General features: G+C 43.2%; 10 protein-coding genes across 16 annotated transcripts; 2 read left to right on the forward strand and 8 right to left on the reverse strand.

The window, feature by feature from the left end:
- Positions 1 to 5,053: 5,053 nt before the first annotated feature.
- On the reverse strand, positions 5,054 to 22,410 carry LOC128302512 (3 beta-hydroxysteroid dehydrogenase/Delta 5-->4-isomerase). Its single transcript, XM_053039351.1, has 4 exons — positions 22,032 to 22,410; positions 9,307 to 9,414; positions 8,814 to 9,227; positions 5,054 to 6,636 (listed from the first exon to the last, which is right to left on the reverse strand). Exons 1-4 carry the CDS (start codon positions 22,060 to 22,062, stop codon positions 6,029 to 6,031), a joined length of 1,161 nt encoding a protein of 386 aa, XP_052895311.1. The 5' UTR covers positions 22,063 to 22,410; the 3' UTR covers positions 5,054 to 6,028.
- Positions 22,411 to 34,470: 12,060 nt separating this feature from the next.
- Positions 34,471 to 45,657, reverse strand: LOC128303540 (protein rogdi). 2 transcript variants are annotated; one of them, XM_053040524.1, is made up of 5 exons: positions 45,644 to 45,657; positions 38,266 to 38,641; positions 37,371 to 37,574; positions 36,806 to 37,294; positions 34,471 to 35,845 (listed from the first exon to the last, which is right to left on the reverse strand). In XM_053040524.1, exons 1-5 carry the CDS (start codon positions 45,655 to 45,657, stop codon positions 35,777 to 35,779), a joined length of 1,152 nt encoding a protein of 383 aa, XP_052896484.1. In that variant the 3' UTR covers positions 34,471 to 35,776. The 2 variants fall into 2 exon arrangements, with proteins under 2 accessions (XP_052896484.1, XP_052896483.1); XM_053040523.1 differs by lacking the exon at positions 45,644 to 45,657 and adding an exon at positions 39,879 to 39,949 and having other exon boundaries at positions 38,266 to 38,644.
- Positions 45,658 to 46,595: 938 nt separating this feature from the next.
- Positions 46,596 to 69,658, reverse strand: LOC128305067 (trithorax group protein osa). 3 transcript variants are annotated; one of them, XM_053042354.1, is made up of 10 exons: positions 69,424 to 69,658; positions 67,209 to 68,254; positions 58,027 to 60,207; positions 56,050 to 57,939; positions 55,325 to 55,526; positions 55,020 to 55,257; positions 54,830 to 54,925; positions 54,218 to 54,385; positions 53,310 to 53,538; positions 46,596 to 53,240 (listed from the first exon to the last, which is right to left on the reverse strand). In XM_053042354.1, the coding sequence occupies exons 3-10, from the start codon at positions 60,035 to 60,037 to the stop codon at positions 52,705 to 52,707; spliced, it is 5,370 nt and encodes a 1,789-aa protein (XP_052898314.1). In that variant the 5' UTR covers positions 60,038 to 60,207; positions 67,209 to 68,254; positions 69,424 to 69,658; the 3' UTR covers positions 46,596 to 52,704. The 3 variants fall into 3 exon arrangements, with proteins under 3 accessions (XP_052898314.1, XP_052898315.1, XP_052898313.1); XM_053042355.1 differs by lacking the exon at positions 69,424 to 69,658 and adding an exon at positions 69,129 to 69,201; XM_053042353.1 differs by lacking the exons at positions 67,209 to 68,254; positions 69,424 to 69,658 and adding an exon at positions 61,312 to 62,011 and having other exon boundaries at positions 56,050 to 56,701; positions 56,810 to 57,939.
- A 420-nt stretch (positions 69,659 to 70,078) lies between these two features.
- LOC128302112 (enoyl-CoA delta isomerase 2) lies at positions 70,079 to 71,185 on the forward strand. The gene has a single exon (XM_053038849.1). It carries the CDS (start codon positions 70,341 to 70,343, stop codon positions 71,127 to 71,129), a length of 789 nt encoding a protein of 262 aa, XP_052894809.1. The 5' UTR covers positions 70,079 to 70,340; the 3' UTR covers positions 71,130 to 71,185.
- Positions 71,159 to 72,036, reverse strand: LOC128302113 (28S ribosomal protein S28, mitochondrial). The gene is made up of 3 exons (XM_053038850.1): positions 71,664 to 72,036; positions 71,469 to 71,590; positions 71,159 to 71,405 (listed from the first exon to the last, which is right to left on the reverse strand). Exons 1-3 carry the CDS (start codon positions 71,946 to 71,948, stop codon positions 71,240 to 71,242), a joined length of 573 nt encoding a protein of 190 aa, XP_052894810.1. The 5' UTR covers positions 71,949 to 72,036; the 3' UTR covers positions 71,159 to 71,239.
- A 96-nt stretch (positions 72,037 to 72,132) lies between these two features.
- On the forward strand, positions 72,133 to 74,707 carry LOC128301872 (regulator of nonsense transcripts 3B). The gene is made up of 2 exons (XM_053038532.1): positions 72,133 to 72,884; positions 72,965 to 74,707. The coding sequence occupies exons 1-2, from the start codon at positions 72,293 to 72,295 to the stop codon at positions 74,284 to 74,286; spliced, it is 1,914 nt and encodes a 637-aa protein (XP_052894492.1). The 5' UTR covers positions 72,133 to 72,292; the 3' UTR covers positions 74,287 to 74,707.
- Positions 74,708 to 74,787: 80 nt separating this feature from the next.
- On the reverse strand, positions 74,788 to 77,265 carry LOC128303338 (exocyst complex component 6). Its single transcript, XM_053040264.1, has one exon. It carries the CDS (start codon positions 77,245 to 77,247, stop codon positions 74,947 to 74,949), a length of 2,301 nt encoding a protein of 766 aa, XP_052896224.1. The 5' UTR covers positions 77,248 to 77,265; the 3' UTR covers positions 74,788 to 74,946.
- A 258-nt stretch (positions 77,266 to 77,523) lies between these two features.
- On the reverse strand, positions 77,524 to 83,771 carry LOC128301982 (chaoptin-like). 2 transcript variants are annotated; one of them, XM_053038677.1, is made up of 5 exons: positions 83,058 to 83,771; positions 79,682 to 79,945; positions 78,704 to 78,847; positions 78,214 to 78,628; positions 77,524 to 78,130 (listed from the first exon to the last, which is right to left on the reverse strand). In XM_053038677.1, exons 2-5 carry the CDS (start codon positions 79,907 to 79,909, stop codon positions 77,790 to 77,792), a joined length of 1,128 nt encoding a protein of 375 aa, XP_052894637.1. In that variant the 5' UTR covers positions 79,910 to 79,945; positions 83,058 to 83,771; the 3' UTR covers positions 77,524 to 77,789. The 2 variants fall into 2 exon arrangements, with proteins under 2 accessions (XP_052894637.1, XP_052894636.1); XM_053038676.1 differs by lacking the exon at positions 83,058 to 83,771 and adding an exon at positions 81,073 to 81,622.
- A 290-nt stretch (positions 83,772 to 84,061) lies between these two features.
- On the reverse strand, positions 84,062 to 86,409 carry LOC128301980 (probable hydroxyacid-oxoacid transhydrogenase, mitochondrial). Its single transcript, XM_053038675.1, has 4 exons — positions 86,319 to 86,409; positions 86,179 to 86,257; positions 85,067 to 86,101; positions 84,062 to 85,004 (listed from the first exon to the last, which is right to left on the reverse strand). Exons 1-4 carry the CDS (start codon positions 86,369 to 86,371, stop codon positions 84,780 to 84,782), a joined length of 1,392 nt encoding a protein of 463 aa, XP_052894635.1. The 5' UTR covers positions 86,372 to 86,409; the 3' UTR covers positions 84,062 to 84,779.
- Positions 86,410 to 87,310: 901 nt separating this feature from the next.
- Positions 87,311 to 113,157, reverse strand: LOC128301977 (toll-like receptor 6). Of its 3 annotated transcripts, XM_053038669.1 has the most exons (10): positions 113,087 to 113,157; positions 112,447 to 112,788; positions 92,341 to 92,673; positions 92,178 to 92,263; positions 92,031 to 92,093; positions 91,679 to 91,822; positions 91,201 to 91,548; positions 89,817 to 91,118; positions 89,446 to 89,754; positions 87,311 to 89,357 (listed from the first exon to the last, which is right to left on the reverse strand). In XM_053038669.1, the coding sequence occupies exons 3-10, from the start codon at positions 92,657 to 92,659 to the stop codon at positions 88,560 to 88,562; spliced, it is 3,369 nt and encodes a 1,122-aa protein (XP_052894629.1). In that variant the 5' UTR covers positions 92,660 to 92,673; positions 112,447 to 112,788; positions 113,087 to 113,157; the 3' UTR covers positions 87,311 to 88,559. The 3 variants fall into 3 exon arrangements, with proteins under 3 accessions (XP_052894629.1, XP_052894630.1, XP_052894632.1); XM_053038670.1 differs by lacking the exon at positions 92,031 to 92,093; XM_053038672.1 differs by lacking the exons at positions 91,679 to 91,822; positions 92,031 to 92,093.
- Positions 113,158 to 142,777: the final 29,620 nt, after the last annotated feature.

The raw sequence follows: 142,777 nt of genomic DNA on the forward strand, positions 1-142,777 counted from the left end.
CTATTCCCCATTTTCCACCACCTGATTAAATAAGCGTACATTTCCCTATTTATTACGCGGTGCAGTAAATTAGTGCGCATTATTCAATTGGACGAATTAAATCAACTGATTATGCTTGCTTGGTGTAAAAAATTACACCGCTCGATAGTCGCACACACCACGCATCGGTTTACGACCGAGGGAAGTACAAAACAAACGAAAAAACGCGAAATATGTACTATGTGAACAACAATTTGCACCACATTATATGACACTCACTCATGCCCATTCCTAGCAGTAGTACCATCCACTAGACCTCGACTAATTCCATTGCACCAAATCCATTTCCCCCCAGCACAGTTAGATGACCTCTCTTATAACTTGTGATCGCAGTAGCAGCAGCAGCAGTAAAAAAAGGCATTTAACCAGGTGCACTATCACTTCCGCTGACCGATGATTTAATTTTAAATGATTGAATTACTATTTAACCGGCAGCTCTGTGCAGATAATTTTCCTCCCATCATATTATAATTGGGCACGTGGTGTTCGGGGAACGCCGGTAGACCACACAAAACGTGTAAGCTATACGCACACAATTGAGTTGAGTGGTAATTTAATCTGTGCATGGTGTGAAAAATGTAAAAAAAGAGAGATATTATAGTTCAATTTGTTCTATCTTCGCCGTTCTGGTCCCCGTGTGGAATTATTTCTCATCATATGGGTTTCTCCCATGTGATCAACCGATCGTATCATTATGCAAAATATGTTAGCTTTCTTTCGTTCTCTACCGCTTTTTTTTATTAACCCAAATCAAACTAACCTAATTCTAGACCAGCCCATTTCTAGGCGAAAAAAGTGCAGCACGCTGCTGTCTGTCAGCTCCGACGTAGGAAATCGGTGTCACCTACATACACGAAACAAACTGCACCCGAACCCCCGAACCGGCAGATAAATGCAGTTGCGCCAGCACAGCAAACACCTCTGGACTCCACGTCCACAACTCTGGCACTCGGGTTTTGTAATTCGAATGCGCTCGAATTGTGAATGGACCACTGTTGGAAGTTTGAATAGAGCATCGGAATGTCTGCCTGATTTATTTGCGTTTTTTTTTCGCCGTAGTACTACGACCGTTTCCGACAGAACCGAAACGAAAATGGGAACGAATAAGGCAGCCTTCGCATAGTTTAGCATATTTTCCACCACAACCACTAGATTGACTTCCGTCCTGGTGTTTCATTCACGGAATTGTGGCATTCGATTGGTGCGTGCTGAGATGAGATTACTATCACTTGCCAGTAATGTTGTAGAAATTTCATTCATCAGTAAATGTACTGTGGGTCAATTGTGATAACATTACCTTACCGTAAAACTGCTAAACATGCCTCAAAACATCCTAAACATGTACGCAACACAAACATAACTTCTAAGCCAACTTCAAAGCTCCTTAATTGCTGCTTAATGGTTCCGATATGCCCACACAACTGCTAGCGCTTATTAACCCATAATTAAAGTGAATAAACGCCTACTATCAACCGATCATTTCTCACTGCTCATCGCCCAATAGATTACTTTGGCAAAATTTAAAGTGATATAGCCTTGGCCAGCACGGCCCGGGATCGATTCATCAATCATCAGCAACAAACCCCGCCACCGGAGTCGTCATTTACCATTCCAAACCGGTGGGAAGAATTAGAATGCAAATTAATATTATAAACCACCGCCCCAAATGAAGTGACTCAATTATAGTGCTCATTTACCATCATGGGTTCCATGGTTGATAATTGTATTCGCCTTCCCTTCGGTGGATAATTACCACCGTGGGTCAGCACCTGACTCGAATGTATCTTGAAGCAACTGGCAATACATTTCTTTCCATTTTGCCAAACCAAACACACACACACTCTGAAGATTTGCTACCGAAAACCACAAAATCCACCTTTGTCCACGGGACAGTTCCAACTCAACCAAGCAACGCCTAAGCGGTCTTGTGTTGCGTGAAATTTTCCAATATTTTGCTACACCGGGCGTAAAAACGAAGATGGGGTACTAATTCATCTCCCGAACAACTTCGTGACATCATTATCACCCGAAAGATATCCACGGCTGATACATCGGAAGCGGTTAGCAGGGCGTGGAACTGAGGCCTGTGCCCTGTGCCTGTGTTTATGAGTGGATCTCCAAAACCCTCTGCCCACCTTCCTTATCCTTCTCGGGCGGTTTTGCATCCCCCAAAAGGCTCGAGATCCTTCAAGAAACTGTCACTTTTCGCGGTACCGCACGTGATGATAATAAATTCAAATCACAAAAACCACGCAAAGCAAGCCGCAGACCTCTGGCAAACGGGGGGGTTCGGGGCTGGGCAACCGGAGTCGAAAACCAAATGGGAACGATTTTCCACCCAGGAAGCCCACTCCTCTGCTCGAAATCTCATTATCATCATCACCATTTCGGGCGGCTCGCACCGTTCGAATGCAAAAAGGCTATTTTGGGTTTTGGTCACCGATTCCGGGCAGTCCGGGAAAGGAAGGAACAACCTCGACTCTCGCTACGCCTGTACCGGTCTCGTCCAAAAAAGCCACCCGACGAGCGGCAGAAGTTTATCATAATCGGGAAACTTAATTCCAAATTAATTTGATAAATTATTTATCAACCGGCTTCATCTTTCGTTACATCTTAATGCTCCGGCAATTATAGTCAGTCATCCAGGCAAACCGGTTCCAGGCTGGGAAGCCTTCGTCACCTTCGCGAAAGATGGGCGGTTTTTTGCCGCTAGAGGGCTACGAATGGTGGCATGAATCCACTTCCAAGCCCCAGAGCTCCTGAGTTATATTGTGCGATATCTTTCGATTCCCGGGATTGACTCGGTAACGGCGCCACGTCTCGCAACACAAACACCGCCACAATTGTTGTTACGGTCCATTGCAATCCATTTGATTTGTTGATGATTCAGCCGTAGAAGATGATAACCGCTCACCATCCATCCAGCATTGCCTCGCTTTTGTATTGGTTTCATTTCCATTATTGGGTAAGCAGATCGCATCGGTATCGCCCGGTGGAAGCTAATATTAAAGCTAAGCCGCGAGTACCGTGTTTATCGTCAACCACCATCTTAAATACACACCAATCAGTCCTTTCGGAGGTACGCTCGTGTACGCGTGAAAGAGGCACAGTGGCGCCATCTATGAGCCGCCCCCGGGAGGAACAAAATGCTGTTGATTCGCGCATTGGTTTCAAAACCCATCCGTGACGCTAGTCGCACTGGGGCGTTGGGTACGTTGTTGTTTATTTGTTTTTGCCAACACTCAGCCAACCAACTTCGAGCAGCACCGAAGTTGGTTCGCCTCTTGTTGCTCGCGGTCACATTGTTTTCCCATCAACACCAATACCCGCGGCCGGGTATTACTGTTACGCTCCAGAGACCGAAGGCCCCACGTTCAACGACAGGCGAAATGATGCCGTCCCATACCATGCTCAGTTAAATATCCTTGCTTCCGGACTGTTTTTTTTCCCAGTTCAGTTCGCCCAGTGCTCCACCCGCCCGATCACGGGCCGGCGCTTTTACAGCTTTTGAAGAAGCGCACCCTGACACAGAGCCAACACAGCGCGCAGAGGCAAGCAAAGCAAATCGGTGCTTGTTTTTCGAATCCGCAGGCGGTTTTAGGGGTTTGGTTTTGTCACTGGTGGAAAAACTGGTGGAAAAACTGTGGACAAAACTCAACACCTCTCCAACCACCCCTTGCGGGGCAACCCGTTGCAACGGAATCACACTTTCTAGGCGTCTGGAAAATCTTAATTTGTCGATTTCTCGACGCTGCACCAGCACTATCTCGACGAGCCAATCTATTCTTAAATATTTACGAGCGTATATTTATTTCCAATCCTCACTCGGCAGCAGCTGGAACTCTCTACCGCCTGTGGAAAATTCTTCGCCTCGCAGACAGTTTTTCTGTCCCCCTTTCCTGTCCCATCCCTGTTCCTCACCCATCTCTCTCTCCTTCGTATTCTATTCTTGCTTCGTAACCACCCTAAAACCCCCAACACACACACAGAGTGCTGTCACGTCAACGATCCACGACGATAGGATTACTTCGTTCGATTGGCTTCCGATGGCGTTGCCTCAAGGACCACCGAGTACCATTCTGGGTTCCTTGGGTAGTGGAAAGATTTATTGCTTTTCAGCTACGTTGATTATTTTCCCCGTCGATACCATCAGCACTCAGCAGTCCCTCCTTCCCATTCCGTCACGCAGCAGAGTCGCAGCAAAATATAGAAGAAAGCCCCCTTCGAGAAAGCTTCTTTTGCACACACACACACACAGTCCCGGCCCGGTATCGGGTGGGTTCGGATGGCTGAATGGCGGACGGATCTATTATTGCTTCATCTATTTAGAGCAAGATTTGGTGCTGGAAATTTTAATTCCCGCTCGTAATCTTTGCTGTCTCAGCTCCTCGGGGCCTGTTTTGCTGTGTGGAGATAATGTGAAGACGGCGTTACCCGGCCGGGGAAAGCGTACGACGGTAAGGAACTCATCATTTTTTCGCAAATAAATCAGTATGCAATAACAAAATCGGGCTCCACCTTCGGACCGTCTGCCAGAAGCGTTTTTGCTACAATGATACTTAGAAATTTAATTTGTAATAATATTATTAAACAAAATATCTTCATGCTTACCTTCCGGTGTGTTCGACCAGCTCGGGAATGCGCTCGGATTATTTTCCGGATGAATTTTTCCTTCACTAATAAACACCAAAAAAGTCACCAAACTACCAGACCAGTATATTTTATTGGGAGTTACTGCCTTTCGTCCAGCGTTTCACCACTATGAGATGATTTTATGTTGCCATGGTGACTACAGATATAATAAAATTGCTACTAACTTACCAACCAGTCCTATCTCCTATTGCCACAACCTGGATATTGTGTCTTAATTAACAACTTTAACTAAACCCTTACCCTAAGCTACTAATAGGGTACGGAATGTTACAATGAATGATTGTAATAAATTGCACCGGGAACCTCACCCGAGGTAGGAAAAGGATTTTGAATTTTTATTTCCAACAAACATGCTTGCAATAATTTCTTTCCGTCCACCGTAAGGACTCTGCCCACGCAGCAGCAGCAACGCGGATTAATGGAGCTTGGAGCAGAAATAAATAAAATGTACATTAGCATAACAAACGGCACGGTTCGTACGATGGGTCCGTTGCGTTGCGATTGTCAAAGATTATCGTGATTATTGAAGAAGGTAATTAGATTTTGAAGCGTATCGCGTCTGCATGGACGGCTCCCACCATGCCCGAGGATGCCCGTCCCATCGTCCCCTTGACAAATACACACACACACACGCACACGCACACAGTGAAACATTCCATGTGCTGTGCCAAAACAAGTTTAATTAATTTCTGTACGATCGATTTCGTCGTCTAGGCAGGAGCCAGGAGCCTCCCGGGGCCTCCACACACACCGACGGGTGGTTTGAAGTTGCGCTGGAGCCCTACCACAGCACCAAACGGTACACGAACCTAATAATCGTGAAGTTAATTTTAATTAAATGGTTTTGGCAAAAGACACGAGAAAAGCCTTGGCTTCATTAGGTAGCTTCCGAGAAGCGATTTGGGGTATGTGTTTGGCCGGGTCGGGCCGGTTTATGCCGACAAATCAAGCGTGCACCAGGTAGGCTGAAGGGTGGCCGATGACTGTAGTGGGCCCCCCAGTTAGAAATAATGCAGCTACACCGGTGGACCGACGGGTTTTTTGGACGAAGAAATCCTACCATCCGGTATGTTAATAGTGCCGCGTACCCAACGGAATGGCCCCCAATCGAGTGAGAAGAGGAGTAAGAGTAACAACAAAAAAACTCAATCCTTATCGCGGGCAATACTGTGCGGAATCTATTTACGACCGATTTGCGAACAGTTTGGAGAAGAAGGGATAGCAAGGAAGAAAAAACAGCGCACACATTTCGCTACCACTCGCTGGCAGATAAGGGCCGTGAGCAGATTGATGCTATTCGCGGGATGCTATCCCTGTTTGGCGGAAAGCGTTATTTTCACTTGACTTTCAGCTTCTTCAGACTGTGCGCCTGGCAGTAATCCTGATACCAACGCTCGTACCACAGCGCACTGTTTGTGACGGCTTTCTCCTCGCTGTAGATGGGCTCGTAGTCCAGGTAGATCGAGGCGCGGATCCGATTGAACAGCATAATGGACGACATGTACGACAGCATACCGCACGGTGGAAACGGGAGCCTGATTTTCGCAAACGGGTGCAGCGCCTTCACCAGCAGCTCCAGCAGAAACGCCAGAAAGAAGGTCAGAAACAGCGGGATCTGGTAGCTGGATGGGCGCAGCTTTAGCGTATCGTTGGCGCGCGAGATCCGCTGACAGAAGCGCGTCGTATCCTCGATGCCGGACTCGTCCGTCACGAACACCGGATAGCCGGCGATGTTTTTGGCATTCTCGACCAGTGCGTCCTTCGCGCGCACCAAACACCAGGCCGCATTGCCCGCGTAGATAATTTGCTGCTTGCCACCGGGGCCGGCCAGCTTCGGGATGCTGCCGTTAAACTTTAACGCCACCTTCGTGATGGACGGTACGAACCGTTCGTCACATTCGCCGAACATTACCGGTGGTCGGATGGCGATGGTTTTCAGCTTTTCTGAAAGAATCAACACACACGTAGGTAGCGTTTAGTAAAGATGTAGTGGGTTTGACGTGGTAAGAGCTTAGAAAGGAGTTGTTAGCATTAGCAACATTATGTTTAACTGGTTGGAAGTATTATGAGGGGCATCCATGAAAGACGCTATGTGCATATGAGAACACTTTAGTGTATTCATTTCTATTAAATGTTATACGTCACATTAATTTACAAATAATTTCCCTAAAAGTTGAATATGAAAGGAAGTTTTTTTTAAATAAAACCCCAGTGAATATTACAATCTGAAAAAGAAACATTTGTAGTTCTGAATTTTCTTTAAAAAGATTATGTTTTAATTTAGCTCTATTTTTTAAGCATATCAGTTTAACATTACGTTAAAAAAAATTTAACTTATTTAGGAATGTGTTTCCTAGTCAGGTGGGGGCGCCTGGTTGTTTTCTGGTACCAGCAACGACAAGACTGTTACCAAATCTTATCCCAACCCTATGCTAGACTGATTATCCAATCACGGTTAGATATGATTATGGAAAATCAAGAATGGGCATGTCAAGTTCTCCGGAGGTTGCAAGTCGAAAAGAAGAAAACGACCAAAATTCTGTACGATTGAACTAGAACGTAGAATTGTTAAGCGTACTATTTTTCGACCTCAACTGAGTTAGTTTATTTATTCAAAATTTGAGTTCATCTATTTAGTAAATTAAAAACAAAACTAATTGATCAAATTAAAGATTAAAGTCATTATTCGATATACGCGTATAAAGAAATCCATGGAAATCCACGCATCTCAAATTTCCATGCAACTCGAATTTTCTTTTAATTATCGTTTAAATGTCGTATTAAAGGTTAGCATGTTTAATTCCATATTCGAAACATAATCGAAATAGCAATTGCACGTTTATAGTTTAATAGAAATTAATAATTAAATGTTAAATGTGTTGTAAGCGCCTAGATGTCTACAGTAGTGTTACATGAACATACGCATAAGAATAAGTTAGGAATAGTATGTTAGTGTTAGTACTAGAATGTCTGAGGATAATGACGAAGAAAATAATAGAATTGAAAATAAAATAATAAAACATTAGAAAAATACTGTTGACTCGGCAACATCCATCAATTATCGTAACATATTAGCACTCATTATATATGAGCTATCGATCACGTATTGTTCAGATTATTTGTTAATTGCAAAATAAAAACGAAAGGACTATCCCATTACATCCTAACGTACAAAATTTCTTACGCAAAATTACGATTCCAGACGATAATTAACTTAGGTCAATTTTAGTTAATTGTTTCGTGTTGAGTAATGTGCAAAGTTCGGCTAAAAACATTTGATGTAGTTTAAATTTGAGATAAAATTATGAAAAAACACCGTAGGATTACATATTCAACAAAATTCCAAAACAGTAACGTGTAAGTAAAAATTTTATATATACGCATTTAATTTGTTTTCTTTAAATATCTTGACCTGTGAAGATGTCTAAATGAATCTAATATCTACACCCACCATTCTGAGACATCCCTAGATGGGCTCCATAGTTCCATTTCATTTTAATTAAAATTATTAAAATTGAATAAAAGTAATTAATTAAATCAAAATTAAAATTAAAATTTGTTCCTCAGGGATGTAATGAGTTAATTCCTTTAAAAAAACGTAAATGGAACATTTTTATAAACATATTTTCTAATTAGTCACTTACAATGATTCCCAATTAACACAGTTCATTTTAAGCAAGATAGCAGATAACCAATACGATTAGTAACGTGAATTATATGATTATCACATTCCACCAAATTTTAAATTAAACTCAATGCTTAAAGGAACCAAGACTTTCACTGTGCACTAACCACTATCCACTCAAAGGTGCTATGATTCATGGTTACAACCGGTTGCATTATTTGTGTTTTCTTTAATATTAAATGCCTGTCGTCTTAAGTGTATGTGACAGGTTGGTATTTCATCCCCAAGCAGATAACGCAAGCGTTAATTATCTTTGAACCATTTGTAGTTGTCGTTCTCATAAAACAACATACTTTACAACATTCCCATCCCTGAGCGCGAGGAACAACACGAAAGAAAGTGAAAGGTAATCATAACCATCTTCCACAACCGGACCCAAATTAACCTTCTCCCGGCCCCCAGGCAGACCAGCGGTTCAACCGCAACCGCAACTTACCACCATTTGCCAGCAGTGTGTCGTTGGCCTCAATCGCAAGACACTCCGCCCGCCACTTGGAGGCCGCATAGCCCGGTATCTGGAACTCGCCGTCCTTCGCCGGGACCTTCGTCTTCGGTTCCGTCTGATTGCAGATGATCGTAAAGTTGGCCTTCCCCAGGTACGGTGTCATGTGGATGAGGCAGTCGCTGGTGAAGACGAGCCGGGGTACGCTGTACTTGCGGCACAGCTCGATCACCCGGGCCGTTCCGTCCACGTTGACCCGCTGCAGCTCGCCATAGTTTGGCGGAAAGTCGAAGTTCATGTACGCGGCCAGATGAAACACGCAGTCAACGTTTTCGAATGCGTGCTCGATCGCTTTCGCGTCACAGATATCGCCGACGAACGAGACAACTTTCTTGCTCTCGGTGTGACCTTCAGAGAGAAGTGAGATGGGAGAAGAGTGAGTGAATGGGTGCACCGGAAGATAGCAAGGGGTACGCAGCATACATACCGAGCCGGTTCTCGTAGGGGTTAAGGTCGACCACTCGTATTTCGCCCACCTTGTTGTCCCGCTCCTGCAGAACCCGGATCAAGTGTTGTCCGTAGAATCCGGAACCGCCTGGAAGTAAACGTGCGCGTGGACAAAAAAAAACAATTAAGCCATCGATCAACGTTCGCAGATGTAAGGCATGTTAAACAACATCGCTTAAGTCGAGCAGAAATGCAGTATGTTGTCAGCCTTTTTAAACGCATTCCGTATACCAACTACCAACAGACATGCTTGGCGTAATTAAAATTGTCCCAACACGGAATGCTCATTCCTCAAGTTCGTGTTCTCCTTCTTTCTTTCCAAGAAATGTTTGACTCGTAACCTTTGTCTGTAGTACCATTTTTTTATTGCTGATTGGGACGCTTGTTCGTGCTTGGTGGCCTAAATTTTTGGCGCCCAAAAATCATTGACCGGCAATCAACTGTCAACGCGTTCATCGCCTTTGCAACCCTTGGGCGGAACCATGACGAATAATAATCCACCCACTTCCCATGACGGGGCCCCAAACAAACAGACAAACAAAACACAAACCGATATGAAATACGGCTCCACCAACGGGGTCAGCAAACTCTTCCTTTAACGTCAGAGGCCGGAGACACACGAAAGAGAGAAGGATGTACCCGAATGGGGTCGAGGAAACGCCACCCTCAATTCCTTGGACAATTTTCCACCGAAAAAAAAAGAAACAAAATGCTGACTGCAGGGAAATTTATCTAGCAACAAGCACGGCAACCATCATTGGTACCATTCGGGTCGAAAACGGGGAAAGGAGATCGGTTAAGGAAGCGCGGTTTGGTACGGGTTGTTTGTCGTCTGTAAACAATTTTAACGAAACGCACTGCTTCCCCTTCGCATCCCTGTTGCAAGCACTGAAGGCTTCACGTTGGGCACGCAGAAATGTTTCGAAAAAACCACCACGTCCCAAAAATGTTTGTTACTCGCACGCAGGCGACAGCCCATGGATGGCAACAGAGTCGTATAATTTTTGCCTTGCCAATAAACTTGCCCCGGCACCGAAAGCAAAAACGTATAACTTTGACGTACAAAAAAAAATACATATCTAAACATCAAAACAGGTTAACAGTAGTATGGGTTTTCGAAGGGATTGGAGATTAGAAGTTTCTAAGATTATTCTAAGGCAACGAAAAGACCTTAAAATTCTTTGAAACGATTTGTCAATATAGAATATAATACATTTGTTGTACGATTTCATGTTGATGCTATAACTATTTAGGCTTCTATAAACTATGTTGAGAACAATTCCGTGGGCATTGCGCGTGTATAAGAATGGAAGAATGGTTTGGTGGTAGTCCAGTGTTTCTCATAGTAATTCTAAAGAGCTAAACGAATGTCTCCAATGGTTTCTTTATGCAGATATATGCATCTTTTCATGTTTCATGTGTTTCATGTGTTTATTTTACATTTTCTGCACACGGGAAACATAGGTTAGGCCATAGGTTGTTAAAACAAAGTTATTGTCTGGATATATAGATAATAGTCCAATAAAAGCCCGATAATAGTCAAATACGAATCGATAATAGTTGAATAGTAGTCCGACAATTGCCCAAAACGACCTTGATAATAGCCAGACAATAGTCCAATGATTGCCTGATAATACTCCGATAACAGTCCGATAATAGTCCAATGATAGTTCGATGATAGTCCGAACATAGTCCGATCATAATCCGATCATTGTCCAATCATAGTCTGATCATAGCCCTATCATAGCCCGATCATAGTCCGATAATAGCCCGATCATAGTCCGATGATAGTCCGATGATAGTCTGATCATAGTCCGATCATTGTCCGATCATAGACCGATGAAAGTTCGATATGATAGTCCAATCATAGTACGAAAGTTGTCCAATAGTAGTCCGATCATAGTCCGTTGATAGTTTTATTGTAAAATGGACAAGCAGTTATCCGGCAAGTAAATATTGTAAAGTATTTTAAAAAAATAATTGAAAAGCGAAGGATTCGTTGAAGAAATTCATCATGTTCTACACCATATTGAAGAAATTCATCATATATTCTCACTAAAGTTAATCAAAAACAAATGTTTCCTCAAAAAAATCCAAAATACTGGAGCCAAATAATCTAATTAGAAACTTTCGAAAACACAAATATCCCACGTGATTCCACCGTTACGAAACGATCAGTCAGTGACGGATCTAACGGAAGGCGAATTAGGTGGCCGCGTAGAGCTTCGTCGTGTCGGAACCTCGAAATTTGCCACAAGCGGACCTCGGAAGAACTCAAAGTAGAATTGAAAGAAAAAGGAAACTCTTGCTAAACAAAATCATAAATTTTATATTGCAGTAACAAAACTATCGACACTCCAGTGTATTCTATTTTTAATATCCATTTGGTTTGCCAATTGTGTCAATTATTGAGAAATTTAAAAAATAGCTTCGTATATCATTGCTTTATAACGCAATTGTGTTAGCTGCCGATACCTGTCAAGGTACTGTTCACTGTTCACTCATCAAAAATCAGATATATCCTTAAAACTACAGTGAAGCTTTTCCCACACAAACAATGCATGATTTTACCATTCAACACAAATAAATCGTTTTCATAATTCATTACTCTTGTAAACTGGCGTAAAACATTAAATAAATACAAAAAAATGCACGAAAACTCGAAAAAAAGCTTAACCACGAGCAGTACCCAAATTTAATCAATCCGTAAATCATTGCCCAATTTACAGCTCACACTTCAAATGGTTTAATTAAGCCATGCAAGCGCTCGATTCGTCCACCACGTCCACAAAATGCACTGCGTGGTGTTTGCCAACGAAAGACATTACCGTAACTAATAAATGTGTTTCACTATTGGCAAATAAAATGATTTCAGATAACTGATTTTGGGCACAAACGAAAGCGCATCCCGTTGCTACGACTGGTGCAGCGGCCTGAATGGCCACCCAACACAGGAAAGGCAGGATGAGGCGAGAGTGTGATGAATCCGATTTTATTCAACTAACTTTTCATTCCACGATGCCGTGTCCGCTATCTGCCGCACCATCCGTTTCCCTGGCCACCGGTGCTGGCAGGCAAACAGCGGCACCAGTTTATCTGTGAAAGTAAACAGCAAAGCACCATGTGAATAGGAAGGGTGGAAAGTGCTCCAGCCCAAGCCGTCGATTGGCTGCGGGAGAATTTACAGAGACGCATCAAACCGGCAAAGTACACAAACACAAGCGCCAAAGCGAAGTGAAAATGCGTTCACTTTTCCTTCGCACTTTTCCAGCGTACGATCTAGCGGAACAAGGATGGGTTTCATAGAACTGGGTGCCTGTGTGAGAGAGAGAGGAAAAAGGATAGCGAAAAGGTTTTCCTTTCGCACCTCGTCCTTCCTGCCAAAACCGCGCGTGTCCCAAAAACCTCGTGCAGGGTTCGTTCTCGCCCACGGTGCGTCGCCAATATTACAGATTCATTATGTTGATAGAATCATCATCATCGTTTTGATTTTGTATTTACACATAATTTGAATTTTAAATAAACCGCTCATGGTGGAGGGCACTGCTTTTCGGCAGCTTCCAGTCCGATCCGGCGGTTGTCGCTTCGGGAAGTCTATAAGCCCTTTTGCACCTAGTGCCTCTATTGGGACTGCTCCTGCAGGCGCGTACCAGCGTAGTACGCGCTTTCACCGTGCCATGCCGTCGTACCGGAAATCTATCAACTCAAATCGACCCACCGGTTCGGGCAGAATGCCCGACGCCAGTTACAGGTTGAAGTGTTCCTCAACCGAACGTTTCTCAACTGATCTTTAATCCTTTGCCTGCGATACCGAACTCCGATGCCAGTGACAGTGGTAAATGAGAAACCGGTGAACTGAACTGTATTTCTAAGAACACAACCGGGTTTCGGGAATTGGTATGCTAATTCACAGCATCGTTCGCACTGTGCCAGTGGAAAGCAATGTCATTGTTTCGGATTTTCGACTGATCACGGCCCTCAACGGGATGGTTCTGATTTATCGCTTTCACTAAACACGCGACTAAACGTAACCGATACGGGGAAAGCTATCGGTCTTCTATTGGAATCCGAAACCATATGATAGAGAGTTAGCGGCAAATAATAGGTTTCTCCTAGAACCTGGCATGAGTTTAGTGTTTTCACCTTTAATGTAGTTTCATCAGACTTGACATGAAATGGTGGCATGAAACATTTATGACGTCCTGTGGAAGAAGTGAACCAGCAGCATTTGTTGAGAACACTTTTGCATCAAAAACTTATAAGCTTTCTATAAAAATGTATTGACACCCTGTCGGATGTTTTAACGCCAACACGTCGGAACGCTAGCATAGCCCGATTAAAATGAAAATATCAATATTTAGTATGTCCAATTTGTGGCCATGGATATCGGCTAAAACTTAAGTTTTGCCTTGGAATTGTTGGAGTAGATTCTCTGCTTAAGGTTTGCACAATATCAACTATTCAAAGGTCACATCGCACGGGAGTACTCTTGGTGGCTAGTGCCTTCCAGATGGTTTCGTAAGATGCGACATGTCTTGTCGCTGGTATCATCCCGCTCGTACTCCTGAAAGACTAGGACTATCTCTGCCACGACGAATTCAAATCAGTGGATGGAACATCTTCGGACATCAGGTAATGGCAACACGAGGAAACTCTAAGGCGTTGGCAGCAGCAATGGACAGGCACAAGGACGAAGCCTACTGCTCCAAGAATGAAGACGAGGAGGTTGATACCGGACACTTCCGAACCCAGCTCCTTACGGGACATAGATTTCTCCGTAGCTACTTCAGAGAGAAAGCCAACCTGGACAAGTCACCGAACTGCCCAGTCTGTTCCAACCCCCTGGACGAGGTGAACCATGTACTACTCGCATCATACTCAAGATTCGCCCGAATACAGCTGGAAAGGCAACATCGAAGTCAGATCCTTCTCACCATGGAGAAGCTTGTGGCAGAGGTATGCGCCGACAAGGACTCCTGGGACGCAGTAGGCACGACCGCCAGGGCCATCTTCAAGTCAATGCAACAGTTGTGGAATGAAGTGAGCCCTCCGACGGCACGGTGAATGGTCATAACCTCATATGCTACTGGTTTACATATGCTGAAGTCAACCGTATCTCTCCTTCCTCTTACGTGTTTGTATTTGAAGATTCACTCCCAGTAAAAAAAGGTTTGCGAAATATTCGATAAAAGGATATCTTCAACAAACAGTATGGACATTTTTCACCAGGTCCTTCAGTCTTTAAGAACTATTTCTGAACCTTAGATGGCTCTGGCTTTAGCTGGATGACAGCACTCATACACAAGCAATACACCGGTTGCTTCGACCTACAGGGGATACAAAGAGAACACTTAGCCTTCAATCTTCATCCTCAGATTCTGATGCACTTTACGGTGCATCTCTGAACTAGGATCATGTTCGATGTTCCTACCTTCCCCAGGAAGTGACCGGATATTGTAAATGTTATATCGATTAAATCCCACATATCTCGTGGTATAACTTTGCCTCGAACTACAGTAGGACTTCACAGCCTGCAGTAGAAACAGAACAACAAAAATCTGTGCGCAATAGGATAGCTACAAAAGACCAAACAATGTTGGACATACAAATAGCTGACCGGGAACACAAAAATTACTTGTTATACCAAAAGGACGATAGAGGATTGGTGTTCTTGAACCCGTATTTGTCGCACAATTGGGTAATGTGATACTGACATGTTACAGTTGTTGGTTGCACTTTACCACATTTTGAAAATTTATAATTACTCTTCAAAATTCCTGAAACCGGAAATTTTGAAAGACGGAACTACTTTCTCAAAAATATCATTATCGAGAGTTCTGGTACTCTTCACGTTAATCGATACCGAAAAGAATCGTTGATACTGCGAACTTCAAGAAGAGCATTCGAGTAAGGAATCGCGATATATAAGATCCACTACCGACGCACTTGAACTTGTAAGCAACGTGATTTCCCTACGAAAAATATGTTTATTCCATAGACAGTCGGAAATAATAAATTAATCGACCAAACGAGCATCAAACAATTCTTACTCTCATTGATCTCTTCATCATTGTATGGAAGCGTTTTTGTGCATAAAAAAACCATGGAACAATTTATTTTCTAGATAAATGACTGTTTGACACATCCAACGGCTATTTATCAAGTCAAACGGGTAAAATAATACTTCACGTTGCATATCTGAGAAATGTTCCAATTGAAATATGTATAATAGTGAAAGAAGTATCTATATTTCGAGTAGACTAGGCACATCATTTCGAATAACCCCATTCCGATTGGTACATTTATCAACTAAAGACGATTAAGAACGGTGACAACATGCTTAATCCCTTTTTTCGCCTCTTCCTTCCTTCCTTTCCCTCCCATGATTGGACAACTTCCCAAACCGGACCGGATCGAATTTTGGGGCGTAATGCGCAGTCCTCAGTCCAGTGTTTCCCAAACGCAATACGAAAATACGAAACGAAAAATGCAAATTTTCCCTCACCCCAAAAACTCAACAGAAGCATAAACCGAGGCGTTTCATTGGCGTTCTGCATTCGAGTGGAACAGCAACAACAATAAGCAGCAACAATCACACAAATCCTCAAAACAACGCACGGGGAAGGGGAAAATGGGGAACTGCCGAAAGTACAAGCGCGGTGGCCAGTGTTTATCTTGCAGGATAGGGTTTTTTGCAGAATATTGAATTGAAGCTATAGCGGCGCCTCCGTTTGCGACAGGATGGTACGATTTTTCCACTCCGCAGCGGACACGAAACCACACGGAAAGTCAATCAAAAAAGCACACCTAAAAATGCTACCACGTTGACGAAAGACGCACCCGAGCGATGGGGACATTAAAGTGATCGCGAGTGTTACGCTTTCTGCTGCTGCTGTTCCGCCAGCGAGAACGTGTTGTACCGCACCGTGTGGATGGCGGGCGATGTGGCTTAACGGTTTAGTAAAGCATTGGTGGTGAAAGTAAGGCAGCCGTTTTTTTTTGTTTTGGCAACTTTTTAAACGTGACAAAAAAAAACCCCGAAGCTTTTGCTTGAATCACTCTATTTATCTACCTCAAACAATCTATCTCATCCCACGTGCCGGAAGACGGTAACACATTCTTCGGCGCGTACGTACGAGATGAGTAATGAATGTTACCGACAGCAGTTGGAGGAAAACTCACCTACACACACATACACCCATATGCGCTCCCACTCGTGAAAAGCTGTTAAAAATTGTAACACAAAGCCGACCGTCCTCGCGCTTCCAATGGGTCGGAGTGAAAAATTAGGAATTTCGTTATTAAATTTCCACCCAGTCACGTTTTCGACTTATCAGATTTGTTCGACGACAGCGACGAACGGTTTTTTTTGCTTTTTGCTTTTTGCGTTCCCCAACCAGAAAGGTGTTAAATGTTCTACCGCTCATGGCATTCTTCGACCGCATGCCAAACGGTGTAATGTGTGCGCTTACATCGAACGGGTGGCGAAATGGAAAAGGACACATCACAAGATTTAGCAGGTATTGACAATCACACCACAACTCGGCACATTTTCTAGCAATTTAATTTGAACTGTGCGTCAGCGATACCTCCTACCCACCTGCGGGCCTGATTTGGGATCATATTTTTGCACGTTTTTGCCCTGCCCCGCCTTCTACGTGACTGTTAAAATCTGATCTGGCACATAATCAATCAATAACCTGCGAATAGGGTGCGCTTGAGTTGCGTGGATGTGTATCAATAACAATGAAAAATGATTAGAAATCTTACCGATGACATATGGTGCACACTTTTCTGCGCACATTAAAGATCGGTGTACGGGCAGGTTCACAAATTGCTTTGAATCTGCGGCATGCTGATGGGGTAAAGCAGTAAATAATATTTTCAAGCATTTTTATCTTTGTTTATTATTTTCGACATCATTTTTTTTTTTCATTTTGTCATCCATTTCAGGGATTAAAGTTTAATATTTTAAACTGTAATTATATGGGTGTGTATGGCTGTTACTAAGTGCAATAGTACTTTGGACTAATAATGACCTTCGCATGTTTGATTTTTCAAATTTCATTGTATATACCTAATCGTTGCAAGATTAACTTTCGAAATAAACTTAACTCTGTAATAACAAAATGGAAATTCTAGTATAAAAGATACGATAATTTAGTGAAACAACATGAACTAACGGTAGTAGCTTGTAAAATTTTCCATGTAGCAAAGACGTTTATAAAATGTTGCAACAGAATTACAAGCAAAAAAAAATATTTGAAATGAATATGAGAACAAGCAAAAAGATAAAGGCTTAATTCACTTCACTTTTTAGTTAAAATAATTCTAACATTCTGTATATTCGTCACAATACAATCAATGTTGGAGGAAATCTTTCTACCAACTATACTACTCCTTTGCTTTACAATCACATCAGAGATTTGTTCAGGAGCTAGTATAATGGTAGTGAACCTATTAATGATTGCAACATGTGTTGTGCAATTATAGAATGTTGCAAGATTTGCAATTCTATCAGTCGCCGATGACAATATTAACGTAACGAAGAATTTCATTTGTAGAATAACGTAGGGAACGAACTCCAGAATTCCGGTTGCAAATAGGTCTAGAACATCTAGAGCATTGGTTCTCCAGCCTGCGGGCCAAATGCGGCCCGCGAAAGGATTTGTCTCATTTTGAAGATTGGGAACTATGTCTTTTCATACCGTCGTACTCTTCCAACATTCTTGGGACTGATTTACATGAATATAATATCTTCAACATGTGGTTACTTATCAAATGTTACCGCAACTTTTTAGCATAGCGATGCGACATTTCAAGTGTAATAGAAAAAGTAACGCCAGTAGTAAATTTTATCCGTTCCGTAAAATACCGTCAATTCCGTTTTTTGCACCGTACTTGCAGGAAATTAAAGCGAAATATACAGATATACTTTATCATACAGCAGTGAGATGGTTGAGTAATGAAAAAGTTCTACACAGATCTTTTAAACAAAAAAGTGAAAGTACTTCGTTTTGGGAAAAAAAGAATTACTCGCAACCCTTGTTATATAATCTAGAATGGCTTTGGAAACATTTGCATTTGTGACAGATATTGTAGGATATCTCAACAAATTTAATTTAAAATTACAGAGCGATACGTTACTGATTTGTAAACTTTATTCGAGTTCTAAATCTTACAGACAATAATGTTCCCTATTTAAAACACAAGTAGCAAACAAAAATTTTAATTATTACCTGTTGTCAAAAATTACAGTTGTCTGTATCCATAACTTCATTGCCAAAAATTTTCGCATCAGCTTTATTGACAGAACTTAACAGACAGTTGCAGCAACGTTTTTCTGATCTAAATTCAGATTTAAAACATCTTTGTTTCCTTCGAAATCCTTCCATTACAAATATGAGGATGATGATGTTCCATCTAAATTCCAGATAGAAGTAATTGATTTATAAACCAATTGCAGTCTGAAAACAACCCCAAGCTACCAAAAGAACAGTATAATAACTTAAAATCAATTGCTAAAAGCTATATTTCAATGACAGGCAGCACAAATAAATTTAAAAAATCATTTTCAAAAATGAAGTTTACAAAATCCCATTACAGATCCCATTTGCAATCAATTTTAATTATAGAATGTACAAATATTGAACCTCGCTCGGAGGATATAATTACTAAAAAGAAAAACAATATCATCAACCGCATTGATTGATATTATTTACCGATAATTTTGTATCTAGTAGTTTGTAACGGAATTATTCGAATTCGATCATTTTCAAAATTTGGCCCTTTGCCTCAAAAGTTTGTGGACCGCTGATCTAAAGCATCATGTACAAGCAGTTGCTGGTAAGTAGCTAATCTGATAAGAAGAAAACAGATAGGTTATTTGCGCAATCAGAAAACCTGAGCACGGTGGCAAAAATTGGATGCTTGAAGATCATAAATGGCGACTTAATTCTCCGCGAAGCAGCTGCTCGTCGGTGACTCTTGCTACGTAAGACGTAAAAAAACGGTTTCTGAATAGTATAATGGAATGTGATGAGAATAACATCGTCTTGGGAACAAAATGCGACAAAACTTACCTACAGAATTCATATATCTGTCAGAGATGGCCAATTATTAACGAATCGTAATAACAGGTTTAGCCAATAAATAAAAACAACAAAACAAAACAATATTATTCATAAATAAAGTTTTGGAAGTTTTTCATTTAACTCTTAACATTATCTAACTATTTGCCAAATTTAAAAATAATTCCGATAATAGTCGTATATACATTTCGATAAAAAAAAGTTGTATGAGTGCGAACAGCTCGATCGAGCGATGTATTAAGGAGAAAAACATCTTGTTTTTATTCACGGCTGAAAGTGTGGATTTGTGATGCATACATCGATCGTTGTGATGCTAATTTGTTCAACAAATTATTTACCACATTCTGCAGGTAGACGAGCTCTTAAAGAAGGCCTGGCAATGTCATGAGAATGACACCGAAATAATCGAAAAATGCGATTGATTGACACCCACCCAAAAAACTGTAGCAACTCCAGTAAGTAAGTAGTAAAGTAAGTAAAGCAGTAAAGTTTTATTTATTCAAATGATTTTTTTTGCTATATTTTAAAGGCAGTCAATCATATCTCCATCATTCACATGGGCTTTAGAATACTTTACACGCACCAGAAATATTACAGTATTGTTACCAAGATGCGGAATTAGTTATTCCGCTCACAGCAATTGTTAACTGACATCGTGGGAGGTTCAAGCCACAGATGAGCTAACCTCGCTGACAAAGACACCGGAAATGGATGAGAGAAGCACGGTACGCAAGATAAAACGCACCTTATGCCGCACCTCCGAGTGTGGCCCGCTGGGAACTGCTGTTTAAAACCAGTTTTGGGTAGATTCAGACAAGACTGAGGCCTGTTAATTGCTGTCATTAAATAATACTACGCACCGATGATGCGGTAGTGATGTTAATGTGTCTTAAATGCCCATATTTGCGCATTATCATTGGGATTGGTATTGATCTTTTTCATCATTTATTCCTAGTGAATCTTTTTCGATTAAATATGAACTGACTGTAGGTGGGTTTATATTTTGTAACTTCCCACTACAGGCATGTTTCTATCCGGTATTTTAATTTCACATTCGATCAGACAGTATGACTTTCTCATATACATTAAATTGGCAACCAATTAATAATCTCTCTCTCTTTCTCTTTCTGATCTCTCATATTATACAAGACCTCATCTACGCATCACCTAATAATATTCAACCACGGCATAATATGGATAGATAGTTGGTGCGAATATTTTAGTCCCTATATATCTTTTTGTTTCTTTCCAACTTTCATCTATTCCAGCAACCAAATTTTTACGTAAGCTTGACGGTGACTTTTTCGAATACGGTCATCAAATCACTCACCCGGACCGAACCTCGGCTAACAAAAGGCCAGGCAAGAAGATAGCCAACAAATCACGAAACGGTTCGAAAAGAAAAAGAAACACATATAAAATAAAAACCGAAAATCAGCTATCACGGCGTTAGCTCAGCGTGTTTCGTAAACGGCCTGCCCCGAAAAATTCATCTCGCTCGGGCGCTGATGCCCATGCGATTTAGTAACAGAGTTTTACAAAATACCAAACAGAGACACAACAAAAGTCGCTTGGTCCTAAGGTGGTTTTAGGCTTAAGCTAGCTGCGTACGAATGCTGCTTGGTGGCGAAGAAGTGAAAGAAGCTCTACGATACGATTAAGAAATATACGCCCGATACGAACCGAGGCTTCATCGAATGACCAAATCACACCGTATGCTACTAAGGAAAGAAAAAGAAAACGTAAACACACGAAGCCCAAATAAAAAGATTTCTTTCTGCAAGACGCATTAACTAGCCACGCTCGCGGAAGCGGCCCCATGTTGACGCGAACGGGACGCGCCATTGTAATCGGTGATTGAGAGAGTATGTGTGTGTGAGCCCTTAGCACCCCGGCATATCAGAGCATAGTGTGTCGGGGATGAATAAAGCCCACAAATTTCGGTGAGACAATTTTGTTGAGAAATTAATTCCCAACCCCCTTTTGTTTCTCCGTGGAAAAGTAACAGGTGACGATCGTTGGGTTCTCCACGGTTTTTCGTTTGTTTTTTCGTTTCAAATCACCAATGTGGCGATATTTTCCCCCAAAGAATGAGACTGTCCCATCATCTCTCGCCTTCGTTACGCCAAGAAGCCCTTTGTGCCCTTATGTAGGGGCCGGAAGGCCGTACGAAAAAACAATCACAATTAATGCGCTACGATGCAGCGTAAAAAGCTACCCCAAGGTCAGGCTCGACTGGGGAGCCTATTTTTAAGATTGGCAAACCGTGCTGATGTTGTTATTAAGAAGAGATCGAGAGAGCGAGTAGTGAGAGAGGTTTTTTGAAATTGTTATTTTGACAACCATAAAACAAGCGTTGGAAGGAGTCGGTGTCGAAGTTAATCCACCCGGCCACGTTGCCGATGCCGTGGAAAGCCATTAATCATTTCCCTTTAAGCAGCCGTGATTTGGACAAAGTGAAAGATTTGGCTCGTTGGTTGCATAAGCAACTCGCGCGTCATGTGGTGCTGATATTGATCTCCTACAGCTCAACTACAGGCGAATGACAATTTATTGGGTAAAAGGGTAAAATAAGGAGCTTAATAATACCGATCGTACTGATCTTGCTACATACCCGTAACGAGCACTATTTCTTTCTTATCCATTTTCCCGAGTCACTCAGGTGGTTTGGCGCTCTGTTCACTGCTTGTTATCACACATGCACACTATGTCGCACCCTTTGGTGTTATCAATTTTCACCAGCGCAGCAGGATGGTTTCACACGCACACGTTGGGGGTGTTGTTACGGCCCAATACGATCACCACGCTGATCAGGTCACATAACTCACTTGACACGTCTTCACAACCGTGTAAGGCTTCACAAACGGGCAGTCTGTAGAGGTGGACACACAATTGCACAATCGCACCCAGTTTTTGGGGGTGGAAAGTCGGGGTGAAACAGGGTTTAATGTGGAGCAGGTTGCAACAAGCTATCAGCACGTTGGGGGATCACTGTGCATCAACAAGAGATACTGCTGGTGTGAGTTTTCTTCCACTCGTGGAAATCTGGCGCTTACACAACGCTCGAAACACGCGCAGTAATGTGACGAATTTGCAAACGGGATCGAATTTCTGCAGAATCTCAAATTTAGGGGCCTCAACAACGAAAACAATTCCAATCGGACCCGATGAGCACTGGGCGCCAGCCCCCGTTTTGCTGACTGTTGCCTGTTTGGCTGGAACAAAAGGCTGCTACTACTATCTGCCACCGAAGACGCGTCCAAGCTACGGGCTGTCAACCGGTCAACTGATCGGTGGACGCGAAACCACCCGAACCCGTCGTCCTACGCACCACGATCGCGAAGAAGTTATACATATTATTTCGTATCTGTCTTCTTTGTCTGCTTTGTGCGATATCATCCTGGTTTTTGGGGAGGGTGGAGAAGCTTTTTTTTTCGATGGTGACACGGGCCCGTAGCCGAACCGGACGGATGAAAGAAAAAAGCAAACACACACGCGCGATCGCCAAATGGAACGAAGCACCGAGTTGCCAACCATGTGATCGCCATGCTTCTCGCGCTGTTATCATCGGCTTAAAGGGTGAAGAAATGTAGGGCTTTCAAGGTGAGATGGTGTTCTGTTTTCCCTTTTATTGTCCACCTCTCTCTTTCTATTTCGTGGTACTTTTTCCTCCCGCGGCCGGTGCGTGTGTCTGGGGTCAACCACCATCCCCCAGACACACCGGACTCAATAATTATGCAACGTTCGTCGAATATCGGTTGCCGAACGATCGGTCGCCGGCTGATCGGAAGCGTTGTGGTGAAGTTTTTTTTTGGAGGCTGGTTGGTACCTTTTTTTTTTGTTGGTTTGCTTCTCTTTCACATTGTTTGCGTGATACACTTTTCCTTAATGGATTTACCACTTTACGCTTCTCTTTCGTTTTCTTGCGTTCGCACCGACTGTATTCGAGGCGGTTCATTCTTTTGTAATGATTGTTTTCTTTTCTGTTTTGTTAAGTGAGATGAGTTTGTTTTGTGCATTTGTTTGCCGCTTGTTATTGGTGGTTGTTTGGTTGTGGTGTTGGAAGATTAATCAACTTTTAATCCACACATGCTTGTGGCCTTTACTTTCCTTTTCTGTTTGCATGTTTTTTATGTTGTTTTTTTTACTGTTTTCCGTTACCTATGTTATGTTTTTTTTTGTTTTTTTCTACAGTATGCACATTTTTTTCAACCTTAATCACATTATTAGAGTTAAAATGATCGTTGCAATTTTTTAATTAATTTATTTTTAAGCTTATTGTTTTCTTATATTTTCTTGTTTTTTTATTTATTACTTTTTTTGATTTTATGAAAGTTACTCCTTTTCGTTCATAATTTGTTGTACTTTACCTCCTTGAAAATTCTAACTTGTTTTAATTTTGTCTAAAATGTAGAATTATATCTCACCGTGGATTGAGCCAAGAGGACAAACTTTTCAATTTGATGTTTAACATAGCTTTGGAAGATGTCGAAATCCGAAGATTTTAATCATTTCTCTCCTTGCCCTTTTCGTTGCGGATGACTGAAATTCAAAGTCTTGAGGATTGGATTGGGGATCAATCCAACATAGACAAAGTACTTGCTTGCCGGAGGCTCTGACCGTGATAGAGCCTGCGTGAAGAGCAAAGTATCAGTTGACGATGACGTTCTAGGAGTAGTAAAAAAGCTCTCCTACCTTGGTACGATCATAACTTCAGACATCAACTTAAGCAACGTAATCCGAAAGCCTTATGAGGAATCATTCCTATTGTGGGATACTTGGTACTTCTACAATACAGAAGACTCCAAAAAGAATACGGACAGATCTCTAAAACTCAAAGCGATCAAATCAAATATATCTAACTCTTATGCGAAATTCTCTATGGCCATCAGGAAGCTGGCTAAACAAAAAGTAAACAAGCTTCGGGTATCTCCAAGACTTTATAAAACAAAGTCTACTGTTCTAAGAATTCCCCAATCATGGGCTAGACCATTCATCGGCAGGAGGCGAACACAGCAAATGTGTGCATATCAGATTAGAAAAAAATCAGATTACAGATCAGATCAGATCGTTGTGTGCACATGTGTGCACATCGGAAAAAACGCAACACTAAAGCAGTTTTTGTACCCTGCGCAAAACATTCCTTTAACCTTGTAGGCAATTTTACAGCTAAAAACTGTGCTAGTGCCGTGAAATATTTTATTTTCATGCAAAACTTATAAACAAGACTTTCTTCTTCCACACACCGTTGGAACAAATTACAAAACAAATTTATAAATTGCCAAACTCATGCCAAACCTATAACTATTAAAAGAATTTCTGATACAAGGTGGTCAGCAAGAACAGACGCGGTAAATGTGTTTTTTCGAGGTTTTAATGAGATAAAAGAAACATTAAAGGAACTTTCAAGTGACAATTATGAAAAACAATCAACAATTACTACTACCCATATTTTTTGGGGCCTCCAACACGGTGAGGCCCTAGGCGTCCGCCTGCTCCGCCTACCGTTTGATCCGCCACTGCACTTTGCTAAATATTGAGATATTATTGAAAATTTTCTTAACCATCCCAATGTCAAATGCTTCAGCGGAAAGATCGTTCTCCACTCCATAAAACGTGTTAAATCATATTTGAGGAAAACACTAGGAGCAGAAAAGCTTAACAATTTAGCACTTTTGTATCTAGAGCAAGATTTATTAAACCAACTAGATACAGGGAAAATTATTCCGGAATTCGCCATTGCGCAAAATCAGGCGCAAATATATTTAGCTCATCCATATAGAAAAGTATAATATATGAAACATAATTAAATACAGTTGCAAATGAACTCCAAAAATACTAGAATATAATTTTGAAAGTAAAAAGTAAAGTAAAAAGTAAAAGTAAAGTAAAGTAAAGTACAAAGAATTACTTAAAGAAAAATTTAAACTTAAAAAAATAAAATCAATAAGCTTAAACAAAATAGAATATTTGAATTAAATAAAGGAATAAAATGATGAATGAAAAATGATGGTATTTTCCATCTTTTTCAAATAAAACGTAATATATATTTTATAATAAAAACTTTTTTATTAGGGGCCCAAAAATTATTGTTGCTCAGGGCCTTCGAACTTCTAAATACGCCACTGCTCATAAGGATGCCGAACTCATACTCTGCAAGAAAGTAAGAGCACAGGGTATTCGTTGACAGGCCAAAATAGACCTTTCGGAGTTTTGATGCAGCCGATATTGAAGAAGAATCCTGGACAGTGGCGGACAGAGGTCACTTTCAGGCCCTCGGCGGAATGGTTGTTGAGACCCCTTAAGACTTGGCTGTTTGGGACATGTTCTTTAGGTATTATACTTGCTAGAGGCCTCTAGCTGCTCGAAGTCCCCTATGGATCCTTCTCTGGTTAAAGACCAAGTTTCCCGGGAACGGATAGGTGTCCTGCCCTGAAATCTCCTGAGCAGGTTAAGGAGAAGAAATACAAATTAGAATAATGAAAAATAATTTTTAAACTTTATCGAATAAATTTTAGGAAAACTTATCGGAGAGCAGAGTTGAAAGGAGAAATACACAAATCGAAGAAAAATATATCAATACTAGGTAACCTTCACAGCCAGCATAACTACCTTCATATACCTACAAATGGGTGTCTCCATTGTCTTTTATTTTTCTTTCCGCTGCTGCCCTGGTGTTATGCTGGTACATTAAGCTTACACATTATTGCAAATAATGGTACCGACAGCAACCATCGTGCGTGTACTTTACGTGAAAGCAACCTTTCCATTTTATCTGCTCTGCTCTACTATAACAATGGGTAACACGATACGTTCTCGCAAACTCGCAAGGTTAACCGGTGTGCAAATGCAGTAACCGATGTTAATTACGTAAATATAGATCGATACCGAAACGTTACAGTGATCTTTTCTCATCCCGTCCCAAAACCGACCTCCACGCGCTATTCAATACGCGACCCAGCACGATTAGCAGTTGCACCCACCTGTACCGCGCATAATCCCAATCAATTTCAAACACTAAATGATCGAGTTAATCATGCCACTCTCGGTGCGTCCGCATTTATTGAACAACGTAGTACACAACTCCCGCATTAGCAGGTCCACCCCAGCGTTCCAGCCGGACCGAACCTTGGCGATGCTTTAATTTTATCACCAAATAAATCAGCGCGCACGGCGAGCACGGCTTCCCAATCCATTTCAATTGGACACCATCGCTCCCCGGCGCAAAATGGGTCTAATCCCATCCCATCATTTGTATCATATTTTTGAACATTTGCCTGCAGCTGCAACACGCACCAAACAGACGCGGTGTGCAGTAAAATTGATTCATATACCCAAATTTTGGGCCCCTTCCACCGGCTTCTGTTCTGGCGGGCGGGCAACACGAGCATAAACTGTGCAGTTCCGGCCATAAAATCGATGCAAAAACGGGCGATGAATTGATGAATCTACTATGACCGCGGTGCAATTGCGCTGTGCAGCACAAAAATTGGACACAAATATTGGATGGCCTTTAACATATCTACACCGCGCCGCAAATCGTTTCGTAAGCAGGGAGGACGAAGCGGCCACGCACGGTCGACCGTTTGCCGGGTTCTATTGAACTCAATCAGCGGACTCAATCGAACATGTTAATGCTGACAATAATTTTCCGAATGAAATCAATTAACACTAATTTTAATTAATTTTATCATATTTCATCGTAATTATTTATGCGCAACCCGGTGGCGCCCGGTGTAGGTGTGGGATCGCGTATTTTCCTGCTTGCATGCTCTTTTAATTCACTACAGCAGGGCCTGCTTGTGCGAGGTTTGGTATTCATTTTAGTTGCTCGCTTATACCGCTGCCATCAGATGCGGGGCAGCGTGGCCATTTTGGAGCGCCTCCATATGCTATTGTCCACCTTCACTTTTTTGTTGTTGTCCTATGCAATCTTTCATCTCGTTCTGCTTGCTTTATTTATCCTTTTATTACTATTTTTCAACGGTTTTTTTTTGTCCACGGTTGAAATAAAGAGCAACATCCCCAGCAGTACATTGGAAATTCGTTCAAAAAATGCACTGGACTGTGTTGTTCATTTTGTTTCCTTTGTTTGCTATCTATCAGCATTTTATACGACTGAACGCATCCTGCTCGGTGCTGTGCATCCGGTGTATAGAGCCAGATGCAGATAGCAATGAAAAAAAAAAGCGACATTGGATATCGCGGCATTGATTCCGCGGGCCAATATTGATAAAGCAATCTGTCAGGTGCAAATGCTGACGCTTGCACGGTTTGATAGCCACGGCCACAGCCACAGCAGTTAAAGCTAGCGTTGAGTGAATGTGCGCCACTGCCTAAAGGGCAATTTAACCTCAAGGTGTAACGACTTTATTAAGGGAATGTTACTATTATTTACCATTGTACTTTATGGTGTGATTGTAAAGCGTAAAATTGAGTCGTTAATATGGGAAGTGTAGTATCCAAAGGCAATATCTTTTAATGGTGTTAAAAAATAGTCACTAATTGGTATATTGGATATTGGAACCTTTGTTGTTGTAAATGACGTAATAGATTGTAGAATCAATTATATATATTGTACAGCTGCGTTAGATCATCATTGTAGTGATGTCCCTCACAAAGTGTAGCAATTTATACAGCACACAGCTTAAGTCCCTCATTTGACCATATTTTTTTTGGGGGTACCTCTGGTATTATTCTGATTTAATAATTCGATCGTAAATAAGTTTCGGCCGTTTTGTCACAAGTTTTCATTTTTCACGAACGAACCCGTGAGGATATTGCGTGATGGAATCACTGTTAGCCTTTGCAGTAAGCTCATCTTATGGTTGGGTGCGATTTTCTTCCATCAAAGTCATCAATTCATCGTCTTAGAACGTTTTAAAGATCGTTTTAGACCACTCCCGCATCCTTTGCCCGGCACTATGATCAGTATCTCCGTAAAGGTTTCAATAAAGTAATCAACCATATTAAAGTGAATGTGTTAATCGAGTTTTGTTTTGACGTTTTAAATACATTAAAACATTGCAGGACTACTAGGAAACATAGATGATCCCTCGCTAGTAAGTTGCATTTCGTTTGCTGTTTCGCGATCGGTATCTAGATATCGACAAAAGTTGCACGAAACTCGCGCGAAACACAGTATACGGTACTAACGCGCCACTTAAAGCCATAATTGGGCGATTCAATCAATGTTCGTGTCAGTTCGATTTTACGATGTCCATGTCCCAATTTAAAAGTTCTTTGCGTTTATTGTAATTCTAAACAAGGATCCTCGTTAAACCGTTCTCGGTGGACGAATTAATTAATAAACATTAAACATTAACATCTCAATCCATTTTCTGCCGTTTCATCATTTCTTGCTAGCGGATCTAATATGTAATAATTCAATTTTCTACAGACGGAATTAGTTAGTAAGTGTTGAAGCATATTAAAGGATCTTAAACATGTGACCTTTGTTCCCCACAGATCATTTGCCGGGGTAAGAGATCTTTTTTTTCAGCATCGTTGATAGATCTTTCACACAACCTATCAATCCTTGATGAAAAAAGCTTGCTTGTTATAAAATTAGAGAACCCGGGAAGAGAGGATGAGACAAAATCTCACACACAAACGTCACCGTTACCGTTAACTACACGTGGTTAACTAAGTGTAGTAAACCAAGCTTGACCTAGTAAATCTTTACGCCAACAAGAAGAAAAGAAGAAATATTCAAATACTAAACTATATTCAAGTACTAAAACTGCTAATTCCTTAGCAATACGGCATGGATGTTCCTGAAGAAATAAAATAAAAAACTACTAATTCCTCCAGTCTAAAAGCCTAGCATTGATTTAGGACATTATCGGGCTCAGTATTGAAATATCTTCAACAAATTATGATTCCGGTGTTATGACCAATATTCTATGATTTATGTAGTAAGTTTTGACTAAAAAAAATTAATTAAAGCAACTACGCATAAGTTAACATTTCTTAGTAGTACTGCTGGTGGTACAAACCCTTGCGATCTCCTTGCAGCTCCAGACAACCAATTTCTTCTATCTACCTATAGTGGTGGATGTGGTTTGGATGCTATTGCCCAATGATCTAAGTTTCTAACAGTTAATCTTAATTCCATCTTTATTCTCGCAAATTTCTCAGGTCCTTTTGTTGAAAATGATAAATATTTCTGAAATATTGTCCATGGAATAATTGAAGGCCCTGGAATGGAACGTTTTCAAATTCTGTTACTGCAGTTCCGAAAAAATAGATAATGTCACAATTTTCATCCCTTAGAATATGCATAACTGTGAGGTAATTCTCTATTCGATGAGCAGAAACATTTTCATTCATACCATTGTTGGTATTGTCAGATCACCAAGAAGGGTCTGTTATATGAGGCAAACGGTTCCAAAACTGATGAAAATTTTATTGATATTAATTCCACGTATCAGATATTTCTGCTTAACCATAATTTATCCCGCCTTATCATCATATCATTTGCAAACATTTATCTCTTATCCCGTACCCACAATCTCCAATCGATCGGAAACACCAAGCTGCTGTTCAACAACTTTCTTTCGGCGAATTAACTTCGCACTTTTCGGGGGTTTTGTTCTCGTTGTTTCACTTTGTCTCTCCACTTGCAAATTGCATTTTAATTATCGGCACGCATTAAGCCCTTCGCGTTATGCTTGCGACCAATTTAAGCTTTATTTGGACCACATTCTGTTCCATGTTCTCACCGTGGTCAAGAGCCAACGCGAATGTGTGCGCTTCGCTCGTTCGCATGTAGCGTTGCACCCAAAAAAGGAATTTCTTTGCTGTTTGTTTATATTTTCGTGCCATTTCAGTAATGTTCCATTTTTTCCCAAACCCTACCGGTAGTAAAATCCAATGACCCATAGACAAAATATCCATTCAACCTTCACGGTACTTTACGCGCACCGTGGCTGGATGATGGTGGGCGCATGGGTAGTGTGGTTTTCATTAACACCTGCGCCAGCAGACGTCGGCCAACATCATTATTATTATAATTACAGTGCGATTTTCGGTGTATCTTTAAAATCCCATTCAATCTGTGTTTGCAAAATAAAGCCCCACCCCACCCCGGTAACCTGCACCCCGTCCCGAGCGCCATTACACGCATTATGCTCAGTCGATACTTTACATAATAAAAAGGAGAAACAAAAAGCAACACGGACAAAAATCCGTCCAACTTTCTGCACTGCACATCATTGCGATACGGTTGTTCACCGGTTTGTACAAGGAAAATTGGTTGGCTCACCACGGAAAGCGGAAGTTACACTGTTTAAAACACACTTCTTTTTGTTGAATATTCATTTGTTAGGCAACATTATTGTATTGTATGATTGTCGCATACAGTACAATCATTAAACTTGCTTTATTTAAGTGTTGTGTAGTCTGCTTGTTGGTATTAAATATGCAAATAGTGTTAAATGTGAAACCGACAAAAGAAACATGAAAATAAAGCGAAAAGCAAAAATATCATAAAATAACACAACATGAATAATGAACAACAAAACATGAACCAATCACAAAGAAAAACATTAAACGACATACAAAAACTTAAAACGTCAAATAACACTGCAACCAATTATAAAAACCAACACTAAACCGAAACGAAATTTAAACTCCATCTTTGAAAAGTATGCGTGTTGTGGACGGAATAAGATCATACGATGAGAAAAACACAACACAACGCAATCAACACTCAGGATAGTCGATTAAATCTCTTCCATTTTTGTTTTGACTAATATGGTGAGGTAGAATCCCTTCATACGCCATTTAAACTGAGATATCTTGGGTAGAAGAAGCAATTGGAACACTTATGTCAATCTATTATCCTAATCTTTCTGGTAGACGCATCAACGCCAGTAGGACGACCTTAAAGGATTTTACGGATTGGGTCGTCTGGTGTCATTCTCATGACATGATCAGCCCACTGGGAAGATTCGTCTAATTCTAGTCTTATTCGTCAATGTAGCAGCTTCTGAAGTATCAATCCCACATTCAGGGCATAATAAATCATTCTGAGCATCTTCGTCTCGGACGCGGCTAAGAAGGTTTCGAAAGTTTTGGACAAAGTCCACGTCTAAGTGGAGTGTCTGAGTGTCAAAACTTTATATGACCTAGACACCTGTCGTCAATGTTTAAGTGAAGAAGCTTCCTCTGTCGGTAGAAGGACCATTTGCCAGCCTTCTATCTCTAACGCTTATCTCAATATCAATGCTGTTAGCTAGTGTTGGGTAAATCAGATTCATGAGTCTGAATCTTTGTATTGAATGAACTAATCTGAATCTCCAAAGATTCATGAATCCTCAAAATTCATCCACAAAGATTTACAGATTCATCAATCTTTCCCGAAACATGATTTAAGGTTATTTTTATTTTATTTGTTTCTGAAAAAAGATTTTTATACAGTTGAAACAAGTATGAGCACTTTTAGCATTCATCTGATTTTTTGCGAGCAAGTCTTTATTCATACAATTGATATGTATCAAAAGAAAATAAAATAAAATAATATTAAAATATATAAATATTATTGAGTATCATATAATTAAAGTATGTTAGACTCTATTACCCAAAACTCAAATTCACTAAACAAATTAAAAAATTACATTTATTCAAATTGTTCTGTTCGAAAAAAAAGTTCGATAAACAAAACAAAACAGATTATAAAATCAAATTTCCCGAGAGATTAATGAGTCTCGAGGACTCAAGACTCTTTCAGAATTCGTAAATCTTTGAGTATTTCCAATTTGCGAATTTCGAAGAATTATAAATATTTTGAGAGTCAAATCCTTATTTGAATGACTTCATATGAACGACTCTTCAAAAAAGATTAATTAAGCACAACACTACTGGTATGTGTTCTTAGCTTTGATACAAAGTAGAATAAATTTTAGATTACCTCAGCGTCCGTATAGATTTGTTATATTTCATACTTCATAACCAAAGATCATCTATCAATTATCCAAAGAGCAAATCAGCTGGTGGCCGAAGCTTCATTAAAGAAGGAAAATAACACACCCATTACTATCTTGCACGCAATTACCTCCCATACATACTGCACAGCATATCCCATACTCACCGTAATTCGATCGTAATGATCCGTTGGCTCACTGTCATCCAGCACCAAAGCCCACCACCATGCGTTCACTTTCATCGTCGTGCAAAAGACGATGCTTCGTACTATCACAACAAGGCCTTATCATACAATCCAATTCGGTGATGATGACCAGTAAAGGCCTGCGTAATAACGCACCGTTCGATTAATTGTTCTCCATCTGTTTACGGGAAATGAACTTCCGAAACAGTGTGTCGGCTTCCATTCTCCACTCAAATGAAAATGCTTCATTACGGTGCAACTCCCACAAGCCCCCAAAATGCGGCTATTAAATAAAAACGATGCACACTGCTACAATACATCAATATCGTTCACTTACGATACGTCGGGAGGTTGGATTTGTTGCTTTAGTGTCGCTCGAAATCACGTGCGCAATTACCGTCTGGTTCGATCAACCTTCGCCCACCGCACGACTGAACAGAAAAAAAACACATTCGAGATGGTTCGTTTTTTTCCCTGTTATTATTTCAATTAATTATTAGATTCGTTATCATGATCATGATGCTATTGCTATTGCTAGATCGGCGGCCATAATAACACTACCGCCATTTGTATCTGTTTCAACTGTTGCTGCTGCGATGCGTCTTCTGTTGACTTCGAAGATTTGAACAAACGTTTGATAAGTGGTTTTTTGTTAACATTTCGATAATCTGCTCTCTGTCATACAAACACTTTCTTTTGCCAGTTTGGCAGTACTAAACGTTCCGTTTTGCTCTTTGCTTGGCTTTCTCTCCTATTGACATGCATGCAGCTTAACGTTGTCCAATTTCTACCGTAATTTTTCCCGTCAGCAGTTTATTATATTATTGTCCTTACTGTTCGCACACTCTGCTCTGCGAAGCTCTGTTTACTGGGAGATCGTTTGTTCAGATAAACAGAACAAACTCGCCAAGAAATGAATGGGGTTTTGTTATTGCTATATACGAGAGAAACCTACACGATTATACGGTTGCTTCCTAAAAGGACTAATCCGGAGTTTCACGCGGTTTTGCCTCCTTATCGCAACTGAACTTCATGGTTCCAATTTACGTTTACAGAGTTTGGGGATTGCTCGTTTTATTATTGGACACATATTTAAATCTCTTTCTCTACTGCCGTTTTACCACTAACCGGCATGATTTACTTCCTTGTTTTTTTATACGTTTATCATTAATTTGCTTTTAATTTGAATATTTTAGTTTTTTTCCGTTTAGGTTTTCATTCAATTTTGCCCTTCGAAACAAACAACCAGAACGCTGTTAAGGGGGGTTAAATGCTGGATAATATTCCGAACAATACACTGTTTTTTTTTCTAATGTAACAAACCTGAAGCGAGTGAGGAAAATTTTTCATTTGGGATCAACAGTAAGGGATTAAAATTCTCTAACGCAATTGACATAGAATTCTTTTTCGCAATTTTTTGTTTAAAACATATCCATCACCGCACAATTACCTTCCTTTGTATTCTTACTTACTTACTTACTTATATATGTTTGTGCCTTGATATTTGCATACCGTCGTTTAAACATGACTAGATTTGACCGTTTAATGTAATGTTTCGAACGGGATATTTTCACATTTTGTGTATCTTTGCGTATATGTATAAGGTAATGAGATCTTTCCTTTGCGTGCCGTTTTCAACAGGCACCAAATACTTGCTACAAGCACATACAAACGAAAGTAAAAGCAGAAGCATGCATGGGTGCTTAACTCATCGTTACCGAGTAGTTAAGAGAAATAAAGTTTATTAAAACAAAAATACCAATTATTTGCTGCTTCGTTTTCTGTTTCCCTGCAATCAATTGGATTTTTTTGTAAATGCTATAATATATTAGCTTATTTCTAAACCATCGATAAAACATCCAAGCGTAATCAAACCCATGTGCAAAATTCGGTATATCGGTAGGTGTTTAACTAAATAATTGAAAGAAAAAAACACTGAAAATTGTTACCGTAAGTAAAATTTAATTTAAAAACGCAAAACAAGTGCCCATATGCCCATTACGATCGAGCATCACTTACTGAACTAATGACTGAAAAAATAAGCTACAAACCAAACAAACAATTAAGCTCCAATGTTTGTCCTAGCCTAGCTAAATTTTGTCACACGCAATACCCAAAAATTTTAAACCTCGTAAAAGCCCAACTCGTTTAAGCAATAACTCGTGTTTTTTTCTGTTTTTCTCGCATTTCTTTTTTTTTGAGATTCAGCTAGTCCAATGACGTAAACATCAGTCATATTGTAAACGGTGCATATATGCGGCTGCACCGTGCGGTTCTACCCTTTTTTTCGCCTAATAATATTATTTTAGCATTTGTTCTGGCTTTTTTGGCGTTATCACATGTTCAGTGTTGTATAATTACATCATTAACCAAACGACAAACTGTCGCCTCTGGCGGGTAGATCGATAGCAATGGTTCTCTTATAATTCCTTTTCTGTTTGATGGTTACATTGCAGTATTTCTTTTGCTTTCTTTTGTATTTTGTAATTCGGTTATTTGGCAAACTACTTTTTCTGGTTAGCATTAGAGTTTGTTAGTTTGTTTTGTTTGCTTAGTTTTGCGCCTTTCAATCTTTCCTGCCATATACATAAGTACAGATACGTCTTCTAAAGGTGCAGGGTAATAGGAATGGATTTTGTATGGTTTTGCGTTTCCTACCTTTACTACCGTAACACTTATGGGATGCCAATCATACACTTTTTTCTTAACGGAGCTCCCTTTTTTGCAATACCGGTACAACACACGGTACTATACCGATTTCTCAAACTCCCATCATCGAACACACTCACAACAGGGGCCAATCAGATTTTATTGCTCCATCTACCGGTCCGCCTGTTTGCAAAATCATGGCACAAGGAATCGCATTTCGTGGCGAGCTAGGATGACAGTTAAACAGCGGGTATAATGATGCGCACTGTGCATCGGTGTAGCCCTAAATACGATGCCACTCGACTTTAATCTGCTTAATCTAATTGCAATAACAACGGGTAGCGCTTTGGATATAACAAACATCAAGTATCAACGCATCAACAACATGAGTTTCTGCAGAGTAGTGAGGAGGGCGAATGAGGGAGAGGTGAAAATTGTCTGCAAGTCTTTCAGAAGAACGGTTGTAACCATATCCTGCCATCGATTTTGCCAGTTCACTGCTTAATACACCTCACGAACACGATGACCAAAACGAAGGACGGTTTTGTCTATGTCTACGATGGGCATGGTATGCAACCGTTGCTTGAGTGGACCCGGCATCAGTAGGACAGAGCCGAGGGTGAACGGGAACCAACTGTGAAGTCCTTATACTGTGAGAATACTGATATCTACAAGTAGAGAAAAGAGAACAACGATTAAAATACGATTTAAAATTCACAAATTTTCGTCAAATACATTAATAATTTCCCTTTCACTGTTTGGAGAAGGAAATGTCTTCAAACGAATGTGAATTGTACAATAGATTAAGTTACTCTTAGTTGTAAGCAATACGGCCTGGCCGTTCCAGAAGAAATAAAAAAAAAATACATTAATAACTTCCAAACATTGTTTGGAAAGTCAACAAAAAAACCAAGATATAAATAGTTTTTTGTACAAATCACACTACAAATGAGTTATAACAAATAGGTTCGCTTTCACATTCTATCATTTTTACTTAATATACACCATCACTAGAATCGTAAGGCCCAACCTTGGGCAGATGACGAATCGCACAGAAGCGAGTTAATACCCGAATAAAAATAAACTGTTGTGAGTCATAGTGCTCAACCCCAAATCCGAGGGATTTGCTTGTCTAAATTTCTTAGTAGCAACAAGAAATAAATATCATCGTAACCATAAAGCCACATCACAGAGAAGAATAGATGAACAGCAACCGCTTCCATCGATAAATCAATTAAAGATAAGAAACGATTCACAACCTGATGCCTCATACTCGAATCGGAAGCTTATCTTGGGCCCCATTAGACGGCTCTTATCGTATAGTTAACTAGCGTTTCTACACAAAAAAAAATCACTGCCACACAAACAATATTGTACCATCGAATTCGTCGATCCACCAGACGAAGCGAAATGAAACCTCCAGTTGCGAAAGATTCACCACCAAACGGTGCCAATTGACTTCTCTTTTTCCCCATGTCAATCATTTGCATCTAGTGTAAATTGGTCTAATTGACGTAACTACTTATTAGCGTGACGATGACGACCCCCACACGGTGGAGCATTTTGCGCATCGACGCGTGAAATGAATGAAAGCGAAGGAAATATGATTACACCCCCGTGTAGCCTACCTTATCCTTCAGCTGCTGGCACAACTGCAACGCAACGGTAAACAGCACCAGCACCTCGTTTAACCATGGCACGGAACATTCTGCCTGGCAGGAATCAAACTTCATCGTGCCCTGAAAGTTCGTCAGCTGGTACGCAACGAAGATGAGCTTGTGGCTCTGTATGTAAAAGCTGATCGCCAGATCTTCGGGCAGGTTCGGCGAGAGCGCTTTCATGTTACGGCTCTTCATCAGCTCATCGATTGGCTTCTTGCGTGGAACCACGAGCGAGGTGCGGCCACGCTGCAGCGCTCCCAGAATGTTGCCCAGTATGTGCAACACCTCGTCGGATGTTTTGAAATGGTACGCACTGTCCACGTTGTCGATGTGGTTGATCGCTTGCTGCAGATGGTTGGCCGCATCCTGCACCTGCTGTATCTTCCACGGGTAGTCCTGGGTGATGGAGGTACGCTGGATTTGTTGCTGTTGGCGCTGTACCTTGAAGTTGATGTCCTGAGGACGATAGAAGCACGCATCAAGTTCCGATCTTCCGCTGCAAAACGACGCTCATGTAGCAGCGCGTACTTACCGCGTGTGTTATGCTGTCCCCGGTTAGCGTGACGATACACTTCAGCTGTTCCGGTGCGGCTGTAAGCACAAACTTGTCCTGCTTCTTGCCCTCGTTACCGTACAGCGGAACCGGAAAGCGGTGGGCACACTCCACCAGGATAACGTGCAGTTGCTTCAGCACTGAATGTACCTCCTCGTGCAGTACCCACTCGAATTCCACCTGCTGTGACGATTACGGAACCAGCAGAGCAAAAGGAACGTGACAAACATGGCCCAGCATGCACCACACGCCACACGATGATCGGAGAAAAGAGTTGCAAAGGGTAATGCTTTTGTCAATATTACATCGTTTTTCAATTACATTAACACGCTTCCGTTCTGCGTCGCATGCTATCATTGCGGGAAAGGGTGTTTTTTTTCCTGTACCGGACACTAACCTCCTGTGTATACGGCTCGTACAGCAAGAACTGTACCAAAAGATCCTTTAATTTCAACGCCACGTGGACGAAGCGCGAGTGAACGACCTTGCGAGATAAAATTAGAACACTCGTGTCTAGCCATACGCCCCTTGGAGATTGCAGGCTTTGAGGCCCGGATCGCTTGAGCCGTAAGGGTGGTGTTGGGTCTCTTGTATCGTCTCATTAATCGATAGTGACGGTACGGTTGAACACCTTTTCCAGCATGATAGCGCGCCCGCTTCAATCGCAGCGATTATGCATAATCACCGGCGATAAACGACATATTACTGACATATCATTGACCAACTCGCGCCAAGGTGACGCCCACTTCCATATAATACCACTCCACTCCACGACGGATGCTCGTCGCAAGCGCTCTTTGCATACTGATAGTGAACTCACCCACTACCCACACCCTACATTTCTCCCACCCATTCATTCCGCCTGCTTGCTTACCAGATTTAGGGCTTCCTCCTTCTCGCAGTCGGCCATCTTCTGTCCTATTTTGCGCTGTGGCGGTGCCCGTCTATTATACGGTCCACTGCTACCAACCGATCCGTAGCTCGTATTACTCTGCCGGAAGCTACTAGCACGATCAAACTCTGACGTGGATCGATTCCCGGCCGCTCCGGAATTACTGTTGCTGCTAGCGGATGGAACGAAGAATTGCTCCAGATAGCGCCACCGATGCTGGGCGGACACGGAAGGGCTCGGTGTGGTCGGTACACTACTGCTACCGGAACTGTCCGTATCGAGCTGGTCCGAGAATGTTACCTTCACTTTTTTCCCACTCTTCCGCCGGGAGTGTGGTTTGGTGAACCAGTTCGATCCGCTGCTGTCTCCGAACCGCAGATAAATAAAGAGAAAAGGAAAAGAAACCCCAGTTCCCAACATGAGTGAAATTTCTGTTTTTTTCCCCCGGCAACATCAATTTGAGGCAACGTGTTAATAGTTTTGCTTCCAACAATCTCAATCACACAAACTCCAACCCAAACGCTGATCACTTTTTCTGGGTTTTTGTTTATTTTTTACACAAACAATATTACATCCTTCTAGTTGATAAGGGAAGATGGTGCTCACGAGCAACTTATGACCGGAAACTGATAGGCAGAGATTCCACTTTGGCCAAACGCTCGCTCGTTCCACAAATTTTATCGACGGAACTATGATTGGCCTTGGCCAGTAGCCTGTGGTTCATTATCCGTGAACACACACGAAGAAACTTCCAAACAGGAATGTTTGCACTACAGAACGGATATGCGGTTAAATTGCTTGTGGTGTTTTTTTTTTCAAACAACACAACTTAAACCTACCGTTTTTACTTTCACACACTCTCCGTTGCAATCGGATTCTAATTATCTTTTGCATTAACTAAACTTTTACAACCTTTGCGTTGTGCAAGCACTTTTTCGTAAACAACTTTATTTTGACAGTGCCGTCGTAAACAGTCATCCTCGGTTTATAGTGGCGAGGCGAAAGCTTTCCGTGCGGTGTATGCCTGCGCACTTGCAAGTGGTAGAAGCGCTGAGGCCGTGGTCTTTTGAATTAATTAATGCAACAACTTTTGTGTTTGATTTATCTGTTTGTATTAAAACGTAGGAAAAATAAGAAAACTTTTTTGTTGTTTAAATCGGAGTTGCTATTATGTTCAAAATATAGGTATTTATGGGAATTTATTCCGGTTATAACAGAATAACGGCTATCAAGATTTAACTCTTTAGAAACACGTGTTTGGACACAAACAAAGCCGTTTAATTCTCAATGTGATTTTCATACGGTTTGAACCCAAAGATCTCCTAAATAGACAATGTTTTCTGATAAAACTCGGGGTTTAAAGTAAATAGTAAATAAAACACCCTTCAATTTAACACTTCTTTGATCACTGTGCACAAATCCCCATTCCACACTCTGCTGCTATCTTTTCGATTGGGCACAACGGAACGTTATCAAACCAATAGCTCTCAAATTGAAGGACTCATGCAAACATCATTTCTTTACATCATTGCATCTTCTAGAGTTGGAATAACGCGAGATAAAACCACCCCTTTGGAAGCGTCGCATTTGATTACCACCGTTCCACGTCTCGCTCTTCACTGGCGCTGGTACAAAGGGGAAAGATGTTGCAGCACTTTGAACTCATGTTCGTCACGTTCGTCACAACAATCACAACAACGAACTTTGTATTAGAGAATAATGGTTTCCCACTTGAGCACCACTTGAAGGCGAATGAGAGTGAAAGTTAAGAGGACTCGCGTCGTGCTAACCGTTCCGTTCACTAAGTACTACTACTGAGTGCTTTCTGTCGGAGGTAACTGCGCAAGGGTAGAAATAGTTTAAGCTATCCGATTGGAAATACTTACAATCGCAACATTTGCTCAAGTTGTGTGTTTTGCCTGTTGGTAGTTGTTTAGAGTCGAAGTTCGTCCAATCGGAAGGAATGCTTTCCCCTGAATACCGCGCACTGTGCAAGCCGGTGCCAATTTGCAACCAGCCAGAGTCGTGAAATTCCAATACACTCCGTGGTTAAGAAAACGGCACAACAAAAACCAACCCAACTACTCTCGACGGAGATCGTCCACTGGAATTCGTTTCGAACGCTGCCCGCGTGATCAGCCTTTTTTTCTTTCTTGCGCGTCAAATTCGGTTCGATAATTATCAAAATCAACAGCACGATAAACAACAGAACATTGGAACGTGTGCGAGTGTTCGGGTCCTCTATACGGAGGTAGACGTCGCGATGATAACCGCACGAATGGAAGGCCTGGTACTCACACACGGCACACGTTGTTTGGACAAAAGACACACCGATCGTACGGATGCGACAATTGATTTGAACTACAGTACCATCATAGTGCCGCCATCGCTCTGCTAACAAACCAACAAAACGCGGGTAGTGGTGCTTCTCGGGCCGGTTCCACTGATTGACTAATGTGTGGTTTTCGTTTTGTTCATTTCCAATTCCTCCCAAAGATCGACCTCCAGAATGTTTTCTTCCCACCTCGTCTACATCTAAGATAACGCACCCGGTTTAGGGGCAGTTTCGGCTGTAGTACGACAACTTACAGCGAACCGAGAAGACGTTCCCGGCCGTAGCTTATACCGGCATCTTTATCATCAGCTGTTGAGCTCCGACACGACTATCTTCCCCCGGCTTGCTGATAAGCTCACTGCTCCATCCGCCACCTTTTGAATGTATGTTCGTCTTCCTCTTTGCTGTGTTTTGTTTGTCCGGAACCCAGCGGAACCATGTGATGAACATGAACGCCACTGACCTTCGCCGCCGGTGACTCGCGGAAAGTGCATCAGGTGATGGTGGGGTGGGAGATATGCATGACACATTGCTTCGTTCCGGTAGTCAGAATTTGCAATTAATTTAAACTCTCCATAAAACGATGCGGTTCAGGTGGAGCTTAAAAGGCTTTAATGCTATTCATTGCAGATGATTGAAAACCATGACGTAGGTACCTGGAAAGATACCTCAATGACGGACTGTTAAAGAGTGCTAGCTGTCGATGAAATAATTTTCACGATCACGATCCGATCGCGATCGTATCACAATTCAATCACCGACATGCAACTATAATAATTTCCGCCACAATGACGTCAAACCAGCTGTTAAGATGAAGGTTATACGAATCACATTTCCACAGTTGTTTTCGTTGTCCTACAGCAATTGATTAAGTTTTCAAACCGGATCGAACGTAGAATTTGGTGATACGCAACATAACCATGTTGTGGAGAGACAATTAAATCAATCAACAGTTGGCTGTGATGTATTCTCTACGATTGTGTCACCTAGAATCGATTGGATACGATGACACGACATACCCAATCGAATACCATCAGAATATTATATGCAGTTATAATAGCTTTGCTAACACAGATTATGGTGAACTGAATAATAAATACAGGCAGTCCCCGAGATACGCTATTATAGCGGACCGCTATAACCCGGGAAAAATCCGCGTAACTCGAATTTCCACGTAAGTCGAATCCTGGTGCAATTTCGTTCATACTTCAAAGTCACAGAGTCGTCTTCGTTCTTTGCACTCAATTTATTCAGCAAATCAGGTTAGATTATTATTATTAGAAAGAATACCTCAAAATACGTTTGAAACAAATATCTTATGTGACAAAAAAGGTGTTTTCGACCAATTTTTCACCATTTTGCTTAAATGTTGTGCTATTAACCTGCTCAGGTGTCCAATTTCCAAAAACCGCGTATCTCCGAATCCGCGTATAAGAGGAACCGCGTATTTCGGGAACTGCCTGTATTCAAATTTCATACTTATTTCGAATTAGTTGATTTAGTTTGTAAAGGAAGTTATTTGTTGAAGTTGAAACATTTTAATGGATTTAGACAAATAAACAAACAAACAGGCATATATGTGCTGGAGATAAGTAAACCTTTTCATAATCTTTTTTTTTTCAAACATGTACCACGTACTGGGCGTCTCCAGCGAAAAGGAACTTTTTAATAATATCCTTCCTCAACGAGCCTTATTTCAGTCGATCAATAAAATATGTCGAACTATAATTATGACCCTTATATAGACAACCGTTAGCAGTGTTTGTAGGGATTTAAGTGTTAAACTAAAAACTTGCATTTTGTCGTAAACGTGTTGCTGAATGTAGCGAAATTGTTTAGGAGACCGCACACTAGGTGGCACTAGGAGCAGAAGTAGGCTCGGCAAAAGCGTCATCGATCGACGCTCGGTTAGCGATCGGATTGGCTGGATCGATTTGATGCCCTAATAAGGAGATTCCAACCAAAGACGGTTATGCGTTGCGTAGCGAATCAGTAGCAGAAAAAGCACCGATAGAGTAGGACCAATTTGTGAACGCCAGCAGCATCACATTACAGAATCAACGAGAATAAAGTTTTTGGAAGTTAACGAGAAGCTGCATGTTGGGAAAACCAACTCGAGTGAATAGTTTTTGTCACAATTTTTATTGAATGTTAAACCACGCACCCGCATTTTGACACAGTTGTCTTGAAAGTGACGAATAGCCCAAGGATACTGTAAACGGGGCGCAAGGAAATGATGAGTAATTTATGTTTAACAACTCTACCGTAGTTGATGCATGATTTGTTACGTTTCTATTCTACCATAAGAGCTCCTACAACTTCTTAAAATCCAACCTAAAATGCTTGGTAAAAACAGTATTAACGAACATGTCCTAACGTCAGGAATCCTGTGGATCGGTGATGCTCGTGTGTCTTCGTTTGTCATAGCTGGGAATATTAGTTTATTTGAGTCTCTCTTCTATCTCTACTGCCTACGTGAAAAACCTGGAAAAATAAATCGCTGGATAGCCGTAAACTCTCTCTCCTCTGTCTGTAGTGACATGAACAAGTAGTCACCACCAAAAGCCTTTCACACCTCCGCCTTACCGGCGGCGCACAACCTCATAAGGTGTAAAGGTCTGCCATTACAGGTTTTCTTAGACTTAATAATCTACTCGTCAGACAAGTCCTGCATACGGGAGTTTGTGCCTCTACCAAATACACCACCGGGCCTCACAAGCCACCATGGCGAGGGCTCATTGAATCATTACGTAACGCAAAAATTGTCAACTTACGATTTTACGTTTGTTTTCAGGCTGTCCGCATCTTTCATCAATATAATTAGTATCATTGAAATTTATCAAGTTAACTAAACCAAGGTTGGATAGGTTCTGGATTAAGATATCAATTACCGGAAGCACCACAGATCCCAAACAAAGGATTCATTCGCTAATCGTCCATTTAAAAAGCTTAAGAAGCTCGTTTAACACGTTGACTGCCACGGTACATGTTCACTGAACTGCCCCGTCTGGCCACCGAATCACTCGTAGAAACAATTGCATTTGCATTCGGTTTTTTTCTCCTTCTCTTTTAAATTACATCCACCAATTCTATTTGTTGTCTTAGTCGCTCCAAAATGTTGTCAAAAATCGGTGAAATTCCGACTCCAACTCCTGCTAGCAAGGGAATCGGATTTATCAGACTCTGACAATATCACTTCTATGGATTCCTCCGTTTTACTTATAATCAATTTTTCTACTGAATGCTTGAGCTTTTTGAATACTTTAGTTGTACTTCGAATCTTTTAGCGCAAGGTTCATCCCAAGATTTTTCGCAGTAAAGATGCCATATCGGACCAAATGGCCACAACAATGAGGAAAGGCGTCAAATGGTACCGAAAGCTAGGAATCGAGCTTTTTTTGGGAACCTCTGTAGTAAACGCCATAATAGTTTTTAAAACTGCAACAAAAAAAATATCGGCATAAGAGAATTTAGAGAGATGATTGCTTCTGAATTGTTACAAATACCCGTAAAAAATACAACTAATTTCAGTCCGCACCAAGTACATCATGTTTTAGCCATCCGTCAGGACTCTCATGGGAAAAAATTGCGACGCGCATGCAAACAATGGTACAACAATAAGAGACAAAATATGGACCGTTTAAAGGCACGTGAAACTGTTAAAATATCGTTTACATATTGTTCAAGCAGTCCCGCTCAACTTCAACTTTGTGCTGAGTGTTTTAACATTGTTCATCGAAAATAAACGATGAATAAATGAGAATAGAAACATAATAGAAACATAATAGAAACTCTCATTTTTACTTAGAAAGAATAACCACGAAAAAAAGCACTGTGAAAGCAAAGGAATCAAATATGTGCAAATTTATCGCGTGTAAATCGTCTGTTTCAACGTGAAATGTGTCAGCCACTATGTGGCTGACGTGGCCCGATCGAAAAAAAACTCGTCAGCCACATAGTGGCTGACATGGCGGTCAACGTGTTAAGAGTTTATATTACACAGTTCTATGGCGAATCGATGTAATCTATTAAGAAAACGAATTCGTACGTAAATTATTTATCAGTACTATTCCTTTCTTATTTATCTAGCAACCTTTCCTTTGCGTAGTTATCTTCTGTTAATTCTCATTATTCATTCTCCTTTTTGACTATTTTTTTATAAAACACAGATTTATAGGATCTAAAAAAAATGGCGAATGTATTTGTCGGTAAAGTAAATTTAGTGAATAATTTTCAGTTGAACGAAGCTGGGAGTAAATAGAACTTGTACAGCTCTAATACTTTCATGCGCCTGTGAGACATGGACTTTGTCCAAAACTGACTGAGTCCAAAACTGAGTTGTACGGCGAACCTACCGTCGTACAGCGGATTAGACCAGCCTGGGCCCCGGTGGGCTGGTCACGTCATGAGAATGTTAATTAGTTAATTAAAATAAATTTATTTTTCATACATGTACTATGAATCGGGAATCTAAGTACAGTCTTATAGTATGTTACGGAACAAAAAGTAAACCACCCCTTCCGTAATTCCCTCTGCCTATGTAACGCTGGTACTAACTCCCTCCCCCGCTATCAGCGTTACGTAATAATTGAATGAGCCCCGAGTCTTATTCGTTGCACAATAATGAGATTATCGTACAGAATTAGTCATTACAGTTACTTCTGCAATTATCTTTTATTATCTGCAACATTTTCCTGTCCGACACTTGATCAGTGGAGGATCAAGTACCTTGGAGACCCTAAGGTGAGTTGTGACTATCTTATCTTATGGCCCCTCTCCTAGGTAATAGGAGTCCCTCTGGATTTTGGTAAGAGTGAAAGTTACGTTCACATAACATCCTACATTACAGCTTTCCGCAGAGCCCCTCACACGGCAGGGTCGTTAGTCGTGCGTCAAAACCATTATATCCGCCAGTGTCTAGATTGATGGTTACTCACACATGAGGAATCAAGATCTCCTGCTGTTAACTTGTTTGAAATGTCGTCGATTGACTGAGGATTTATCGTAGGTTTTTGTTGCAAAAACGATTTCTTTGGCATCCTGAAGTACTTCATTCTTCGGAGGATGGATTTTGCGTATTATTCTTAATTCATTCGTAGCAAAAGAGCTAAATATGCGCTTTCATAGGATTGTCATGTTCAGTGAGCCAATTACGGCAAACATGACCAGACAAACGATTACTTCTAACAGCAACGCACTACTTACCTTTCATATTGCGCATTATCAGATCATTTCGTAATGTAACAACAGTAAAACGCGTAGCAAAAACAACAATTTCTTTTATAACATACTATTTTTTGTATTAATAGTTCTTTTTTCTCTCTCTCCCTCTCTCTTTCTCGGTTTCAACTCATTTTCCATTTCCAGCACATGGTGTTCGTTTGCTTGCACATTATTCCTTCGCCCACAATGTACAGCTCTTTCTATTTGTCCTATACCGGTGTTTCTACTTTAACCTTCTACTGACTCTTCCTGGCCCGTTCGTTCTCTCAACCCAGTTCCTTCATTGCCGCTTCTTACATAAACGCCACCATTAGAATGCTTTTTTTTTGTCCCGAAATGAAGGTTGCCTCGAACAAAACAATATTACGCTGCTCTTGTAAAATTTTTCCACTATTTTTGCCATTCTTGCGTGTGTGTGTTAATGTATGTACCTTAAGAAATGGGTATTCATTTCTATTACGCGCGTAAACATAAGGAAACTTAAAAGTTTTGTTGGGGGCGCGTGTTATGATTGGAGTTCGTTTTTATGTAATAGTTTTTATTAGTTATACTAGTTTTGTGTTCTGTGTACTATTTTCGTAATATTTTCTAGTGTTTTGCGGTTCAGTTACTATCGCTTTCCCCTTCGTAGGATCGTTTTGATCTATCCTAATAGTGCTGAAGACTTTTGTTCGTTTCACCTTCATTACTACCACTCTTTGTTTGTTTCCAACCCTTCTTCTCCTTAGTTTTGTTTACCAAAGCCATAACTACATTTTTTTTTGTTTTCTTTTTGTTTTTACTTTGTATAATGGTGTATATATAGAATATACCGCTTTACTTCTTTACTTCCCATTATGCATTCGCTTTGTTTGTTTACTGCATTCCGTTTTTTTTTTCTTCATTTCTATTACTAACGCATTTGAACCGGACATATTTTGCAACATTCTTTTGCAATTATTACGTTTTTGTTTGTTTAGCTTTTGCCTAGCGGGATGATGTTTATAAATTATACACAGTTCTCGTGATTACTGCACCTTTTTTATTAGTGTTTTTTTTTTTGTTGCTTTTATTATTTTTTTTTGTTTGTTTATTTCTCTTTGCACACATTACTACCTTCACGAATACGTCTTTTTCACTTGCACTGTTTGAGTGTTCCTTTCTGGACTTCTTTTGTTCCTATCCTTGATTTTGGAACTAAGCTTTGTTGTAAGTTCTGGATTCCTTTTGCTATTACGCTAGAGCTGTGAGATGTGGAGATTCATAACGTATTTCTCCATTTGTTTTCTCTTCACTTTTATTGGTTTCAGTTCGTGTCATACCAATTGATTGAACCAATCTTATTACCGACACGCAATAATCATCCAGAGGAACCTGACTGTTGAAGGAAAAACAAGGAATCACACGGATTAGTAATATTTTGAAGGTTTCCGCGTGAGTTAGCCGGGATAGAAAAGAAGCTTCACTAACAATAATTCAAAAAGCAAAATATGATTTTGTTTTTCTATCGTTTCCCACATCTCCACGATCGTTATCACACAGTGTGGACCTAACGGATTCCTGTGGAGTTGTTTTTTTTTTGTTTCAGCTTACTCCATTTCATCGTCTGCCTGCACAACAGGATAACGATAAAACTGTTGCGGCAGGAGTTTAACTCGCGTTTCTCTTTTGTTAAACTAACGCTACAGCTTTGCCAGTTATCGGATTAGTTACACAGTGTCCTACTTCCTACTATTCTTTTCAATGGTATCATTCATTCCCCGATTGTGAGCAGTTCAGAGAGCCCCCACTACAGTCGATTTAGTAGATCCTTCAAACGTATCTATAAACCCTTACACTTAGTTACACGATACATGAACAAACAAAAAATGTGGCATAAGAAAAAAAAACAAGGCAAAAATAAACATAATCATAAATAAAGGTTTAAGGATAATGATAGTTAACTAAACACTTCAAAAAACCAATGCACATACATGGGCGAAAACACAAATCAACAGTTGCTGCAATTGTCTCACAAATTGAGGACAAATGGATGTATCGTACAGCGTTTCGCCTAACGGATACAGACAGAGGGGTAAACTGCATCGTGGCAATGCAAACAAACGATGTGCACTAGGAGGAGCAATTCATCGAATGATTGAGCGGTTTGAATATTCCAAGTATTGCCGTCACCGTAATATCCGCGCCTCCAGTGAGAACGTTTGACAACATAATTCACATTCTCGACAATTGTTTTCTTTGTTATCCTACACAACTATTTACAAACGATCCCATTAAACAACAAGAGTAGAGACAAAACTAAAGCAAATAATCCAACAAACGATTAATGAAAGGGATAGGCAATAGTGGGAAGATGAATAGAGTAGAGAAAGCAAAACTGATGCATACGTTAATCCTTACTTCTTAGCGTTACACACTAGTACGAAATGTAGGAAATTGCTTTTGAAGAGCAAACACACACAAATAAACTTATACTTCTCTGAACCGATACCGAATTTACAAGCATTTTGCAGTATACTGCATCGAACAAGAAAAGAAAGGAAACGCAAGAAACATTCCATCCCTAATAAGACACACGTTCACTCTCTTGTTTCCCATCCATGCACTATATCTCTCGCACAAACGCGCGGCTTATGATGCTACGGTCTTACTTTGTTAATAAAAAAGCGGGATGTTGGTTCAGAATATTCAAGTCTATCGCGTGATCTTCGCTCCCACACACTTGCTGCACCCCCACATACTACCTTTTTATATCCCACTTATGTTTTATCACCGAAAAAAGAAAACAACTCAGTCCTTCACACACCTCGGTTTGTTTGTTACGATCATCCTACAACAACGACGCTCACAGAGACGGTATACCTTCTTCTAGCTCCGTTTTTTTTTTACGATTAATAAGTGCACTTATCTAAAATATAGATTTTTGTTTTATATATTACTGCGCGCACAATCTGGTTGCACTTTATTATGCGCATATGGTTTGGTTCGTGCTTCCGAAACAACACACACACATAAGCTACTCACACACTGTTACACCACCATTCAAACAAGAATCTCCGACTAAGGGTGTACTGTGTTGCTAGTACATGAGTTTGCAGCGGTAAAGAGGCCCAATGTCTGTATTTGTGGTCTTGTAGCTATAATTTCAATGTCGATTCCCTGTTTCTTACTGGACGCGCACGACAAAATCATTGACATATACGACGGGAAAACCACTCTTAATTCGAGTGATATTTTCCTTTCCTGTTATGCCTCTTTACATTACACACACCTATGGAAGCAGGTCAATTCTATTACAAACCAGTTCCGTTTCTACCTTAACAGCAGCTGTGATTGTTTACGTCCTTGTTGTGTGTGTTCACTGCGTACTCTGTACCTCGTGTGCACACATCCCATCAACTGTACGGGTGAGGTAGCAGCAGTCTGGCACATGTACTACGCGCGTTGCCTCCGCCGTGCCATATCGGTTTCTGGACGACGATATCGTTCCTTTCATATTTGGCTAGTATACTGGATTTAGTTATACCCTGCATCACATTCTAGTTCATTAATGTTGCTTCGCTACAAGGATCTTTTCCCATGGAGCGCGACAAATTACTCTCTATTCCATGGGTTCCGGCGTTGTGTTCATCATGATCATGCTTAACAGATGACTGGGTCATGATGATTATTTTTTATCGTTTAAAAGTCGTTAACAATCCAGCGTTCCAAACACAAACATCCCTAACACGTTTGAGTATGTTGATTTTGTGTGAGTGGGGTGTACACATTTCATGTTTTTTTTTTGTTTTTAATCAGATGTTTGCAACACACAAAACCATAATGGGGGGATGGGTTTTAAAGCGCTTATTCAAAAAGTGTTTACTATTTTCCACGCAATTTAAACTTTGGAGTGGTTCGTTACGCCTTTTTCCAACCTATTTTTTTTCATGTGCATCATAGGGTCGCGACATGTAAGTGCTGTCCATTCCATACACCATATACTACATATGCTTTAGCAGGTCTATACATCGATTGGTTTTATTGTTTTAGTCCGATCGTTTTCTATCGGTTTCACATTTTCTGGTGCCCTTTCTCTTGGAGGATTATATTGAGCGCTGGAAGTTAATTTGTTACTACGGTAGATGTATATAAAACCCTTATATACACAGCATTGAAACGAAGACAATGGTACAGAACCAAGAAAAACACAAAATACTATAGAAATTGTGTGTAGAAATTAGTTTTGTAAATTGTTTCAACTATATCAAACAGGAAAACCTTAACCGCACAAAACAAAACGAAATCAAACGAAAGTATAACGATGCGAGTGGCTAATGAAGAGCTGTGATGACTAGCCTAAAACATAATCAACCAATCAGTCAACCTAAACTGATGCCAAAGCCAAACCGCAGACACATAATGCCTATATTCCCTACTCTCATGTGGTTGCGATTCTTCGCTGTTTATATTTTACAAAATACATATCGTGTTACCGTAATGATTAACTTTATACACAGCCCTCTTTCTATTTATAAGCGTTTGCTTACTCTTCCTCGCTCCATTTCTCTGGCTCTAGTTTATGCATATTTACACATGCATTTGGTTGATGAGGACACATTTAAGTTTTTTTTTTTGTGTAACTTAGTACCTGCCTTCTATTATTCCCATTATACGTTTCTTCCTGGCGTACTGAAAGATTTAATTGTCCCTACTGAAGTGCTTGTTTCTTGTAATTTATTTCAATACTAGTTACATTGCGATTGGCACAGTCGCAAACGGCGGCGTACAGACACTTTTGAAAAACACTTCGAATCATATTTTCCCCCAGTATGCATTGGGAATAATAACAGGTAAAAATATTTCCCAAAAACCATAAACTGAAAAAAAAACTCAATTTAATCGAATCACCAAAACACAACCGAATATGGCCGATCGGCGATAATTCAAGCGATTGTTAAAGGAAATAACAATGTGGTATGCCTATTGTTGCTTTTCATTAGCTGATGACTGTTTTAATAGAATTGAAACATAATCCATCATCCAACAACAGTCTTACATTTAATTATTATCTCCCATTTTTGTATGATTTGATGTATTGTAAGCTTTGCGTAAGGATGAAAGAACCCTACTCCAAAACAAAATTTAGATAAGTTTCTCTGCAAGCCTATACTACATGCGCAATTTAGCACGAACTACGCTCATCTATCTACACCGGACATGATAATAATATTGTTAAGGTGAATAGATGTGAGTTCTTTTTTACATTATATGTTCATTAATCTTACATATTATACAGTTGCATTACTATGTACAGTTTATTCTTTGTTACGCTGTCGTCCACTTCTAAGCGTACTTTGCCGAGGCAGAGATGATTTCTATGAAAACGTTTAAGATAATTACTACCATAAGCGTTGTTGGGGGGATTGGAGCAGCACACATGTTACGAAAGTATGATTGAAAAGATGGTTGCCATTCCTTTCAAATTGAAACATATTTTCGTTTGTTCGCTCTTTGTGTTTGCTTTTATTTGTTTCTTTGTGATTTGTTTTTTTGTTTTAATAGATAACAACGAGTTTAACATTGTTTGCGACAAGGCGGTCAGATATTGTCCACAACAGTGGGCCGCTTGCTTGTACTTTCTCTCGTTGCATGTACCCCTAATAGTTTTATGATTTTTATAACCCGCTTGTTGCTTTTCTGAGACATCGGGAGGAAGCAGCCTGAGTTGAATGTTGCAGCATCAAAACACAACCCATGCTACTTCCTCCCAATCGAACAGCTGTTACTAATTGAGCGTGTGTTAGTAACATCATAACGCCGCCTGCGAAAACTATACTTAATCATATCTACAGCATCAGTGACTCGGCACGACTCGTTTGCAATTGTATCGTGTACTACCGAACAAGTTTTGCATCTCCTATTGCCGGTAGCTAACGCAATGGATTCTATCACCTTCACCATGTGTTGATCTAGTTTGTTTGCATGTGTACCGGTTTTAATATGTAAGCATGATGCATTTGCAGATGAGTTTATTATGCCTTTCGTTTTCTATTGGTTGTATTATTTCCCTAACATGTTTTACGACACCTTCAACCGTGCCTTCCAAATTCTTTAACGATTTTATGTGTTTAATTAGGGACATTACTTAGTGTGCTTTTTCTTCTTCCGAACATTGTTCCATGAAACTACGCTACGAAAACTGGTATATGCATGAAAACAAAAACAAACTCCTACCTATCTTTGCTACTTTCCTGTACTATCATATTTTGCAGTAATATTGTTTTTTTTTGTTAATTCGATTTTACGCCTTGCCTGGGCGATATTGAACTGTAGCTTAGGTTCACACCCCTACTATTTTATTACGACAGTCACCCTTCTTATTCTTCTTCTATGAAGCCACTTATTCTTCGCATCTGTAAGATAGAGAGCGTGGCAGTATTATTCGATAGCAACTACATGTGTCTTTTCAAACATAACGAATTTCCGTCTCAGACAGATGGTAAAAAACAAGTCCGGAATTATTCTACACAACAAGATACACAGCAGCAGTTTGCTTACTTGATTCTTATAATAGTTTCCTTAGTCGCATGTAACTTGACACTATCATCCACTGCACTTGATTCTTTACACCGACACACGCAACAAACACACCATGCACAGCGTCATTAGCAGCTAACACTGTGTGCAATGAACTGCCCAAGGATCGTCAAATGTTTAAAACGTTCTGACGGTTCTAGCACACGAGTTTACAACGGCTTCCAGCCGTAATCACGCACAGAACTTCTTGTGTGTATTTATTTTAGCGTCCCGAAACTTACTAGAAAAAAAAAACACTCGATCGTTTTAGCACTATCGATCGACAGGATACCTCTACTTCGCTGTGAAGTGTTTTTTGTTTCATTTTACTTAGAACTGTAATGGCCACTGTTACCCTGTCCCCCACTTCCGTAATGGCTTCCACCACTATTTGCATGAACACTTCCGTAGCCACTGTTACCACCGTAGCCGCCACCACTTGTTCCACGGGCGTGATCGTTGCTCTGATGGTAATGAACATTTTGCCGATCATTTCTTTCGGAAGCGTTAGAATGGGATGAGCCGCCGCGGCCACTGCCTCCACCACCTCCACTAGCTCCACTTCCTCCAATACCATCACCACCACCACCACGGTCACTGTTCGGACCATGACTCTGGGTATCCATTCGGCGATAATACAGCAGATACGGTACTCGTGGCGCACGGGGTCGCAAAACATTAAACTCCGGTATCGGTTTGACGGTACTATCATCGTAACGAATCCAGCTACCGTAACCGGAATGATACACATCGGTAATATAATGTCCTTTGGACGCTTCTTTGCCATCATGGTATACAACCGCAAACAGTTTATACTGCTTCTGCTTGGCTGAGTAACTTTTACCCTTCGAGGACATCAGTTCTGCAAACAAAAAAGTTCAATATGTAATAATATAAACAAGAGTACTGCAAGGGACGGGCTCTAGCTTACTTGAATCGATCTTCAATTCTATCGGGAAGTCCAGCGTTTTTAGTATCTTGGTGCATCCGTCCATTTTGTAGTCAAAACACTTTAGATGGAGAATCAAAACCACGGGTAGTTCTTCCAGCGTTACTTGCTGCCAGGCGGCTACTTCCTGCTTTGTTTTCGAACACGTTACACCCTCTAGTTCATCACGACCTACCAGCTGCTCTAGAGCTTCTTTTACAGATGCTGCTTTCTGCGAAAAAGATAAATGATATTTCCATTATTATTGTGCAATTATGTATCTAATGCCTCCAAATTATTGTGAATTGTACCAAGACACAACGTAGGAAAACCCAACAATAAGCAATACGGCTTGGCCGTTTCTCTTCAAAAAAAATCTTAATAAAGTCTAACTCTAAATAATCTTTAACTAAAAAAACAGACTTTTAGCCCACTAGAACACCAATGTAAAAAATAAAAGAAAAAACTATAAAGGTATAGTAAGTGGACACCGCATGACACATGATTTAATTAATTATTTTAAATAAACTATATAATTAATTACTGATATAATGAATACGGAATTAGTGAAAAAATAAGTAAACAATGAGTTACAAATAACAAGCGATAACATAAATAGAGAAACAAATTCACAAAGGTATCAAATATAACAGATTTAAACTAAAAATTGAACTAATGAGCTGAAAGTGAAATTATTAACTCCGCAAATATCATAATTATTTATTTATTTAGTTTTATAAATTGCAAAACACAAAAACAAATCTTGCAATTGCGTCTAAAACACAAAAGATTACAGCTATTCTATTATTAGAAGGCGAATGAATACCAACGATTCTATTTTTAAAATGCGCCCACTCGAATGAACATCCAGAATGAACACAACACATTCCAATTAATTCATCATTACATACCTCTATATCCAAGGGAAGCGTGAAGAACGGTTGTATGTTGTAGGTCGGTGGCACACCATCGCGCTGAACGCGGGATCGTAATTTGCCTCGGAAAATATCGCTAATCGGCGAATGTCCGAAATCGGTGGTACGTGTCACTGTACCCTTGTTGCGATTACCACAAATAAGCTGGAGAAATATTAAAAATGAGAAAACGAATTATTAAGTTCTTGTTTTTTTAAAATAATAAGTAAATGTGAAACAAATAACTAAAATGAACTGTCCAACGCAGAACTTGAAATAAAACCTAACAGCCACTAAAGGACAAAAGCTTCATTTCTACACAAACCGCGTTAGTGAATTTTTATTTCCCCACCATGTACAACAGAGATTCAAAGAACAAATTCACTCTGACTCTGCCAGTAACGGTATAGAGGGGTGAAGAAGGAAGAAAATGCATTCTTACTGAAGAAAATTTTTTCTAAGAAAATTTTAGCCTTATGAGTGTAGTGAGAAACAGGATTAGAACTCCAGCCCTCGCGCGCACAAAAGTTCATGACAAGACACGTTGTCGCACGGCCATCAAGCTAAGTCTCAGAGCTCCACGCTAGAGAGCAATTTTCACAGACTTACCATCCAATCATCAGCGTCCTCGTCGCCATGTATCTCGCCATTGGATGGTTCTTCACCATTCACATTACCTTGCTCTGATTTAACCAACTTCATGAACTGTCGTGAATAATAAGTTATTCATAAAGTTAATATGCATGAAAACAATATCATCTTTAACAAGAAAAATTAATACGAAAGAATCAATAACTACCTCTATCATTTCATCGTTAAGGCGATTTAAAACACAGCCAAGGAATTCTTCCGCATCTTCCTGCCGTCCTTCGATTTGGAACATGTCCGAGCGAATTCCATTCAGCATCTTGTAAATGACGGTCGGTTCGAACGGTGTGTCGACTTGTATTTCCGGGCTTTCGTCCTTCTTGCCCTTATCTCCACGCTGCGGCTTCGACCGTATTGGAAGCTGTGAAAATTCACTCACCAACGAACACCTGTGTAGATGAAAGGAAATATTAGTTTACCAAGGCTGTTGCGCAGCGTTGCAGAATTCATTCTTACATGGCATCGATGAACGGCTTCGGATGCTTGGAATTTTTCGCAGCTGGCAGATGACGAATTGTTCGCATCAAATGATAAAACGGTGGGCAAGCCACTAGCGCCTGCAGTATAGTGTTAATGTAGCAATAGTTAGATCGATTGATCAAACCACGAGGAGTTATGCTTGTGCTACTGTTGTCAATGCTGTACCCAGTGAGAAAATCTGGAAGCAGAACAAAACGTTATGTTCTTTTATTATTTTCTTAATGTAACATAGAGTAACAAAAGACAAAAAAAAAACAAACAAAAAATAAAATAATAAAACCATATATAATAGTGAAATATGTTTGTTTCAACACTAATGCCACTTTCCATCGATATTACAGTTGAAAGGGCAAACTCTCTGAGAAACGGGGTAGGTCGACCGTTAGCAAGTAAATCACAAACCAATCAGAACGAAAGGTCGGCGTGACCACTCAGAAAACGTAACCTGTAATTATTCTCTCCCATTTGTGTAACGCGTATATTACTACTCCACGAATGACAGAGTAGTTCGCTGACTTCCAAATGGAATCTTTTGTTTGAGAACATTGTATGTATTACTTTTATATAATTAAAGAGATATTTTAAAATTTTCTCTGAAGCGAGATTTGAACTCATAACACAAAGCCTTGCACAGCAAACAAATACATACACATGAGGCACGCACTAGCGCGTTCGGCTATCTCGTACGTTCCACTACTTACCCCCAAACTTCAGAGAAAAATCGTCCTTCTGATCTCCGATGGACGTAGCCGCACCAGCAGCTGATGTTGCATCAGTGGATGATGGCTTTTTCGATACAGCTGTTTGCGTAACTTTTCCTTTGCCGGACGTCATCTGAGTAGAGCTTGTTGTACCGCTGGCTGGCGTAGAAGCTGCAGCAGATGAATAGGACATCGGTGCACTTGTTGTTGACGACGTCTGATGGTTTCTTTCATACGGTTGCACCTTAGCCACCGGTTTTTTTGCACTCGATGTAGACACATCGGCACTAGACGGAGGATTACCACCAGCTACTGACGTAGCTGTAGTTCCACCCGCCGGCGCTGTTGTTGGTCGGTTGGAGGAGGGCACAAAATTAACTCCAGACGATCCTGTAACGTAATGCTGAGACGAAGTAGCGCCTGTACCAGTAGATGTGCTACCTTGTGGTGCTGTCTGTCCGACCGATCCCGTGGACAAAGCTGCTGAAGTTCCAGAGACTGCCGATGCTGTTCCTTGCGCTGCTGTTGCCGCAGAAACCGATGACGCCGAAGACGACAATGCAGAAGCCGCGGACGCAGATGATGAAGACGACGTTTGGAACAGGCTGGCCCAGGTTTTGTTGGGTTGCGGCGGTGCAGCACCGGGTGGTATCTGTGGCGGGGGCACAATTATAGGTGGTGGAATGTTTAATGGATGATCGGGTGGCGGTATGTTTAGTGGGTGGTTAATGACAACCGGTGCTTTGGTCGCAGACTTTACCGTGTTAGTATTAGTAGATATGGTAGTTGATGTAGCAGACGGCCTAGGTAAAATTACCACTTCCCCGGATGCGTGTTGTTTCGCCGGGTCGGCAGCTCCGACCGAGCTCGCCATTACAGTCGCAGACGCTGTCGTTGGTACAGACCGCTGCGGGATCGCCTCCACCTTCTTCGACTCCATCTGAGGTGGAACGACTCCGGTCTGTCCGCCACTGGCACTGCTTACTCCGCTTGCCGACGAGGAATTACCGCCGTGTGCGGCACTCGAAGGGCGCTGGTTGTGATCCGGAAACGGTTTCAGCTGCTGTGCTTGCTTACTAGATGCTAGTGAAGTTGACGAGGTAATCGATGATGATGAAGTCGCTACGGTTCCAACCAGTGTTGTGAACGGCACCGGGGATGAGTTTTTATTCTGATGACTGGCCGAACTGGGGAACTCCTTGTTCGGTATCGCTGAAACTGAAACCGAGGCGGTACCCTTCTTTGGTCCCACGCCGCTGTTATTGACCCACCCACTTCCTGTATTAGATTGCCCTGCCGATTGCGAGGCACTGCTACGCTGTGGATTTACTCCACCACCAACCACTGCCGCTGCAGCCGCCGTACGCCTTTGTTCCTGTTCCTTTATCGTGAGTTTCTCCATTCGTTCATGAGTACCCTTCACGAAATCCGGATGATGCTCGGAGCGACTTCTTGATGCAGGGGCCTGCGATGCAACAGCGGCAGCATATCCAAGAATTGGTAGCGGCTGTTGATGTGGTTGCTGCTGATGTTGATATCCCTGATTTGGCACATTGGATAATACATTCGCTTGTTTCGTGGTAGAGGTGTTTTCTACTCCCCGCTGAACCGCCATCGCCGGCGACGTTCGCTCGTTTTGCTGGGGAGTTGATGTAGCGGTGCTAACATTTACAGTGGACGGCAGTGGCGATGTGTTCGTCATTACAACGGCGTCAACGAGCTTCGGTGAGGTATTGATGTCGGATTTGTGGTTGAGGCTGCTGTTGTTGTTTGAATCATTTTCGTTACCATCAACCATATTACTAGCAACACCAGCTACTGTCGATGTTGCCATGCTTGAACCCGTGTGTTGGAAAGTTTGATTGGTGGTTGATGGTGGAGAGTCCGTCACTGCACAAACAAAACAAGAAAGTGTTTTTGTGTGGATTAGTTTCCAGCTCCCAACGTTTGGTTATCGAACATATCGCTTATACTTACTACTCAGAACAGCTCCTTGTGGCGGTTGAACCTGTTGATATTGTTGGGGCTGATGAGATGTCTGTTGATGAGGCGTTGGTTGTATTGGAGCATGATGCGATGGTGGAGGATGCGCTTGTATGTACTGCGGATCAACGATGAAGTTGTTGTTCATTGGTTGGGTACCACCGTCCATGGCCATGGCTGGCGACGGTAAAACTCCAGATGCTGGACCGTGCTGTTGCTGTTGTTGATGCTGATCCGGTGCCACCATCAACACCTCCGTCGATCCATCCATCGCCATCGGCTGTGGTGGAACCATGTACCCACCGCTAACCATCATCTCCTCTGGTTGCGGAACTCCTCCCCCCACCAGGTTGTGCTGTGCGACCGAGGTAACCCCTAGCGGAGAGTGCATGGTAGATGTTGCATTGGAGCTCGCCGGAATGTTACCGTTTCCGTTGTAATCCTCAACCGGTGGTAGAGAAGTTGCCCCTACATGCTGCTGCTGTTGTTGTTGTTGTTGTTGTTGCATACCATATTCCTCAGGTGCAGCCATCGAAACGACCGGAGCAGGTGTCATAGTGTGCATCGTGAAACCGGGAACGTTCGGATCCAGCACGTGACCCATCGTGGGCTGTATCGCCTGAGGGGGCGGTGGACCCTGCGCTAACATTCCACCCGTTGCGCCGCTTCCATCATCTTCGTGTACGGGCAGATATTCACCCGTTTCCGGATGATAATCAAGCGCCATGTGTGGGGGTTGGGGCCACATTGCTGCCCCCGGATGTACACCTGGATCGTCGTGGCCTTGACCTTGGCTACCATGCGGACCACTTCCGTCATCACCTTTACCGTCGTCGTACAATTGATATTCCGATGGGATGTAGGACGGATACACTAGATTAGGATAACCATGCAGGGGTGCATTGTAGTACATCTGCATGTGAGGGGCGGCCATGAACAGCGGTGTACCAGTGGCATGTTGAGCCATCGGTGGCAGAAAATAGAAACCACCATGCAGATTACCGTACTGTGCTCCAGCAGCACCCATCATCGGTGGTGCTTCGATGTGCATCAGCTCGGGCGTGTGTTGTTGCGGAGGATGCGATGGTTGTTGCTGCGACATTTGCTGCGATTGCTGACCTCCTCCACTGACAGAAGTAGGAGGAGTTTGTTGCTGACCTCCACCTTGACCCTGCTGGGACTGTTGCTGCTGAACCTGATGCTGCATCGGGGGCTGTCCGCCCTGGTGGTGTGACAGCGGTTGCAATACACCCTGCTGTTGCTGCTGCTGCTGCTGCTGCTGGAGACCCTGATGGTAGCTCTGGGCATGTTGGTGATGGTATGATTGTTGCTGCTGATGCTGTATATAATGCGGCACGTAGCCTCCTCGCGAGCGAGAATTATTTCCGCCCCGGTTGTTTCGCCCTCCGCGCCGCATCGTGCCCCGTCCTGGCATCGTTACCGGTGTCGGTGGCATCAGCTGCATCTCGGGACCGGCCCCAACATCCGCTTGCATGTAAGCACCTTGCGGTGCGGTTGTCGTTGCTAGGTACGGTGATATCGCCGGATATCCATGAACGCTCACGTTCGCAGTTAAATTTCCAACGAATACATTGTTCGGCACCTGTGCTCCCGATGGTTGCAACATCTGTACCGGATACATTCCGTGCGGTCCCGGTGGGATGTAAGCCGAGGCCGGTATCGGGGTGTACATGTGCGGTACCATTTGCTGCTGGTGCGGATTAGACACGGGAACGGTCTGTTGCTGCATTTGCTGATTGCCGTTCTCCCGGTCAGCATTTCGTCCGCCGGTATCGCCTGTACTGTTGACGCCACCCGCACCGTTCCCACCACCGTTTCTACCACCAACATTATGGGGCTGTGGTTGAGGTGGACCTCCTTGGCCGGGCTGCTGCTGCTGTCCTCCTGTCGCTGGTTGATTGTTTGTGCCCGAACCTAGCTGCTGGTGTTGCGGCTGTGGTTGTTGCTGCTGCAGGTGATGCGGATTGTTGGTGTGTGGAGGCATAGTCGCAGCCGTTACTACGGAAGTCCGTGCTATGACTTCTCCTCCTCCTCCTCCTCCTCCTGCGACGCTCGTGGCCGTCGACTGGATCGAAAAACCGATCCACTGTTCTCCACTAGCGGGGACCTTCTCGGTATCGACGACGCACGCACTACTGCTGTTGCCTTCGTTTACTGCAATAAAGAACATAAAAGATTTATTTTTAATAGCGGTATATAGCAAAAAAAACGGGACGAAACGTGTATGCGGCCATAGGGGTACCGAAAGGAAACACACAAAAACAAAAAAGAGAAAAGAGATGTACGCGAACGAATGAAATGAAACAAAACAATCAAGAAAACCTCGCGTACAAAGCTAATCGAAGGTAGAACATTAAATGCGCTCACACGCATAAACAATAGTTGTGCCATTAACAAACACGACGGAAAATATCCGGAAAATAGAGTGGAGGAAAAAAAAAACAGAAATTAACAGAAACTGATGAATTCACAAATCCTTAAGAAAATGAATAAACATACGGTATTTTTAGTGCCATTGTTTTTAGTTGCATCTTTTTCTATTATCACCCCCAAAAGATGTTTTTGTTTTGAGCGATGGTTTTTTGCGTTACTTTATTATTTTTTAATTTTGTTTCTCATCACATACTGGTCGGTAGAGCACAAGAGAGGGTAAATGTATCAAATTATCCTTTTGTTTTTCATTCGTTTTCGCCTGTCGAGCCATACCGCAGATGCCAATTGCCAATAGCATAGATTTTAGTTGGTCAGAATAATAAAAACAAATAAGAAAATAGTTCAAAAGAATATATTTCAGTCAAAAGTAACACAAATATCTAATTTGACAGGATTTACTAATTAGTAAATTACAAGCATTTAAATAAAAGAAAGAAAAAAACAAATCGTGCAAAGATTTAATACGAGCAATAAACTGTGTAGTATAAAATGACATCAATCAAGCAGGTGCAGTTGCATCTTTGCTACATTTAAGAGATGCATCTTCGAGATGTAGTGCTGGGTGTGTGCGTGTTTGGCCGTATTAGTGTGCGAGTAAACCTTTTTCATAATTAAGGTTTGTTTAACAGGGTAAAGAAATAGGAAAAAAGCTTAAATCATAAATAAAAAACAAAGCCAGGCGTAAACATTCGATCATACGAACACAAGGGTTATGCAAAAATAAAATACAGCAACCGCGCGCAAATAAACAATATGTATATATATCAACAAAATAGTAAGTAATTCGATTCGAATATGTCTGTTGGTTTAAGCAACAACGCTTACCGAAATTCGGCAGCGGTGGTGCTGATGTTGGTGGCGTTGCGACGATCGATGTCGTGCGAAGCAGACCTGCGCCTTGCGACAGATGCGAAGATCTGCCAACAAGTCCAACATTACCACCCACAGTCGAAGGAGTGGACAATAGCGGGGATGATGGTTGATGCTGCGGTGGTGGTTCCAGCAACACAAACGGACGACTCGAACCAGATACTAGAGAATGTTTCCGCACGGGTACGATCATCATTCCGCCCGAAGGCGCTGGTGGTGTTGCTGTTGCTACTACTACTGGCGCATTCTCCTGTTCCGCGTATTCCTTTCCGAACGTTCGAGCTTTGGTACCGGTTCCGCCACCAACAATGGACGATCGGGGCAAAAATACTACCGGAACCGGATCGAAGACTCGCGCATTGGGGTTTAACCCGTTCAGCTGTGTTAACTCGTGGGGAAGTCCTACAGACACCACATCTTTCCCATCTCGCTGCTCTCTCTCCTTGGGTCGATGCATCGGTGGAAGGAATGCTACGCGATGTTCGCGCACCGTACTTGGCTGACAGGATGATGATGAACCCCCTCGGGCGGTAGCATCGGGCGCGGGATACAATATACCCATTAATGCGGACGCCTCATTCTGGCCGGCATCGGTAAGGTCTAGAAACTGATAGCTGCTACCTTCTCGCGTTTCGTCCTCGGTACACTTCATCATCCGTCCCGAGGATGATGGGTCGGCGGCTGTGTGACGGCTGCTTTTGTTTCGCACCCCGCACGACCACACAGCAGCGAACGGCGATCGACGCGACGATTTCGACGATGGCGATGGCGGCTGTTGACGGTGTGTTCCGGTGGCGGATTCCGGCGAATGTTCATTTTCCCGCTACCCTCTGCCGCGGATGGCACCGGTCTCTAAAGCCGGGACCAATCTCGTGTATAGTTTGGTTCGGTGGCGTCGTGCCTGTAGTACCGCTACGATCGTTATGGACACCGGCGCTGCGTCAGCACTAGATGCGACAAACATCATCAGCTATTCGTGCGCTCTGTACCGGATGCTCCTCTTTGAACATCCGTTTCAATCCAACTCATTCGTAAACGGTGCCTGTTGCCTACATTACACGTTTTAAAAAAATACACACACACACACACTCACTAAAGCATTTTACTGAAATCCATCGCTTTCCAAACAAGGGGTTTAACTAATCGTTTACAAAACCGATCTAGCTGTACACGTGTTGGGGACCGTAATGATCAAAACCATCGCATTGTTCCCATCGTGACAAAATTCGCACGGATGCAGATAACTTTGATAAGCATGCAAAAGGTGCGTAAACTGTCCGCGTTGCGCTAGTTTTATCAAACGACAAGCTGGTACACTCACTAGGAAGAAACAAACATGGGGGGAGAGACTTGCTAATTTGCTTGCATCAACTATTGGCAACCGTACATCACACGACGAGTGAAAAAGAGAGAGAAAGAGAGAAAGATAGAGAGAAAAAGAGATAAACAGTTTTGTTGGAAGGAAAGAAAAGAAAAGAATACAAAATTACATTACATACACACACAGCATTGTACATGAAGATGAAAATAAAAAAAACAGTTAAGCTTCTACTACGGGACACAGAGGTTTGGTTTGGGAGTATCAGCAATTGTGATCTACCCCCTTAAGATATCTTATCATTGCGCTGTCAACGAATCGTTTGGACTTGATAAACAAAACACAAAACATAAAACGAACTGGTACAAAGTGGAAAGGTATCGCTGCTCTGGATGCATCAGAATCTATTCAAAGTTACAAGATAACAAGATATAACCGTTTTAAACCATTCAATCAGCAAAACATGGAGTAAACAAGAATTGACAATTATATAAACAACGACACTTTTACCTAAATAATATACAACTTCGGAAACTCGACGTCGTTTGTGCCAACACGAAACAAAATTGGCCAAAGCTGAGATAACTGTGTGCAGTTTGAAATTAGCAAACATTTACGGGTTCGTTTCACAAATTTTATAGAATTCATTTTTTTTTTTAAATTATTCAAAGAAAACTGCAGCCTTGGAGCCTTGCTACCTTGTCGGGTTAATTGTTCCAAGTATTTTCTTAACCGCGGTAATAATATTCTCAGTTAACCAACAAAGACAGCAATCGGGTTATTTCACGTAAGATAGATGTGTTCATCCAAACCAAATCGGATTCGGGTGGTGTCAAATCTCGACTATCAGACCGACTTCCTTAGCGAATGATGGAAAACCCTGTATCTCAACACTCCACAAGCGTTCAATATTGCATTTCTTAGCGACAATAGTTGAAATTTCCATTCAATCCACACACCGTAAGCAGGAAATGAAAGTGTTACCGGCAAGGCAATCGTCTTCCGGTCACAATCCTCAAGAAGCTTCAGTTGTGCGCGGAAAATGTCCCACCCTCATCATTGCCGTTTCGCTTTACGCTAACGATTGGCGGACTCAGTTTTTCATCCCACAACAAACCAGCGGCAAAAAAAAATCAACTACAAAGAGCGACTTGATCCACCACCGCCGGTGCAGTTGGAAGGTAAGGCGATATAGTCATTAAAGCTTCACACTTGCAGCACACACACACACCAAGACGTTGGAAGGGAATAAAAAGGACAGGCGGATTGAGGCACTTGATGCACTTATCTATATTTGGCATACGGGTATATTGAGGTCATCCCCTCATGTGGTGCATGTCGATAAAAGAGAGAGAGAGAGAAAGAGAAAATAGGTGTAATGCAATGCGGCGCACACCGATGATGATGATGATGTGTGTCCATGGTGTTAGCATATTTTGGCTTCTTGAAAACTGTAAACCAGTTGCCAACAAAGATGTTGGAAGTATCCGGAACTGCAGAAGGTGCAATGTAGTTCTACTTTCAAATCGAAAATAAAAAGCATTACGCGCCATCGGCACACCCATCGATGTCCTTTTTTGAACGGTCCAAAAAGTTGGGCGGACTTAATAGTTTAATGTCAGTTTGCTGACATCCTTCTTAGCGCCTGAAAGAATGAATTCTCTTTCCACCCTAAAGAACGTCTTCCAATCATTTTTCGCATCTGATGCATCGAAAATTTTGTATGAAATTCCTTTGGAAAGTTCCACAAATAAAAATAAGAGCTTTCTGCTGAATTCCAAAAATTGTAATCCAATCAATGGTTCCATATACTAACGCTTTCTTCGAACAATTTATCTAATTAAATGTCATGTCAAAATACATTGGACATCGTTCGGGGACAAGATAATTAGAATCGTAAACAGAAAAACGATGATAACAGCCGGGATAAGCGTCATTGCTGAGTATTTGTTTGGGTTTCGTGGATAATGATGTTACAGCACACAACAGTTCAATTAATGTTGTTTTCTTGATGTTTAAGACGATTAAGATACAATCATATCAGATCGAAAATATCAACGGAGGGGGTGTTTTCAGTGGAGCTCTTTAACAACTGAACGGCAACGACAAAAGTAGCCTAATATTAGGAAATAATTTTCCCAATTTCAATGTGATACATCGAGCTATCAAACTGGAGGCCCAGTAAGTAAATGTCCTTGTGCAATTTTGTATGAGCGATTTTATTTTAGAAAAATAACAAACTTTCGTAGTGAACAACGACAATGGCTAGAGAACACAACAAAATTGATATGTGCGCACCGGAGTACATCGACGACCTCTAGTAGTTGGTCTTTTGAAATGTCTCAGAATTAACAAATTCGAATTAGCCTTTATTGAGAGCAGAGTAAAGGCATTTGCATGATTCGAGGGTACAGCAGTTTACCTTCTTGTCATTTGTTCTTAAAGTTTAACTCTTCCATGAACTTTCCTGTGCTACGATGTACTTCGCACATCAGGCATACCTTCAACTTGGAAGATGTATCTGTTTTCAGCGTGCACATAATTGTAGCTTTTGATATAATCTATTTAGCACCAGAAAAAAAACTCTTGGAACAAAGCACAGTGAAGTGATAATAGATAGAGTGTAGACCTATCGCAGCATTAGTTTTATTTTTATGGTTTATTTATTTTCAACCAAACTACTTATTGGCATAACACATCGAATTTTGGTATTTGTATATGGCTTGAATTCGAAATCAGAGACGAATCATGAACTGCCTTCGAAGACACTTCTGAAGTTGTGTTTCAAATGCACTTTCTTCGATGGATTTAATGTATGTTAATTTTATAATATCTTAGGCGGAACGCGGAACATTTCCATCCTTCCTGTATCATGCTTCTGCTGCCGGTAGATCACACGCAACATGTGGTGCGAGTACGCTACACCTTCTAGTGCTCTGAGCGTGTCTTCGAGCTGATGGCTACTTTTTCTGCAGTGATCATCACATGTTTGCCTTCATTTGGAGTCGAAACTACTTCTACTGTGAAGCTCGATACTCAGTCCTTGCTACAGGGGAACCGGTTGTTATTTGGGCTTGGTACCGGTCCTGTCCTGTGAGACTCTCAGAGATGAATATTTTCTCACAAATATGTTCTCCCGGGAAATCAATTCCGCATCACCCCAAGCGAACCATTTAGGAAAGTAAGCAGTTGTACGGTTTTATAGAAAACCCTCTTTATATCCTTTTACTACTGTGATGCTTTCCTTTCCCTCCCGTAACATTCCACCATTGTAAACAAGAAGACTTTCATTCCCGATAAACCTAATGCAAGCCACGATTCGTGGATATATTGAACGTCATAAAATCCGTCATTTCCGTAGCGAATTTGGCGTGCCGCTTTGCCTTTCCTATATTCCCCAATGTATCAACGACGTGGCCTCAAATACCAGCGTGACAAAACGCATTGAGGAATGTACACACTGCCAACAGGCACATGCATGCAGTATCCAAAGGCACCCGGAAAAGAAACACCGCACCGACGAAGACGTTGACGTCGAATGCTGCGGTTTTCATGCTGCGGGCATCTGTTTTCGCCATCAGCGCACGGAACGAAAGGGAACAAAACCGTTCCACGGCACCGTTGTGTCCATCGTCTTGATCAACGCATACTGCCCCTGTCTTCCTTGTGGTTCCGAAAAAGGTAGCTGAGTTCCCAAAAAAGGGAATTCGCCCAAGGCCTCCACACACAAACGACGGTGACACATAGGGCCCTAAAATGGTGTTGGTGGTCATAGTATTACAGCACAATATGACCCGCGCGCGGACCAGAAACGCTTCCATCTGTCAATTTCTGCCGATATGTGATTGTCACCACGCTGTCGCCAGGTTGACGTTCCAAGAAATTTCATTGAGAAGGTTTTTTTTGCTCTCTCTATCTTTCTCTCTCTCTGCTAGTTTTCTGCCCAAATACGCCGAAAATCTTGCCTCTTCTTTCCGGTTCGTTGGGCTGCAGTGTTCGCGCGCGTGTGAGTTTGCATGCGGATCAATGTAGAGAACTGCAAAAGAAAAACCGACACAGCAGCATCCATCTTTTCTTTGCTTCCCAATTTATGACGAATGGCTAATGTTGTGCAAAGGAAAAGAAAACTTGATAGACACAAGCGTATTGACCAGACCGACCGGCAGAATGGTTAGCTCAGAAGCCGGTTTTTACGTTCGTTCACACACACATATATAGATAGCAACTACACCACAGCAAATTGATGTGTTTTTACAGAGCGAAACGCAAATTGCTAAACAGAGAAAATAAGGAAGGTGTGTAGTAATGGGGAACTGGAAACGCTATGCAAACTAAAAGTGTTGTCTGTTTACCACCATCGATGCAAACAAAGGACACACATCCTATCGAGAACCGATAACGACCCAACAAATGCTAACTGCAAGCACCATAAGCGCGCTACCTTCGATCGTTTTGACCCCGTCTTCGGTTGCCCCCTACTTAGACCTAAAAAAAAACATAACCACACATCAGGAAGCACAAAACGACAACTTACCGTTTCAAGCTGCTGCTCCATCGCATGGAGACGAACGAAACAGTACATCCGCCGTCCGTACGGCCGATGCAGAGTGTTGCTGCTGTTGGCGGTGATGATGATAATGAGGGCGGTAGTTAGAAGGATGAGCTGAAAACGATGACGAAGACATTCGTCACCACTGCAAAACGTTGCCGGGATTGGGCTTTTCCTCTCTCTTTTGTGCTGTGTTGTGAAAGGTTTGCAAATCGAAGTGATCCTACTTGATGCGCTCCACCAATCAACACATCACAATGACCTATGCACGCGGACTGCTGCAGAAATGTGCCAGCTCTGTTTCAAGGCTCCTCCGAATACTGTTTGCCGTCTTCCACTATCTGCCTTTGCATGCGTAACGTATCAACAGCTCAGTTGCACACTGTATTGATGGACTGATGGGTTTTACACGAACTTCTTCTGGAATATGTTTAACGAAGGGTTGCGGCCCGCGTGAGAAGAGTAGGTGGTGCTTGGTTGTGTGAAAAAGGGAACCGAATTTTCTTCGGCAATATATTTGCTTGCTGTCCGTGCGAATAGGTCTCGGTTCCGGTTACGGTGAAGTGGGGCTATTTCTTCTTTCTTCCTTCACTTCACTACACCGCACACACTTCACACTATCGTAACACGTACGCAACACATATACACACACACACACACTATCCTGAACACGATGGTGACTGAACACCATATGCGAAAGATTATGGGACACTACTTCTTCTTGCGAAGTTTACCCGAAAATAAAAAGAACACAACAGATAGTACACCCACAATAATAACGTTAGTCGTCCTTCGGTACAGTGAAGGTGGCAACTCGCCGAATTTTCACACCACTTTGGATGGAAGCCCGTTCACGCCGTTTTATCAAACGCGATGCTTTTTCACTTTCTTGTCGCTGTTACCAAAGATCTCGACGAAGTCTCATACGCTCCTTGCCGTATGCCGCGTGTTTTGAAAAACGGATTACTGCGATTGGGAAATATTTCCACAGACGGGTTTCTTATGCCACACACCATGTACACTAACCAAACCTGTGGAGGAAAACAGATTTCTGCGTAAGTGAGTGTGCCTTCTATACGTTACTCCGATCACGTCGTCCCAGTTGACACTAGGGCGGTACGTACAGAGCCGGTGTACTTCCGGTAGCAATGATCAGAATTTGTGCTGAGACGCTCGGCGCATATGTATACTACTTTATAGGCGTTAATGCTCTATTTTTTCCCATATCATGGAAATGATTTTGCTGTCCTACACGCAACGAATAAGAAAACAGAACTACACGCAACAAATAAGAAAACATTCATCAATTCTTTGAAATGTCCAAAACATGAAGGTAAAATGGAGAATTTGCAAAATAAACTGCACACATTCGTCTCCACTACCTATACATGCTAATCGAAAACACACACACACATAAGCGCACGATTCACGGGGGTTGCTTAGGATGGAAAACGGGAAATCAATTCTACCTAATTTGGGGCTTACTGCGTTGCTGCAATCAGCAAGAATTCATTTCGTGGACAAATATTAAAGAAATTTTCCATTCGTTGCTTTTCAAAACGGTTCGTAATCGGTGGCATTCATAAAAGAGGGCCACTATCGCTATTTGACAGCTGTCTTCGCATGGCTATCTAATTAGAAGCAAATAAATGTTCCCGTTCCGTCTCTCTCGCAATGCGTGTCTCTACGTGTATGTGTGCGTGTGTGTGCATTACTGCGATACTCTCGCCTTCCGTGGGGTCGTCCACTAAAGCCGAAATCTGAAACCCTTCTTTTCGCCAGTAATGCGGTCTACAGACCCGCGGGCATTGCAGGAAGTTCGGGAAGGATTTGTCAACCGGAAAGTCAGCCGCAGACAATACTGCAAAGAAGAAGAAGAACAGTTCAAACTTGCTTGTTTCTCACTCGCTTGCTCTGTGCCCCCTCGGACGGCTCCACTCTCTTAAAGGAAAGATCTTTTCCGATTAGGCAACGTCGGCGTAAAGGTCGACGAGCGCAGCGAAGTAGGCTGCTCCCCCATGTTCTTTTCCTATCCCGTTTTCGATTTCACACACACGCTGACGCACGCACCGGCACATCAGCACGGTCCGTCCGTGCTGGGCCAGATTCACCACCGTTGAACACCGTCGAGCAAAAGAACGAACAAAAATGGGTTGGTGCGCTTCTTTTCTTCTTGCTTCTTCTACTTCAACACACTCACTCGGTTGCTGCACGAAAAGTTGAAGTCGGCTTCCTTTTTTTACACTACACACATTAGCACAATCGCACTCTCCGTCTGCCAAGTTAGGCGAACCGAGGAACTCGTTCCGCTCGTTAGGACACGGTATTCCGGAACAGTTCTCAACCCCGGTGGGGCCGTCACGGGTGCTGCTGGGTTGCGAACGGTTTGCAATCCTCGGGTAGTGGAAAAAATCTGCTTTTCCTTGCACTTCGACGAGCCGACGTCGTACCGGATGTGAAAGAGTTTGTAAAATCGATGAAACGCTTGCTGTCAAAAAGCTAGACAGGGTCGATGTAGATGCATCGTTTCGTCGAGAATATAATCGAGCAAAGGCTCATTCGTGACGTTTGGTCGATTGCGATCATGTAAAAATTCACGGTGGTCGCCGATTCGTCCAATTTGCGGGTTCAAAAAGTGTCCACTCATGTTTTACCACTGAACTTAGTTATGAAATTAACAAATAAAAGCCTCATTTTGTGTATAAATAGTTTAATTTCTTTGTTTTTCCTCCCAAACCCCAATCTTCTACAATTTCTGACGCGTCAGTGCGCAAAATTTTAATGTTTCCGCGTAATGTAAATTTCTTTTTCATTCCATTACAACGTTTTTGATTAATATTTTGTTCGCGGCATAATTATCGCATAGTTCGCCAACGTCCCTTCTCATCCCTTCTTATTCATAGTAGTTCAGCATATGATTGCAATACCATTCTTTCTGCAAAACAAACGTGTTTGACCCTTGCCCATTGCAGACCATCCTCCAGCGCCCTCATAAAGTCAACAGGTCGTTATCGTTTCTTCGCTGTTATCAGCGTGAATTGTGGTTTTACCTCTTCAGTACGACAACACCACGAATCGTAAACGATTACAGAACAGCTTCTCAAACGTGAAGTGAACATGGCCAGCGCAACACAGCCGGTGCATCTGAAACTGGAACGTTTCGGAACCGTTCTACGCGTAACCATCAACAATCCGCGCAAAAAGAATGCTCTTAACAAACAGGCGTACCAAGACCTGGCCGATACGCTCAACTCTGCGAACAAAGATGACGGTATTAATGTGGTTGTATTAACCGGTATCGGAGATTACTACAGCTCGGGCAACGATATGGTATCGGCGGTGTCCGACGAAGGTTCGGTCGAAGAAAAGCTTGCTCGTGGAAATGCTATTTTGCGGGACATGGTACGTGCTTTTATTTCGTTCGACAAGTTGTTGATTGCTATCATCAATGGGCCGGCAATTGGAATTGCGGCAACCACTGCACTTTTGAGCGATGTTGTGTATATGGCGGACACGGCCTACTTCTACACGCCGTTCACAAAGCTGGGTCTTTGCGCTGAAGGATGCTCGTCGTACACGTTCCCATTGCTGATGGGTCGAAGCAAGGCATCAGAAATGCTCCTCCTGAACCACCGTATGTCTGCCCAAGAGGCATTGCAGTTTAATGTCGTCGCAAATGTGCTGAAACGTGACGAAATTGACAGCAAACTATGGCCTCAGATACTGGAGTACGGCAAGCTGCCGATCGGATCAATTAAAGCTGGCAAGATGCTGATCAATCGTTTCCAGCGTGATAAACTCCACGAAGCAAATGATCGCGAAACGGAGGCACTAATGGATCGTTACCAGACCGAAGAATCGATGAATGCGGTAATGGAATTTATGATGCGGAAAAGCAAAATGTAACGGCAGTCATCTTGAAATGCAAATACAGCTCTGGGGTTTGTGGTTTTGGATTATAATATTTGCTACGCCTTATATACTTCATTGATGACTGTGCTGCTTTGCTTGATCAACTATGTGTTTCGTGTTTGCTGTGATCGTGTAGCGGGAGAAGAAATCAATCCTAGCAGCTGACAGTCAGCTTCCAGCAGGGTAAGATCTTTGTTCGATCCTAAAAAGCGCGTGGACAGTTCGAGATCTTTAACTCGTAGCCGTACTCGGGCACCTCTCACGTAATCTCTGAAAGATAGGGTTTGCAAATTGAGATAAAAGTAATCTATTTACAAACTGATGTTTCCTTACTCGCCATTCTTGGTGGGGCGTGTGCAAACGCAATGAAACTTCCAGCCAAAATCTATGTAAAGGTCATTTTCGACTATATGAAATATTTTTCCAGTTACAACCTTTCCATCCGGGTCGCCAAGCTTAAAGAGTCAATCGAATGAAAAGAAAATTAGACTAACATTTACCAAAAAACCAAAAGATTCTTGTACTTACATCAACAAACTTTGAGTGTCTCAGCAAGGCGGCGAACGTCTTTGGCGGTTCGTTGGGAAGTTCCGGATTGAGCGCTTCGCTGTGTTTTTTGTAAGCTTTTGCAAATCCGCCAACTTTTTGGTTAGCTTCAACGGATGCGTTTTCTTCGGAAGATACTGCTGTACTGGGGGTGTATGGGGGTGTCAATCCTTCGGAACTGTATCTGCTCCAGGATCCAATTCGAATCGGTTGTATTAAAGCCCCACACACAGACCGTTGACTAGCGAATCGCAGCAAGTGTGCCATTGTGTAATAGTATCACTTGCACTATAAATACCGGCTTTTGGTAAACGCGGTATTTGCGAAAGATGGAAAAGTTATTGCACGAGCTGAATGTTTTGGTCGGTTTGACAGCTGCGTAAACGGGGTTGACTGATGACGTTGACGTACTGACATTTGCGCGCTGTCAGCAAACGAAAACAAACGCATCGTCGTCGATCTTTCATTTTTGCAGCCTCAAAAGCCTCGATGCGAATACGTGTGCGGGAAAAACTGAAAGCAACAAACCGATTTCTCGGCTGGTACGGTTCGCGGATATCGTAACAGCCCTGGCGGTCATCGGCCGTGAGTGTACTGCTGCGGCCGGACAGATGGATAAGTCCAAGTCCACCGCAACACGCGCCACCGTATCCGGCGGTGGAGGTCGCGTTAAACCGGACAAACAATCACGCAAGGATAAGAAGGATAAGGCCGGCAAGTCGGGTGGTTCGAATAAGCGCAACAAAAAGAACAAGAAAGATAGCCCACAACCCATGACCCGGGTGGTCATTCGCCGCCTGCCACCGACAATGACGGAAGCGGTGTTCTGCGAACAGATATCGACGGATGGGAAGCTGCCGAACAATGACGAGTTTTACTTTGTTGGGCCCGACTGGACACTGGGACATAATGCATCCTGCCGGGCGTACATTAACTTTACCAATCCGGAGGACGTCTTCCGGTTTACCGATAGTTACGATGGGTATACGTTTGTCGACGCCAAGGGTATGGAACATCAGGCCGTGGTGGAGTATGCGCCATTTCAGAAACTGTCCAAAACTCGATCTCGCCGTAAGGATCCCAAATGTAACACGATCGAAACCGACACACACTTCCTTGCGTTTCAAGAAACCTTAGCAGCGGAAGAGCAGGAAGCGTTGCACGGGCGGGGAACGCAAGAGTTCAGCTTTAAGATAGAGCAAGGTAAGTCTGCAGGACGGCAGTGCCCTTACATTGTCCCACAAACGCACGCTTATGCGCTTTTGTATGCTTGCACATTTCAGAGGAGAAAACCACGACAACACCTTTGCTTGAGTTCATCGCACAAAGGAAGCAAGAGAAGCGCGACGAAAAGCGACGAAAGCAGGAGGAAAAACGCCGAATGCGCGAAGAGGAAAGGCACATGCGAAAGACGCAGATAGCCAAAGCGATGCCGGACGTCATCCGTGAAGAAGTGATTTCTGAAATTATTGAAAGGACGGTTTTGTCACGTCCGTCAAATCCGGCGCAAAATGCATCAAAACCAGGCGGAAATTTCACCGCCAAAGGTGGTGGACCGGAAGGAAAGTTTAAGGATGACAACAAGGATAAAAAGTCGAAGAATAAGAAGGATAAGGAGCGTAATCGAGATAAGAAGGGCGAGGATACGAAAGTGTTGCTGGAAGCAGGAAAATTGGATGGCGATAAAAATGCAACCGGCAGAAAGCAACAAGAGCGCGATAAGGTTGGCAAGAAGTCGAAAGAAAAACCAATCCGGGATGAGCCCCGATTCAGAGAGCAGAACCAGCAACAGGCACAGAAAGGAGAGCGAAATGATAAATCGAAGAAGGAAAAAGCACCGAACGGCGCTTCGGGTGGAAACGGCGAGCAAGCGTCCACGTCCAAAGCCAACATAAGTGCGCCCTCGAACGATGGTTGTAGTAAAAAGGAGGTAAAGAAGTACAGCGAACGACGCAAAGAAACGCGTGCTCGTGCTGAAACACGATTCGCTGAGCAGGACACCAACAACGATCCAAATTCCGCCAAAGACGCTCGTCCGCCGGCCGCCGAAAAGGTGATGGAAGTGAAGAAAAGCATACTCACCGCCAACGTACCACCGTTCATACCGAAGGAGAAAACGACAATTATGCTGGCCGGACACACGTCCACGGTGACGAACGTTCCCGTCGATCAGAAGCTGGCTGAAAAGATGGCGAAAGTTTCGCTGACGGACAACGGCAAAAAGTCACCGTCGCCCGATGGTTCAGCATCGGGGACAAAGGTCAAGCTGTCCGAAAAGCAGAAAGAATTGCGTGAAGCACGGAAAATTCGGAATAAGGATCGTCCATCGATTGTAATATATCAGCCCCGCAAGAGGATAGTGTCGGGCGGAACGGGCAAAAGTGAGGACGATCGTGGCCGAAGCGATTCCGATCGTCCCTCGGACAATGTTTCGGCCTCGGCGTCGGCAGGGGCGGCCGCTGAGTCGGGCGAGGGTGTGAAAGAGCGCCGACATAAGCTAACGAAGAAAGCGTCCGATCGACAGCAGCGGGAACGAAAGAACGGTAGAAAGAACTCGATGGAGGTGGATAGTAGCAAGGAAACAGGCGCAAGCAGTGTACAGTAGGTTGAGCTTTTGCATCTGTTGAATCGATGCGTACCGCATAGAACCTGCCAACTCGCAAAAGGGTCCGGAAATGTATCCGATAGTTGGAGCAAACCCGATGCTACGCTGAATGTAGATGGAATACGGCTACGGTACGGCTATTAGAAACCCTTTTCCCTTTTTGCTGATAGTGTTTCTGTCATGCGACGCGATGAAATGAAATAAAATGGAACGCGTGAACTGTGTTCTGAATTGTATCGCGTTTAAAAATGGTGTTTCCGTTTTTCATCGAAAGCAATCCCTATTTACTGTCACGATAGAACGGTTAAAAGGTTGTCCATGTCCACGAAAGAAGGGATCGAGATCTAAAACCCGTTGGAGGTGAGATTTAAAGGCAGCAACCATGCACTGAACAACTTGGCAAGGATACAAGCAGGACAGAAAGCTGGTCAGAAAGGCGAAGATTCACGGAGATTATCAATAAAACTCAATAATTTACCATTGATTAAATAACTTAACGCTTTATTAATATAGAAGTATATGGGGAGTATGTATGCTTTGTTCAAAAATTTAGTTCATTAGTATCGCAGCGAAGATTAGTGTACAATGTTTAATTTTAAACTTAAAACAACATTCTAAATACGACCTCCAACGCAAAAAGGCCACTTCCGGGGATGTGATTCAGTTTTGTCTCTCAGCCAGTTGCTTCAACTGCCGCAACACCGTCTCCAGCAGCTTCTTCTTATCACGCTCCGATTTGGATTTCATCAGCGACAGCATCGATTTTTTGTCCGCTTCCCGCAATTTTTCCAACACCACTATGATCGTTGATGGGTGTACCAGCGAGTATCGGTTCTCGTCTTTGCCGAAATCATGCAGATACGCACTCCAATCCTCCGAGATGAGCAGATCCAACAGTTGGCGAATTTCGGCGAAGTATTTGGAAAGATCGCCCTCGCGCAAACCGGGCACCGGATCGGACGACGCAAACAGCTCGAACTGCATCAGATCGAGATTGATCTGGTCGAGCGCACCGCCCGATATTTGTCGTATGTCTTCCGAAAGAATTAGCTTCGAAATGGTCGTTGCGATGTGTTCGCAAGCCTTCTTACAGGCGGCCTGTGCCACCCCGGGCAGGATGTAGGAAAAGCTTTGGAATGTGCTCTGCAGGAAGGCCACCATGTCCGTCACGAAAGGCGATGCGTGACCGTACGATTCCGGAAGTACCCAGTCGTAGTTTTCAAGTTCCTCGAAGAATTCATCTAGCTTGCAGCACAGCTTGGTCGATACCTGCTGTTCCGCTTCCGAGCGTGCGACATGAAACATTGCCGAAGGTGTCTGGGTGACGCTCTGTACCGTACCGGTCATTTTGCACACGAACGAATCGAGGAACGGGCCTGCCTTCTCCAGATACTGCGTATCTATGATGATCTGGATGACTTGCATCAGCGCCAAACTCGGGCTGCGAAAAACGGCCGACAAGCAGCCGCTGAAACTGCGCGTTAGCAGCAGATTGGCCGCCTTGCGAACCATCGCAGCAATCTCGTTCGGTGATAGCGTTAGTTCCTCGGAAAACTTCATACACGCGTACATGAACTCCATCGCCTGGTGGTAGACCTCGGGAACCATTCGTGAAAAAGGAAACTTCTTCGGGAAGGGTTGTGTTTCCAGCTGCTCCGAATGGAACGGGAATCGTTCCAGCACCGCATCGTACTCTTCCTGGTTGTGTGCCTCTAAGGGCAGGAAATCACTCTTGTCAAGAATGTCGCGAAATTCGTTCACCCAACGTTGCAGCAACACCTCGTTGTAGTGATCGCGCATTTCGAGCAACAGATCCCACAGCTGCGTCACGGTGTAGCCATAGTTTTTGAGCGTCGTGATGCTCAACATAATCAGATTCTTGATGCGCAACAGTACGTTCGGATCGGTACAGGAGGACGACGACATGCTGAGCACATTGACCGCGCGCGATAGTGAAGAAGACCACAGATCGTCAAGGTACGTTTGTGTCACGATATCGCCCCCTGTGTTCATGACGTGATCCTCCACCACAAAGAATCCTACGATCGAGTAAATGTACGTCTTGTACGCTTCCAAATTATCGTGCATGGTTTGCGGTGCTTGTAGCACAAGCTTCGCCTGATCCCGACGCTGCTTGCGATAGTCCTTCTCAAAGTACTCCTTATCGTTTAGCACCGTGTAGATGTGCAGACAGCGATAAATGGGAGAAAAATCGATCAGATCTTGCGCATTAACGTCCTCATCGTCGTCACCAAAGTCCGAGCTGATCGGTCCACCTTGCTCTGCCAGCGCCTTGTACTCGGCGATGATCGTCTCCAGATCGCGCTTCTGTAGCTCCTTCGTGTGCTTCATTGCGATCTCGCCGATCTTTGGTGAAAACTTGCGTATGTTTTCCAGAAATTCGCGAAAGTCTTCCTCCGATGATTTTTTAATGTTTTCCTTCAGCTTCGGTATCGTGTCGCGCATTTGCTGGGAAAATCGGTAGCCGGCCACCTTCGGCAGGTATTCGCTTTCTAACACTTCGAGCGTTTTCAACGCAGGATAGTAACGCTTTTCGCGCACCTGCTTCAACAGCTTGCTGTAGCATTCCAGTACCGGTAGACAGCTCGATAGCCCCTCGATGGCGCCCGCTATGTTGCCCTCGACCTTGCGTGCCTTTACCAACTCGTTGCCCTTAGCGATCACACCGGCCGATGCCTTCCCCAGACCATCATTCAGTGTCAGCACTTCCTGGTTAAGGCCTTGTGCCTGCGATTTCACCAGGAGCAGTTCACGGATTGAATCGATAAATCCTTGATAGTACAGACTGCAGATACGCTCGATGTCCTTATCGTGCGAACGGATACGTGAATCCAGCTGCTCGGAGATCTGGTCCTGGGAATTTCCCTCCAGGATGGTGCGAAACGTTGGCCCCCAGTAGTCATCCACTGCTTCGATGTCCTGCATTGATATGTTGGCCATTTTCACTGTTTATTGTGGTGAAATTCCACACCGCCCTACGTTTTCGTTGCGTTTCACGGGGTGTAGTGCAGAATATTGCGTTGATGAGTTGTTTGTTGACAATCATCGGAGCACATAGGGTTGCTTGCGGTCATCAACAAAGACAACTTGAATTGAAGCGCACTGTTGTAGGGCTCCGCATGTGTTTACAACCGTTTCACCGGAATTTTGCAGTGAACAATCAAACTTATCGGATGTACATAATTAAAACTAGTAAAAGTGAGTGTTTTGGCACGTTTTGGTTTTATTCTACTCCGGTCGCGATTATACGGTGTTACGGTTTTGGCTATGTGCAGTGTAAATGTAGATTTTTAACGCCTTACTACTAACGGTACCTAAGCAAAATCTTAAGTTATTTCATGGCAACGTGTATCGTTAAATTGGTGTACAATTTGTTTCTAAAATAATACATAACGACTATGTACAGTGTATCTTATCAACTAATTTTTTGCGGTTGCTTGCTGTTAGTCTTATGAAATGGATTTTGAAGAAAGGGCGCGCCACTAATCACACTCGCTCAACAGTTTATCACACTTGGCATGTTCCGTAGGTGCTTCTTCCTGCGCACCCGTTTGTGGCACCATCACCCGATTAATGTTTTTCAATGGTACTTTCTTTGGATTTCGTTTCGCTTTCAGCTTTTTTGCGTTGCGCCGATGCAAACAGAAGAGTGTGATGGCGAACAGTACGATACAGCCGGCCACCGCTGCCGATATCTTCATCCATGTCGATTTAGCTTCCGTGTCAAGCTGCCGGGAATTTCGGATCTCCATACACTGATGGTAATCGGCTACCTGTCCCGCATCGATCTCTAGTCCCGCTTCGGCGTTGCAGAGGTTTTGCTCTGTAAGTGGAAATGATAGCGTTGGGTAAGTAAGTTTTTATTTCCGTTTGAACCCATTCATTACTATCGGAACCGTAACTCACCTGACGATGTAAGCGGAATGCAGTATAATGGCGGATACATGATTTTGGTACGCCGAAGAACCAGCTCTGCCGTTAGCACCTGGCAAGCGCAGATGGGAATCTGTGTGTTGTTGAGTTCGACCGATTTCAGGTTGCACATGGGCGAAAACTGGGCCAGCGTGAGCTCTTTCATCGGGTTGGACGAGATGTTCAGTTGCCACAGGTCCGGAAGGACACCAAAGTTCGGCATTCGCTGTAATCGACAGTCGGCCAGACCGAGTACCTGTAGCGGTGCTTTGATGGGCTTTTCGAGGTTTACTAATGCCGTGTCCACCTCGTACAGTGCATTGTGGCTGACGTAGAGGTTACGCAGGACGGGTAGTTGGAACAATTCCAGCGGTATACTTTTCAACGCGTTATACGAAAGATCGATGGCCTGCCAAATGGATAATGAGTCGTAATGTAAACAATCTTTCCGTAGGAGAGCGACACTCTTTTATAACCGACCTACCTCTAGGTTTGTGAGCGAGCTGAATGTATTTTCCTCAATGTTTTGGATCATGTTCTCAAACAGATACAGATACTTGGTCGCACCGTAGCGGGCAAAAGATTGTTCATTTAAATCTCGGATCCGATTGAAGCTGAGATCGAATATCTGAAATGAAGGGCGACGTGACGCGGTGCCAACATTAGTAAAATCGTGAAACGAATGATACGACACGGAATGAACCCCCGTAACCAGCATCTTTTACTAGCCAGGGACTAACAAACCATGCATCAAGTGGTTGCACGAAGAAAAGATCTCACTCGCACTTTTCTTGATCGCGAGCTCGCACCACACCACGCCTATTGGGTTAATTGATTTAAATTGGTTTGTTAGTCTGTTCTGGTTATGGTGGGCCGATCTCCAGCACCGGCGCGATATCGAAGAACTGAGTTAAAAAGTTGATACCGAATGTAACGAACGGACGAGAGTGTAGCATGTTAGAATTCGTGTGGTACAAGTATAACATCAATATTGGTCAAATTTACGAGCATTCACCGGGGCAGCAAAAAGAGGGAAATCGATTTATTTTAACTCTCGATGATGCCGGATGTGTTGCCGGATCACGATTCCCCCGGCGAAGTTTGTTAGAATGTTTACGATGATCTCGAAACGAAATACTACGCTAAACGGAGTAGCCTTGAGGATTGTTTTTCCTGTGGGAAATACGGCCACTGGAATGCAGATGCTCAGTGGATTGTTGAAGCTTTTCTAACAAAAAAATAAACTAAAATACTGAAAACTATTCTAGCAGATTTCATATCCACTACCGCGTGTGTGGTCGTACTGCTGCTGTTCTGAGGGTTCTGAGGCGCTCTGTTCTTATTACGGGGCACTACGGACCAATCCAATTGACCTTCTATAAAGGATCAACAATTGACCGGAATTATACACGCACCGGCACTAGACTCCATCTACGCTCTCCACCGGCTGCAAATTACTCACCTCCAGGCTGGACTTGAGCGATTGTGGAATTTCCTTCAGATTTAAATTCGCACAATTGTAGCCGACCATTTTGTACGTCCGCTCGAGCAGGCAGCGCTGGGGTCGATCCAATTCCGTCGGTAACGTTGCGAAGCCGTTTGCATAGCTGAGCATAAAGATGGCCGTCAGGGTCAGGGTTTGCGTGGCGACGGATGATACGCCAGTTTGTCTGCTTGCGTACCGAGGCATGTTTTGTGTGGCGTAGCTGTAAAGCTGTACAAACCCCTATGAAAGAGGGCAAAAACAAAAGCTGTTTAAATAGGGGTTCCGTTAGACAGGGAGGCCACTGAGACGATCATCGGTCAATTGTTACATCGATGGTAACTCTATTACACACCAGGTTATCGCAGCATTTACAAAAAGGTTGCAAAATCATGCTTTGTGCTTCTTAATTAGATGACTAATGCATTCTGGATTAGTAGTGTGCTGTTCCTCGTACTGATTGTGTGATCTTGAGTGTATTATTTATTAGCAAAAGATCACTACAAAAGTCGCGCGAATGATAAGCTTTGTGAATCACGAACTACAGTAACTAATCTGTTGCTCGCAGCTACTACAATCGTTACACTTATTTACCAAAACACTAGGGATAACAGTTAGGTTTCATTCTTTGCACTGATCTTGGCACTTGGTTTACAACTTGAATCTCTCAAACGCTACGATCACACTGTAAATAGCACAATCTCACAACTATTTCCCTTCTAGTTACAGCTGCTCGTCCCAGATACCGACGACTGATCGACATTGTGGGTGTGGTTATCACCGTCCCAATTGCCGGCGTTCTGGATTGTTGAGTTCCGATGGTGAATTGTACCGTCAATCAGCCGCATCAAACAATCGATTCGATCGAAACGCAGTCAAAAACTGGTCTATTGCATGTTTTGGGGTAATGGCAATGGGGTTTCGTCACAAATCCCTTAAAAGGTAGTAGGACGGGATGGATTCGCATCGTTTTAATCTAATTTAATGAGGTCACACACAATTAGGCGACACTAGCACACAATTGGGCGTTTCACTTTCATGCACGGTACGATACACGCGTGTACGGCCTTTATTGAGTGTTTATTGACTGTTGATTCGCGTGCGCCACCAGGGGACTCCATTGCGGTTGTCCGTAGCCCGATGTGCAGTCGTTGTTCGGAGAATGACACAATATTATTTGGGAGTGCGCATGATGAGCTTTATTCCACTGACGTAGTTTAAATTGCAGCACTAAAGTGCTATAATTAGCACGCTTGTTTAACTCTTAGGAAAGGCTATGGGCCTGGGCACTCGCAAAAAAAACAGGTCATCAGCGCGGCATTCTGTTTACATTTCTGATACGATTTGATTGTTACTATCAGTGCAATTACCTCGCATGTGAACGCACTCAAGTATCACTACCGGATGCACCACATATAATATATCCATCGAGTGCATCGCTCAGATTACCGCGAACTAATTAAGTCATTCCAAACCCGGGTCAGACAACTAATTAGCACCGAATGACATCAAACATATGTTCAAACTTTACCGCTCAAATGCATCTATGCAAATCTGTCCCTTCTGTCGCACGTGCTTTCTACACTCTATTGCTCGATGGCGTGCATTTTGTGCAATGAAGCGTAACGTAACGTAACACTTCGAAAAAGACAAACACTACCGTGGGGCGGGCGGCACGTACGAGCGGCAGCGTGATTCTATACATTCGCGATCCTGTTAAATGCACCGGAAACGTCAATTGGCTGTCGACGAACGTAGCGCTATGGCAAACGGTTCAAAAACACAATAAATATTACAAACTTCCAAATAACACGTCCGGCTGCCAATTAGTGTCTGGGTCGATCGGTTAGCCAAAGTGTGGACATTGACTGGTTTGACTGGTTTGAGATTCCCAGCTAGATCTTGTTCGTGCGCGGTGTTCGAAGGTCGAGAAAAACTGTACGATCTGTTTTTTGTTCCCTCCGAACGCCTATTCAGCGTGAACTCTCCATCAATCCACTCGAGAGTCTGAGACGTCAGAAGATCAATATTTGCTGCCCCACATCACGGCCACATGCGTAAACTGGAAAATTTCTCGTCGATGTAGCACTCTCCCAACTTCCTTCCCCCCCCCCCCCCCCCCCCCCAAAAAAAAAAGAGGGGAGCATCTTCGTAACAGTGAGACTCCCCGGGTGGAGAAGCGAAAAGTCGGTTAATTGATTTAATTTCGCTTAATTGAGTCAAATACGTGAGTCGATTGTTTGCGTTGGCGGAACAGCGTCTCACGAGATATGAGTGACGACCGCGGCTCATCACGGTATGCTATTGTTTTGTTTCGGGCGAGACGTGATAATACTCTCATCCAGTGCATACACACCCTAACTGCTGCGTCCACCGCGAACTAACCTTGGTCGGTAAAGTGTAGCAAAATTATGATCGACAGATCGGCCGTATATCAATCACGATGATGCGACGATCGGATGTAGCGCATTGGTGGAATAGGCAACATGAGTGTGGCTCCTCACCATGCACCGAGTGTACTACGAATTCTGACGATCGTACGTTGACGCATGACAAGGCGCTGTCAACCGTTTTTAGTGGTGTAACGGGCTGATGGTGTATAAATAATTGAGGAAAAACCTTTTTTGAAGTGATGTTTTAGTGGGTAACAAGCAGTACGAGATGATGGAACAACACATGCACACCACACGGGTTCGTTTATTATCAGTGAGATAAGCTGTGGCATTAATCGATCATCCATTACCGAGCGTTAGATAATGGGGCTTAACGGGCTTAAGAACAAGGCGACTTTAAGGTTCGCTCTCGAAACAGGCGGAAACTAGCACCAGAACACTTTGAATGTCAAGTTTTCTTGCAAAGCATCACAAATTGCTTCTCCTTGAACTGAAGGATCTTTTCCCTGACTATACCAGGTTATACCCCACTGAGACATTTCTTATCACTCAACAAATGAAGCATCTCGTACCTCTTGAAGCGAAGATGATGCGCACGGAAACACTCGAACCAATGTTCGCGCGGATGCGATTATAAATACACAAGCACTTTTACAATCTTTATCAAACATCAACAGTCGTTATTTTTCAAAACTGCGTCGCTTAGACGAGTGCGCAGTACACTTCATGCTGCAAATACATTCCGTCGGAGATGAGTTTTACTGTGAAGGCTTTCGGCTTTAAATAGTACCCTAGCGCACCTAGTAAGATATTCTTCCAGAACTTTCCACACTCGCTGTTTGGTTGTGCTTGACTAAAGAAGAAAAATCTTCACCAGTTTCACCCCAAAGTTCCGATGCATCTTATCGTAGCCACCCGCCCGATACTGGGTATCTCATCATTTGTCACTTCTAATTACTCACACTGTTTCGTTTCTTTTTGTTCCCCCCGTTCCAGACCGTTTTAGGCAGTCACGATAAAGCACCTTGCCGAAAATGCTGCATACCAGCTACCACCCTTTAAGGTCCGGAGCATATCTTTACGATTTAACACTACGATATGGTTTCCGACGCAGTGTATCAACCTGTTGATTTTGACAGTCTTATCGGAGTTTTTGGAAGACGGAAAGGAACGAAACTCTGGCAGGCATTCGGCGGTTTCAGGTCGCGCTGACGAGGTTCGCTATTGTTTGCTCCACTTGTTGTTACGTGGTAAATCACGTCCACCATTCACGAATTGATGTTAATTAAACATCCAGTTAGCATTGTACCGAACCAGACGGTTAGACATGCGCTTCTCGATGGGACCCGATTCCAACGCGCGAGAATATGTACACCACCACCGCCGTTTCGTAGGGTTTTGTGTGACCGCACCGGACGCACTTCCAACCGAGACTGAATCAGTAACGAACCAATTCAAAGTCATGCTCCCCGTGTTGACGGTTATGCATGCGGAGTGCGTAAGCGCATGATCTCGTGTAGCATGTACGTCGATGAGCCAGTTGTGATCTCCTCCTTGGGCTGTAAGCTTATCAGTAGCACCCGAAGGATGATGAGCAGGATTATCTGTGTAATACTGTTGATGGTGGCGAGAAGGTACAGCACACACAAACGAACGTGATAAGATGTGTTTCATTACTGGCGAGGTTTGGTTGTGTTACCCGGGCGACTGTTGGCCAGAGGTGTCAAATCCGTCTCGCCCGGATCTATGGCACTGAAAGCCAGATACCTGTACCGAACAGGTAGAAAGGTACACCCAACGGGGCATTGTTTTCACTGTCGGTTGCCTGTTTCATTTTGGATTGGAAATTCTAATTGCTTCAATACTTTCTTTCACCGTTAATTAGCTTTGAAGAAGTCTTGTTTCATATATTTAAAAAAAAATTGAAAAAGTGCTATAAATCACTCACTGCATATGTCTGGGTAGTGGTGAGAGAATGGCACGGGCTTTCCGACAGGCCTCTGCCTGTCTTATTGTGAAATTTCACGCTAAACTCTGTCCATGTTATATATATTGTACGACAGAATGCTTTACACCAATCCATATTACTTTGCTATAAAATTTAATACATTTGCCATATTAATTTCCTGCACGTGATTTTTGTTGCGCATAGTGTACCGAACCGCTCGTAAGATGGCTCATGTTTTGGCTGTCTTCATTTGTCCCGATATAGCTGTCTGTCTGCCGCCCAAACGGCGTTGGCGGTTGCAGAAACTCGTTGTTATGACGAGGTACCTGCGTAGAACCCCATGTGTGAGAAAAAAGCAATGAGAACGAGAACCGCTTGTAGTGCGCTACCCCGAGAGGTAAAAGTGTAAATCTTTCAAACCACCTAGAGCATCCTTAAGTAAACAACAGCATCTCATACTCCTCAAAGCCCAGAGGTGAAGAAATGTGCGATCATTAGCTAGCTGTATGTATCATCATTACCCGCGTAGGGTATGACGCGAGCGTTACTTCACGTAAACATTAGCCGGCATTAGCCATCATGCTCGGTACGCAGAAATCATTCACGGTGTCGTGCGTGAAACCGTACCCACCATCAAACGAACCAGTTTTTTTTTGCCTCAGCAAGTTGGGTGTAAGAAATATGAACTCGTGACACCGTTTCTTCCGTCGACGACGACCTTCAACTTCCGCTTCCGCTAGTATACGGTAAGCGACTGTTCGAACAAACCGGCAAGATCCTCCTCCGATTGGCCGCGAGGAGCTAGTTTTGTAATACGTTCCTGCGGGAGCGTTCCTTTGACGAGCGCTGGAATATCGGCGTAATTGAAACCGAGTGCTGAGAGGCCATTTTCGATGTTGAGCTCGTGCATGTACCGGCGTACGATGTCGGCAAGAATGGCTCCCGCATCCTTACGGTGACTCTGCGAAACGAAAAGAGGTATTATTATTTTGATCAAAATAGCAAAGGCAAAGCAGGGCAAACCTTGGATATATCTGCCCCAAGTATGCTGGCCGCCTCCAAATGCCTATCTGGGCAGCTTGCTCCCGTAAACCGAAATACGGCCGGGGCCGTCATCACTACCGACAGACCGTGTGGAATGATTGGATGGTTGCCAGTGTAACCTTGCGGGATGAATTCCTTCACCAAGCCGGCAATCGGGTAGGACAAACCATGGCACAAATGTACACCCGCATTGCCAAACCCAACGCCCGCCATGGTTGATGCCAAATGCATCTGCGACCGTGCCTCAAGATCATCCGCATGAAACACGGCACGGCGGAAGTGTTTACTGATCGTCTGTAGCGCAAACCGGGCCCATACGTCCGATATAGGGTTGCTGCCCTGGTACGGTGGTCGTAGTTTCGGGTTAGTCGGTGCCGGACCCCGTTCCGTGTACGGAATGGCGGTGAAACTTTCCAGCGCGTGACAGAACACATCAAACCCGCAGTAGGCGGCCACCTTTTCCGGCTGCGATAGGGTGTGCAGTGGATCGACCAGCCCTAGAATGGGCCGAAGAGCTTTGCTGGAAATTCCCGTCTTTGCGTGCAGTGGTTTATGGTCAAAGATCGCTACACCGGTCGTTTCCGAACCCGTCCCAGCGGTGGTCGGTACCGCGATGAGCGGTTTCAGCCGTACGGTTACCTCCTTTGCCCGTCCGATCGGGGCATTCACATAGTCGAGAAATTCGGCATCACGATCGGCACTGTACAGATTAGCTACCTTGCAGGTATCGATCACGGAACCGCCACCGATTGCTACGAACGCATCGAACTGGTGTGATCGCGCGAAATCGATCACCGTCTGCAGGCTTTCATTGGTTGGTTCCACTCGTACCTGGTCGAACAGCACGGTCTGAATGCCGGCACGGGTCAACGAATCGAGTCCCGCCTTCACCGAACCCAACTGTAGCACATTCCGATCGCTTACGACGCAAACATGTTTGGCGTTCAGGTTTTGCAAATCATGTCCCAGCTCGCGCGTTACCCCCGGTCCGTATCGGATCGTCGAGGAGGACATCTAGCAAAGGGTAGAAGAAGAAATTGCGTTCGTTATCATGACCAAGTGTACAGGAATTATCACACACACACACAGACCTCGAACGCGGTATCATTCCCGGCTGATGGGGACTGCTGGTTGACGGCAATTGGTCGCGAATGTGCAGGACAGGTGCAGCTGTAGGAGAAGGTATTACTCTGATAGCTTTCGGTTAAAATGTAACTCTTTTTCTACATACCTGCCACTAGACACCGTTCGCATTAGGCTCACGATTCGGCCACGGCTCCACATTGTAGCTGCACTATCAAGCGACGAATAAAAGTATCGCTCTAAACGCTATCGCAACTCTAGCGCACAATAACAGCGCACTCTTCATCAACACAGCTGATGGTGTCGATCGTTTGCTAGTAGATGTGAGATCGCTGAAGGTGGTAAATAAAACTACGAGCTAAGGGGGTGGTCACTGTATCGCAGCACACAGTTTCATCCCACTTAATGATGATAATTTTAAAATAAATAAGAAATAGTTTAAAAAATGTATAAATTTACAGTTCTGAAAAATCTGTTTCTATCCAAACAAAATCATACTTAAAAATTGTGAACATGGTTTCTTTTTAAATTCTTTAAATAATTTTAGGGTTATAAAAATATATTTAAAATATATTTTCAACTGCATCAAAACAGAGGAAGGTGGTAATTAGATATGAGTAATTTGTTTTGTTTTAATTTATGAGATATACCTAAACTTATCCAGTACAAAATTGTGTTTGCTACTTTTCACAAAATAAAATACCATTCTTAATCTCTTCAGTAAACAGGTACCAGCAGGCAAATGACCTAATAAAATGAAGACGAGATCACCTTTGTTTAGGGAGCTCTTATCTCTGGCCATATTAGCCAGGTTCTTCAACAACTCATTTGTTTTTCGCTGCTAGAATGAGTTATCATGGTTGACCAGCTTGGTGTCATTCTCATAACATGACTAGCAGCCATAATGGGCAGCAAATCGCGTAGAATATGGAAGTTTTTATCAACTCCCTCGTTCTCCCAGCACATTAGTAAATTTTATAGCTCTTCTGTTCATGAATCTGCTATGTTTTAGATATCGCAGATAACTTCGTCAGTTTTTTAGCGGCATATAATTCAGGTCATAGAAACAAAAGTAAACTTATTTAGTAAAATTGGATATCAAGATATTTTACAAATAAACAAAAATAAAACACATATTGATTCCGGTCTGATAAAACGTTTATTTCATCAAATCCTTTTGTTGGTTTATGTTGGTAGACACCTCAATAATTTAAAAATAGCAGAATTAAAATGTAAATACTCTATTGCTGCGGATTTTGGACATTTTTTTGTGTTTCTCTGAAATGCAGACGGATATGTTACGATACTGATCTTCTGTGTGCATATGATGTTCGTGCGTATAGCGCGATTCTATCGAAATATTGTTTTCTTTTTATTGGAAAGATGGGGGGTATATCTGTTGATGCTGCCCACCGGCATTAAGCCGAATACTTCCGGTGATCGAAGATGATGCGCTTTACTGCGTTCGGTGTGTTACTTCCCGATGTGGTTTCGCGAAAACAAAATGGCACTGAAACGAAGCCTGTTCTGTGGTGCACGTTTATAAATATGACCGATTCACGTTTGTTCCATTTCACGTTGTATGTAACTTCACTTTGCTCCATCAACGTTACACGCGAACAAAAAGTTTTTTTTTGTTTTCTTGTGTGTTTTTTTTTGTTTTTGCAAACGGAACTAGGAATGTTGTTCAGACGATGATCCAAAAACATGTAAAAAAGTATACATAGCACTAAACAAAACTAAGCTACCACTACACAACTGCTACCGGCGGGAGCGGTGTACTCGCACGTAGTAGTATACAATGAAGGCTCCTTAAGCGGATCGATACGTGGGGGTAGCAGAAACCGTCCGAGACGATGCACTTTTTAGTCGGCTGCAAGCCATCGTCTCATTGATCGCCGAACGTACATTACAGTTGGAATCGCAAACAAAGCTACCTTGGGCAAGTCTGCCAAGCAAGATGGAACTTCATCTTGACGATCACCATCAAGGGAAAGGAAGTATTTGAAATCAATGCTGCTTCGATGGTTAGAAAGTAAGAACTTAATAAATAGCAAAAAAAAAAAATATCTGCATCGTTAGCTGCCCGATCTGTTATTTGCTTACTGTCCGATAAGTACATCATAGCTGTTACACGAGACACGTTTGCCCAACTGGGCGTTACCATTGACCGGGAAGCCCCTTGATCTTGTGTTGCGTTTAAGTATGCATATTGTATTGTTTGCTGCTGCTATAACAGACTGTATTACTGCTGCATGTTTACGAAATCTAAGAGCACACCACGTGCTTCCTGTTGACTTTGTGCGTGGTGTGTGTGTGTGTGTATGTGTGAGTGTGTTCGCGCATGGAATCTCCACCTTCTAATGTTTCCACCCAAAACTGCTCACATTTACACCTGGTTGATCGGTTCGTACCGGTGGACCTTTGGGGTCTTCGGTGTAGCAATATCTTCCGTCAGCTTTTGGTAGACGAACGAGTTCTTCGATGCAAGCAGCGCCTGGCGGTAGCGTTCGCCGCGTCGCTTGAAGATCAGGGCGACGATCCTCGCCACCAGCAACACCAGTATCAAGCTGCCGACCACGATACAACCAACCATCAGCGCGACAGTGGAAATTGCGAACATGGACGCGTTTTCCAGTATGACGACCTCATCCACGTTCGTGCCCTCGTTGTCATCCTCGTATTCACCATCGTCCTCGTCGTCCTCATCGTTGGTGCTGTGCTTGCCGGTGAGGATATCCTGCTCAATCCGCTGAATTCCGTTCGCGGCATCAAGGATGTTTTCGCGCTCCTGCACTTCCTCGTCCTCGTCATCATCATCCTCATCGTCGTCATCATCGTCCTCTTCGCTGTCCGCGTTATCGTTATCCTCGCTATCGTTATCCACCGACTCGCTCGAGTATTCATCCAGCTCGTTCTTGCTGTCTACGATCTTGTTCGATTTGGCGTTTGCCTCCGCCAGCACATCCGCGTCAGCGTCCTCGGAGTCGTCATCATCATCATCATCATCATCATACTCATCGTCCGTTTCGCTGTACGATAGCGTATTATCAGGATTACCGCTACCACCCTGGCAGATTTCCCAGGCAAACTGTCCCCACTGCTTCAGTGTTGCCGAGTTGTCCGTGCGCAGAACATTCATTTCAGCGTGTGTCACGTGGTCTTGTGCGTTATCGGCCATCGAGATCTAAAATGCATAAACAATTGAGACAATGTGGTAAGCATAAACTCTTTTCGTAGATACTGATCGCAACGTGCTTCGATGTATCTCTTACCTGCTTCTTTTGCAGCCAATCGATTAGCGTTGGCAACCGATCGTTGCAGCTCAAGGAGTTGTTACGCATGTCGAGTACGCGCAGCTTGGCCATCGTTTCCAGATCCGACACAAACACTTCTGCGATCTCGTTGTACGACGCGTTCAGACGCTTCAGGTTCGGAAGTACCTCCTCGCGCTTCGCCTTGACGGACGAATCGTCCCAGATGGTGCGCAGGTCACAATCGCTGATGTCCAACTCGCTGAGATACTGCAGCGGGTGGAATATCTTGCTGGTCAGGCTTGAGATTTGATTACCGGACAGGTTCAACTGAAAGGAAGGGATGTTAGAAATGAACTCTTCCCCCAAACGGCATCACATGCAACACTTACGGTGTTCAGATTGCGATTGTTCTGGAATGTTTTCTCATCCAACTCCGTGATCATGTTGTTGCTCAGATCCAAATCCATCAGCTTGCTCAGGTGGGCCATCACCGGTGGCCGAATGGTTTGCAGATTGTTCCAGGCCAAGTTCAGTCGCGTCAGCTGTGGCATCGTTTTGAACGTGTTATCGGCCAGCTCGGAAATGTCGCAGTTCGAGATGTCCATGAAGTACACGTTGAACGTACCGTTGTACGAACTATCGAAGCCCTCGTTCGGTAGACGCTTCAGCCGCGGGTTGTTGTTCATGCGAATGATATCCAGCATCTTGTTACCGATGAACGTTTGGGCGGATATTTGCTCCAGGTTGTTGTACGACAGATCAATCTGACGCAAGCTGCTCAGCGAGACGAATGCCATCGGCTTGATCTTCTCGATGTGGTTACCCTTCAGAATCAGGTTGGTGAGTCCTTCCATGCCCCGGAACATCTGGTTGTTGATCGTTCGAATCTGGCAGAAGCTCACGTCAAGCTTCTGAAGATCGGAAGTCACGAACTCCACATTGTTGCTGATCTTGTTGTGTTTCAGGTGCAGGATCGCCAGCGACGTCTTTGCGAAGATGTTCTTCGGCAGCTCGGCAATGTTGTTCATCGAAAGGTCCAGCTCTTCGATGGTTTCCACATTGTCGAAAATGCCCTCCGGCAGGTTGCTCAGGTTGTTCTCGGCCAGGTTGATGTAGATGATGTTCTTCAGCTCATTGAACGCGTTCGGTTGCAGTTCGTGCAGCTTGCAGCGCGAAATGTCCAGCTCCTCCACGGTCGGTGCCTTCAGCATGTAGTCCATGTACGGGGTGTTGTGGTTCACGCTTTGCATAGCGCTCAAATCATTGCCCGACAGTGTCAGCAAGCGCAGCTTCGTGTTGTTCGCGAACGTATCCGGATGAATAATGTCAATGCCGGAATTGGTGAGATTCACCGAGTACAGTTCGTCCAGCCCGGCAAACGCTTGGGGGCTTATGTACACGATTGTGCAGTTGGTGATTTTGATCGAGACGACATGGCTGAGACCAATCTTTTTGAAGAATTCCGGTCCCAGCTCGATCGGGTACTTGGGTCCAACGTCCAACACCTGCAGATCGGTGATGTGGGAGGTAAACTTTTGCGTCTCCAAATCCAAGCGACTGCACGTGGCAACCATGTATGCGTGCATGTTGCGCTCGCAGATACATCCCCGCGGACAGTACGTACTGTTGGATGCCTCCACATCGTAGTCATCATCGTCCTCATCATCGTCGTAGTAATAGTATTCGTCATTCTGCAAGTACAATAAACGGATTGTAATGTATGTGAAGCAGGAACTCTAGACACTAGATTTACTTCGAGGCAAAAATACTTACAGCCTTGCTGGCAGTCTTGTTCTGATCCTTTGCCTTCTTAACTGGTTTGGTTTGCTTCTTCGCTTCGTTGTTTACATTGTTACCGGCTTTCTTCTTCTTTTGCATCTTTATCGGCAATTTTTCCTGGTCATCATCATCTTCATCATCGTCTTCATTATTGTCATCATCGTCATCATCAACGTCATAATTGTACTCGATGTAGTCATACTCGTCATCGTCATCGTCTTCATCGTACTGGTCACGTGCATTTTGCTGGTCGACCGTCTGCTTACCATTTATGGCACTCTTCGGTTTCACAGTCGTGCTCGATGGTGACGATTTGGTCGACTCCTCCGCTGGTACCGGTTTCTTGGAAAGGATTATAAATACAACATTTGATTAACCAATTGGCACATCGCTAGGATCTTCCTCTAAGGATCTAAGGCCAAACGACAAAGAGGATATCGTTTTCGTTTCTGGTACAATCTCGCACACTTACAAGTGTTGGAGCCATAAGTTTGGCTACACCGGAGAAATCTATTTCGTCCGATTCATCATCATCGTATTCATCGGAACTGTCTTCGTCTTCCGTTTTAACGGTGGTCTTAGCAGTGGGCTTAGCGGTGGTAGATTTGGAAGGATTCTACAGGTTTGATTTCCAACAGGGGAGCAGTAATAGCAACAGTAGAAGAGAAAAGCACATGAGGATATTAGAGTGAGGTAAATGATAACTGGTGCCCGGACAATGGTGATCATAGCGATGGTGATGAATTAGACGATCGGAACAGAAAGACATTGACGATTACGGTCACAGTACGAACAGAACTCGACAAGCACGGAGTGTAACTTACATCATCATCGAAGGCCATAGAATCACTGCTTAAATCCTCCACTTGATACGAATCATCAATGTCCTTCGTCAATGATGGAAATAGTTTTCGGTTTACTACCAACTCTCTGTGTGTTTATATTGTTATCACACCAATTCGTTTACTTACCACGTTTTTGCCGTTACCCTTCAGCAATACCTCCTCGTAACTATCGATATCTTCGTTGATTTTTACCTTGTTGATAGCCACCGAACCTGCCGTTAAAAAAGTACGTGATAAGCAGTTAATCTCCAGCTGTTTGCAGTTGCTGCGCTCATCACCGGCTACTTACCAATGGTAGACGCTTCCGGCTTTGCCTGTTTGCCTCTTTGCGCGTACATCGGATTCAAATCGGCGGCCTTTTTCGGTAGAATTGCATCGTCCTCCTCGTCATCGTCGCTATCGCTGTCGATCAGATTTTCCTCCATCTCCGGCAGCATCTTGTTGTAGTGTGGATCGTGTGCATCCGGTACGATGCGGGTGCTTTCGGCGAGCATTTTATTGAACAGTGGATCCTGCGCCTTCGGCAGATCCGACTTGAGGGCCGGGCTGGAGTGCACGGTCAGCGCGCATAGCGCTACCGTGACCACCAGTAGGTACTGGCATCTCATCGTGTGGATTGAACCTGTTGGAAGACAAGACGGCAAAAAAAGGAATGGAAGTTTAGTCGAAGGTAGCAGATTTTAGTCGCTTAGGGAAAACATTTGATAAAAACAAATATTGTACTAGTGGCGTTTGCATACGGTGGGCGAAACCCGGGAACATGCTTGATTGCACTCGACATTCTTGCACAGTATCGTAAGCGTTTCGAAGTAATACCCTTCTCGTATAGAGATAGAGAGACAATGTAATAGAACATAGTTAGTTAATATTCCCAATCCAGATCATTTACGTCCACGATCCACTCACTAGAGTCAATATGCCAACTTGGTGTATGAACAGTACTGCTTTGTTTATTTTACAACGCTTCACCAGTCAGTACTTGGTAGCCAGTAAAGAAGAGTAGTTTAAAGACATGATAAATCTCAAAAATATGTCCATAACGTCAAGCACACCGTAAACCACATTAAATGCAATTTATGTTCGTTCTTTCGTGCTACCAAAACCGAGCAGGCCGCGCCTGGTCAAGGATGGATCTGGAACAATTTTTGATTACACTAGACCACTGCCCACACACTCCGTACACTGCCGCCGCGATCACGATGTTGTTGATTATTTTTCACACATCAAAAATGAACGCACACTGTTTGCCCCGTAGCGCTAGAACCGCATGAAGTGTGTTTACAAGACGGCAGCGGGAAACCGCGCATGGGCTGAGCACATGGTTGTACTGTTATTTCAGCTTTGATTCTAAAACACCGAAAAAGAACCAATTTATTTAGACACTTCGCCCGGGACCGGCGCCTTCAGCTATTGCCGGTTTGGCGGTCGAGACAAGCGTGTTGGCTCGCCCACCACCCGATTGAAGCAGTTTCGGGTAAATTAATGCGCTTAATCAGCTTATTAGTATGCCGCACCAGGTAGGCACCTTGAAGATGGCGATTTCCAAACCAAACTTGATTACTTTTACGTTCTACGTACCGTCCGCAGGTAGCTGGTAGGAAACTGCCGTAGTTCCAGCTCGTTTCGACTAAAGCGGCAGTGTCAAAAACGTCTGCTCTCGGCTACCCAGGTATCACGCATCGTAGTTGCCGTGTATATATGGTCAAAAAAGCTCTTAAGCGTGCACGTACAACGAGAACGATGATCACGACGACAGCGACGACGAAATAGATAAGACTGTCCCCGCCGACTGGTGGCGATAACAGGGCAGGCAAACAACCGGCAGCGATAGTCACGGGCTGCTATCTCAATCGGAACTCGCTGTGGAATGCTACACACAAACACAACGACTCATCCTCCCGCCCGCGAGCTGCTGGTGTTTTTGTGGTTTAAAATTACGCCACGCCACTGAACATGTCCCGAGTGAAGATTTCGCAAATTCCATGGACAGATGGTTTTTAAGCGAAACTCCCGTAGGGGCGTTCCAGTACATCGCGCGGATTTTGTGAGGATCTGTTTTAAAGAACTCTTGAAAGTATGACTATGCTGGAGGTTTCAACGTGGAGAGCTGCAAAACCCCTTTTACGTGTCGGTTTGAGCTTTGGGCAGCTAATGACACACTGCAGTGCATCATCCCAAACAAAGGCTAACAACGCCATTGTGTTGCTCCGTAGAGAGCGTATGACGTATGGTTCCGGCATAGCCATTATAGGCGTTCCAAACTTCTTCACTCTGCTAATGTGCACCATTAGACGATCGTGGACTAGTTTTTGCACGTTGGGCTTAGCTTGCAATCGATGAAAGGACTTTCGAACAGCTCTTGAGTAGCTTATTAGTCGCCAAAGTCCCCAAAACTCCTTGTCAAGAAACCGGTTTTTCCTTCATTGTTTTGCATGCGCGACTATCATTCGAGATCCACTCCCATTCGAGCAGTCGGAGCAGTAAGATGATGCATCAATGCCATTACGCAATCGACACTGTGAGCGCACAGTCCACGGTCGGAACGCAAATGCATGATCGTTTCGTGTTTGTAGCGTTAACTTCGTAATTTCTTCCAAAGACGACAGCGAGCGGTTACGATCAATTAACATGACATCTGGGTATGGGTAATGGACCACAATCCATCAACGTGTCCTCCACCGGGATAGGGGAATGTATATTTGGAGACATCTTACCGTGCAATATGTGTTCGAGATGAGATATTTTACCTTTCCATCCGACTGTCTGTGGAGAATCGATTTCCTGCTCCCATTTTCTTTGGGGTGGAGACTAATTTAGAGTGCATTTTTGTCTTACTTTTGCTTTTTATCCCCAACATCAGACACGATCAAGCGATCGTATCCGAAAACGGTTCGATTTCCTGTGTCGACTTTAATGTACGAGCTTGGACCGACGAGAGTAACACCGATTTTACCTCCACCTTCCAAGAGTATTTCCTCCCAAGGGCGTGGAGATCGCTTGTTTTGCCTGTGGAGACGTGAAGTATAGGTTCCGGCATGGTTAACCAGCGTCGTGAAGCGAAAGTTGCTAAACGGTCCAGTGTGTACACTGCCAAGGCATCCACAAAACCACCACGATCTTCTTGCGGGAGTATGTTTTTTCGATAAATAATTTCTAATTTATTGTGCTTTGCTAAAGGTGTGACCGGCATAGTAGTTCCTTCACGCAGTGTAACGGTTGAAGGTTGTTCGATCTCACTACCGGGATCATTACCGGGACGTAGAGAGGTACTCAATAAAGCACACTATAAACGCTTAATGAATCATTACGAAAAATTAAAACACCACTAATTGATCGCTTTCGAACGTTCGTTAGTATTTGCATAGAATCTAAGTCCACTTTGCGAAGCTGCACCGCAAAAATGCATCTCCGAGCACAATCGGACGTTAACTTCCTTCTATGCCCTTGCTGAGTTCGTGTGAGTTAGTTCGAGTTTCCAAATATGGCGCTACACGGTTCTCGGATGGTGGCGTCGATCGTCGGTTAACGTGTGGCCGCAGCAAAGCGACGGACGGAACGCGGTGCATTTTTTCCTGAATATTAAATTACCACCACTACCACTACCTTCGGTGCAAGACCTCATTTTGCGGGTAAACTAATGCAAGACCGCTAAGCACTTGAAGCAGGCCGCCAGACTACACGGCAATACATTGCGCGTACTGGGTTGAAACTTCAAAGACGACATCCGAGCGCTCAGTTACTCTTTCAGCTTCCTTCCATTCCCGCCGGTGTTGCGCTGCTTCGAACGCAACTAATTGAGCTGAGTAATTGCATTTTAATATTCGTCCGCCCAGGGATGTGAGGATGGGGCAGAAATGCAAATACGCAGATTCAATTACGGTCAAGCGCGTAAGCTTTCGATCGGCTAGGGGGCAGGAAGTTTAAGCTGCAGGTATTACAGACCGTCTTTGAACCGTTAATATTGAGAATTTATTTGTGAGTGAGTAAGATAACTCCATAAAATTAATATCGTAATAGATGTGTTTTTATGGGAATTAATGTTAATCGTCGGTTATCTGTCGGAACCGAGAGGAGTTAAAAGAACTATTATCAATATGAGATTAAATAATGATGTATAAGAAGAATTAAAGTAGGCATTATCAACAACGTATAGTTCAAATACGCAAACTGCCCGTTATAAACCTTCAACGCTATTAGCGGGATTTGAACTCACGACTTTCGATGTATCAAGCCTGCGAGCATGCATTGTGCTATGTTAGCTACCGAATTAAGCTTTGTTAAAAAGGCACCAGGTTCTAATTACTTTCGTGAATTACGTGAACTGTTGGTAGCAAAAAACTCAGAGCACTCTTTTTGTGGTTTATAAACAAGCTTAAATGAACCTATGGTTCACCGTGGAACAGTGGAACCCATTTACAAATCTATCTCAAGTAGCAGACACAAACTGGGAGGCAATTAATAATTCGTTATGTCTTTTTAATATCCCATCAACGTTTGGTGCTACTTCCGTTCTGTTCGTCATACTGCGCTTCCTGCGTTTCCCTCCCTCCCTTATAATGAACGATCGATAATGATCGGCAATTGTAGCGTTTTGAAAGGCTCGATCTGTTCATCACCCGGCGTCAGAGAAGTGTTAGACCCATTAATTAATGTTGTCGCAAATGGGGCGTGTACCATCACCGGTTTCATAGTGGAAAGGGTCATCACGATCGCGCCGACGATGTGTACCGTGGAAACTAGTTGGTGAGGTTGAATGTTGTTGTTGCCCCATCCCATCCAATGGTTATGACACATTAGTGTTAAACAGAAGTGATTGAATTATTAACACGGATTTGATGAACCTTTATTGTGTCTGACGGCGATGAGTTTCCAACATGTCCGTAGGGTTAAACTTCTTTCCTTCATTGCATTAACGTTTATCTTGCGCTTGAAGGGAAACCTTCTAATGGAGTAGAGTTTATGTCAATTTCTGAGCTAGCTTGCGTTTCCTCCTGCGGGTGGCTTGATACCGTAGCTCTTCTCTTAAACAAACTCCGACGAAAGATGCTGATACGGGATCGGCGCTTAATGGAAGCGACCACCTTCAGCACCTGTGGTTCTCTTTTATATAATTATTCTTATCGCAAGTCGGTTTATGCTGCGCGTTTGGAGATCTTACTGTGGTGCCAAAGGTTTGTACAAAGCCAGGAGAAAACACATACAAACTCACTGGCACAAGTGCGGACAATTACTGCTACCCAACAGCCGCTTCTTGTGCTACGGGTGCGTTGCTCACTATCGTTCTTTTATCCGATCGTGGAACGGTTGGTTAACCTCTAGTCGCTGCCATAACCGCTATCCGCTCTGCGGTGTTGTTCCGAGGCCATTTCCGACTCGCGCACTCGCGAGTCTGCGTTTTCGGTACGAACGACTCACCGAAGAGCGTTCTGGAAGTAGAAAATTGCCTTCAGCGCTCGTGTGAGTGTTCGTGGTGGTGGTATGCGTTGGCAACGTTCGTACAGACACTGATGCACTTTTGTGTCGGTGCATAAACATTCATACACACACACGTACAAATTGTTGCGAGATGTGGAGGCGCTCGCAACCGAACGCACCTTTACCCGTTTGGGGAGGCGTTGTTCAAAACCCCCCAACCCCCGTATTGAGGGGCCTGATCATGCTGTTTAATTGCAGTGGCGTGTTTTCTTTTGACCGCGAAACCGTTCCCGGGTAGTCCAACTTTCGACGCATCATCATCACATCGATCTCCCTCCACTCCCCATGGTCCCAAAGTAACTTCTGTATTCATGCGAGTTTAAAAGGTTACTCGGAACAGTGAATTTTCTGCTGGTTGATGAGAACTATCTGATCATATCGCTACACTCTTCGCTGCTTGATTTTTGGTTGTACACATTTTCTTCCTTCTCGCGTTTGGGGGTCTTCTGCACATACGCGTCCATTAATAAATTTATCCACTCCCTTGATGGTTCTTAAGGAAACACATCTCTCATGCGGTGAACCGGAAACGAGGCGCTACAAAGACCACACCGCCAAAGTAAGGGACAGAATTGGACAAAACCACAAACTTCTTGAAGCCTGGAAGCTGTGCCCAAAGATGATGATGGAGAGCTCTGGCAATCAAGATGAGGTTAGTGACCTTTAATGGGACGGACAGAAGTTGCAACTTGTCAAACAGGCTATCAGCGTAGCAGCTGTTGGTCAGTTGTACGGAATCTGCAAACATGTCCAACTGCAAAGGAAATTGTCGTTAAATAATGCTTGTATTTTGGACGACTTTTCGAGAATATGTCACATTTGTCTGTAAAGAGTTATTTGGGATGCCTACAGAAGCTTAATCACTTGCAGTTTAACAGTTCTTTTATTTAGAAGTTCGTTTGCTTTACATAACTTAAGACGATATTGTCAACTGGACAAACAATTGAAGATGGAGATTCTACTCAGAATAACAATGAATTTGTGTTTTATATTCTTCAATTTATAGTTTTAGTCAATACGGATATAATACCATTAACTCACACGGTAAATAACCAGAATCACTTTAAATACGAGCTAAGGCTATTTTGACACCTCCACTGCCTGCGCTTTGGCATTTAGTATTCATCAAACCATCTTCCGCTAACGGTCTTCAAATCCATTCAAATGTCCGACAAAATTCTCCAAGTTTATGATCATAGCAAAAGATATCGGAAAAAAACGATGATTGTATACGTATAACACCCCGAACGGAAACAGTAGCATCAAATTCTACAGTTCCCATCCGTCATGCGCTCATCAGCCATCGATCAATCCTTAACCCCAGCCAACAGTTGGCCTCAGTTGGCTCAGTACGATTGGTACGTGATTCTTCTCCATAGTCTTAACGTCTCCGGGGTGGGTAATAAATTCCAGTCTCAGCGTAAACATTCGTACATGGTTATAATCGCTGCGGAGAAACTGTTTCGTTTGCCAGCGGTCTCACACACGTTCCTTGCTGGTTCATTTGGAATGCATCCAAAAACTTCAACATCATGTAACACTTCGGAATTAATGTTCTGGCGTTTCACGCCCCATATCCAGTGAACAGAAACGGTAGGTTTTTGAATCGCATTTGCTAAATGTCGTAAGCATCCGATTATTTATTGGAGGTGCGTTCGTCTGCTTTATGAAATTAATGATATTCCAGTTCCGTCTAACCGATAAGACGGAATTCTTTCTAGAAGACCAACCAATAGCTCTACAAAACCACCCAACCCCATTTATCGTATCCATATTGGGTGCTATATTGTGGTTTTTGTCAAGCGACGGACAATCTATTTTAGCTTTTGGTGCAGACAGAAATCATAGCCGAGAGGCGCCTGTGGAGCTTTTAACGCTGCTCGATCGGATCGCATGAAAGGCTGCACCAAATGATCTTTGGTAAGTGGAATCCAATACACCACACGCTCGTCGTAGCTCATTCTCGCGTCGGCATCATTCCAATCCGCCATTGTGCGGCAACACCCCGATGATGGCAACGGTGCTTGACAGCTGCGATAGGAGTAGAATATATCAATCACACTGAAGCCGTCCGAATGAAAGGTATGGTTGACAAAATTCCGACTTTCATAAGGCTAGACAACACACAGCACGTGGAGGCCATTCTATACGGCAAGAGAGAAGCCTGATTAGAGCAAGTCGCCGCAGATGCACGAGATGAGCGCACTTCTACTGGAGCAGCAAATGACGTCTAATTTGTGGAGCCGATAGTTGTTCAATTCAGTATGCAGCAGTATAAACACTTGCGTGACTGACACAGCGGGAATGGTGTGTCGGCATGTAACCATGTACCGGCCGGGTGGTAGTAGTGCAGGGAAAAACAGTTGTACGTACCGTGGGTAATACTAGTTTACCGGCACGCAAAGCCTGAGAGATTGCTCCGTGTGGCATTGCGTCGCAAACGCTGACGGTTTAATTAGAATGCGACGCATGCGGGCACGGTGACGCAGAGATTGCTTTAAGCCGACGTTGGCGACATCGGTGGCCATAAATTGTACCCATACGGCAACAGAAGTATTGTCCCCCGTTGGCGACTGGCGAACGGATACGTGATCGTCGACGATGGTGGAGAATCGGTGATCGACGGTCGTCTAATCGATCGTCGCCACCATTCGATGTATGCATGAGTGGGGGTTAACGAACAATATTTTACGATCGTATATTAACTCGTGCAACTATTTCCAAACAGTGGTACCGGGCGATCGTTTAGGTCGAACAAAGCTGCCCACTGCGATGGTTTTTGGGCTTTTGAAGTTCGTCCGTAGGAAACGATGATTTACCGTTTATCTCCAATGCGGAATGATTTGGGGGAACCAAAATCGTGCAGGGCGATTTCTAGAGTAGAATACTGTCCTCCGCCCAGCTACTATTAGGCTAGAGCGATTGATTTTAAATACCCAATGTGTGTGAGACACACTGTGAGACACAGAGCAGAAAACCGCGTCCGATTTAGAATCCATAATTTATGAGCGCGAAGTGGGAAATAAATTTGATCATCGTCGCGCCGCGGTTCTTCTTCTGCCGTTTGATCGTGAGCTGGACCTACTTAGAAGAATCAATAAAATGATAGCACGATAAACACATAAACATAGATTTCGTTCAACTATCAAAACCGGCGTGTGGTTTTGTTCGTGATTGTTCGTGATTTAAATGCTTCGTTTCAAAATTGGATTTAAGTCTCGCCCGCCCTTGTTTACGATCTGCGCCTGCGTTGAATTGTTTCTCAAGACTCAAGACAAATCGGTTGATGTATGTTAAACATCGGTGCAAAAGTGCACCTCTCAGTATCAGCAGATAATTGCCGGGGAAATTGGTGTTCTTTCTTGGCAACGCGCAATAAAAATGGTGGTTGTATTTAAAAGGGAGGTTTGTGAGATTGTCTGTCTGATTTGAGGGAAAATCCTGATGATGGTTCGATATAATAAGGCATTGTAACATGGCCGTGTTCACAATGGAAACACGTTGAACGTACCACGTGCGTGCGAGATTTTCCTTGTTGGCAAATGAGCTATTAGCAGCCGTTTAATATCGAGCGGAGTTCATAGATTCCGCTTGCTGGCCCGTTTGACGAAGTGTACGTGATCGTTTTCAGCCAATCATCCCGCTGGCCAAGCAATGCGCTAGAGAATATATCGCCACAATATGCGTCGGAAAATCCGTCTCGCTCGATGTTCGGCCTACTGTTCCACGTAACAAGTGTACAACAAGTAATTAACACTGACAGCTTTACAACGTAGGCTCGCGACCTGCTAGCCAGTTAGTGCAATATATCTCCACTAATATCAACCAGAAGCGAAGGGAAAAGCTGCACTTTCTGTAGCCAGAAAGACAGACGATATTCCATCTCAGCTGCCGTCTGTCTGTTTGTGGTTGTACCGGATTACCGGATAAAGGGCGAACAGTTTCCGCACTGTGTGTGGTTTCGGAGGGACTGATGGCAAGGCCACACGGATTAGAATTCCAACGAAGCAAGCTAAACTCCTTAAGTCTTACGCATACACCAAACTCCGAGCACTAATGTCAAGTGGGCCTGATTGCGCGAGGTGCCCGGGGAAAGATTGTTTGCCGTACAGACGTCTGTCGTTACGGTGTACGACCGTTGATGCGGCTGAGAGTTCACGTACCGTGATCTTGAAGAGCTCATCCCATGTCATTTAACTTCACGAACGGAGCAACCACCATTAGCGCGTGGTCGTTTCGTGACGGTGTGCAATCAAGTGTCGCATTTTTATGTAAATTCAATTCACTAGCACAATGATGTTTGGTGGTGCTTATTTGCATGATCAACAATAAGTTGTGGAACGGTACGAATCGGTGCCGGTTGGTGGTAGGAGCGAATTATGCTGGAATTAACATGGAACGCTACTTAATTGTCTTGTTGGAATAAAGGGATATAAAGGTCGGCTGTGAATAAAGATCACAAAAAAGGCTTATTAGAAGGATATTTTAAGGAAAAACAATATTGTTAGCAGCTATATCCTGCTCTTTGCATCCTCAAGATGAGTCGTTCAACAGTCAACGGGCTTGGTTCATGATAAATATTTATTCCAAAAACCATCACAAACCATCACAGCTATAATTCTGACCTACTAGATCAATATGCCAAGAGGAGTAGCCCAAATATTTTATTTATTCCATTGAGTACCATAATGGAATTTTTCGCGTGGAATCGATTAAACAATGCGTACAAAGAAGTAGATAAGAATTATCACAATCAAGCGCAATTCCCCAAACTGCATATGTTCCTAGAACAAATCAAAATCGTTGCAAAACCCCATCAGCTGTACAGCTGTGTAGCTGGGTCTAGCTATAGCCTGACAGCGTACCATTCATTCAACGCCCTAACGATCTCGCAGAGGGTTTGCGTCAATTTCAGATGCATGTTAATTACATCCACAAATAATAGATTCATAATATTTGCGCAAGGTGTAACTGTGAAATACTGGGATGAGTTCAACCCTAACAATACGTTGTTGATCTTCTCAGAACGATACTGTTGGGATGGGGTAGCTTTCATAACTATCTCCGGTTAAAGTGAATCACTTAAAACGTCACAGTTGCAGCTAGGGGTCTCAATCGACGTAAACGCTCAACAGTGATATAAAAATAATAGATAGATCCATCCTAAACTCCCCTATACTGGGAAAATGATTCAATTAAAAGGTAAATTCGTTCAAAAATGTATTCACTCCGCTACGTAAAACACTTCCGGTGCCGATCGAGAGTAAGGGAGTGACGCTGTCAACCAAGGAGATTTAGGATCTGCCCTCCCATAAGTGCTAACGTTCGAAATGAATGATGCATTATTATTTTACAACTGGACACCCCAGCATTAGACATGCAAATGGAGCGGAAGGTACGTGGACCGCAAGAGACGTCATTATATCCCCCGTGTCGATCCGTGGGACACACGTGTGGTCTCTCGATCACTGTCCACACCGTCCCGGTAGTTCCTGGATGCCCCCAAATCTCCAGTTCGCTACAGCTGGACCTAGGCAGGGGCCTAGGTGTTTCGAATTCATTCGCTAATACATCCATTCCTCGCTAGAGCTAGAGCTACAAGTACACGGCGTATGAAGCCAACATCTCCGGCTGACGGCTCGACATTCCACCCTTCTAACGAACGACGGTGTGCGAGAGATGTAGTTTCACCTTTTCTGAAACGCCGCCGTGTGTTGTGGTTTTGGCTTCCACCCGGTTGGAGCCACATTTCAACGTGTGCAGCAAAAGGGTGGTTGGTTTGATTATTTGCATTTTTATTTACTGCACCTCCACGTGGCGTCGGTAACGGTGGAATGAAGCACACCTCACCGTGTACCGATCGGTTTATTTTTTCGGGAGAGGTTCGTGCTCTAGACAAATTAAGGAGCGGACGGACCATTATTAACACGGACGGGAGTGGAGTACGGTCCGTGTGTGTGTTGAGGTTTATGTGATCTTTGACATATTTATGCCGGTGCAAGCGATTTTACGAGGCGAAACTGCACCGCGACGAAAGCGGCCTGATGGAAATTGGAGATGATGTATTGTTGTTTTTTTTTGCTTTCTTCTTTTATTTCGATCGCCTTTTAACGACTTCCCTGTCGGTTGGAATCTCCATTTGTGAGATGCAGTTGGATGCATTCTGTAACCATACCGGAGAAATATGATGTTTTCCGGGCGCTCGTGTACGGCTTACACTCGTGTAAAGGCAGGATTTTCGTTTCGCCTGCAAATGGCGAAGATTTATGACGATTGGGGATATAAATTCGTTGCTCTGCGCTTTTTGACAGCTCAATAACAGTGGAGAGTAATTTTGCAGACATGTGTTAGAAATAGGACAAACTTGTTGTTTCTCATTAAAACTTTGTTTTTACTATAAATATCAAACTATCTGGTATGCAAATCCAACTCTTTCCAAGTTATTATTCCAAGAGTTCCCAAGGAGTATCTTGAAGATCTCCTAACTTCCGCTACGATCGCGATAGCCTTAGACAAAAAACGCCAAAACTTATCGTTTGAGTGTTTGAGGGGATGGTTTCCATGATCGGAATTTCATTAGCGTTTAGAAGTGGTGTAGCGATGGGCAATGCATATCAACATACATTCAAATATACCCTTTTTGAAAACCACAGTGCATGCATTATGGAACGAAACGTTGAATGACACCAACAATCGACTACAGCAGTGGAAAAAGGAGCCACAAAAAATGTACTGAAACAAAGAACAAAATGTTACCGTCATGAATATTGATGAGAAGGTTCGAAATGAACCTCGAAGATCGGTGATGTTGTATGGCGTTGAGGAGTTGGGGCAAGGTTGGGAGCAATGTTTGAAAAGGAAGGTGTGCTCTCTGGCAAAAAACAAAATCGATCTTTCGTTGGCTGTCCGTGCATGATCAGTTTGGTTGCGACTGAGAACGTTCTACCAAGGGGTTTATTTTGCTTTAAATTTGTTTGGCAAAACCATCGAGGTTATATGTGGTCAGATGGCATGGACCATGGACTTCGTATCTAAGCCGGGGGTTGCTAGTAGCTAGTACGTGATTTGAAGCATTTTAATGAAGCGGTTAGTGCGCTTTCCTATCGAGGCTACCCAGCCAAACAAAGGCGTTCTTTGCAGTGTGTGGCAAAAAATCAGGTCATATCCCGTCTTTGTCTGGCTTCTTTCTCCGATGACTCCGTTCGTCCGGGGATGGATATGCTTTGCTTTTTGCGAGTCAGCACACACATGAACCATGTTGATCCGCCAGAATTCCCTTCTGGCACACAGTATGTTCCGCAAATCATTAGCCTGGTGGTACACCGCTAAAGGTCTCTCTCCAGTGAAAAACTTCATTAGCCAACGCTCGATCCAGTAGGAAATGTCTGGAATACCAATATATGCGCATACCTCCTCACTGTTCGTACCATAACCATCCCCGGCCCCGCAAGTTTTGCCATGCTCGTGCGGGGGTTTTTTTCCCTCTGCTCTCCAAGATTTGGCTTCATGGAGTCAGCTTCACACTCGGAGGTCAACCCACGCATCCGAAACCGAAACTGCCACACTCGGAGCGCGGAGTTGGTACGGGGTTGTCTTTTCTATCGCTTTGTGTCATTTCTTGTTTCGTGGCCGCTTTGTCCGCCTCCGAGATATTCGAGTGTGGTAGTACCTCGCGTAGTAGTAATCTCCCGGGGCTGATGATTCGCGCCGTAGTTTATTCTCACCGTCACCATCACGCGTGTCTGGTGTGGTTTTAGCATTGGCAGGAACGGGAGCACCACATGGATACCTCGCAAACCGCGGCCTATCCAAGGAATCCCCGCGGACAGTTTCATGAAAAGCTACATGACCTAAGCCCTTTCAGTCTCGCCCGTGGAGAAGTTAGTGTTGCCCCCGGTGTGGGGTTTGGAAGTTATGCCGTTGCAGAAAACCGGTTTAAAAGAGTTTGCTCCCACATTGTCATAGTGGTGCGTCAGACATGTTTGAAACACTGAAGCACTCTGAAGCATAAGCAGAGATTGATCCGCATCGGTTTGAAGGAGCTTTTTGCGATCGAACTTTTGTTTCGCTGTGATTGGTACCATATGGTATGTTAGAATGTAAAGGATGGCGTGCATTCATTTCGACAATGTCTGTATTCTACAGGAATATTCTACACGATCGCGAATGTATAAACTTAGCGCTACCTTTGGCGCTGCTTCTACAAGACATTTTTATAGTTCCGATAAAGCTTTATTGTACTCTTACTTGAGACTCGCGAGAACATGTCGGAGATACAGCATGACACTATAATGTTTGCATTATAGCTCCCATTGTGCTTGCGTAGAAGCTACGGGTAATTCCTCCACACTTGCGCTTGGACAATTCATGGCGCTATCGTGCACGTTCCACAGTGCAAAGCTTCTAGTTACTATCCAGTACCAAAGGGCCGTCGAGTCTCTCTACCAGGAAGGCGTCAAAGTTATCTACTCGAATGTCGCGCTTTCTAAACCAACAACGCGCGCGGTTAGTCCATTTTTCTTCTCCAACTGACAGCACCGCTTACAGTTGTTTACTCTGCCACAAATTCAATCGTGTACGGACGAGGACGGAACTGTAATGGGTACCTCGATGTCTTGCTACCATTCCGTTACGGTGTGGACAAATATGCCCGTTAATTAACATACGCTGCCTTCAAGCGCAGGGGTGACATTTCCTATCAGCCAGCTAAGCACTGTTGCGTTCATTCTATTCTATGTACTTTAGTTAGATAATGTTAATTGTGAGGTTTTAATCATCTGTTCTTTTGGTTGTATGTTAATTACAGTGCACTGGTGGACCATTAATGTAGCCCTTCACCCGTTTTTTTCTTCGTTTGCTTTTATGACGTTATCAATTGCAATGCATAAGACCGTCGCAGTTGGGCATGATATCAGTGAGATCCCGAGTTTGTGCACACATATTGGTCAAAATTAATTTCGAGCGCACAATCAACCTGATTGTGATGGACCAGCGTCCTGCGTCAGCTCATATATGGATAGGGGGAAATTGTTCTGATTGTGATAAACTACTTCGGTGCATCCGACACGATGCACGTTTCCTGATAAATGACGCGCGCAATGTGACCCCCTTTATGATGGCTAAATGCGGTAGGTAAACAATTATCACCAATCACAATCAAAATTCCTCTCACGTCTTCTCAAGCAGGCCCTCTTGAAGTACGCTAAGTGGTAAGATGGTGAGTACGCGAAGGGTGGTCGGATCAGTGAGGGAAATGACCGAAGATCTTCCAACAAGCTCTTACTGCACTCATTTCCCATTCCGACAGGTACGGGTTCTTTGTTTGCAAGAAACAACAACAGGCAGTAGGTGGTGAGTCCTCGAATAATCTTTTATCAAGTTTACGTGTGATTAAGAGTTGCTGCTTTGCAGCTGGTCCTGCTAACACCGTTTTGCCCTTATCGTAGATACGGCGTTGCGCTTCGATGGTTCGTGCACATCTTGTCCAACCGTGCTGAAATGTGTGTGTGTTTTTTTAAACCATTTCCTCACAACACTAATGGTTTCTACCAGAATTCCAGACAAAGAAAACAAAATGGTTTTACTCCATATCTGATAATGGTTTGAAGGTTTTTTTTTTGTGTTGGGACAGTTAATTTTATATGACTCATATAAAAGTGATGGATTATCTTCCTGTACATGATTTTAAAAGTGATAATCAGCTACGTGTGATGAGAGTTGGTAGATGTCCTGAACACTTCTGGAGATATTCTGCTTCCAATATCTTCGTGATCATCTCTAGAAAGACAGTCATTCTTTATGAACTGAGTGTGTAGATAGCAACAAAAAATAAAACTTGCAGGTACAGCTGCGGAACGTTCGTCTTGGACCGATGACAATCGGCTCCATTAAACCACCACGTGCCCAGCTGTTTCGGGCCGTGTCCTAAAATGGGAAAAGCCGTGTGTTGTGAAATAGCAACGCCACGATACATAAAACAAAACACAAAACTTGCTGCCATTGCGAAATGTCTCCCCCGTGGCAACCGCGTTCTTACTGCGTGGTTTAAGCCGGTTGTCTTTAGCTCATGTTGCTTGCCTTTCCTTCCTTGGCTGCGTATTGAATGTGCTCTGGAAAGTATGAGGGCGGTGTATACAGAGTCGGATGATGCCCGCCGATCACTGCTCTTTGACGTGCCGATCACTGCAGTTGGGGTAAACGGACGATTAAAATCATTCCGTTGAAGAAGCGCAACAGCGATGTGTTCGGGGTTAGGTGAAAGGAAGCCCCACAGGATCATTTCGATTTGCCGACAAATGGCGTCTATCGCGATCCGTGTGTTTTTAGTTCCCTCCTCCGCTCCTGGAAACCGATGGGGGCAGAATGGGAGAAAGTTTGATTTACATCAAAGAAGGTTTCCTCGACGCGCCGGTTTTAAAGTGTGTTTGCTTTTTTCCGCGTCTCATTTTTGCTTTATTTCTTTCCTTAACGCGTGTGAAGCATTCCGAGCTTCCTGTGCCGTGTGTCAAGCACGCGCGATTTCTTTGGATATGATCAGCGGCGCCAGCTTTCCGCATGTGTGTGCTGCCTTGCTGTAGCCTTTCTGGTGGACTTATGGATGACTCTGAAAATGGCGCACGGCGATGTTGGACGGGCCGATATTACCTGGTTCACCTTGAATCATCATCCTCATCGGCGGCAACAGCAGCAGCAGAATCGTTCCACGTACACTGCTAGAGTGAAGTCACCGGCTGCGTTCCGAGTACACAACTCGTCAGCAGGTGACAAATATTGGTTCTTCATTCGGAATGTTGGTGGAAGGCCATCATGCTTCTGCGCGTATCGAATTTCTAGACATTCGTCCACTGCGCGTTTAAAAGGTGGAAGGTGCAAAACTCACACCAGACGCCTGCGATCAGTCGATCTTTTTGAGTTGGGTTTTAGTGAGGGCATTGCAGACATCTTCAGCGCACTGTAAGTTGACAGTTGATACATGTGAGCTGGTTGGTTAGGAAAAGGTCTTCAAGTGCTTGGTACCGTTATCAACCATGGTCAGTTGATTGCTGGCAGGAAACATGAGAACTAGTACAGCGCCCATTCTCCCATACTTTGGGAAATAATTCCAGCGCTACGTTCACAAGCTTCCAACGCCTTTGGGCATCGTGATCTCGAGTATACTTCAATTGAAAACTGCATCACTCATGGAATGCATTTGGGTCTGTCTACTCCACAAAGGAGGGGATGCACAGAGACGATCGGGTAGTGTGCAATACCACCGATCATAACGATTATGGTGATGACGATCATGCGTTGTCTACACACTCATTGGAGGGATATTTTATTATAATGCTTTGCCAAGTGCAGTTAATGTTTTCAAGTGTAATTGGTAAACAGCACATTGAAGCTCTGGAAGTAAACTGTGATTGTATTGCATTGGCATCTTGAAATGGTAGGCGTCGGGAATTGTCAGACGGTTTTAATCGTTCCTCACTTGAGCGGAAAATTTATGAAACTTTTGAACTGTGTGCCGATTTCCGCTTCGGGAAGATATATTGATTCTTTCATTTATACTTTTTTTAGGACGCAAAGAATATTGTTCTGCTGTGCTGGTGTTAATGAAGGATTTTAACGTAAATAGCTGCGCTTCACTCACGATAGACGAAATATATTTTCTTTATCGCTCTTCCCATCTGCCTTCTGCGTAAATGTAAGAAGAACTACCTGTTTCCAGAGAAAAATCAATAAAACAAAAAAAAAACAACATCCTGATCCTTTCCCAAACAATTCTCTTCTTCTTCGGTACGCATTGAAATTGGCAGATTCACGCTCACAAACGTGTAATATGACGTCCATCTCTTGGTAAGCCTTAGTTTACAGATCTGGCTCTGTTTGTTCGTCTGCATTGAGACGCTGATTCGTTTCGCCCTAAGCCCAACAAAGCTCACAGCGAGAAAAAAGAACCTTTTGTGCGTCGGAAAATGAGGTCAGCGTCCGAATCGCCAGCCAAATGTGATTCCCTTTTGACGGTTTCCACACACAGTGCTGCTGCACAATGTCACCATTGGGTTCCGGAATGACAGACGGTCCTTAAGGATGTGCAGGTTGTCGTGTAGAGAAAGAACTGTCCCTATCATCTACCTGTTCAGATTGACTGAAGGCAGAGAGAAGGCACGAGGAAAAGTAAAACTTCTCTCTGATGTCCCAACTGTCCTGCGTCTTAAGCTGTTGCACATAAGAAACAGCATAAAATTTGCTACCTAGAAGCCATTATTCATGTCTTCTTCTGTGCGTGTCTGTGTACGTCTCGCAGCCTTCTGCACAGCTGCACAGCAAAAAGCACAGAATATATGCTCAAGACGAAAACAGAAATCATAAAAAAAAAACCGATCCCTGTTTCTCGCTGCTCGAGAAAACGGGAAAGCGTTTGGTAATGGTAGTTGGAAGCAAACGAAGCAGCGGGCGCAACATACTTCTGCGGAAAGCGGAAAGAAAACTATATGCTGTGCCGCGTCAAGAAACGGGATGTTCGGCTTATGCTTTATGCTTATGCTTCTCGTGGTTTCACACCAATACTACCACACGCTGCCTGCCGGAGCATCAAGGGCCTTTTTCTGGCGGGGATCTTCACCAGTGTTGGTGCGATCGCACTGTTCAAAACTGATCTTTGCCGTCTTCCTTCGGGGTTTGTCAGCCTACACCTTTTTCTGTTGCGCTGCATGTTACGCTCTGCGCTGCTGCGGCTTGAAGCAAACAACAACAGAAAGGGCCGCCTTTGGCGAAAACGGAAACCTTTTTTTTTTAGGTCTGCCGGGTGGGTGGGATGTGGTGCTGGGTGGTGTGTAAACGGACGAACAACCACAAAACAACACCACGCAACATGGCGGCAGTGACGACGGCGACGACGGCGCATCGACGCATCGGCAACAGATGCACCGATGGATGGTGTTGGGGTGCAGCTCATAAATGGGTTTCAGTTAGTGGAAGAATATAATCTTGTTTTGTTTTTTTTTGCCCACAATTCGCGGAAGTAGAAAATGAAGAAATATTTATATTGTTAATGTGCGCAAGGGTTGACGGAAATTGTAAGCGTCGCGAAGGAAGCGTTACTTTTGTGCGTTACTGTAGAGTTATTAAGAATAACGTTTCGGTTGTTTTACAGTATATGGGCCTCCTAATGCTAATACACGTATACAGGCAGTCTCCGAGATACGTGGTTCTTCTTATACGCGGATTTGAAGTTTTTTTTTTGAAATTTGACACCCGAGTTAGTTTATAGCACAAAAGCAGAGCCAAAAGGTGAAAAATTGGTCGAAAATACCTTCCTTTCTCAAGTCAACTTTGTAACTTCGAAGTATAAACGATTAGACTTCCAGATCTCGAGATTCGAGATACGCGTATTTTTGCAAATAACCGCTATAATACGTATCTCGGAAACTGCCTGTAAATCGAATTACTAATATTGTATTCAAAAATTGTAGTACATTACGTAGATGATTCGATTAGTAACTTATACAACAATAATGCTACAAATTGTAAAGAGTTCCCGAGCATCACATTACCAGAAAACCGCTGAAATTCGACAGTTGAATTCGTTTATAGCACAATAATGAAGCATAAAAAATGATTCAATAATGGTTCTTATTCGATGCATTAAATTTGTGTATGATAAATTCTTTACAAAAATCGCCATAAAAATGCTGAATACATTACGAGCAAAGAAGCAAATGGCCTCTATAAGTATAAACGTTTTTACATCCGGATGCAACGAATTATCTTCCCACCGGATTATAGCTGTCTGCTATAATCTCGGAGATTGGCTGTATACTAAATTTTTAGCGTTATAGAATTATAACAAAGTAACACTAGGAATAACGCACATTCTACTAGAAAACTAACGCCTTTTTTCAAAAAGATATGCTCAATAAATTTTTTCTTGGGCTTATATCTGGTAACATTTCTTGGGTTCCAATCTTTGACACTCAATATGATGGATTGTATCTTATCTGGACCAGCTCCTCAACACTAGAACTTGACTATCAAACTGTGAATTACTTAGAAACGACTTAGACAATGACTAAGCTGACAAAGCCATAATATGTTAAGCAATGGGCTAGCTGGTAGTTAAGCTTAGCAACGGTTTGGTTCGATAAGTGATTTACCGCGTTGTGACCTTACTAGTCTAGGGAAGTGCCGCGTTGCGTTGATTACCCCTCCACTAAAGATAGGAATGTACTTCACTATACACGTTTGATGTTTAATCTAGTAGTTCAAAGGGTTTATTTTGTCGTTTGTGGTGTTATGTTTTATGGTATCTTGCACTATGGGTATGGGAAACTATTCACTAGCATTTTTTTGTCTATTGAGTTTAGAAAGGAAGTGTGTTGTTTTTTTTTAATTTATTTACAGTTCCAGTAGCACTTTCATAAAATTCACATGTCCCGCAAGGTATAGAGGTAATAGAAAGTGAGTTTGTTATTAATGATCAGCATTAGCACTAGGTAGACCGAGCTGAGGTTTTTGGTATATGGAAAGACGCATTGAAAAGAGATTTTTGTTTTATTTGTCAAGTTCAAACAGTGAAACAGTGTCTCGTGACTGTTCCATTGTTTGTTGAACCATACCCGATCGGATGCTATGTTCGATCGTTTCCAATCTCCCAAAACGGGCCACGGTACGTTCCGCCTTGATTATTAAAACCGTACAAAGGGTTGTGTGCGTTCGATTGAAGGCTCCAGCGCTGCAGCAGCGGTACCACCACCAACAACAACACATCGCACGTGCACACACACCTTCACCTGTACGCATTACCTGGCGAAATAAGTTGCTTGCGCAGCGCAATCATGTTCCACGGGTCGACTTGTTGAATGCGTGCCACAGGGTTCCGTGTGTGCCAGTGTAACGCAGATATGAGTGATGACATATTGGGTCACTGTTTACTCACCTTTCTGGGGAGCTCTACTCCTCCAGCTGCAGCAGTAGACGTGGGAAAGACGATGAATTTTTCGATACGGCGTAACTTTCCACACTACTCGTACGCACTCGCGCACAGACACACACACAGACAAAGCACTCACACCTGTGGATTTGTCACACTAACTACTTGCACAAACACAAGCCCAGACGGACTGCTGTCGACGGTGTAACTCCGGAAATTGCTAGTCGCCGTCGATCACTCGCTGCTTATCTTTATCGGTGGATGGGGAACTTTGGTCGAACCGCTATATCGCTGTTTTACGCTTTTTTGCTTAACACTGTACTTTTGAAAACCGAACCGAATCGGAAGCTAGATAGCAGGGAAGGTGTTAGAAAAAAAGGGGCGGATTAGAGTTTTGGATAAAAGAGCAATGAATACTTTGTATTAAAATTATAAATCAAACATTCGGAAACAGTTTCACACACGCACACGTCCAACGCACGCACACAGAGACACACGTGCACAGAGGCATTCACTTTCCCGATCAATGTTGCACTTGAAAATGCACGATCACAATGCTATAAAATACGATCGGTGCGCTTAACTACTTTGGTAGTAGCATTTTTATAGCAAGAACAGGAACCTGTTTTTTTGTGTAAATACTAACTTTTTCCAATCGGTGCGAAAAAAATGCGTTCGGTAAGGAACGCGCAACACACGCGTGCGCTCACTTCGAAAGGTATGAGAGAACTGATTTTTTCTCTACGCAGCCATACAGTATACATGTGATCATCTTGCGTTGTTCCCGTATTGTGGCCACTTGAGTCCGTTGTGCGAGAGAGAAACGGCAGGCGTCGAGTTTAAGCGTACAGTGCTTACCGATTGTTTGTGCGAGATGTTTACAATTGTCTTTACAACGCATGTAAATGAAGTAAAGAAATAATCTATTTCATTAAAGATTATGTATAGGAACACAAACACGACTCATTTAAGGAGAATCGTTTTGTTAACAGTTTTATGTATTGTAAAATTTTGCAATAAATTTTAAGATATCAAGCATATAAAAATATGCATATTCAAGCCATATTTTGATCTCTTTTGTAAAACTTTTTTTAATACTTTGTAAAAGTATATCTCTAAGAATTAGGAGACATTATCCTTTTCCCATAAAAGCGAATAATTTTATTACAGACAATTTAACAATTCTTTTATTTATGTGTGGTGTATTCGGTAGCGATGTTGTTCCAACAAAACAGGACCGATACAAAATCTTATCCGGACGTATATGTTCGTATATGGACTGAAGAGTGTAGTTAGCTCAAGATTTTCTCCTTGGCTTTTGTTGTATTCAGGGCATACTCGTTTAGCCTGGCCGTTCGCAACGAAGAAAAAAAAAACAATTGATTAACAGGTAAAAATCGCTTCGTGATCTTTACGACTCTTGAATGCCAATGTCTGTTAACTATTGATCTTGTCGTTCCTTATTACTTCTAAACAATCAACCTATCGCTTTTAATACCATTTAGTCCTTAAAGACGGAATTGATAAAAAATACAAATAGATAAACAATTTTAGCTGTTTTAGAGTTATTGTTTGTTGGCGTACATTTTTTTTTATTTTGCTTTAAAATTTCTTACAACCAACACATCGTTGGTACTTGCCTGATAAATTACTTTTCTGAAATTCTTTTGTGAAGAATATCATAAATTTATTTCATTTACCAAATTTCAAAATAAATTGTAAAGCTTTTATTATGGTTTAAAGATTATGATTTCACAATTATTTTATTTAGCTGCTTGACGAGCACTGACACATTTGAAGCTTTTATGTTGCGCGCTGCAGCTTTGTGAAATATTTCATGCGCACGAAACATTTCACCGTTGTTCGAGATTCGATGCATAAAAGCGATTTTCCCTCATAGTTATTATCACAAAAAAAAATCAAACAATCAACAGGAAACAATAAAAAAGAAGATAAATTAATTTATTTTCCTTCATCTCGATTTTTTTGCTTACACAATTCGAAAGTGGAAGTGTCAAAAACGCATAAAAACGCATCCTGCGAGAACGTAAATGGCAACAACTTGTCATCATTATTCTTGTTTAAAACAAAATCGCAAACCTGTGGCGGTTTAGAGGAGCTGCTTTCTTTACCTCGAATGCGTTAAAATCGCAGCTTGTGGGCATTTCCATTTCTGGACTGCACACCTCCCCGACAGCGGTTGATCGGTTCCGAAATCGTGGCATGGGATGCTGCATCACGGACAGCTGCAATTGCTTGCAGAGCTCTTCGAGGTGGCCATGACAGCGCGACAAGCGGCAGTGTCCTTTTATGGCTAAACAATGTGCAACCCGCATTCACTCGGATAGAATGTTTTCTTTTCGGCCACGTTCTGAACGAAAATCGAAAGTTTTGTGTTGGTGATTTGGTATTGTTAAAATTATAAATGAAATAAAACCATGACAGAGGCATCAACTTTGCGTCCAACGTAGTGCATGAAGCAGCGCACAAATTAACTGCAAAATGATCGATTTTTGATGGTGTATGTTAGTTTTCTTTTTTTGCAAACTCTTTACGAATGACGGAGCGAAGGAGCATAAACTAGCCTGGCAGTATGCAAATCGGATTTGATTTGCTGATGATTCCCGAACGCATTTGTTGACGCTTCACGTGGATTGCGCCGTATTGGAAGGTTCCTTTTTTGTCGCGTATGTGATCGGATTTTGTTTGGGCCAGGCTAGTCTGATTAGTGGGATAAATTATACAATCGTTATAGCTCAGGGGTACTTCTGTTTCATTCTAAAATTACATAGTAATACATTATTTTTATGTTTTCCTTTGTATAAAACACACATTATTTTACACACAACCAACGGCGTTACTACGTGTCCGCTCTCGTGGCCCAAACTTGAATGATTCTTTGGTACATGCTCCACGACCTCTCGGTAGATCGCACTTACAAATCGACCACTGACCGTTCCTGTCAGCGGTGAGTTCCCTTGACAGATCTACCGGAAACAGGTTGGGTCATAAAAATTATAATACCTAATATATTTTATTACCTTGAAACTAATGCTACTATCTGAATCAATTATTTAAATACTAGTGAATAATTTTCGATCTAAACACAGTCTAATGTCAAAATATTTGGTCATGACATTGTAAATAATTGTCTTGTGGCTCAACTTTTAATGTGTTAAACTTGTTTAAATGTTTAGCGAATTGGAGCGATAGTTTAATTTCTTTGACAATATTTAAATTAGCGGACTAAAAACAACCATGACTAATGTAAACATTAATCGACAAAATTTTGCATGAGCCATGAGACAGACAGTACATGAGAAATGCATTTTGCTGACATTATTTACGCACTAGGTTAATGAATTTGAGACTTTACGTTAATTTTAGTAATAGTTTTTGCTTAAAAGTTATTTGGACCTCAACAAAGATGTCTTTCATATCTTGATTCCTCAGCATTCCTTGGGAAATTCCATTCCAATGTCGGATGTAACTTTCAAGAATATTGTAACAGCAATGTAATCAACATTTGATTAACTTCTGCCTATAATGAAACATATTTGAGTGCCCCCAAGCTATGCTACATAAATCAGTTCGACTGTTCACATATTTCTATCACAATGCACCACATTCTAGCGACCTAACCAGACCACTCGCCGTCCAGCACATTCCTGGTTTGCTGCAATATGTGTCAGTAGATGGTCACTGATGGTTAGGATTACACGCATCAATATCTCGCCGTGGAAGTGTTAAAAGGGTATACGAAATGAACCCATAGCAACCATGAGCTACCGGTTTAGATTGTATTTGATGTTCCTGTTTCATTTTTTAAAGCTATTTCTCGACTCAATTTTCCAATTTTTCACTCCACCAGTACCACGGTTTCACCTGATGGGTTGCATTCCGGAATGGAAAACAACTGCAAAATCAATAGAACTGGTTTCCCATTGCGCTTTTTCTTCCCCGCTTTCACTCCTACCCGGCATTATTCGATGCATTTTGTACAGAGGACAAACGGCTTATGCAATTCCGGCGCAGTCCTTTGGTGTTATTTCAGTTTTTTTTTGCTTTGCCTGGTGTGTAGCGGTGGGTGTGAGCTGAGGGTTTTTCCACCCATGGGCTTGGTTCGTATTTCGTTTTGTTTTTATTTGCGCCCTTCCTTCTGCTTCTTCTATCCTTCCAACGCAACATTTTCCCCGTGGGTAGCTTCGGTTCGGAAATCCGATACGCAGAATTCGATTATGAAAGTTCGACTTCCTCCTCGTGGCGGGGGAGGTTTTTCCGGTCCAGATTTTCACACTACACACACACACACACACACACACGCTTATCTACGGGGATGGAGTTCAGCCGTGTTGGGGAAGGTTTTATTTACGTAGAAACAAATCGTTCAAGGTTCGCAACGGCGGTACTCCACCTCCGCCACGCATTCATTTCCAAAACGTGGAACGTGTAGGTGGAATTTTCATGCGCTAATTGCATTTAAGAATTCTACTGCACCGGCGTTACACCTGGCCCGGTCCGGTCTCAAGGTCTTCAAGGGAGTGTGTGTTAGTTTTGGTGCATTACAGACAGTAACGTCCGATAGCAGAAACGAGCCCCATTAAGGAGTAGATAATCCCGCTGGTGGATGGTTATGACGATTGTGATTAAAAATAAACCATACACTGCAATGGACATTGGTCGCACAGTCGGCTTTGAATGGAATAAAAAAAGATAATAGAAAAAGAAACTGCTATTGGGTGAATTTAATGAATCAGATTCAGATTAATGAATCAGAATGAGTCTTTGAACTGAATAATTTTGAATCACTTGAAGAAGATCGAAGAATGAATGAAGATCGTTGACGATCGTTTGATGAAGATCGTTGAAGAAGTATTCTCTTTTAAGATTATCTCTCTAATCGTTCATAAATCTCGTCAAATTCTTCATAAAAGAAATTCAGCAATATTGAGAGTTTGATAAATTTCCTTATGTTCATGAAATTCAACAGATTTATGAAACTTTGATGATTGGTCATCATTGTTGCTTTGTTTTCCCTAATCGAAGATTAAAATTATTTGAGATGTTTTATTCGAATACACAGAATGTATAAATTAAATCTATAGAGATTCGTGAATCTTCAGAGGATCTTTGATCTTCAGAGATTCTTTAATCTTCATACATTATTTTTTTTTTAAGATCGATTCATTCTTCTAACGAATCCTCACTGAAGATCAGTAGAATAACTCTTCTTAAAACATAATTCAAACCATAACACTTTACGAAACCATACACTATGGAAAAATAAACAAACAAGCTCGAAGTTCGATGAGGCAATCCTCTCGCGACAACCACATTGTGCAACTCGGGCACGTTTTTCTTCGGCTGGTGTTTATTAAGTTCTTCCTGAAGGGGTTCGCGTTTTTGCTTTAGTCGTTTGTTGTGAAATGATGTGCTGTGAAGAATTTGTTCTGTTTTTTTTTTGTTTCGCTTTCGGCAGCTTGTTTTTGCGTTAGGTAGGAAGTTAGGAATGATTATTATTCACGCCTTCGAGCTCCTTACGTCACCTGCTTTTTTTTGGTGATCTATCGGAAGCAGCAGTCAATCGGTACGCCGGTGGGGTTGGACAACGCCACCAAGCAGCGAACAAGAGCACCAAACATGGGCTGACTGGCGTTTGCATTTCCGCTGCTTCCGTGTCCGTCCGCGAAGCCCTTCCGCGTCGGGCGCGAAAGGCAAGATATTAATATTTCAACACCCGAATGCATTCGATTTCGGCGCGGCGTGCAAAAGCGGGAAGGAATACGGAATGTATAATAATGTCTGCTGCACTGGTTTATTTTTGGGGACGCGAGTCGAATGATTCAAACGGTTACCGGCCTGGGGCACCCGGAATGGATTGAAACACTTCATCGGTTAGGTAGAATTTAAATTGCATCCAACGAATGGAGAGGCGCAGAAATGGAATGGAAAAACGGGTTGCACAGTAATCGATGAAAACTGATCGTAAAAATTATAGCAACCGTAGCGGTGTGGAAACGAAAGGGGTACGGTAAGGTGGCCTAATTGCTGTACGCGGAAAGAGAACTCCCGTCTGGGATGGGTCCATTCTGGAACCGTGCCATACCAGACCCACGCGAGCTTTGCTCCACTATTCCATCCACGAAGCACGTGTTGTAGCTTCTTTTCATCAGAATAGCCTTCCAATTCGGGTATGCTGTTCAAAGAGGTACGCTGTTGAGTCCGTGGTCTGCTTCTAAAGGAAACAACAGAACCGAAATCGAAATGGAATGATAATTATAAATGATGCGTGCAAAGTGATCTAATTCTCTCTCTTTTCGTAGCTTTTCTTTCGTTTAGCCAGCTAAAGGACCTACCGCAGTCGGTTACCAAGTCGGTTCTTTGTGGTTTCGAAAGGAAATCGAAGCTGAAAGCTTTCGAATGTGGAGCATAAAGGTGCGTAATTATGAGCACGTGCTGTGTTGAAATGAGGTGCAAATAATGTTATCACAAGCCACGGATAAATTAGAATAACTCCAAAAGTCAGTCATGCAACAGTCGAATTGCAGCCTTAGTACTCAACTTTAAAACTTTAATATTATATTTATGCGTTATTATTTATGGCATACTTATTGAGCTCTTGGTTGACAGCTTCGATGTGCTTGTCATAGAGCATGGCATTTATTGAATTCCAACTCCATTTCAATTCAATTTCATACTCAAACCATCTAATTTAATTTATTTTTCCAGGAATCTCAGTATCTCTACGTTTGTAAGTCAGCAAAAATATAAAAAGCTTCCAGTAAATCACCAGTTCGTTCAACTCTTCAGACTTGATATATCGACATCTTTCCGACCATCATCCCGACCCATCCCGACACTATCTGATTAGTCATGCTGGTAGCGTCCAATGTTTGCCGCAAAGCGCGGAAATGATGTGTTCCTGCGTGTGTGGACGCTTTCCCGCGCATAGATTTATGGCTTTTGATAATGTGGGGAGAACGGTTCGGCAGCCGTTGGCCACTGGAGACCCATCAGCTGATGCTTTCCTATTGGAACTTTCCTGAACACAGCCTGAACAGCATTGGAAGGTAACAGCGCGAGTACAGGGAAAGGGAGTTCCGATGCTACACATTTGAAGATGCCTTATCGCGACACTGCGTACATTACGTTTTATGATGTTCGTTTTAGCATAAGAATGAAGTATGTTTTCTTTTAAAAATTTAACGACACGATGCCCGTGTTCCCAGAACACCGGACGCACCGCACCGGTAGAATGCACTGCATTCGGCGCTTGTCTAATCTAAAACGAAACATTTCTCATCGTGGTTTGTCGTCCCCATCGGGCCGCGCGGATCCCTGCGGCTCGAAAACGCAACCATTTAACAAATAATCAAACTAAACTGTATTCTCGTTCTCATAACGAGGTGAATATTGTTTTTTTTTTGTTTTGCTTTTTCATACAGTTCGTAGCGCATGTCGTCTTGGTTGTAAATACATCAACCCTTCTTTATTAAGCGGTGACGTGTGAAAAGCGTCCACAACGACAAAAAAGGGTGTTATTTCATTTTCATGCGCTCACTTCAGCAAAACGATCAATCAATGGTTGGTCAAATTGTTCCTTACCTTTATGGAGGGTTTTTTTTTCAAAAAAAAAGCAGTAACATAACAACGAACGAGGGAGCTTCGTTGAAGGGAAAAAACACAGAACAATGCTTCCCTTTTAGAGCATATTTTAAGCACCTGTGTGTGCTTGTACGTTTTTTCGTTCTGCACGGCAACGAAATCCTAACAGGTCACCGTACGCCCTTCCACGGGCAACATACAAGACAAGATACAGCAGGAATGAAATCGGAATGACACTTCTGAAGCTGGCAGAAGAAAAGTACGACGTTGGAGTTCGCTGTTCGAACGAGACGCAACCAAACCAGGGCAGGTTCAGCCGTTCAACGTTCAAAACAATAAACATTCCGCCCTTTCGGATGCAAAAAATCCGGGGAAAAGGGAGTACCACGAGCGCAATCCCGGGTTTGATTGGAGTTGCGTCCATTTTGCATCGTCTTTACACGTGTGCATAAGATGTGGGCACTTGTTTTCATTTGATTCATGAGTTTTGCACAAAACCCCGAACCGGTAATGAAGCGAGCAGCAAACCGGGTGGTAAAACGGGGACGAATAAAGGCAAAAAGGACAAGCCAGTGCGAGAGCAGCATTAAAACGAAAAGATATGATGCTGCTGAACGCAGAACTATTTTGATGATAGTCGTGTCGACCCGTTTTCTCTGGATGATGTGCTCGAAGGTAAACCATTGCAGCCCGTCTAGCGATGCGTTTTGCTGTGGGTTTATTTAGACTTAGTCAGGCACACACAGAGCAAAGAGTACATTTTTCCGTGGAAATATGCTCGAGCAAGTGTTGCCGACGACGGACGGACCACGAGGACCCACACACGCCGGGTGGTTCTGTGCGTGTTATCATGTCGCGCGCACTTCGTAATGAGTTTGTGGATGGCCTCAAACATGCAAAGGTTTTGCTTGTTTGGAAATGACAAATGAATGTTTTATTAGATAGCTTTCTCGGAGGTGGTTGTGTATTTTTGTTTGCTTTTTTTTTATTGTGTTTGCATCGTACAATGCAAAGGGCCAACAAGGTTAGACGATAATTGTTTTACGGTATTTTTTTTTTTTTTGCTTACAGCAAGGGGTTAATAGGTGTAATGTAATACTTTTTTCCAGAATAATATTAGCCAATTTAACTGAAGGAAGCATTTTTCTTTTGGGGGGAAAACCCAACAACTGTTAATGAAATATTCCACTGGAAAAAAAGAAAAACTCCCCAATATGCTAACCGTCTTCGAAAACGCCAGAAGTTATGCAATTCGCGTAAAACAAAATGCACAATTTGCACCAAACCAAACTCATCCCTTGAACCAATGCGCAATGTTGTTGCTCCCGTTAGCATAAAAAAAGCGAAGAACCGTTGTGGTTGAAAGTCGTTTAGCCAGCGCTCTACCAAACTATTAACTTCAAAACCAAGCCCCGAACAGTAAGCCGAAGGGAAGACGATAGACGAAAAAGTTCATTCGGGCGCAATGGCACTGCAGGTGTTTTGGAGTTGCTCCGTGCCCGTGTACGGGAATGTTGTTGTAGATTGACTTCTGGCTGTTCTGTGTGTTGGCACAGGATAGAGACATAGTTGAGGTAGGACTAAAGGATATTTAGGAAGGGTTTTTTTTCTTATTCTTTCGTTGTGTTGTGCACTCTTCGCGGGGGTGAATGTGTTTTTTTGTGCCATCTCTCAGTCACTATTGTAGGCTCGTTAATTTCTTTCTTGTTCGTATATTGTGTTGCCTTTTTTTCTTCAAAGTTCTCTACTCTACTGTCATCCTGTGACCCACTAATGTACGTTTCGTGGGTTACTGGTTTTGTTGCCGAGCGTAACATTCTGCACCGTTTGTTGATTTTTGTTTCCGCCACCCACAACACCACCCGGTGCTGTTGCTGCCGCTTACGGTAAGACACACACCGAACAGGGGAGGATTGCATGTGTTTGCTCTCATTTTGGGGTGCTCTGCAGTCTACCATAACAGGTGGGATGAATAGGAACAGGGCCTCACCGTGTGGGCACTGCGATAGGGCTCGAGGGCGCCAATCAAATAGACGACCCAGTGCAGACTGCAGAGGAGGACACGTACACGCGAAGGCCTCCGAAAGATAGCGTGATGATGATGATGATGTGAAAAAAAAACCCACAAGGTTCTTTTGTAGCCCTTTGGTTCGATGTGGTGTCTGGTGGAGAAATGGGACCACAAAATTAACAGCAACGAAAAGAAAAAAAATGTGCCAATAAACATTGCGCGAGCCGCCTCCCCCAGTATGTGAGTCAATCGAGATTTCCTCCCGACTAACCAGTGGAGTATAACCGTCCGTCTGTCTGACGAGCTCGGCAAAACCGCGAAACCTGCTTGTCTGGCTGGTTTGCTGACCACTCCGTCCAGTTTCCTCGACCAAAGGGACTGCTAACTGCAAGGGTCGTAAAGCGAGGGTAAAAAAACGAAAGAACGAGAGCATTCCCACTGCACATAAAGTTAAGGGATGGGTTAAAGGGGATGAAGGAAAACGAAAGCTTGCTGGCAGAAAGGAAAGATGAACAAACGAAAAAAAGCCACACACACACTGGAACCAAATGAAGAACGTTCACCACCTGAGCCGGTGTAGGTAGGAAAGAAAGCAGCGAAACATAACTATCTCGAATTGGGCTAGAATGACAGCGATGATGCCCTTACAAAGGGATGAAAATCTTCTCCCTTCGTCCCTCCCCATCTTCCGGCTTATACCAACCGATGAACCTGTACCCCTTTTGGGGGATCCTTGTGGACAAAGTCTGACTGTCTGGCTGGCTGGCTGGCTGGCTGCATCGGTTTCGTATTGTTCGCAGTCAGCCGAGCACGAGACGAACCGAACACTCTCTCGTAAGCACTTGGGAATGAGCGAGAAATGGAGAGAACGGTTCTGGGGTGTTATAATAAGTTTGTGTGGAACTTTTGAACCTCATCGTTCAGGGTGGTAAAGTGTTTAACTATGTGATAAAATTATATGTCAAAAGGTAAACATTTGATCTTTAATTCCGTAACTTTAAACAAGTCGAAATAGGAATTAACAATAAAAAAAAAATGGTATTGATAATGGTGCCAAACTTTAAAACAGTTCGTTTACCGAATCATCCAAGTTATATGAGTCATAGAGAAAAAGTGGAATAAGAGACCTAATTTTGGCTATAATATATCATTAACATAGAAATTTTTAGACAAATTTCACATATTGTCGCAATTGGATCCCCGATGTATGGTTAACCTGAAATGAAAATAGTTCTTTTTGATGAAATAGTTCTTTTTTTAAGTGAAGTGGTAGAAAATAGATTAATTTACGATCGGATGTTGTTTTTTTTACTTGCAATAAAAATTATAAGCTATAAAATAGTATTTTTTTAACTGTGTTGTTCTAAGCTAGCTAGATAATGAAAAGCTAGCACTTAACTAATAAAGCAACAGTGTAAGTAAATGTCAATATTTAATGTTCAAAAAGGGTCCGCAAATTTAGAATGTACCCCAATATTTCCAGTCCACTGCTTTCATAATTCGGGCTACATTCATTATTGGATTGAACTGTTTAAAAATAATTTTAAACTATTTAACTTTTATTACAAATGCCACAAAGAAAATGTATTCCGTTTTATTCTCAGACAAGCGAGTAGCAGGTGAAAATTACGTACAACTCTGTGCGCCTCTGAACAACGCTGACCCTTTGAATAAAACATTATACAATACAACAAGAATGATTGACTTTTTAATGAAATCTAAGCAATCTAAGGATCTGCAGTAATTTCTTCAATTAGCAATGGATTTCAATTCTGATAAATATAAACAATAGAAATTAGCATTATTTACTCTTTATGTGAGGTAAAACATGGCCATTTTTATATTATTTTCATACCATTAGAAAAATATTTATGATATTGTTTTATGTTTTTTTCTAATTTAAGTTCAGATGTCTGATAACTGTGTTAATATCTGCAATCAAATGATCTTCGTTTTAAAATAAAAAAAAATGAATAACCTAACAGAACGAATCATCCGTACAACTTTTTGTTACACCCCATCGCGTTTGGTTCGAGATCTCGAAAGCTTCCTGCGTGACTGCTACACAGTCAGCAGCATGAAAGCAGTATGCATTCAGACGGCGAACGAGACGGTTGTTGCTTGTTTGACGGTTACGTTGTTGTCGTAAGGGCAACAACTTGTTGTTGGTTTCGAGAGTTTCGTGCCCCGCGAGGAAAACTCCAAACGAAAGCAAACATACTCCAAAGCACTGCGCGGGCTGGTTTCGTAGGGTAATGCGGTAGTCTTTTCGTAAATAATTGACGAGAATGTACGGAGCAGTAGTTTTTCCCCGTGTGTGCGGTACTCGATTGGACAATTTGAGTTTAGTTTTTTTGGGTGATGTGTGTGTGTCAATTACAAAAAAAAAAACAGCTACGACATGAGCTAAAGGGCGCCGAAAATTGGACGGAAGCGTGAAAAACAAACCTCGTGGTGTACGGTGTACGTGTGCTTTTAACGGTCTATTGTTTCGATGTTTGTGGATACAACTTTTTTTTTTTGGTTTTGTTATACATTGAATTTCCCAACCTTAAGACAATGTGTGGCATTGAATAGCCACGATCACGCGTGTGAGAAAAAGGGTCAGCCGGAAACGAACCTTCTAAATTGATAAATAAATGAAAAATATTCAAAACGTTCGCAAAAAAGTGAACGCTTTACTTTGCACACGCAGCGTTGGAACTCTTGCTGCGATCGACTGGGTGATCATGTCGGTCCTATGCGCAGCATAAGAACACTTGAATAAATTCGGTTTTCGCGATCACGGTCACCGCTGTGCGATGTTTCGGTACTCATTTCTATTTCGTTAATGATCATGACCTTCACCGTGCGGATCGTCGAGATCGAGGGCTGGGTGAAGGGGTGACATTTTTCTGTTCCCAGGTTCGGGAATTGAGCGGAACAAATATCACTTTTCTTTTCAACGGTTGCCAACAGAGTAAGCTCTTTGATGGTATGATCGTGTACGTACGATCTGATACATTTAGGGAGGTTTGAGTTTAGTTCATTTTTTAAAGAATTCTTGATTTGAAATTAAAATATTCCTTATTTTGCTAAGAAAATTAGAATTTTATTACGTTTCTTGTTGCTCTCTTCTGATCAGAAATCAGATAAAAGTACGCAAAAGAATGGGGAATAATCTCGTAGGAGTGCGCAAAACATGTGGTAGAGAAAAAATCCAACCACAACAGAACTCCGCTCGATAAAAAGCAAAAATCCCACATATCGCACAAATTGAATGCGCTGGATTTCATTACTTCATCCTCTAGCAGTTTTCCACGAATTTCACCTTGAGCGAAAAACGGGGGATGGTTGGAAAATGAATTTCCCAGCATCAAATGCTCGGACGATGCACGGGCAACGGTGTGGATTAATATGATAAACAAAAGCCGAAGTGTTGCGGTTTCGTAGCCTATTGGAAATGAATGCTGTGGTGCTCGAGGGTTTTTTTTTCGTTCGTTCGTTTTGTTTTGGTGGTCTTGTATCTGCGGCTCTTCGATGCGGCTTCACACACGCGGAAAGCAGTGTGTATCTTCATGCGTTTGTGGCTGTTGTGTTTATGCTAGTTGGCGAAGTGAGTGGGAGTTTCTTGTTTTGTGTGTCGGATGTCCTCCAAAAAACTAACAGACGGTGATGCGAAAATTCAAACGAAGAAGCAAAAACCACCAAAAAAAAACATAAACTCACTACACGTTGTGCAAAATACACCCTCCCCCAGAGACCGGTGAGGGTGCGCGCGAGAGCACAAAACAAACATTTTCGGGAAGTTGGCGAATGAGTTTTTCAGATCTCATTGCAATTTCTAGACAAGGGAAGAAAATAATCGAAAAACACAACACACGCACGCGGACAGCTCGCCCGACCGGTAGCGGACCGCGCGCGGAATGTGTGAAAGATTCGCGAAAATCGGGAAAGCAAACCAAGCGCGGTGGTAAAAATAGTGGCCAAACGGAGTGAATTATGGTGAGGTGAATTTTTCAACCAATTTGTGTTTGTTGCTGTTCTGTTTGTCTGGTACCGATGGTGGGTGTTTTTTTGTTGTGTGGTGTGCAAAAGGGAGGCGCCTGCGGGGAGGGCGTGTGAAAAATTGACCGGAGAAATTGGGAAAACATAAATTGACTCCTGTTCAGCGCACGGACCAGCAAACCAGCGAATCCAGCGACGGAGTGACGAGCGTCCGGAAATTTCCCAATTTAACCGAAGCCCAAGAGAGGCCCTAGCAAATGGGAATGGCTGTGCGTGGCTGTACATGTTTCTAGTACAAGGCTAGAAAAGGTACAAACAACACACCACCTCGTTGACAAATTGTGTAGTGGGAGATGAAAATTTAGCTGGCGTTATTGCGCGTGTAACAGGACAAGGCAAAACGGTGACCAACGACCGAACGGAAGCGATACGCTGTTTGTCTTCTCGGTCGCCCCATTTTGCCCATAACGGAAGCCAAGTACCGTAACACCGGGTGACGGATAAGCTGTGACGGGTACTGTGCGCCAGACAACAAGCGCCCAGCCACGGAACGGAACCATCGCCACCGCCGTCACCGATGGAACCCGATCGGCCACTAAGGCATAGGTGAATATTTAATTATAGTTGTTTATTTTTACCGCCTCGCGTTTGCCGTGCATCGGACCGTGATGTTACGTCTAGGAGGGGTTGAATCGGTGGGGGAGGTAGGATGTATGTAAACGGCGGTGTGTGTGAGGCCGGTGACACGCAGTGGACGAACGCACACGGTTTTTAGTTTTGGGTACAGCAATAAACGCACATCTCACATGATTTCGTCGCTCGGAATCGTTGGAGTTCCGACCAGACGGGAAGGAATGCCCGAATGTCGCAACCGGAAACCCTCTCTTTGAAGGCCGTCATTTTCTTCATAGCATGTGTGAGAGGGTGGGTGAATCTGAAAATTCCACTTCGAAGGAACTCGGAGTGGTTTTGGGGAGGATGGTGAGGACATTAGAAAATTGATAAAATGTGCGATTGTTGGTACTACTGCTACTGAGCGCAGCGCGTTTCGATACGGGTTTCAACAACGGATATTGTGTCCCTGTGGTGGCAAGAAAGCTGTATGAGAAATCCCTTTTTTAATAATTCATTATGGCACTTTTCGACTAAAAATCTTCTTCTTGGCCGACAATTCAATCTCAAGACTTTAAGACCTGATTGGCTTTTTTGATTTCATTTACTCGTATTTGAAAATTTAGTCCTGTGTAAGGGGGATTGATCCGGATGGGATTTTAGACCGGTCCTGTAGTGCGAAGATCGGTCTCACTACTGTGAACTGTGATGTAATATTCATTGGCTTCGCTAGAATTCAACTCTGAATAGTTATCTTGCTCCATATTTTATTATTTGATACTCTTAATTGATTGTTTCTACAGTTCATGGGAACTCTGTTCTTATTGAGCTCTTACAAATGAAGTCTATGTCTCAGTATTCTGTGAGAGCAACATAATTTAGACCCTGTGAAGGCTGTCAAAGTCACTCATGAAAATAATTGATATTATGAATTTTTTAACATGACTTTATCTTTAATTCATTCTTTTCTCAAGAGTTCCATAAGGAGTCTAAATTCCCTAATAGTGACATGCTCAGTGAAATTGTGCTACTCCCTTCAAATTTAAGTGTGTATTTTGTGTCTGCGGCATGTGTCTCGCTATGCAGTCTTCCAGAACCAATAGTATCTTGAGTACATAGAGCTGATATACTAATATTTGAACAACGCCAAAAGAAAAGGAAAAAATAGTTTAATACCATCGTTTTGCGTCATTGACCCTCGGGTAATGGTATTTAACATCCATACCGCATTTGTCTTGATCGTAAACCTTGTGAAAACAATACGCCAGTTAGCTAATTTACAGTAAGATAAAGATCGTCGAGAAGAACGAACATTCACTACAGAACATTTGCGAAGAAATATTCTCGGGTCGCATGTCATCTTCAAATTTGTTTCCACGCACACCCCGTCAGAAGGATACGGAACCTGTTTCCACATCCGTGCAGAGTTCCGGGAAGGCACCCACTTAGTTCCGCAGGGTTCGCGAAAAAGGAAACCATTGGCCCGGGGGAGGCGGCAAAAGTGTTCTAAATTAGAGATCGCGCGATCATTTCGTTTGGGTATTGCATACCGATTGTTGGTGTGGCTCCGATCCGAGGTTTGTGACCCACCGTGCAGGTCACCGATGCGGCAACAACCAAGGCCATCGGCGTGATAATTTGCGTGTGTCGGATATTTTGGGTCGGCTCGCCGCTGCTCTTATTGCCGATCGTGTCGTCGCGGTCGGATGGCAAAACGGTGTTCCAATTATAGCGTGTCCATCGAACAGCGTGTGTGCGGCTTGCCAAAAATCGAACCCAACTCGACCGGCGGCGGCGGCGGCAGATATTTGGGTGGCTTTGGCGTCGATCAAAGAGCCGTACGAATTTATCGCGATCAGTCGCGATTGCTGTTGGGCTTTTTTTTTTTATTTGAGCTGGATCTTGGCAAGAAGCCAGAAGATGTTGAGGAGGTTTTTTCGGGATGGCATAATTAGCAAACGCCAGCAGGCGCCTAGTTTGCCGCCACTCTAACTGCACACCTGGTGGTCTCGTTTTCTGCGAGAGGCTCTCCCGACAGGTTATGATTGCTCTAGTGGCTGCAAGATCGCTAAAGTGTAGGGCAAAGCCGTTTTCTCAAGGAAATTTATCCAGAGGCTCTCTAGGATTGCGTGACGATGATAAACTGTTCGTGGGGAACTAAGCAGTTTTACCCGATTTATTTATGTTAGACACGAAGAAGAATTGCCCAAAATGGTGATGAAGTTTGTTTTTTTTGTTGTGAGCACCAAAGTTAATTTCGTTTTGAGCTGCATGATTTATGTACGAGGCTGGAAATGATTGAATTCGTTAAATGCTGTAGGTTACATACAACGTATTGTTGATATTATTTTAACTTTAACTCCGACTGCGATAACTTTAACGACTTTAAATTTTTTTTTTATTGCAACAATCATAAACTGGGCAGACTTATTTCGCCCGAGATAAACAAGATAATTTGATATCTTGCCTGTCCACAATGTAACATCATTTTTTAAATGGTGCGATAACATTTTTTTGTATTTTGTTATGAGTAAACAGAAGCCATAAATTCGTCCCCTTGTACTACAAAATGTTTCCATGAAGCATGAATGCATCTCGGGCCTGAGTCGAGTGTACGGTAGAAAAAAAGTTCCCACATTGCTAAAGGTTGTTTATGGCAGATTGTTTGTTCTGGGTCTTCGGTGCTTCAATGTGGGCAAATTGCATCAATGCACTGATGATAACCAGAATTGTTTACGCACGTTGCATCATCACACAAATAACGCTGATAAGATTTCCAGAAAAAGAATCCATCCATCCTGAAGCGCATCGTTTAGTTTGCATCGATGAGAATTTCTAGGGCGATGGGATTTATTGATTGGACTTTTTACTTGCGTGTCGACATTGCTTGCGACGTTGTTTATGGATGGTACCGTCGCCATCACGATCACCTTTAACCGGTTCCAATGTACTTAATTACTGACCACCAGTAGTAGGGTTTCCTAGTTTTTAATTCACTTGCCCTAACGTTGTTAGCGACTGGGAATTCGTCTAACGCTCGAAATGAATCCAAAAGACAACTGCTGAAGCTTCGAGCGTGCTTCTCGCTGCGTCATTGTGCGTCACTGTTTCCGTAGTCGTCAGTCACTCGGGGAAGGCAATATTTCAACCCAACACTACCAGGCCCGTCAGTGGGGTAGGCTTACGTCATCGTCATTGGACGCAAAACTTTGAGGTGCCTGACATTTGGACCTCGGGATTTACGAGAAAAAAAACAAGAGCCGGGGAATTTTACGGCGATCTTACGGGACGACTGATTGTGGACCATTACCGACCACCACCAATTAACCGTCAGGGGTATGCAATTTTCATTCCTTGTGGATATTCCCGGCTTAAACGCGGGTAGCTTCCCAGCGGCTCCATTTTGGTAGTTTTCAGCACCTTGTGTGCAGGAGATTGCTAATTTTTGCAGATTTATCTCCCATCCTTTCAAACCGCCTCCCTTTTCCGGTGATGGAAGCGGTCAAGTCGACAGTATAAACTTGGCACACAGTAAAAGCACACAGTAAGGCAGTGGGAAGGAGGGAAAACTTTTGCCACGGTGAGATTGTGAGTAATGGAAGACAAGATCAGGGTAACTCCCACCCTTAAGCAGAAAAGCTTGGCCACTTGGTAAAAGTTGGGCTTACAGAGAGCGAATTGGGCAGCAAGAAGGGAATTGCGAATAAATATAAATAAAACAACAATCTCCATTTTCCGCCGCTATCGTTCTTCCCCGTTAACAATTCAATGGCAATTGGGAGCACCCGGATCTATTTTAAGATTCATTTACGGAGTAGGTACGTGGAATGTAAAATGCGGAACAGAACACATTATGCCGGAACGATCGCAACTCGATAGGTTGCAAGAAATTCGATTCGAAATTAGGTGAATAGGGGGTTGAATAAGCGGTTGTGGAAGCTTCCCAACACAGCGTGGCAGGCATAGAACATCACCTTCTACTTCATTTATCACCGTGGCACCGTCACACCGGGCATGTGAACTGATTAGCGTGAACAGTTCGCGCGATCATTCACGGTACGGCAAAAGGGTGAACTCAGTGGAGTTTGTAGAGCTCTCCGGCAACTTCGTCCGAGGTCCGTTACCGTACCTTGTTTAGACTTAAATCGTACGATCGCTCCGTCGTCGTACGATCATCGTCGTGTTTCGTCAGCGTACCCCTTACGCAGCGCATTTTGTATTTTTTTGTAACCTAAGGCGGGGGTTATGGTTGTGCTACGTTGGGTTAAGTCTGTTGGCGGAAATCGACAATTAATTTGTTGCACAGGTTTGCGCAAATCCGTAGCCAACATTTCTGAGCTATTTGTACGCCGCTCTGTATCAAAGCTCCGAAAGATATCGCATTGGAAGGGAACTAAAAGACACCCTCCCCCCATTGTGGGACAATGTGAGGCGTGATCTTCATATGTCTTTTTAAGGTCGCTTGGAAAAAATCACGCGCATTGAAGCACCATGTACGGGTTCGTCCATTTCGGGTGTCAAAAGATAACATCAAAAACATGGAAATTGAGGATCGTGTGAGCTACCAATTGCCTGTCCAACCCTCGGTGGCAAGTAGCGGTGTCTGATTTCGGCTACTCCGATGTAGTCCTCCGAGAGGGTCGTACAATTAAAAACCGGCATGAAGATGAATGAAACTAACATCACTAGTACGCACGCCGTTTAGTTTGGTGATTCACGTTCCCCGAGCTTAGATCGTTAACTTTATGGCGATGACATAAAAATCTATTTTCTCCTTCAACTGTTACGGTTGTTGTTGTTTTGTTGGGAGTCTGTTCGGTTCTGGAAAGGGGTTCTGCTTTACACGAAACAACCTGATGCCGACCAGATACCACCAGATCTTGCCCCACAGCTTCCGAGCGAGTTTTCTGCCGTACTCGCTTCGTTTCTTTAATTTATGATCAATTTCTAAATCGGATCGGGCCGACTTTTGTTGCCGCCGTTCCAAAACACAGCGTAAAGCGTTGACTGCGAGATTATGTACGGACCCCAAACCATTGTCATCAAAATACGCGCATGTGTGTTTGTCAACGCGCCCTGATCAATTTTCTCCGTCTCGATGCACCAAACCGTTGGATTACGGTGTGGAAATAATTCAATTCCTCACAAAGGAAAGTCCACAATTGGGCGTCTAGTCTCTAGGGGGCTGAGAGAAAAAAATCAAGACCGAAACTATTGCTTTGGTACGCTTCGGTACGGTAGTTACTGTGGTGGAAACATAATACGTGGTGCGAATGAATGGTTGGTGGTTCCGTACCTTCGGAAGGAAGAAGCATAAGTGATCTCTTATTTAGAAAGCAACAAAAAAAAGGGAATGGTATTGAAATGTCGTGGGCGATAGAGAACTCCCTGTCGGAGCTGCAAAGGGAGAAAACAACACGACGTTGTTCTTCCAACAACCAAAAATGATTAATGTTACCAGAGTAAACCGTTCACCGTTCCAAAAATACCTTCGTAGAAAATTGAGGCAGAAAGTTCTAACTGGAGAAACCACTTCAGTAATGTGTTTGAATTTTAGATGTCTAAACATTTGGCGGGTGTTATGTAGATTTTAGTGTGGATAATGTATTAAAGTGAGCATTAAGTTACTTGCACTACACAGGGCACTACCACAAGACTATAATGATTGATTCGAAGCGGAATAAAAGCTTGGATTACTAGCATTCCCTGCGAGATAGCCTGCCCATGAAATAAACTCAACAAGATTTAGACGTGAACTTCATCCAGAGTGTGATTTAAGGTTATCTTTGCTAGTAATACTACTCGTTTACAGTTTAATGGGGATGATTCTAGCTGTAATACCTGTTGCTTCGCTGCTTCACGCAATGGCTGTCCTTCCGGTACCACCTTTATCTTACACTCGACCTTTTTTCGGGAAGTCAAAACGGAGCAATCAAATTGTTTTATTATCACCGAACACATGTTCCCCCGGTGCTTTATGTTTATGCTTCGAAAAAGGTGTGCACGTACCGGGTGTGTGTATGTGTGTGACAAGACGACAAATAAACGGAAAAACCTTCTCCACCCCGGGGTGGCAACTACTGGAGAAGCCGGATCCCCGTCGTCTTTTTCGCGCGGCTGTGTAGCTATACACCGTAGATAGACAATTTCCAATTGACTTCCAACAATGGAGTGTTGTCTTGTTGTCTTTAGTGTTTTTTCTCTCCCAAGTGTCTTCCCCTATCCGATCAAGCGGTTGTTGTTATGTGCGACGGATAACACGTAGTAAAACAGTGAACCAACATCACAGTGAAAAAGGCAGGCAAATCGTCCCAGCATCGACCGACAGGAACCACACCTTCGCTCCCGATGGCTATAAACGAAAGACATCCATTTCTATACATCAGCACTTCGCCCGGTAACGTCTACGGAAGAAGTGCACTTTCGATACGGTGCGGGTTTACTGATGGGCCAAACCTCCATCAACTCCCATCATTGATGAGGAGAGTGGCACTAACCAAAACAAAAAAACGCTGCTTGGCAAGCGGAAATGGAGCATAAAGTTGGACCCGTGCTGATGGTGAAGGTAAAAGAGATGAGCTCCAAACTCTTCGATAGCGGACTCGCGGATGAATGGAATGGTAACGATCGAACCATTTTTCAATCAATCCGTTCATGTGTGTGTGTGTGGAGATGTTAAGTTTTCATCATTTTTTACATCATCTTGGGACGCACTGGAGGTGGGTACACGTGGAGGTGAACAATAAATACTAGAGGCGATAATCGGTTTTTGGCTTGTCGCTTGCCGCCTGCTTGCTTCCCACCGTTTTCAGCTGCATCAGCTTTGTATGCCCTAGATAAACTTGGAACTTGACCGCCAACGCGGTAAAAATGATCTTCGAACAGAAAGGCGGACATTTCGGTCCCTTGAAGCAGGTTGCATCGGGTGCGCACCATCATCATTATGATAAACCATCACGAAGCTTGATGCATCTTGACGTCTCAATTATGCCCTTGTTTTATATTGCTCCGGCGTGTTCCGTCCACCGTCCACTGTTCTGGACGTGGCCAGCTACCTGCCGGTCCCTTGGATCTCTGAATGAGGAGACCACCTGACGGTCCCTTGGATCTCTGAATGAGGAGACCACCTGACTTGAGAGATGTTGAATGCTTTATTTTCATTGGAACGTAATGAAAAGGGCTTAGAAGATCACTCAACCTCTGGGACTCTCCCAGGAGACCGGTGAGTAATGTTTAACCGAGAGGAGGTACTCTTCTACATGACAACACTTCAAACAACGAAATACATGTCCGGGACCGTGGAATACTTAAATAAGGGTGATGGTCTTTTCTTCGTTCACATCCAACAAGTTAACCTATTTTGGGATATTTCTAAGCATCTCGCATAGTAAAGGGGTTTTGTAATCATGGCATTGACAGCGATATGTTTGCGGTTTGCCTGAATGCACTAGAGCAGTGATGTCAAACTCATTTTGGCTTGCGGGGCCGGTTTGCTAACAAGAATGATCTTACGGAGCAACTCTAAAAATATAACTTCTGTGTTGCAAAACCTGCCTGACTATTTACTTAACATGCATCCAGCCTGGACATTTTTTGTGATTTAAAATAATAGTTACTTACGGCATAATTCATATCCCATTATATTTGGATATACTTAATAGTTATGTACATAACACTTTTGCAAAGACATTCAAACTTCAAAAAGTTACACGTAACATACATTTCTATGTTTTAAGTTACAATGGAATAAATGTATCTAAGAAACATAGTAAGTAATCATAGGAAGAAGTTAGAAAGAAAATTAAATTCAGTCGTAATATAGTATCAGTAACAGTAAAGAGGTCTAAAAATTATATTTCTCCGCATGTAAATGTTTAACATAATAAATTTCCTGATCATCATCTTCGACTAACTTTTGAATATTAGGTTTCATTGTATGGATGCAAGCAACTTTTAATACACTATTGAGATGATTTTGTGATAATCTTGAACGCATTTTGTTTTTATTAATATTCATTAAAATATTTAAATTTTTATATGAAAATCGATGTTCTCGTTATTCCTTTGCGGGCCGGATTCAAAGACCCCGCGGGCCGTATGTTTGACATGTCTGCACTAGAGCGACAGCCCTGGGTGTGGTGATGTACTTCACTCCCGGTACGGGGTGCATCTGAAGGGCACGAACGGTGGGTACCTACAATTGTTTATCTTGTCCACCGCGACAAAGTCATATATGGAGATGTTGGAGTGGAGCTTTTTATCTTGATTATTTGTCCCCTGTCGGTTGAGTTTTTCATGTTTGAATATAAGTGAATACATTGATCGATTGAAAGAGTGTGTGTGTGTGTGTGTGTTAGGGCAAAAGATTAGATAAACTGCATGCAAAAGGGAAGTTGGAGTTGGAACGTTATCATGTCTGTCCCGATCCTACTGATGAGCAGTGAACTTTTCCTCTCCCGAAAGCTGCTACACAAAACGTCAAACACTTTGAAAGTTACCTTCCCTTGCGGATGCGTTGGAAAACCTTTTTCGGTGACCTTTTTTCTTACCTGCGTTGGCTGTGTTTGCAACACGGGTGGGAAAGTTTGGTAACTACTACACGCGGTACTGCATTCCCGGTACCCAATCAGCGTGGTTTAGAACGTGGTACGCACCTTGACATTTGCAAAATGCGCCTGCCATTTAAGTTTGAGCTTGCACGCTGTGCGAAACTCTTCCAGCTGAGTTATCATGGTTCATAATGGTGCAGCAGCATAAAGCATCGAACGAGAGTTTGAAGTCAAAATATGCAAATGAATGCAGAAACAATGCAGTATCGGTCGCAACACCGCACACCGCACAGTTGTGATGTATGTGAGAAGTGAGTAGCCGAGTACATGGCGAGCTGGAAATGAGATGCAACTTCTATCGACGTTATGTGATGAGTTTTGCAGATGTTCTGTCTGGCGCTAGGTCAGGGTTTAAGTGTAACGCCGTAAAGTAAGAAGGTGTTGATTGTTTGTTGAAAACCAAGTTAAGAGCTACACTGATATCTATTTTCAAATTATGTTAAACCTAGTTTATTTTAGGTTAATTTATTAAACACTTTAATGATGTAACAACAAATGTTATAAATTTAATTATCTTTATGTGCAAATTGTATTTAGGCTTTTCGTATACAGGCAGTCCCCGAGATACGCGGTTCCTCTTATACGCGGATTCGGAGATACGCGGTTTTAGGAAATTTGACAGTTTGTGCTAATTTATAGCACAAAATTTTAGCAAAATGGTGAAAAATTGGTCGAAAATACCTTTCACGTCACATAAAACATTTGTTTTTAACTTATTTTAATGTAATCCTTCTAAAAATCGCCTGATTCGCTTCAGAGAAGGAAGTCGACTCTGTGACTTTGAGGTATGAACGAAATTGCACCAGGATTCGACTTACGCAAAAGTTCGAGTTATGCGGATTTTTCCCGTGTTATAGCGGACCGTTATAATAGCGTAGCTCGGGGACTGTCTGCATACATTTTATTTTATTTTGATTGTGAAAAGAGTTATCAGGTAAATCACATTATGTAACTAGCCACGATTTGCCTAGCCCTGGCATAGAAGGTGCGTCGTTATATAATGAACGAGATGTTTTAACAAAAGAATCGTTATTTATTGCAAAGAAAATTAGAAAGGAATTCAATTTTACCCCCGTTTTTAAATAAAGTACCCAAGCATTGTTGGTTACTGGTTACATTCTTGCTATAAGTGGCCATTTTGTATCTCTCTCTTGCCTATTACCGGTAAACGATTTGACGTCTAACTGACAGCTTAATGTGAAATTTGTGCAGAATCCGGAAAACAAGCTTCTAGCGCCGATGGTTCGCTAGTTAGGCAAAGTATCGAAAAAGGTAACTGTCTCCATAACTCAACCCCCTAACGAACTCACTTAGAACTCACTGCCATACGACGCAACACACTGTCACACCGTGCGTGTGGTTGTAGTGTGAAGTTTTGCACAAATTTGCTTCGAAACACTTTAATTAAATAACCTCTTGTTGCACACTCGAGTGGCCAACATTGCCACATGTGCGCACGGTATTCCATCGGCCCTTTTCGAGTGGACGCGTGCGTACCCTCGCGCCAGCTGCACAACTGGAAGCTGCCGTGGCGTGTGGATTATCTGTGATGGCGCCTTGAGGTGTAGCAAATCGTTACTGTCCGGCACGTTCGCACACCTGATTAGCTTATGCAACGGTTCGAGTGTCGGGGAACGCTTTCGAGTTGCGGCGGTGCAGTTTGTAGCATGGTAATGAGCGAAGGTAATCGGTGACCTCGAGCAAGAGTGCTGGAGTAACTCTCTTACACTTAGCGGCACGCAATCCGCGGTGTCTGTTTATCTCGTCCGAGTCGAAGATCAGTGTCGAGCGATGGGTATCTTTAGTGCAGCAGTTGTTTTGTGGTTGATGAAATTGGTAAAGCACCTGTACATTATCAGGAAAAGGAAATGGGAAACAGCAATATTTTTGTTGTGTAGGAGGAGTCCCGGAAGAACGACTTCACTTTCGCGGCCACGGTCAAGGTCAGACAGAAGGAACTAACGAACTGCGTGTTACCGCCCCGAAAACCTTTTGATATTTCTTCCTATTATCGACCTTCATCTTCCCAACGAGCGCTTCACGCAGTTCGTGATTTTATGTTGATGTAGTGGTACGATCTCTTTGCAACGATCACCAGTAGATTGGAGATCGGGGAGCCGGGTGTGGGACTTTTGGGAGATTGTACGAATGTTTAAGAAAAAAAACCCCAACCCCAGGTGCGACTCAGAAACCCCAAACCTGGTAGGCAAACAAAACTGATGAATCATGGCTTTGCCGATGCTTTCGCATAACCGGTTGATGGCCGGAATGCTTCTTCGTAATCGTCTGATGATCGCGCCACTATTCATCTCGCGAGTTGGTGCCGAAGAAGGCTATAGACAGCTGATGAAAACCAGTACCAGTCAGTGGGTTTTGATTCACCGAATGGCGTGTGTTTGATCAAACTCCCATCGTTGGATGTTGGTATTCTAATCCAATGTAGGAAGCACTAAGAACACTGCCTATAACCATTGGAATTAATAATCTTAATGTTCATTCCACGAACTTTTCAAGTCACCTGGCCGGTTCCAAGTCACCAGACCACCGTCACGCAACGCGTACCTTGGCAGTGGAACGAAACGCACTGTTCGTGATTAAGGTGCACATGCCGGACGGTGGCAAGATCGTACGATCGGTCACCTGATGTCACTCGGTGGTAAAACTCTACCCTCTCCACCAATGAACATGAAGTTCATCACGGGAAAACCCCTTTCAACCGACGGTGTGTCTAGCCTGTAAAGACCACAAACCAGAGGCAATGTGTGAGTCGTAGCTTCCAACGCCAACCAGCGAGATAAGTTGCAGCGAGATACTGAGTAATGAGTGGTACCCTGCATCGGTTGCATAAAAATTGTGCCGCAACAATGTTCAAGGTAATGTTGCCGTTTTTCGCTCCGGCAGCTAACTTCAAACGAACTTTCCCTTCCCCTCCGATTGTGCAGATCGAGAAAAGGCAACAAGAGAAAAAAGAAACAGAAACCGGAGCAAATTAAAAAATTAAGCTAAACTATACGCCGGCTATACATTAAGGTGAATGTAATGTGCAGTTACGGCGTGTCATTTCACCGAGGGCGCGTTCCGTTCAGCCCTATTTTGGAGCGGATTTTAATGCGCTTTTTTGGAGGTAGGGCGTATCGTAAGGTCAGCCCGCGGTTCGAGGGTGGTAGCATTATGAAGGATTAGTGTCCCGTGGTTTAATTTATGATCCATGCAGTAAGTATCTTAAGATAGACACTTTCCTTTCAAACCCCCTCCATCCGGGTTCCTGCAGTGGTGAAAATGTGAATCAGGCTTTAATCTATTTTTTGACACACAAATTGCTAGACGATTCCGATCGGAAGTAAAGATTATTTTTTCTAATCCGCTGGAACGGCAGACAAAGGATTTAGACATCATCTCGGCCCCACTCCCAAGATTCGACTGTCTAATGCCTGTGTGTGATCTTTATGAGCAGAGATCGGAGATTGTTTCGTCAAGATGACACCGTAGTATCATCATTGACCGGCTCAAGTACCGTTGCAATCCGGGGGTTTGCGACCGCTAAGCCGGAAGATGCAAATTTGGCCGTGACGAGTCGCGGTCTCGTGGGTAATTTATAGCCAGCAGGTCTGGAGAATGGCCAGCATCGTAGCATATCACCAGAATCGCTCCAGATCGTCATTCCTGTGGTGGAGATCTTTTAGGGGGTTTGTGTTTTTTTGTGTGTGCTCCAGTTTTGTTTTCTGTTTTTCTGTTTCTGGTTGGAATCAATTTGTGCCTTGCCTTGTTCCCGTTGTGTGGTGCGCGCCAAAGCTGCATGCTCGAGCGACCATGACCGGCAATCTGTCGCTGAACGCTAGACGATTTGTGTTAAGAAACGATTGCGTTAGTGCTTGCGCTTGCGTCCTATCGTTCCAGGACAGGGCGGGATAAATCCCGTGGGGTTTGCCCGGGTTGCAGGCGGGAAAAATGCAATCTGCAGTATTATGAGCCTGTGGAGAGGAGTGACGAAGAGGCAGTGCGTGTGTGTGGTATGGTAATGATGACGATAAGTTTATGCTAACGCTCCTGCAGGCCAAGGGTAACATGTTGCGCTACTGGGAACTTCTGGATGACTGTGCCAACATGTGGCCACTTATGGCCACTGAACGCAGAGCGGTAACACTGCATGAGAACAAAGTCGGAAGGGCTTTACAGTTTTGTTTCGCTGTTTGTATTTACCGAACTCGATACAAAAAAATCTGAGACCCTTTCGAAGAGCCCAAACAAGCCCATGGATAAGGATAAGGGACGGAAGGACCATGACTGTTCTGGGTACGGAAAGGGATGCTTTATCTGTGGGAGGGTTTTTATTTTGTGTTTGCCTTCCCTTCTGGGAAGGGAACCATGTGGGACGTACTTGTTGACGTGCCAGACGGTTCGGATGCCAGTGCCACCGGTATCGGTTATTCGTTTTGAAGGAAGGCAACACGAGAAGCGGATATCCCGGGAGAGTTGGAATCTTCAACCACCCTCCAGCCTATCGCTGGTGCATGCGGCACAAATCGTTTGAATGCGCATCGTACATGGAAGAGTCATCCGAAACCTAGCCGAACGTCCGATAGGTAGGTCCGCTATGATTAAACGATTCCTGGAAGTGAGATCTCGATGTTGTGTGCAGCGGAAAGCAGAAGAGAAAATACAACGCCATTCGCACCCAAAGCTCACTCCCCGTAGGCCCACAGCCATGCAACGCAAGTGATTGAATTAATTATCGAACGGATTAGAACATGAAAGCGAGTAGAGTAGAGCCGCCGAACCCCCTGGCACGCACTGACCGTTAGAATCGATTCGAATCGGTTGCGCTTTTAACGTCTGCGTTTTGAGACGACGAAGCATCTCGATGAGCTGTCGACGGTGGTTCGTAAAATTGTGTGATAACCTCACTTCTATGCCACTGGGAGGGGAGAAACACTGGAATGATCCAGGGATCCCTGGTGTGGGGGGTTCGTGTGATTTAGGGTGATTAAAATTAGTCACCCGATTCGGATTGGATTATAATTCTTGCATGCATTTTCGGACACTTCAGCTAGCTCTAGGGTTCGTTGGAATTTGGGAAACGCTATTGAGCACATTCAAAACATGCAATCGTTATCGTTAGTTCGCTCCCAGGGCGAATATATGGGCGACTGAGGAGCGTTTGCTTATTCCAGGCTCCCAATCCCCGATTATCGAGCTGTAGTGGAGCTGCCTTTAATGAGGTGGAAGATAAGAGCGTGTGGAAATGGTTGAAGCGATCAAAACAAATCATTCTCATCACGGGACGGTTAAAGTGGTATGGGAAAATTATGCCGATATTTATTATAGGCAAGAATTCGTCTGCTTGATCGTGCATTTGTTAGGGGTGACTATTGGAATTGCTTGAGGAATTTCGCTTTAATCCCACCGTTGTGGTGGCAGTGAATCAAGCTTTGGGTGAATTTTTCAGAACACTTGCAACATATTGTGAACAAATTTGCTTTTTCAAGTTGAAGATTTAATTAATTAAGGCCACACACACAGAACAATTGAACAACAGAGAGAGGGCGAGAGTCTTCACATTTTCCCCCCGAAAAGGGTGGGATGTGATTTGAGACCCAAAATGTCTCAAGTAACGCTTTGCCCACTTACCCACTGTGTCGGCACTGGTTGAAGATTGGATGGTGTGGTGTGTACGTGTCCTAAATCCGTGCGAAAGATGGGCCGGGCAGTGCCAACCAAGGGTAATGCTATGCCCTGCGGTGTGGTGCATCTGAGACAGCTGGACATGGAATCCCCATTTGGATGAAACCACCCAGATCCCCCCTCAACCCAGCGTTAATGGTGGGAAAGTGACCGGCGAGATTCCATTACGCTAGGAAGTGTCTGCGGTTTTTTCGGCGTGCACGGCACGAAATGGTCCCACCAACTTGCTCTATAAAACTGATGCTCGATTTGCGTTGGAGTGGTGTTCGTTCGAGGGTGTATTATGATGTCAAGACGTTGTTGCCCAAGAATCTGGACGGTGCTGCGAGTGTGAAACTGGGGTCCACATTGGGCAAGATCGATGAGGCGGAAAATCATCTCCACCCAGCGATTGTCGTTTGCTGACCGCGTGAAGAACGTTCTGTGGATGGTTGTGTTTCGCTAATTGGTTGACAATGCTAGGCGCAACACGTGCGAAGTCATCATTGAGCGATTGTAGCGACACTGTTAGCTGTCGGAAGCCTGTGTCGGAAGATGTTATTCACGGGCATGTCGCAATATCAAGCGAATTGACCCTTTGGTCATAGCGATAGGTGGTGTAATGGTGGAGTTAGTTAGTTTAATGGCAGATTGCTGCACCAAAAGTCGCCCAGTAATGGGTTTGGAACGTGTTAAGAAGACTCTTGAGATCGCACAGAGCATAACTCTTGAGATGTTTGGTTCCGTAAATTTTAAAAAGCCAACATCCATCAGCATGGTCTTCATGCAGGCCAAAGTAAACAGTCTGACTTAAAGCGAAGCAGCAACAACAAAAACGATCACTTAAAGTGTGAAGCAAAAAACGTGCAATTGCCTTTCGAAACATCGCATAAAGTGACGATGAAAATACAAACGAAATGAAAATGGAAAAGCAAACGAAAAAAAACAAAGCCAAATTCGTTTTCCAAAACAAAAAAAAAACCCCTATTGCCAGCTCATAAAACAGAACCGGAATGTTCGGACGCTTCCGAATCGTACCATTTTTGGCCTCAATCGCTACCGGCACCATTCGGTCAAAGCCCTGGAAAATTTGGTCCCCCCCCTCCTGCACCCTCCTGCACCTTTCCATCGTCCGATTCGATTGCTTCGAAAGTGATGACATTACGGAAAAGTGGCAGTGAAGTGATGGAAGCAAAGGAATATATAAAGAGAACCTGCATACAACACAGCGGCAGCCACCAAGGCACCACAGTTTTCTTTTTTCGTTTCCGTGTGCTTCAATCACGATCACGCGATTGCTGTGTTTGGGTATTGTTTATTGAGAAATAGTGGCCTTATTGCATGTAGCTGGATTAGCGAATGGACATTTCGTTTACATTTTAAAATGCTATTGCCGAAATCAAACTGTTCAACATTCCTGTCAGTTGCTACGTTTGACGTTTCCTGCCGTGCGAGTGAGCTGGAATGGCATTATGGTGCATTTGTGCACACTGATGTCATCACCTTCCAGTCTGTTATCGGTCGGTTGGCTGGCTAACCTACAATTACGCTGCCCATTCGCGCTGATAGAGCCGTGGCGAATAGCTTCACCCATCGGCACTGTCGTCCCGATTGTTGATCTTCTTCGCTTCAAGTCACGCTGCTGCAGCTTTGGGTTTGTTCGCATCATAATGATGCGTGTCCGATCGGCACGCAACCAAATCGGCACACTGACAGTTCATTGATTGGATCGACGGATGGTGACGATCGCTGCAACCCAGTTAAGCTGTGCCGTAAATAATTGCTCCAATTACGACGGTGCACCGCACAGTCCGGCGACAATGCTGGCGTATGATGTGGGGCGTGGGTGTGG

The sequence above is a fragment of the Anopheles moucheti genome, chromosome 3 (assembly GCF_943734755.1).
Source record: "Anopheles moucheti chromosome 3, idAnoMoucSN_F20_07, whole genome shotgun sequence".
Lineage (NCBI taxonomy): Eukaryota > Metazoa > Arthropoda > Insecta > Diptera > Culicidae > Anopheles > Anopheles moucheti.

Bases quoted from the DNA above. Each gene is read 5' to 3' on its own strand.
- LOC128302112 (XM_053038849.1), top strand. From the start codon at position 70,341: ATGGCCAGCGCAACACAGCCGGTGCATCTGAAACTGGAACGTTTCGGA.
- LOC128302512 (XM_053039351.1), bottom strand. From the start codon at position 22,062: ATGGATAAGAAAGAAATAGTGCTCGTTACGG. The intron at 9,228-9,306 runs GTATGTATGCTG...TTCTCTCTGAAG, and splicing joins CCCCTACGAGAACCGGCTCG to GTCACACCGAGAGCAAGAAA. The intron at 6,637-8,813 runs GTAAGTTGCGGT...TGATTCTTTCAG, and splicing joins CACACTGCTGGCAAATGGTG to AAAAGCTGAAAACCATCGCC.
- LOC128305067 (XM_053042353.1), bottom strand. From the start codon at position 62,011: ATGATGAAGTGTACCGAGGACGAAACGCGAGAAGGTAGCAGCTATCAG. The intron at 54,926-55,019 runs GTAGTTATTGAT...TATTCACGACAG, and splicing joins TTAACGATGAAATGATAGAG to TTCATGAAGTTGGTTAAATC. The intron at 53,539-54,217 runs GTATGTAATGAT...TCTTTTTCGCAG, and splicing joins CGCTTCCCTTGGATATAGAG to AAAGCAGCATCTGTAAAAGA.
- LOC128303540 (XM_053040523.1), bottom strand. From the start codon at position 39,949: ATGAGTTCAAAGTGCTGCAACATCTTTCCCCTTTGTACCAGCGCCAGT. The intron at 37,575-38,265 runs GTAAGCAAGCAG...TAATCGTCACAG, and splicing joins AGGAGGAAGCCCTAAATCTG to CAGGTGGAATTCGAGTGGGT. The intron at 37,295-37,370 runs GTAAGTACGCGC...TATCGTCCTCAG, and splicing joins GGGACAGCATAACACACGCG to GACATCAACTTCAAGGTACA.
- LOC128301982 (XM_053038677.1), bottom strand. From the start codon at position 79,909: ATGCCTCGGTACGCAAGCAGACAAACTGGCGTATCATCCGTCGCCACG. The intron at 78,848-79,681 runs GTGAGTAATTTG...CCTTCATTTCAG, and splicing joins CGCTCAAGTCCAGCCTGGAG to ATATTCGATCTCAGCTTCAA. The intron at 78,629-78,703 runs GTAGGTCGGTTA...TCCATTTGGCAG, and splicing joins GCTCGCTCACAAACCTAGAG to GCCATCGATCTTTCGTATAA.
- LOC128301872 (XM_053038532.1), top strand. From the start codon at position 72,293: ATGGATAAGTCCAAGTCCACCGCAACACGCGCCACCGTATCCGGCGGT. The intron at 72,885-72,964 runs GTAAGTCTGCAG...TGCACATTTCAG, and splicing joins CAGCTTTAAGATAGAGCAAG to AGGAGAAAACCACGACAACA.
- LOC128301980 (XM_053038675.1), bottom strand. From the start codon at position 86,371: ATGTGGAGCCGTGGCCGAATCGTGAGCCTAATGCGAACGGTGTCTAGT. The intron at 86,258-86,318 runs GTATGTAGAAAA...CTTCTCCTACAG, and splicing joins CGAACGGTGTCTAGTGGCAG to CTGCACCTGTCCTGCACATT. The intron at 85,005-85,066 runs GTTTGCCCTGCT...TTCGTTTCGCAG, and splicing joins TTGGGGCAGATATATCCAAG to AGTCACCGTAAGGATGCGGG.
- LOC128302113 (XM_053038850.1), bottom strand. From the start codon at position 71,948: ATGGCACACTTGCTGCGATTCGCTAGTCAACGGTCTGTGTGTGGGGCT. The intron at 71,591-71,663 runs GTAAGTACAAGA...TGACTCTTTAAG, and splicing joins GACACTCAAAGTTTGTTGAT to CTTGGCGACCCGGATGGAAA. The intron at 71,406-71,468 runs GTAAGGAAACAT...CCTATCTTTCAG, and splicing joins CGCCCCACCAAGAATGGCGA to AGATTACGTGAGAGGTGCCC.
- LOC128303338 (XM_053040264.1), bottom strand. From the start codon at position 77,247: ATGGCCAACATATCAATGCAGGACATCGAAGCAGTGGATGACTACTGG.
- LOC128301977 (XM_053038669.1), bottom strand. From the start codon at position 92,659: ATGAGATGCCAGTACCTACTGGTGGTCACGGTAGCGCTATGCGCGCTG. The intron at 91,119-91,200 runs GTAAGTATTTTT...TTGTACTTGCAG, and splicing joins ACAAGACTGCCAGCAAGGCT to AATGACGAATACTATTACTA. The intron at 89,358-89,445 runs GTAAGAGATACA...TATGCATTTTAG, and splicing joins ATTGGCTGCAAAAGAAGCAG to ATCTCGATGGCCGATAACGC.